Below are 144,179 nucleotides of genomic sequence, written 5' to 3'. Positions count from 1 at the left end.
TTTGGAGGGATGCCTGTTGAGGCACGTGGGTTGAATGGGGAGGATCCACTAGGTAATGTGGGGTGGGGCATGTGATATGAGCAAGATATGAGAAGAGTGTCCCCACTGGTTCCAGCAAGTGTCTGGGTAGGTAGGCTTGGGGAGGGGAAGAGAAATGGTTTTCATTAGCACTTTTATGCTTGGTGAAGCCTCCTGAAGATCCCTGCCCTTCTTGCAAATGTTCTGAGATTAGTAAATAAATATTATTCATGTATACCCCAGCTGATTTTCAAACTATTACTTCTATGCTGCGCCTCGGCCTGGTTATTTATGCTGGCTCTTTAAGAGCAGGGACTGTTTCCTCTTGCTCCTTTCCTCTCCCAGAGCTAAGCTCACTGATTGTCAAAGCACCCACAGTTAAGCCTTACTGGTTTTATGAGCTTGTGAAGTTAAGAACCCCTAGTTTTCAAAGTCAAATATGGGAACTCATCTTCCCAGTGTGGGTCCCCAGAGCCTGGGGTTCCTGGTGTGGGGTCTGATCCTCTCACTTCTCCATGTTTGATGTGTCCCCCCTATTTTTGGCTAGTCTTACTGGGAATTTGATTTCCAACTGCATATTTTCCTCTTACCCTTTTTTTATGTGGCCTCCTCTCTATGATTAACAGTGGAAGGTCAGTTTTTTTCAGTCTTCAGGTTGTCTTCAGAGTTAGTTTCACAGATGTAGCTGTTATCCAGGTGTATTTGTGGGATCTTCCTACTCCATCATCTTCAATGTCATTAATTTTTAAATTTTTTTAAATGTTAATTTATTTTTGAGAGTGAGCGAGGGAGGGACAGAGAGAGAGGGAGACACAGAATCTGAAGCAGGCTCCAGGCTCTGAGCTGTCAGCACGGAGCCCAATGAGGGGCTCAAACTCACGAACCGTGAAATCATGACCTGAGCTGAAGTTGGACACTCAACCGACTGAGCCACCCAGGCGCCCCAATCTCATTATTTTTTTAGGTTTAGTTTCCCCTTTGCTTATTTGGGGAAATAGCAGTTTATCAGGAAGTCTTCCAGAATATCTTCAAATCTGGGTGTCCACGGAGGGGATTTCATTTGAAGGTAGATATGAGGATATCTGAATGATCACCAGTTTAGTGGTCCTTGTTTATGGGTGTTGCCTATTTCTTTTAGTTATTTTTTATATTTTCAATTTGTCATTAGCTTTTTGCAATAAAACCTTCAATGAAGCTACTCTGGAATTTTGAAGATTTTGCTCTTAAGTGACTTCTTAAGATGGTTTTATCTAAATAAATGTTGTTCTTAATGGCCATGGTTATTCTAGGTTTTAATGTCATTGAAGGCTGGCAGCAGATTAGTAAATCCTTAGCCACAAATTGAATTTAACCTACATTTATGCCTCACCATATCTGACTCCAAATGGGGTGTAACTCCCATTTATGTCCAATTATAGAGTCACCAACCTGATGGTTACTAAGCTAAGTTCTCCGTATGGAAAACTCATAAGAAACTATTTGAATCTAAAGTGTGTGTTTCTGGCAGATGGACTAAGTAAAAGTTACCTGCTCAGATGGCCAGAGTCTTTTACTAAAGAAAGATTTTCTTTTCCATTTGCATGCCATAATGATCTTTTAGAACAGTTTTCATGTCATTTTTCTTTTAAAAGCTTATGTATATCAATCAAAGAATGCATTCTATTGTCTCATAGAAGTTTGGAATCCTCTTTTAAGTGTACCCCGTAAAGTGGACTAATCAAAAACAAAAATTACCCAAAATGCCCATTAATATCCCTAATTATTCAAAAGTCTACCCATTTTTCCAGAAAGGCACAAGATCCTGGTCTAAAGATCAGGTGGAACCTTTGGGTTCTCTAAAAAGTCAAAATTATGAGGGGCCCTGTTTTTCAACAGCTTTTCTAAAATACATAGAATCATGTTCTACCCCTTTTAAACAGAATTAGTAACCTTCTCTGAAGCTTCAGAAAACAGAAAAAAAAAAAAAGAATACTCACCAGGAAGGGTAAATGCCTTCATAATAAGAAATACAGATCCCAAATAGAGCTGTAAAGCTCAAAATGCAAATATAAGCCACAAATGAGAGGCAAATGAATGTTAAGTTGGGATCAAATACTTACAATTTAGAAAGCACATATTCATATTGAAACCCAAATAGAGCCTCACTTGTACCATGAAAACAAGTTTTTTTTTTCCCCCTGAGGAAAATGAAGGGGCAATTACAAATTGAAGAAAAGACTTTTAAAATGTCTATTGTTGTTTTAACAAGCTAAGCTACTCTGGGTTATACTTTGACTCCCAATTTTATCTTTAGAAAGTCCACCAAAATCAGTTGTGTGATCAGGATGTCCATTCTCCTTCTGACTTTTCCAGAAATTGCTTAAAACTGTTGCCTTTAGCCCAGTCTAAAGGTATCAGCCCAGTTCAAACAAGTGTGGGTAAGATGGTTTCACTGCAATGGCCACTCCAACTCCATTTTAAAATGGCTCAAGTCAGAGCACTTGGGTGACTCGGTTCAGCAACTGACTCTTGATTTTGGCTCAGGTCATGATCGTGGGATCAAGCCCTGTGCTGGGCTCCATGCTGAACATGGAGCCTGCTTAAGATTCGCTCTCTCCCTCTCTCTCTGTCCCTCTTCCCCACACACATGCTTTCTCTCTCTCAAAAATAAAATAAAATAAAGTAAAATAAAATAAAATAAAATAGCTGTAGTCATGTCCATATTTGAAAATATTTCATCTGTAAAGTTAGTATTATATATAATAGAAGTAAATTATTTTAGTGAATAGCAGTTGTGAATATGTCACTGATTAGAATTTGTGAATTATTAGGTAGAATGGTTGGGTATTTCAGAAAAAAAAATTATTTAGGAAAATAATGAAACTTCTGATTTGTCTTTTGTGCTTTCTACTCCCTATCATGTGTACTTATAAATGGGTTTCATTATACCATGAAAGCTTGCAATTGGTCAAACTGAATTAATCACATTTATTTTAATATGTTTTATTCAGTGTTAGGTGATATAAACTGAAAGAGTGTCATTTCAGTTATCCTGCATAGATAAAGATGCATATATTTGCTGTGTTTTCATTATTACCCAGGTGTTTTAATACATGTTTTGTGTTCATGAGATGTCACAAAATGATTTCACTTTTGAGTTTTTAAAACTTATAATAAAAATTGTCTTATGAATTTTTTTATAACTTCAGGAAAGATTAGTTAACATACAGTGTACTATTAGTCTCAGTATAGAATTAAGTGATTCATCACTTACATACAAAACTCAGTGTTCACCACAGGTGCCCTCAATACCCATCACCTATTTAACCCATCCCCCTGCTGACCTTCCCTCCAGTAACCATCAGGTTGTTCTGTATACTTAAGAGTCTGTTTCTTGGATTGCCTCTTTCTTCCCCCCTGCCCATGTTCATTTGTTTTATTTCTTAAATTCCACATAGGAGTGAAATCATTTGTTATTTGTCATTCTCTGACTACTCATTTCTCTTTATTATAATACACTCTATCTTCATCCACGTCGTCACAAATGGCAAGATTTCATTTGTTTTTATGGCTGAGAAATATTCCATTATATTTATACCACATCTTCTTTATCCATTCATCACTCAGTGGACATATGGGCTCTTTCCATAATTTGGCTATTGTAGATAATGTGGCTAAAACATCAGGGTGCATGTATCCATTCAAATCAGTATTTTTGTATCCTTTGGGTAAATGCCTAGTAGTACAATTGCTGGATTATTGGGTAGTTTTTATTTCTTAATTTTTTAAATATTTATTTTTAAGAGAAAGAGAGAGAGACAATGTGAGTGGGGGAGGGGCAGAGAGAGAGACACACACACAGAATCCAAAGCAGGCTCCAGGCTCTGAGCTGTCAGCATAGAGCCCAATGCAGGGGCTTGAATTCACAAACCGCAAGATCACGAGCTGAGCCGAAGTTGGACACTTAACCGACTGAGCCACCCAAGTGCCCCTTGTTTTTCTTAATTTTTGAGGAACCTCCATACTGTTTTCAGGAGTGGCTGCACCAGTTTCCATTCCCACTAATAGTGTAAGAGGGTTCCCCTTGCTCCACATCCTAGCCAACACCCGCTGTTTATTGTGATGTTGATTTTAGCCATTCTGACTAATGTCATTGCAGTTTCCTTTTGTATTTCTGAGAGGATGAGAGATTTTGAGCATCTTTTCATGTGTCTGTTAGCCATCTGTATGTCTTTTTGGAAAAATGTTCGTGTCTTCTGCACAATTTTTAATGGATTATTTTTTGGGGGGTATTGAAATTTATAAGTTCCTTATATATTTTGAATACTAGCCCTTTATCAGATATGTCATTTGAAAACATCTTCTCCCTTTCCATAGGTTACCTTTTAGTTTTGTTGATTGCTTCTTTTGATGTGTAGATGATTTTTATTTTGAAGAAGTACCAATAGTTTCTTTTTGCTTTTGTTTCCCTTGCCTCAGGAGACATATCTAGAAAAAAATTGCTAAGGCCAATGTCAAGGAGGTTACTGTTTGTGTTCTCTTCTAAGGTTTTGATGACTTGCTCTCTCACATTTAGTTCTTAAATCCACTTCGAATTTATTCTTGTTTATGGTATAAGAAAGTGGTCCAGTTTCATTCTTTTGCATGTTGATGTCCAGTTTTACCAACACCATTTGTTGAAAAGTCTGTCTTCTTCCCATTGGATATCCTTCTCTGCTTTGTCAGATTAAATCACCATATAGTTGTGGGTTCATTTCTGGGTTCTCTATTCTGTTCTACTGATCTACATGTCTGTTTTTGTGCCAGGACCATATTATCTTGATCACAACAGCTCTGTAATATAAATTGAAGTCTGGAATTATGATGCTTCTAGCTTTGCTCTTCTATTTCAAGATTGATTTGACTATTTGAGGTCTTTTGTGGTTCCATAGAAGTATCAGGACTATCTGTTTAAGCTCTTTGAAAAATGCTGGTGGTATTTTCATAAGTTTTGCATTAAATGCATAGGTTGCTTTGGGTAATATAGGCCTTTTAACAATATTTGTTCTCCCAATCCATGAACATGGAATGTCTTTCCATTTTTTTGTGTCATCTTCAATTTCTTTTAACAGTGTTTGATAGTTTTCAAAGTGCAGATTTTTCTCACTTTAGTTAGGTTCATTCCTAGATATTTTATGGGTTTTGGTGTAATTGTAAATGGGATGGATTCCTTGATTTCTTTTTTCTGCTGCTTCAATAATGGCACATAGAAATGCAACAAATATGTTGATTTTGTATCCTATGACTTTATAGATTCGTGTATCAGTTGTAGCATTTGTTTGGTGGTGTCTCTGGGTTTTCTATATAGAGCATCATGTCTTGTGCAAATAGTGAAAGTTTGACTTCCTTGCCAATCTGGATACCTTTTATTTCTTTTTGTTGTCTGAAGATAGGACTTTCAGTGCTAGGTTGAACAGTGGTGGGAGTTGACATCCCTGTCTTTTCCTGAGTGTAGAGGAAAATCTGTCAGTTTTTCCCTGTTGATGGTGATATTAGCTATGGGTTTTTCATATATAGCCTTTATTATGTTGAGGTATATTCCCTCTAACCCTACTTTGCTGAGGGATTTTATCATGAATGAATACTGTACTTTGTCAAATGCATTATTGGCATCTATTGAAAGGATAATATGGTTCTTATTCTTTGTTTTACTAGTGTGGTGTATCACGTTGATTGATTTGCAAATATTGAACCTCTTTTGCAGCCCAGGAATAAATCCCACTTGATCATGGTGAATTATTCTTTTAACGTTGTCGGATTCAGTGTGCTAGTATTTTATTGCAAACATTGCATCTGTGTTCATCAGGGATATCGTCCTGTATTAATCTTTTTTGAGTGGAGTCTTTGGTTTGTGTATCAGGGTTAATGCTGGACTCAGAATGAATTTGGAAGTTTTTCATCCATTTCTATTTTTTGGAATAGTTTGAGAATAGGTATTAACTCTTCTTTAAATGTTGGGTAGAATGCCCCTGTGAAGCCATCTGGCACTGGACTTTTGTTTGTTGGGGGATTTTTGATTACTGATTAAATTATTTTGCTGGTTATCAGTCTGTTCAAGTTTTCTATTCCTTCCTGTTCCAGTTTTGGTAGATTTTATGTTTGTAGGAATTTATCCAATTTCTCCCAGGTTGTCCAATTTTTTGGCATGTAGTTTTTCATAACATTTTCTTATAACTGTTTGTATTTCTGGGGTGTTGGTTATTTCTCCTCTCTCATTTGTGATTTTATTTATTTAGATCCTTTCTCTTTTCTTTTTGATATGTCTGGCCAGGGATTTATCAATTTTTTTTAATTAAAAAAACAGCTCCTGGTTTCATTGATCTCTTCTATTTTTTTTGTTCCTATATTGTTTATTTCTGCTCTATTTTTTTTTATTATTCCCCTTCTGCTGGTTTTATGCTTCATTTGTTGTTCTTGTTCTAGCTCCTGTAGGTGTAAGGTTAGGTTGTTTATTTGAGATTTTTCTTGCTTCTTGTAATAGGCCTGTGTTGCTGTATACTTCCCTCTTATGACTCCTTCCTCTGCATCTCAAGTGTTTTGGACTATTTTTTTTTTCATTTTCATTTGTTTCCGTGTGTGTGTGTTTTAATTTCTTCTTTGATTTCCTGGTTGACCCATTCATTCTTTGGTAGCATGTTGTTTAACCTTCATGTATTTGTGATATTTCCAAATTTTTCTTGTGTCTGACTTCAAGTTTCATGGCATTGTGGTCAGAAAATATGCATGGTATTATCTCAATCTTTTTATGCTTGTTGAGGCCTGATTTGTGACCTAGTACATGGTCTATTCTGGAGAACGCCCCATGGGCACTTGAAAAGAATGTGTTTTCTGCTGCTTTAGGATGGAATATACTGAGTATATCTTTTAAGTCAATCTGATCGAGGGGTACCTGGCTGGCTCAGTAATAGAGAATGCGACTCTTGATCTCAGGTTTGTAAGGTTGGGTAAAGAAATTACTTAAAACTAAAATCTTTAAGGGGCACCTGGAATGCTTAGTTGGTAAAGCATCTGACTCTTGATTTTGGCTCAGGTCATGATCTCATGGTTGTGCCTGGGATTCTCTCTTTCCCTCTCTCTCTGCCCTTCCCCCACTCATGCTCTCTCTGTCTCTGTCTCTCTCAAAATAAATAAAATAAACATTTAAAAATTAAAATAAAATCTTAAAAAAATGGAAATAAAAATTAAAAAATGAAAAACGTCCAATAGTCCAGTGTGTCAAAGTCATTGTTTCCTTATTGATTTTTTTTAGATAATCTGTCCATTGATGTAAGTGTGGTGTTAAAGTCCCCTACTATTATCATATCATTATCAATGAGTTCCTTTATATTTGTAATTAATTGTTTTATATATTTGGGTGCTTTCACGTTGAGGGCATTAATATTTATAATTATAAGATCTTCTTGTTGGATAGTCCCCTTTATTGTGATATAGTGCCCTATTCATCTCTTGTTACAGTCTTTGGTTTAAAATCTAGTTTGTCTCGGGAAATCTGGGTGGTTCAGTCAGTTGAGCACCTGACTCTTGTTTTAATCTCAGGTCATGATCCCAGGGACTTGGGATCAAGCCCTGTTGGGCCTCACACTGAGCATGGAGCCTGCTTGGCATTCTCTTTCTCTCTCTGTCTCTGTCTTTCTCTGCCCCTCTCCCCAGCTCATGCTCTTTCTCTAAAAAAAATAGTAAAATCTAGTTTGTCTCATATAAGCATTGCTACTCCAGCTTTCTTTTGACATTCCTTTGCATGATAAATGTTTCTCCATCTCCTTTCAATCTGCAGCTGTCTTTAGGTCTAAAACTGGTCTCTTGTAGGCAGCATATATATGGGTCTTGTTCTTTTTCATCCATTCTGACACCCTATGTCTTTTGAGCATTTAATCCTTTTATATTCAGAGTAATTATTGATAGATATGTATTTAGTGCTCTTTTATTACTTGTTTTGTCATTATTTCTGGATATTTACTCTGTAACTTTCTGGTTTTTGCCATTTTTGATATTTCCTTTGCACTCGAAGAATCCCCTTTAACATTTCTTGCAGGGCTGTTTTAGTGGTCAAAACTCCTTTAGTTTTTGTTTGGTAAATTTTCTCCTTATATTCTGAATGATAGCCTTGAGGGATAGAGTATTCCTGGCTGCAGAATTCTCTCATTGAGCACATTGAATATATAATGCCACTCACTTTTGGCTTGCCACATTTCTGTTAACTGATCTGCTGCTAGCCTTATGGGTCGTCCCTTGAAATTTAGGGACTTCTTTTGCTGCTTTAGGGTTTTTTCTTTTTTTAATTAAAAATTGTTTTATTTTATTTATTTTATTTTTTATTTTTTATTTTTTTAAATTTACAACCAAGTTAGTTATCATATAGTGCAAAAATGATTTCAGGGGGAGATACCATAATGTCCCTTACCCATTTAGCCCATCCCCCCTCCCACAACCCCTTCAGCAACCCTCTGTTTGTTGTCCATATTTAAGAGTCTCTTATGTTTTATCCTCCTCCCTGTTTTTATATTATTTTTGCTTCCTTCCCTTGCACTCATCTGTTCTGTGTCTTAAAGTTCTCATATGAATGAAGTCCTATATTTGTCTTTCACTGACTGATTAATTTCGCTTAGCATAATACCCTCTAGTTCCATCCACATAGTTGCAAATGGTAAGATTTCATTCTTTTTGATTGCTGAGTAATACTTCATTATAAATATATAAATATATATATATATATATATATATATATATATATATATATATACCACATCTCCTTTATCCATTCATCCATCTATGGACATTTGGTCTCTTTCCATACTTTGGCTATTGATAGTGCTGCTATAAACATTGGGGTGCATGTGTCCCTTCAAAACAGCATACCTGTATCCCTTGGATAAATACCTAGTAGTGTAATTGCTGGGTTGTAGGGTAGTTCTAGTTTTCATTTTTTGAAGAACCTCAATACTGTTTTCCAGAGTGGCTGCACCAGTTTGCATTCCCACCAGCAGTGCAAAAGAGATCCTCTTTCTCCACATCCTTGCCAATATCTGGTGTTGCCTGAGTTGTTAATGTTAGCCATTCTGAGAGGTGTGAGGTGGTATCTCATTGTGGTTTTGATCTGTATTTCCCTGATAGGTGATGTGGAACATTTTTTCATGTGTCGGTTGGCCATCTGGATGTCTTCTTTGGAGAAGTGTCTATGGTCTTTTGCCCATTTCTTCACTGGATTGTTTTCTGGGTGTTGAGTTTGATAAGTTATTTACAGATTTTGGATACTAACCTTTGATATGTCGTTTTCAAATATCTTCTCCCATTCCGTCGGTTGCCTTTTAGTTTTGCTGATTATTTCCTTCACTGTGCAGAAGCTTTTTATTTTGATGAGGTCCCAATTTTTCCATTTTTTGCTTTTGTTTCCCTTGCCTCTGGAGACTTGTTGAGTAAGAATTTGCTGTGGCCAAAATCAAAGAGGTTTTTGCCTGTTTTCTCCTCGAGGATTTTGAAGGCTTCCTGTCTTACATTTAGGTCTTTCATCCATTTTGAGTTTATTTTTGTGTGTGGTGTAAGAAAGTGGTCCAGGTTCATTCTTCTGCATGTCGCTGTCCAGTTTTCCCAGCACTACTTGCTGAAGAGACTGTCTTTATTCCACTGAATATTCTTTCCTGCTTTGTCAAAGATTAGTTGGCCATATGTTTGTGGGTCCATTTCTGGGTTCTCTATTCTGTTCCATTGATCTGAGGGTCTGTTCTGGTGGCAGTACCATACTGTCTTGATGATTACAGCCTTGTAATACACCTCGAAGTCTGTATTTTATTTTTGAGAGAGAGACAGAGTGTGGGTGGGCAAGGGGCAGGGGGAGATGGAGACACAGAATCTGAAGCAGACTCCAGGCTCTGAGATGTCAGCACAGAGCCCTATGTGGAGCTCAAACTCATGGACTGAGACATCATGACCTGAGACAAATTCAGATGCCTAACTGTCTGAGCCACCCAGAGGCCCCATTTAGGATTTTTTATTTATCATTATATTTTGCAAATATAACTGCAATATGCCTTTGTTTTGGCTTGCTTTTGTTGATTTTGATGAGAATTCTCTGTGACTCCTCAATCTGGCTATCTCCTTCCCCTGATTGAGGAAGTTTTCAGCTATTATTTCCTCAAATATACGTTCTGCTCCCTTTTCTCTCTCTTCGTCTTCTGGAATTCCTACGATACAAATATTATTACATATGATGTAGTCACTGAGTTCACTAAGTCTCTTCTCATGATCTACAATTTTTTATCTCTTTTGCTTAACTTCATTATTTTCCATTATTTTATCTTCTATATCACTTATACATTCCTCTGTTTCCTCAATTCTTGTGTCCATTACATCCAATCTATTTCGAATCTCAGTTACTACATTTTTCGTTTCTGCTTGATTCTTTGTTACTGTATTGTCTCTGGGGTAAGGGTCTCCCTGAAGTCTTCTTTTCTTAAGCCCAGAGAGTATTCTTATGATTGTTGCTTTAAATTCTCCATCAGGCCTATTACTTATATCTGTTTTGCTTAGATCTCTGGCAAGGACCTTATGTTATTTTTTCATTTGGGATGAATTCCTCCGTCTTGACATTTTGTCTTAGTATATGTTTTCTCCTCTGTGTTAAAAAAAAAGCCTGTTATGTTTCATGCTTCTGAAAGTGATGACTTTATGAAGAAGAGGTCATAGAGTGTCCAGGACGTGGTGCTTCAGGGAGGGTCTCTTTTGTGTGCTCCGTGCACTCTGCTGCTGTGTTTCAGCTGCTCTATCCTCCAGGCAAGTCACCTGCAGAGCCTCTCCTTGCCTGTAGTGAGCAGTATTTGCACCTTGGACAGAATGTTGTGAGTTTTAACTAGGTGTGCTGTGGTCTGCTTGTTAAATAAGACCTGATTCTACTTCCAACAGAACTGAAGCCTTGAAGAACTCTCTGGTCAGCAGTCATAATGTGTGTGGGGTTTCTGCTGGTCTTCTGGGGATTGAGCCCAAGTTGCTGGGACTGAGGCACACTTGCTCAGGAAGGGTAATAGTGGCAGAGTATGGGGGGGATGTGACTTGGTGTAAGAGATTAGGCATCAATTGTCAGTGCTGTGCTGTTTACCCAAGCTGGTTTATGCTGAGGGTCCCAGGAAAGAAATGACACCAGCCACCTCTTTTGTCCCCAGGAAGGGTTCTCTGAGCTTTCTGCTCTCAGAGAAGCTCTCTCTCCCCACACCCTGTGCATCCCAAGTATTTTTCAGATTGTCATTTTCATGCTATCTCTGGACTGCTTGACTTGCCAGGAGCAGAACAATGCACTTTGGGATCTAGCCTAGTTAAGTCGGCTGACTTTTAAAGCTCCAAAGTTTAGGGATCTTGTGTGGCAGGGACATGTACCAATCTTCTGGAGGAGGTTCTCACTACACTGGGAAGGATGCAGGTTTGACCTAGAAGGGCAGTCGTGCCAGACTGCAGGGGCCTGTGACATGGAGTAAGCAGGCTATGCAGCCAGTTTTGGTGCCAGCTGCCCTCTATGGCAAGGGGTGAGGGAGTGAATTAGTGCTTGCTGGCTCTTTTATTGTGGTAGAAGCATCTCTCAGAAAGCCATCTCTCACAGAAACACTCCAAGAGGAGGGGAAAATCTCTCCTATGAGCCTTAGGTTTTCCTCAGATCGCACCATCTGCACCCATATTGCTTGCCAGCTTTCTCTCCAGGAGTAGGGCAGTGCCCTCAAGGGTCTATCCCAGCCATGTCTGCTGAACTTTAAATCTCCAGCCTTTAAGCCCCACTGGTTGCAAAAACTCATGAAAATCAGCCCCTTTCATTTTTCCAGCCAATGGCTTTGAGAGAGTGTTATCCCTCTGCAATTCCCTGTATGCTCCTTGTTCTCTCACATTTCTTCATGACCAGGGCTCCCTCCCTTTTTCAGCAACTGTGATCTGTTTCTCTTTTAAACCTTATCTCTGCACTTCCTACCTTCCTCAATACAGCCTTTTCTCTCCCTCTAGTTGTAGAGTTTGTTCTGTCATTCCTCAGGTCAGTTTCTTGGGCATTTAGAATGATTTGATATTATCTAATTTTGTTCCAGAGATCAGTGGAGCCTGGATTCCTCTTACTATGCTGCCATCTTAGCTCCCTTTATTCTTACGCATTTTTGTCCTATAGATATGTGTGGGGTGTAAGAATGATGGAGTAAGGAGGAGCTTAGCACATTCCTTCGTTAGCAAAATAATTAAAATCTTCATAATTATTTTTCAAACATTAAAAATTTTTTAAATTTACTTTTGAGAGACAGAGATACAGAGAGACTGAGAGCAGGGGAGGGGCAGAGAGAGAGGGAGACTTACAATCCAAAGCAGGCTCCAGGCTCTGAGCTGTCAGTACAGAGACTGATGCAGGGCTTGAATCACAAACCTTGAGATCATGACCTGAACCAAAGTCAAATGCTTACTCAACTGAGCCACCCAGCTGTTCTTCAAAACATTTAAAGACTCTAGAAATCACCCTACGGTCATAGAGCAAGTGAGAAAACATTCACATAAAAATATATTAAATTTCTATAGAAAAACCTAACATCTATGGTTTTTAAACCATGACTTCTCTTACTCCTCACCTCTATTTCGTTCTACGGAAGCACTACCTCATGTACTCTAAACAGGTGCAATTAAAAAGACAAGGTCTCCCTTTGTCCCTATGTTGGGGAAGTGGATAAAGTACACCAAAGATGGCTGATTGGATTAAAACAAACTCTGGTGTCTAGCTTAGAGACGCCACCTCAGGTTATAAATTACCTCCCCACTTGCATTCCTGGCTCAGACCTTTGGAGAAACAGTCTCCTCTGAGCCCACCGGTGCAAAATAAATCTCCAATCCACAAAGATCTCCGAGTGCCGCTTGGTTTCTCTGCCAGCATTCCAGCCTGGTTCTGTAACACCTAGACCTCAGCCAGGAGCTACAAATTTACCCTCGGAGGGGCAGACTGCCATCAGCATTTTTATTCTTCCCAGTCCTGAGTTTGATAATATCTTTTACAGTCAGGCATGGCCAAAAGGACTTAACTTCCTTCCCCCATCCATCCTCCACTGGTTGATTGAACCTTACTAGAGGCAAAGCAGGTTGACAATCCTGGGATTTCAATCACTTACTCCCCAGCTCATTTGTAGTGTAGAAGTTCACTGCAGAAAGGTAAATTTCTATTAGAAGACCAAAGGTTGCTATTCTCTCCTATGGTCCACTCATAGGGAAATATCACTCTGGTAAAAGCAGGCCCTGCCTGCAGCTCCATGGCACTGATGCAAGATTTACACCCAAGACCATAAGGATAGACCATAATGATAAAAGGCTCTTCAGCTAACCCTGAGAAGATTAACTTTGTTTTTAAAAGAGATTGTATAACTCCATGCCTAAGGGCGTTTTGGAAACAATTGAAACAATTGAAATTTTAATGGGAAGCACTGGGGGGGGGTGGGGGGGGTGGAGCTCCAGAATAAAAATACAGTGGCAGAACAAAGAGAAATGTTATAGAACTGGGGAAGGAGACAGTCACAAAAATCCTTTCTGAGATCATTGTCAATCATGGAGAATGAGACATTTGTGTAACAGGTGCTAGACTACACTCATTTAGGAGTAATCAAAGCAGGACATGAAGCAAGCTTGGAAGCATTCTTCAAGCCACACACAGACCCATCAATATAAGACTAAAACTTCACTGGTACAAAAAGATTAAACACAACCTGTAACCAAACAGTGAGTTAACAATAAGCTACCAAGACCCAGGGTTCACTACTAGGAATTTAGCCTAAAAAATAAATTCACATTTATCTCTGACAGTCTGGAAGATTTATACATTCCTAAGGCTAAACTCTCTCAGAATCAAAGAAGAAACTTTCAAGCTATTCATGGCTAAACGTAGGACTAAAATTGTACACTCCCTAAACTCTGATAGTATCTTCCAAGTAACATACACACATTCAATGGTAAAACGGTAAAAATCTAAATTGAAAAGGAAGGTTAATCATAGATTTTGACCAAAAATGTTTAGGACAACCCAGAAATTATCCTTAGGTACAAAGCGGAATAGAGAGGAGGATTCTGAGCAGTGATATTAGAGACTGTACACTCTTGGGAAAATATACTTTGCAGAATTAGTTGAGCTAGTAACAAAAAATAAGATGAAATGAAACAAATAAAGAAAAACGACAGCAATCATAGTATTCAGATTTGCTACAATGTATTATCTCATATCTCAAGTTTTCAACAATTATGAAAAATTTAAAAAGTCAGAAAAAGTGTGATATATACACAGGAACAAAAGAAGGCAATGTAAATAGCAGTAAATCCAGATGTTAGACAAAGTAGACAGTCTTCAAAGAAACTATTATAAATATTTCCAAAATCTAAAGGAAACTATAAGTAAAGAAGCAAAGAAATTTATTATGACAACATATCATCACAAAAATAACATCAATGAAGAGACAGAAATTCTTTTTAAAAAGAAGCAAAATGGAAATTCCTTACTTAAAAGTACAAAATAAAAAGACATTCTCTACAGGGGCTCAACAGTAGATTTCAGCCACAGAAGAATCATCCAACTAAGAATAGATATAAAAAAGTGACATAGGAAAACTTGAAAGCTACATGCAAAAGAATAAAACTGGACTACTTTCTTACACTATATACAAAAATAAATTCAAAATGTATTAAAGACTTAAATGTGAACTGAAAATATAATAATATGAGAGGAGAGAACAGGCAGCAATTTCTCTGACATTGGTCATAGCAGCATTATTCTAGATATGTCTCCTGGGGCAAGGGGAATAAAAGGAAAAATAAACTATTGGGACTTCATCAAAATATAAAGCTCCTTCATGGTGATGGAAACAATTAGCAAAACTAAAAGATCTCTTACTGAATGGGAGAAAATATTTGCAAATGACATAGCCAATAAAAGGTTAGTATCTAAAATATATAAAGAACTGATACAACTCAACAATCAAAAAATAAGTAATCCAATTAAAAATGGGAAGAAGAAATGAACAGACATTTTTCCAAAGAAGGCATCCAGATGGTCAATAGACACTTGAAAAGATGCTCAATTTCAACGTCATGCATCATCAGAGAAATGCAAATTAAAACAACAGTGAGATATCACTTCACGCCTGTCAGAATGGTGAAAATCAAAAACACAAGAAACTACAAATGTTGGTGAGGATGTGGAGAAAAAGGGACCCTTGTGTACTGTTGGTGAGAATGCAAACTGGTGCAGCCACTGTTGAAAACAGTATGGTGGTTACTCAAAAAGTTAAAAAGAGAACTATCCTGTGATCCAGTAATCACACTACAGAGTATCAACCCACAAAATGCAAAAACACTAATTCAAAAGGATACATGCTCCCCTACATTTACAGCAGCAGTGTTTACAATATGCATACTTACATATTCCAAGATAGGGAAGCAGCCAAAAAGTCCATTGATAGATGAATGGAATATTATTCAGTCATAAAAAGAATAAAATCTAGCCATTTGCAATGACAGGGATGGAGCTTGAGGGTATAATGCTAAGCAAGATAAGTCAGTCAGAGAAAGACACATACCATATGATTTCACTCATATGTGGAATTTAAGGAAAAAAATAAGAAAGAAAGAAAAGACAGAAAAACCAAGAAACAGACTCTTAACTATAGAGAACAAATTGATGGTTACCAAAAGGTAAGTGAGTGGAGACACGGGTGAAATATATGATAGGAATTAAAGAGTACATTTATTATGATGAACACTGAGCAATGTATAAAATTGTTGAATCACTATATTGTATACCTGAAACTAATATAACACTGTATGTTAATTATACTGGAGTTTAAAATAAAACAAAATTAAATTAAATTAAATTAAATTAAATTAAATGTGATAAAAATGTATAGATTCCTCAGAGAAATATGGGACATTATTAACTACACCAAAATATGCACAATGAGAGCACCAGAAGATGAGAGGTAAGAAAAAATATTCTAAAACACAATACCTGAAAACATCTCAAATTTAATTAAAAACCAATAATCTACACCTACTAAAAAAGATTCACATCCAAGCACATCATAATCTAACTGTTGAAATCTCAGAACAAAAAAAATGAATAATATTAGAAAAAGATCAATCATATACAAAGTAATCCCAATAAGTTAAATAGCTGACTTCCATCAGAAACAATGTAAGCTAGAAGATAGTAGGAATTATATATTCTAAGTATTGGAAAAAGAAAAAAGCTGTCAACCAGGAATCTAATATTCTGAAAAATTTTTGTTTGTAAATAAAAATGAAATAAATTTCCAGATTTAAAAAAAGCTGTGAAAATGTATTGCTAGAAGACAATTTCTTATAAATTTCTTATAAACTTACAAGAAATTGTAAAGGAAATTCTTCAGGCTGAGTTCAAATAACTCGGAACAGTACTTTGATTCTAAATGGAAAAACAAAGAACTCCAGGGGCGCTTGGGTGGCTCAGTTGGTTAAGCATTCCACTTAGCTCAGGTCATGATCTCATTGCTTGTGAGTTCAAGCCCTGCATCAGACTCTGCTGACAGCTGAGCCTGGAGCCTGCTTCAGATTGTGTGTCCCTCACTCTCTGCCCCTCCCCCACTCACACTGTCTTTCTCTCAAAAATAAATAAACGTTAAAAAAATGTAAAAAAAAAACTCCAGTGACAGAAATTATTTAGATAGTTACAAAAGACTCTACAATTGAATATTTCTTCTCTTTTTTCCTCTTAACTGGTTTAAATAGTAATTTATTGAAGGAATACTTTTAGAATTGTATTGTTAGGTATATAACATGCAGCGATGTAATATATCTGACAATTAGAGCAAAGAAGACAAAGGGTGGAACAAATCTACATAACAGTGAGAAAATGACAGCACGTGGTAACTCAAATCCAAGAGGAAGATATGAAAAGATCCATAAAGAACAATATAGTTTAACATAACATACTCTCTAAATTTATATTTTCTCATTTCTCACATTCTTCAGATAACATAAGACTATATAAGGTAACAGTTATAACAAAATATTGAAATGGAAATATGAATATATAATACACATAACACAAAATGGTTAGACAAAAGGATTCTAAGTAGGAATAATATTTCTATAAATCACTGGAACTAAGAAAGCATAAACTTAAATGTTGATAATTCAACATTTATATTGTAAACCCTTGAGGAAGTACTATAAAAATAGCAAAAGAATAATTTAAAAATATTTGAGTAATGCTTGAGGAGCTTGGGAAATGGTGCAGTAGAAGGACCCTGAGCTCATGCCATTCCACATTTTCTTTTTTTAAATTTTTATTTCATTTATTTTGAGATAAAGTGAGAGAACACATGAGCGGTGGTAGGGCAGAGAGAGAGGGAAAGAGAGAATCCCAAGCAGGCTCTACACTGTCAGCACAGAGCCCAACATGGGGCTCAATCTCATGAACCATGAGATCATAGCCTGAGACAAAATCAGGAGCTGTATGCTTAACTGATTGGGTCACCCAGGTGCCCCCATCCCACATTTTCAACTAGCTATCATCCACATCCAATTCAATAAACTAGAGAGCAATTTGAAGATGGCAGAACAAATTCCATAACTAAATACAGAGAAGCTGCGTCTGAAAACGTAAAAAGGTCAGAAAGGTGGGGGAAGGTTACCTGCAGCAGGCAGAGAGCTGTGCACACACAGTGGGCAGAGAAATGGGCCCTCACACCAGGGAATTCACACAGGGAAGTCTAATTACCATAGCATTTGTTTTTAAAAACCAGAAGGGCTGAATTCCACGAGTTTGTAAAACCACTGGATCTTTGGAGGTCAGCTGACTCAGCATTGGGCAAGCCAAGAGGGCAAGTGATAGCCATGTTGCCACCCTTAAAGAGACAGTAGCCTGCACAGAGAGGCAACATAAAAATGTTAGTTTACACAGTACCAGGATCAAACAGGAGACAAATCTGTTCATATTGATTTTGGAGCTTGTTGGGGGACTTCTCTGGAAACAAAGGGTCTGGTAGGTACCATCTTCCTCCCTTGCCCTTGCCCTCCGGTGTAAGCAGAGACACCTGCTGGAGCTGGCCCTGCATAGATACTTGTTAAGTAACCCACCAGCAGTGCACCACACCCACAAATTCTGATTATTCACCCATTTCAAGCCTGTTGGCCTCCATCCTGGGCTCAGGAAAAATTTTGTTAAAGCCAAGCAGGCAGCTCAGCTGCCAGGTGCATAGCTGCCACCAAATGCACCACATATTCACCACACCACACTTAGCTGTGAGTCCCCAGCCACAGGTCCCCAGCTACCACAGCATTTCAGCAGATCCAGCATTGGATTATGTAGAGTCATTTCTAGAGAATGTATTATAAGTCCTGGAGGGCGAATGGGGCATTAGGTGAAATGTCAGCAATGTTCTGGTCTCAAGGCTTTTGAACATGATAGCATTATAAGGCTTTCGAACATGATAGCATTATGAGATCGGAGACCCATGATCCCCCAAAGGACAGTTAAGAAATAAAACCTGTTGTAACTCCCTGACATTCCTTGAAACCACAAGCACTCCCTTATTGCCTTCACAAAGCCACCAGATGTATGTCTGGCTAATATCTAAAGATCCTTAGTGCTCTCTTTCCTTGCTTTGATATTTTTTGATACTTCTATCTAATGAAATATGAAATAAAGACTATGTGCAGACTGCTGCTGCTGTTGTTCTCACTGGCAGAGGCAGCCCTGCACATCTGTTCAGCCTAAGTGTCTGAGAACTTTTTCTTCAGTGTGCAGCAAGAGGATTAGTGGCCCAGAATACATTTTGCTAACACCACTTCCCTGTTTCCATGTTCCCTGGTGGGTAATCTTGCCCAGGAGCTGGTCTTCCTGGGTCCCTCTAACATCACAGAAGGCAAGCAGAGCCCACATCAGGCAGAGAGTCAGTGCAGATGACTGCACAGAAAGAAAAAGTGACTCAGACATAAGAGCAGTGTATAATCAAAAAACAGGATACTCTTGAAGTGCCAGGTTCTGGAAAAGAGGGGACACTGTAAGGCAGTGTTCTCCAGAACTTCTTTTTCATTAAGTCACTAAAGAGCAGAAGACACAGAAAACATGACTTTATTAATACACATAGACACAGAAAGGCAGACAAAATGAGGAAACAGATAAATATATCCCAAATGAAAGAACAGGAAAAGGGCACAGCCAGAGATATAAACAAAACAGATATAAGTAACATTCATGATAAACAATTTAAAGCAATAATAATTAGGATATTCACAGGAATTGAGAGAAGAATGGAGGATATGAGTGAGACCCTTAACACAGTGATAAGGAATAGCATAGTAGAGATAAAGGGTACAATAAATGAAATGAGAAACATGCTTTATGGAATGAATTGTTGTATGGAAAAAAACAGAAGAAAAAAATTGTGACTTAGCAGAGACAGAAAAACACATGATTTCTCTCATATGTGGAATTTAAGAAACAAAACAGGTGCACATGGGGAAGGGGAAAAAAGAAAGAAGGAAGCAAACCATGATACTCTTAAATATAGAAAACAAACTGAGGGTTGATGGAAGAAAGCAGGTGGCAGATGGGCTAAATGGGTGATGGGTATTAAGGAAGGCACTTGTGATGAGCACTGGGTGTTATATATAAGTGATGAATCACTAAATTATACACCTGAGAACCAATTTTATGATATATGTTAACTAACTAGAATTTTTTTTTAATTATTTAAATTTCAGCCAATATAGAGTAAAATTTTAATTTTAGGAATAGAATTCAGAAGAGTTAAGATGGTAGAGAAGTAGGGGGACCCTGGGCTTTCCTCATCCTTCAAACACAGCTCTATATTGAAATTAGATCACTTGGATCACCCAGGAAATCAACTTGTGGACAGACAGAAAGATCTCCATGGTTGAAGACAGTGTGGCAGGTGCAAGGTACATGAGAGTGAATTGAGGGAGAGAAAAACACCGGTGCCACGTAAGGGAGGGAACACTTTCTGTGGAGAGTCAAAAGGAAGAGAAAGAAGAGAGGAGTTGAGAGAGTGCAGTATCAGGTTTGCACAAGAGGAAGACCTCTCTGGATCATGGACTGTAGAGTAAGAAGTACTGAATGTTGCAGGGTGTGTTTTGTTTTGTTTTGTTCCAAACAGTGTTTGGAGTTTACACTCTGAGGTTTGGAAGTGTGTGACTTTCTCTGGAGTGGAGCTGTGGCACACACTCCTGGGGAGAAGGAGGGAGCTGGCCCCAGAGTGCATGCATAGGGTGGTGTAGGGATCTCCAGGGCACACTGGGAGAGAACATTCCCCTTCCTGGCATAGTTTTGCAAGATAGTATATTGCCTCTCCAATGACAAAAGACCCTGTATGGACCAGCAAAAGACCTTTCGCCAGTAGGAGACAGAGGCACACCCAGAGGGCATATAATCTTTTTCCTGCTTTTAGCTACACCATAGGTTATGTGCACTACACAGGCATAGGACTGTTTTACTGGGACAAAAGATATCAGACACAGCGTGGAGAGTCTCTACTCCAGAGGAAGGGGCGGGTCCAGTTGTTCCCGGTACTTTAAGACTTCGAATTTTGAATTCCAGCCATGTGCCAAGGAAAACACACAGGAGAGCTGTGGTGCCAGGAGAGCTGACTGTCTTTGCTATTGTGTGATGGCTGCCTGAACAGTAGGAAGTGTGAAAACCCCTCTCTGGGGATGAGAGATTGAGGTGGCGCCATTTTCCCTCCCAACGCCAACAAGTTAGGACTTCAGAAAACAGCACAGTGACCCTTCAGTGGAGGCAGGACATGCTTAGACCAAATCCTGCCTCCTGTGCCTGGAAACTGCTTATTTACTGGAGCAAGACTGACTCTGATCCAACGCAGCAAGGCCTCTTCTCCAGAAGACCAGCACAAGGCACCAACCACTAATGTCCATCAAGTGTACTGAAAATCGAGTGCTTCAAAATGACAACTGCAGTGCTGGTGGAAATAGGACCAGGCTTATTTTATTTTTTTTTCCTTTTTTCCCCTTATTCTTCTTTTGCTGTTTTGGAATCAGACTAATAGTTTTTTTTTTAATTTCTTTTTCTCTTTTTTTGGACCAGACTTTTCTTTTCTTTTCTATTTTTCTTTCTTTCTTTTTTTTTTTAATTTTCTTGTTCTTTCTTTTTCTTTGAAATAAGCCTTATAGTTTTTTGATTCTCTGTTTGGTTGGTTGGTTGGTTCCCTTTCCTTTTCTCTTTTTTGGGTATCAGGCTTTTTCCTCCTTTTTTTACAGGCTTATTTTAACGAACAAATAAAAGCACACACTTAGTTAACAGTCCAAACACTCCCAACTACAAGCAAGGAGGAGCTCTCCAGAGGACTGACCAGTAGAAAAGAGTAGCAAAAATGCAACAGCAGAATGCACAGAGCATACACAAGAAACACTTCCTGAAGTGTCAGAAACTTGGACAGTGTATGACCCCTTTTAAATATAGCAGTATTATCAGGAAACATAACAAGCTTTTAAAACACACAAAAGAGCAGGAGGAGTTCAAATGGTGGGGAAGTGAAAGGGCCTTCAGCTTTCTTCATTCCTCAAACCCAGTTGTATTGAGGTCAAATCACTTGGAACACCCAGGAAATTGGTCTGCAGACAGGAAGAAGGATCTCCACAGTTGGAAGGAGACACCTTGGTGAGTGTGTTATGTAGAAGTAAATTGGGAGGGGGACAGTGGTACCTCAGAGGGGAGGGAAAATTTTATGTGGAGAGACATTAGGGAGAGAAAGAAAGAGGGGCTGAGAAAGCATGGCAACAAGTTAGCACAAGAAGAAAACTTCTCTGAAAGAAAACTTTCAGGAGAGGGAATTACTGAGTGTCCCAGTTCCTTTTTGCAAACAGCATTAGGAGCTGAAATTCTGAGTTTGTTAAAATGAGAGACTTTCTCCAGAGAAGAGCCATAGGGTACACCCCTGGGAAAGAGGGAGTGGGCCCTGGAGTGCATACAGTGTTGTAGAGATCTCTGGGGCACACTGGGAGAGAACATTCCCCTTCTTGGAGTACTTTTAGAATAGGGTTTATTGCCTATCCAAGGAAAAAAGAGCCTGCAGGTGTCAGCCAAAGCCCATTCATCAGCAGGGTGGAGAGACTCTACTCTGGATGAAGGGAGTAGATCAGCATCATGCCAGGTCTGTGAAGACTTTCGGTTTTGAATACCAACCATGCACCAAGGAAAAAACAAAGAGTGTGTGCAGGGCAAGCTGACTGACCTCGCTATTCTGTAAGGGCAGTCTGAACCATGGGGGTTGTGAGACCCTCAGTCTGGGGATGAGAGATTGGGCTGGTGCCATTTTTCCATCAATACCAACACAGTGGGACTTCAGAGAGCAACACAGCAGCAGTTCCCAATAAAGGTGGGACCACTTACACCAAACATGCCCCTCTTGCCAAGCAGCTGCTTATTTACTGGGAAAAGACTGAGTCTGAGCCAATTCAGGGAACTTATCTTCAAGAAGACCAACACAGCTAGCACCTCTCATGCACCAAGTTCACTGAAAATTGTGCCTCAAAATGACACAGACAGCTCTTTTTTCCTTTTTTTTTCCTTCTTTTTTTTTTTTTTTTCTTTTGAAGTCAGGCTCATAGTTTCTTGTTTGATTTTTTTCATTTCCTTTCCTCTTTTTCTTGGATCAGGCTTTTTATTCCTTTCTTTTCCCTCTTTTTTTCTTTCTCCTTCGTTTTTCTTTTTTACCTCCCTTTCATTATCTTTGGAATCAACCTTACAGTTTTTGGATTTTCAGGGTTTTTTGTTGTTGTTCCCTTTCTTGAAATTAGAATCCCCTCCCCTTTTTCCAGGTTTGCTTCAACAAGCAAATACAAGCACACCTAATTAAAGGTCCAAACACTCCACTACTGTAAGCAAGGATGAGCTCTGCAGAGGACAAATAAATACAAGCACACCTAGTTAAAGGTCCAAACACTCTACCACTGTAAGCAAATATGAGCTCTGCAGAGGACTGACCAGTCGAAAGAGCAGCCAAAACACAACAGCAAAATGTACACAACATACACCAGAAATATTTCAAGTGCCAGGTCCTGGACACTGTATGACCCCTTTGTAACACAGTAGTACTCTCAGGTGAAGGAACCGTAAGAAGCCTTTAAAACACACAGAAGACAGAAACTTAGCAAAAATGACAAGACAGAGGAATTCTCCCCAAAAGAAAGGTCAAGAAGAAATCATAGCCAGGGACTTGGTCTAAACAGATATAAGCAATATATCTGGACAAGAATTTAGAACAGTCATAAAACTACTAGCTAGGCTTGGGAAAAAGCATAGAAGACACTACAGAAACCCTTGAAGCAAAGATCAAAGACCTAAGAACTAGTCAGGATGAACTAAAAAATGCTATAACTGAGATGAAAAACAAACTGAATACATTGACAGCAAGAACTGGAGAAACAGAGGAGAGAATAAGTGAAATAGAACAGATAATTATGGAAAATAATGACGGTGAAAAAAAAGAGGGAAAGAAAATTATTAGATCATGGGGGGAGACATAGAGAACTAAGCAATTCCATGAAACAAAACAGTATCCATACTACAGGAGTTCCAGAAGAAAAAGAGAGGGAAAAAGGGGTCAAAGGTTTATTTGAACAAATTATAGCTGAGAACTTCCCTGATCTGGGGAAGGAAACAAGAATCCAAGTCCAAGAGGTACAGAGAACTCTTTTCAAAATCAATAAAAACAGGTCAACACCACAACATATCATACTGAAACTTCCAAATACAAAGGTAAAGAGAGAACTCTGAATGTAGCTAAAGAAAGAGGTCCATAAACTACAGGGGTAGACACATAAGGTTAGTAACAGACCTATCCACTAAAACTTGGCAGACCAGAAGGGAGTGGCAGGGAATATTCAATGTGCTGAATGGGGAAAATATGTAGCTAAGAATTCTTTTTCCAGCAAGACTGTCATTCAGAATATAGGGAGAGATAGTTCCCCAGATAAACAAAAACTAAAGGAATTCATGACTACTAAACCATACCTGAAATAAAATTTACCGGGACTCTGAGTGGAGGAAAAAAAAAAAAGACCAAAGCAACAAAGACTACAAGGAATCAGAGAGCATCACCAGAAACACCAGCTCTACAGGTAACAAAATGACACTAAATTCATCTTTCAATAATCACTCTGAATGTAAATGGACTAAATGCTCCAATCAGAAGACATTGGGTTTCAGAATGGATTTAAAAAACAAGATCCATCTATATGGTACCTACAAAAAAAAAAGTTATTCTACACCTAAAGACACCTGCAGATTGAAAGCGAGGAGATGGAGCACCATCTATCATGGTACTGGAAGTCAAAAGAAAGCCAGAGTAGCCATACTTATATCAGACAAACTAGATTTTGAAACAATGTCTGTACAAAAGATGAAGAAAGGGCATCATATCATAATTAAGAGGCCTATCCTACAAGAAAATATAACAATTGTAAACATTTAAGCCCCCAACTTGAACATCCAAATCTATAAATCAATTAATGACAAACATAAAGAAACTCAATGATAATAATATAATAACAGTAGGGGACTTTAACATCCCACTTACAACAATGGACATATAAATAAATCAATCACAAACATAAAGAGACTCATCGAAAATAATACCATAAGAGTAGGAGACTTTACTACCTCACTTATAGCTATGGACCGATCACCTAAGCAGAAAGTCAACAAGGAAACAATGGCTTTGAATGACACACTGAACGAAAAGGACTGAATAAATATATTCAAGACCATTTCATCCTAAAGCAGCAGAATACACATTTTTCTCAAGTGCACTGGAACATTCTCCAGAGAAGATCACATACTTGGTCACGAATCAGCCCTCAAGAGATACAGAATAATTGAGATCACACCATGCATATTTTCAGATCACAATGCTATGAAACATTAAATCAACCACAAGAAAATATTTAGAAAGCCCTCAAATACATGGAGGTTAAAATATATCCTACTAAAGAATGAATGGGTTAATAAGGAAATTAAAGAATAAATTTAGAAAAACATACATAGAAGCAAATGAAATTAAAAGCCATTACTGGAAAAACACTTTGGGATGCAGCAAAGGCAGTCCTAAGAGGAAAGTACTTTGCAATTCAGGCCTATCTCAAGAAGCAAGAAAGTTCTCAAATACACAACCTAATCTTACAACTAAAGGAGCTAGAAAAGGAAAAGCAAATAAAGCCTGAAGCCAGCAGAAGAAGGGAAATAATAAAGATTAGAGCAGAAATAAATGATATAAAAACAAATTAAAACCATTAGAACAGATCAATGCAACTAAAAGCTGTTTTTTGAAAGAATAAACAAAATTAATAACCCCCTAGCCAGACTTATCAAAAAGAAAAGAGGACCCAAAAATACAAAATAATGAATGAAAGAAGAAAGATCACAACCCACACCACAGAAATACAAACAATTATAAGAGAATAATATGAAAAAATATATACCAACAAAAGTCAATCTGAAAGAAATGGACAAATTCCTAGACACTCACACACTGCCAAAACTGAAACAGGAATAAATAGAAAATTTGAACAGACCCATAACCACCAAATAAATTGAATAAGTAATAAAAAGTCTCCCAACAAACAAGAGTCCTGGGCCAGATGGTTCCCAGGGGAATTCTAGAAGACGTTTAAAGATGAGTTAATACCTTTTCTTCTCAAACTGTTCCAAAAGATAGAAATGGAAGGAAAGCTTCCAAACTCATCCTATGAAATAAGCATTACCTTGATTCCAAAACCAGACAAAGACTGAACTGAAAAGGAAAATTACAGGTCAATATACCTGATGAAACTCAATGCAAAAGTTCCCCAGAAGATACTTTCAAACTGAATCCAAGAGTACATTAAAAGAATTATTCACCATGAATCACTATGCCACCAAGTGGAATTTATTCCCATTGTAGGGCTGGTTCAATATTGGCAAACCAACGTGATACACCACATTAATAAAAGAAAAGATATGATCCTGTCAATAGATGCAGAACAAGCATGTGACAAGTACAGCATCCTTTCTTGATAAAAACCCACAAAAAATAGGAATAGAAGTAACATGCCTCAACATCATAAAGGCAATATATGAAAGGCCTACAGCTAATATCATCAATGGGGAAAAACTGAGAACTTGCCACCTACAGTCAGGAATATGACAGGGAGGTCCACTCGCAGCACTGGTTCAACATAATACTGGAAGTCCTAGCCTCAACAGACAACAAAAAGAAATAAAAAGCATCCAAATTGGCAAAGAAGTCAAACTTTCACTCTTTATAGTTAACATGATACTTTATGTGGAAAACCCAAAAAACTCCACCAAAAAGAGCCAATACGTGAAATTGGTAAAGTCGTAGAATATAAAATCAATGTACAGAAAACGGTTGTATTACTATATACCAAAAATGAAGCAACAGAAAGACAAATTGAGGAATTGATTCCATTTACAATTTCACCAAAATACATAAAATACCTAGGAATAAACCTAACTAAAGAGGTAAATATCTGTACACTGAAAAATATAGAAAGCTTATGAAATAAATTGAAAATGACACAAAGAACTGGAAAAACATTTGATTCTCATGGATTAGAAGAATATTGTTAAAATGTCCCAAAGCAATCCACACATTCATGCAATCCCTATAAAAATAACATCAGCATTTTTCACAGAGCTAGAGCAAACAATTCTGAATTTGTACAGAACCAGAAAATACCCCAAATATCCAAAGTAATGTTGAGAAGGAATACAAAACATGGAGAAATCACAATTCTGGACTTCAAGCTGTATTACAAAGCCATAATCATCAAATCAGAATGGTACTAGCACAAAAATAGATACCTAGATCAATGGAAAAAAATACAGAACCCAAAAATGGACCTACATATGTATGGCCAAGCTGTCTTCTCAAAGTAGGAAAGGGTATCCAGTGGAAGAAAGATAGTCTCTTCAACAAATGGTGGTGGGAAAACTGGACAGCGACATGCAGAAGAATGAAATTGGACCCCTTTCTTATACTATACACAAAAATAAATTCAAATGGTTGAAAGACTTAAATGTGACAGGAAACCTTCAAAATCATGGAGGAGAACACAAACAGCAACCTCTTTGACCTCGGCCACAGCAACTTCTTACTGGACATGTCTCTGGAGGTAAGGGCAACAAAAGCAAAAATGAACTATTGGAACCACATCAAGATAAAATTTTCTGTACAGCAAAGGAAGCAATCAAAAAACTAAAAGGCAACCAACGGCGGAATGGGAGAAGATATTTGCAAATGACATATCAGATAAAGAGTTAGTATTTAAAATATATAATGAACTTATCAAAATCAACACCCAAAAAACCCAAATAATCCTGTGAAGAAATATGCAGAAGACATAAATAGACCCTTTTCCAAAGAAGACATCGATGGCTAATAGACACATGAAAAGATGTTCAACATCACTCATCATCAGGGAAATACAAATCAAAACCACAATGAGATACAACCTCACACCTGTGAGAATGGCTAAAATTAATAACTCAGGAAACAAGAGATGTTGGCAAGGATGTGGAGAAAGGGGAACACTTTTGCGCTGCTGGGGGGAATGCAAACTGGTGCAGCCACTCTGGAAAACAGTATGGAGGTTTCTCAAAAAAAATAAATAAAAATAGGGGCACCTGGATGGCTCACTTGGTTAAGCATCCAACTCTTGATTTTGGCTTAGGTTGGCATCTCATGGTTCATTGGGCTCTGCACTCATGGTGAGGAACCTGTTTGGGATTCTCTCTCTCCCTCTCTCTCTGCCTCTCCTCTGCTCTCTCTCTCTTTCTCTCTCCAAAATAATAAACTTTAAAGACGAAACTAAAAATAGAATTGCCCTACGACCCAGCAATTGCACTACTAGGTATTTATCCAAAGGATACAGAAATGTTAATTCAAAGTGACATATGCACCTCAGTGTTTATAGTGGCATTATCAACAGTAGCCAGATCTGGAAAGAGCTCAAATGTCCATCGATCGATGATTGGATAAAGAAGAAGTGGTATATATAAACAATGGAATATTAGTGATCAAAATGAATAAAATCTTATCATTTGTAACGACATGGATGGTATTAGAATGTATTATGCTAAGCCCAATTAGTCAATCAGAGAAAGGCAAATATCATATGATTTCACTCTTATGTGGAAGCTAAGAAACAAACCAGATGAATATAGGGGAAGGGACAGAAAAATTAGATAAAAACAGAGAGGGAGACAAACCATAAGATATTCTTAAATACAGAAAACAAACAGTGTTGTTGAAGGGGTGGTGGGTGGGAGGATGTGCTAAATGGGTATTTAGCATTAAGAAGGGCACTTGTTGAGATGAGCACTGGGTGCTCTATGTAAGTGATCAATCACTAAATTCTGCTCCTGAAACTATTACTACAGTATATGTTAAGTAACTTGAATTTAAATTTTAAAAAATGTGAAAAAAGGAGTAGAATTAAGTGATCCATCTCTTATATACAACACCTCATGTTCATCACAAGTGCCCTCCTTGATACCCATCACGGATCTAGCCCATCCCCCATCCAACTCCCTCCAACAATTCTGTTTGTTTTCTATCTTGTGGTTTGTTTCCCTCTCTCTTCTTCCCCACCCCCTTCCTATAAGTTCATCTGTTTTGTTTTTTAAATTCCACATATGAGTTAAATAAAATGGTATTTGTATTTCCCAGATTGACTTGCTTAGAAAAACTAAAGAAAAAAGTGGAAGCAAGAAAAATCTCAAATAAGACCTAATCTTACGCCTAAAGGAGCTAGAAAAAGAACAACGAATGAAGGCTAGAGGCAGCAGAAAAAAATAAATAATAAAAATTAGATCAGAAACAAATGATATAGAAACTAAAGACAAAAAACAAACAAACAATACAACAGATCAATGAAACAAGGATTTGGTTCCTTGAAAAAATTAATACAGTTGATAAACCTCTAGCTACATTCATAAAAATGAGAAGGAACCCAAATAAATAAAATCATAAATGAAAGAGGAGAAATAGCAACCAACATCATAGAAATAAAACCAATTATAAAAGAATATTATGAAACACTATATGCCAACAAATGGGGCAACCTGGAAGAAATGGACAAATTCCTAGAAACATATAAAATACAAAAACTGAAACAGGAAGAAATAGAACACTTGAACAGACTGATAACCAGCAAAGAAATCGAATCAATTATTAATAAATTCCCAACAAACAAAATTCCAGGACCAGATATATATATATATATATATATATATATATATATATATATATATATATTTTTAACATTTATTTATTTATTTTGAGAGAGTGTGAGCAAGCTAGCAGGGGAGTGATAGAGAAAGAGGGAGAGAGAGAATCCCAAGCAGGCTCTGTGCTACAGAGCCCAACATGGGACTCAATATCATGAATCTTGAGATCATGACCTGAGCTGAAATCAAGAGTTCGATGCTTAACCAACTGAGCCACCCAGGCGTCCCTCAACTGAACATTTACACAAGACTCTAAAGCTATTCTTCTCAAACCATTACAAAAAAACAGACAAGGAAGGAAAACATCCAAACTCATCCCAGGAGGACAGCATTACCCTAATACAAAAAACAGATGAAGACTCCACTAAAAAAAAGAACTATAGGCTAATATCCCTGATCAATATGGATGAAAAAATTCTCAGTAAAATACTGGCAAAGAAATCCAACAATACATTAAAAAAATTATTCACCATGATCAAGTGTGATTTATTCCTGGGTTGCAAGGGCAGTTCAGTATTTGCAAATCAAGGTGATATACCACATTAGTAAATGAAAGGGTAAGAACCATATGATGATTTCAATAGATGTAGAAAAAAACATTTGACAAAGTACAGCATCCATTCATGATAAAAGCTTTCAACAAAGTAGGTTTAGAGGGAACATACCTCAATATAATAAAGGCCGTCTATGAAAAACCCACCATGAATATCATCCTCAATGGGGAAATACAGACCTTTCCTGTATAGTCAGGAATGGCACAGGAATGTCTCTGGTCAGGAACAACACGGGAATAACTCCACTGATTAAACACGGTACAATCAGACAAGAAAAAGAAAAAAAATGACATGCAAATGGACAAGGAAGTCATAAAACTTTCAGTATTTGCAGATGACATGATACTCTATAAATAAAACTTGAAAGACAACACTAAAAAATTGTTAGAATTGACACAGGAATTCTATACACCAATAATGAAGCATCAGAAAGAGAATCAAGTAATCAATCCCATTTACAATTGCACCAAAAACAATAAGATACCTAGGAATAAACCTAACCAAAGGGGTGAAATAACTATACTCTGAAAACTATAAAACACTGATGAAAGAAATTGAAGATAACACAAAGAAATGGAAAAGCATTCCATGCTAATGTTCTGGAAGAACCAACACTGTTAAAATGTCTATATTATCCAAAGCAAGCTACACATTTAGTGCAATCCCTATCAAAATGCCAGCAGGATTTTTCACATAGCTGGAACAAACCATCCTAAAATTTGTATGGGACCACAAAAGACCCTGAATAACCAAAGCAACCATGAAAAAGAAAAGCAAAGCTGGAGGCATCACAATTCCAGACCTTAGGTTATATTACAAAGCTGTAGTTACTGAAACAGCTTATTGTGTATGGGCACAAAAAAGAAACATAAATCAATGGAACAGAAGAGAAAACCCAGAAATGAACCCACAACTATATTGTCAATTAATTTTGAACAAAGCAGGACAGAATATCCAATGGGAAAAAGACACTCTCTTCAAGAAATGTTGCTGGGGAAACTGAACAGCAATCTTCAATAGAAGGAAACTAGACCACGTTCTTATACCATACACAAAAATAAATTCAAAATGCACTGAAGGCATAAATATGAGACCTGAAACCATAAAAATCCTAAAAGGGAATACAAGCAGTAACTTCTTTAACATTATCTGTAGCAACTTCTTACTAGATACTTCTCCTGCGGCAAGGGAAATGAGCAAACATAAACTATTGGGATTTCATCAAAATAAAATCTCCTGCACATCAAAGGAAACAATCAACAAAACTAAATGGCAATGCACAGGATGGAGAATGATATCTCATAAAATTTAGTATCCAAAATATATATATAAAATGTATAAAACTCAATACAAAAAATACGAATTATGCTATAAAATGGTCAAAATATCTGAATAGACATTTTTCCAATGAAGACATCCAGATGGCTAACAGGCATGTGGAAACATGGTCAACTCACCAATAATTAGGGAAATCAAATTAAAACTACAATGAGATATCATCTCACACTTGTCAGAATGGCTAAAATCAACAACACACACAAAAATAAACAATAGTATGTGGAGCAAAAGGAATCTTCTTGCATTGTTGGTGGGATAGAAAACTGGTGCAGTCACTCTGGAAAAAGTTCCTCAAAATGTTACAAATAGAACTCCCAGCAATTACACTACTAGGTATTTACCCAAAGAATACTAAAATACTAATTCAAAGGGATACATGCCCCTGATGTTTATAGCAGCATTATCTACAATAGCCAAATTATGGAAACAGGGAAACAGCCCAAGTGTCCACTGACTGATGAATGGATAAAGAAGATGTGGTATATATAAACAATGGATATTACTCATATATATATATATATATATATATATATATATATATATATATATAATATTAGCCATAATAAGAATAAAATCTTGCCATTTGCAATGACATGGATGCAGCTAGAAAGTATTATGCTAAGTGAAATAAGTCAGAGAAAGACAAATACCATGTGTGTAATTTCATTTATATGTGTAATTTAAGAAATAAAACAAATGAGCAAAGAGAATAAAAAAGAGAGAGTGAGGCAAACTAAGAAACAGACTCTTAACTGCAGCAAACAGACTGATGTTTACCAGAGGGGAGGTGACGGGGGGTATGGGCTAAATAAGTGATGGGAATTAAGGAGTATACTTGTGATGAGCACTGGGTGTTGTATGGAAGTGTTGAATCACTAAATTGTAAACATGAAACTAATATTACACTGTATGTTAACCTATGGAATTTAAATAAAAAGAAATTTTAAAAAGGATCATACAGCGTTATCAAGTGGGAATCATACCTGGGATGCAAGAATGGTTCAACATATGCAGACAAAAAGTGTAATATACCACATTAACAGAGTAAAAAATAAAAATCATACAATTATTTCAATAGATACAGAAAAAGAATTTGACAAAATCCAGCATCCTTTAGTGATAAACCCTCAAAAATTAGGCATAGAAGAAATACACCTCAACATTTTAGAAACTATATATGACAATCCTACAGCTGACATCATTCTCAATGGTGAAAAGTCAAAAGCTTTTCCTCTAAGATTAGAAATGAGACAAGGATGCCCATTTTTAACATTCTTATGGAACATGGTACTGGATATCTTAGCCAGAGCATTTAGGCAAGAAAATTAAAAAATGTCACCCAAATGGAAAGGGAGGTAGTAAAATTTTCTTTTGCAGATAACATGATCTACATGTAGAAAACCCAAAAGACTCATAAAAAGTGTTAGGACTAATATATAAATTAAGTAATGTGGCAGGCGACAAAATTAATATGCAAAAATTAATTTGTTTCTATGCATTCACCAAAAAACTATTTGCAAAGCAAATTAAGAATACAATCCCATTTACAACAGTGAAAAAAAGCAAAACATGAAACTTAATTAACTAAGGGTGTAAAGGATTTATGTGATAATTATGAAACACCAATGAAAGAAATTAAAGCAGACAAAATAAGCATCCTTTGTTCATGGATTAAAAGAATTAATATTGCTAAAATGTACATATTACCCCCAAATGATCCACAGATTTAATGCCATCTCTATCCAAATCCCAATGGCATTTTTTTACAGAAATTGAGAAAATTCTAAAATTTATATGGAACCATAAAAGAACCTGAATAGCCAAAGCAATTTGAGCAAGAAAATAAAAGCTGGAGCTATTATACTTCTTAATTTCAAGCCAAATTAGAAAGCTACAGCAATCAAAATAGTATGGTAGTACAATAAAAACAGACATATAGACCAATGGAACTGAACAGAGAACCCCAAAATAAATCCACACATTGATAAACAACTGATCTTCAAGAAGGGTGCCAAGACCACACAATGGGGAAAGCATGGTCTCCTTAATAAATGGTGTTGGTAAAACTGGATATCCACATGCAAAAGAATGAAACTGAACCTTTATCTAACACTATAAAAAATATCAACTCAAAGTGCTTTAAAAACTTAAACATAAGACTTGAAACCATAAAATTCCTAGAAGAAAACCTAGGGAAAAAATGTTATTGACATTGACTTTGGCTATAATTTCTTGGATATGACCCCAAAAACACAGGCAACAAAAATAAAAATAGAAAAAGTGAAATAGTATCAAATTTGAAAACTGCACAGCAAAGGAAACAATTAACATATGAAAAAGTACTCTATAAAATGGAAGAAACATTTTCAAACCAAATATCTGATAACAGGTTAACATATAAAATATATAAGGAACACCTATAACTCAACAGAAAATAAATAGTGAGATTTAAAAATGGGGAAATGACAGGGCGCCTGGATGGCTCGGTCGGTTGAGCATCTGACTTCGGCTCAGGTCATGATGTCACAGTTCATGGGTTTGGAGCCTGGAGCCTGTTTCAGATTCTGTGTGTGTCTCTCTCTGCTCCTTTGCCACTCATGCTCTGTCTCTATCTCTTAAAAATAGATAAATGTTAAAAAATATTTAAAAAAATAAAAATGGGGAAATGACTTAGACATTTCTCCAAAGAAGATATATAAATTGCCAATAGGTGTACGAAAAAGATGCTTAATATTACAAACAACTAAGGAAATGAAAATAAAAACCATAATGAGATATCATCTAATACCTGTTAGGATGGCTATCAAATATTTATTATATACTAGTGTGTGTGTGTGTGTATATATATATATAATATATATATATATATATTATATATATATATAGTGTGTGTGTGTGTATATATATATATGTAGTGTGAGTGTGTGTGTGTGTGTGTATATATATATATATATATATGTAGTGTGAGTGTGTGTGTGTGTGTGTATATATATATATATATATGTATATACATAGTATTGGTGAAGATGTAAAGAAAATCCTTAAATAATCTTAGTGGAAATGTAATTCAGTGCAGTTACTATGGATGAAAGTACAGCAGTTAACAAAAAAAAAATGAAAATGAAAAATAGAACTACCGTATGATCCAGAAATCTTAGTTCTAGGTATATATCTCAAAGATATCTATAGGTATATATCCCAAAGATATCTATATTATCTATATCTATCTCTATCTCTATGTCTATCTCTATATCTATATCATCTATCTATATTTAATCTATATCATCTATATATCTATATTTATCTATACCTATGTATTATCTATCTATCATCTATGTAAGAGATATCTGAACTCCCATATTTATTTCAGCATCATTTACAATAACTATGACATGGAAACAACTATAATGTTCACTGATGGGTGAATAAAGAAATGTAGTAAACAGTGGAATAATATTCAGCCTTAAAAAAGAAAGAAATCATGCCATTAGTGACAACGTGGATGAATCTGGAGGACTTTAAGTTAACTGAAAAGAAGCTAGACACAGAAAGACAAATATTTTGTGATACCACTTATATAAATATAAAAGAGTCAAAATTAAAGCAGCAAGTAGAATGGTGGTTGTCTGGGTTGGGGGAAGGGGGAAAAGGGAAGGTATTAGTCAAATAGTACAATTTTTTTTGTCATACAAAATGAATAAGGAATAGAAATCTGTGCAGCATAGTGCCCATAGTTAGCAATACCATATTGCATAATTAACATTTGACTAAGAGAATGTATCTTATTGTATTAAGTGTTTTTATTTAAAAATAATCAGTGGGTGCTAGGAAGATTTTGAAGGTGGTGGATATTTTTGTGGCACAGAATGTGGTGATTGTATTTATTTCCAAACTCGTCATTCTGTATATATTAAGTATGCACAGTTTTTGTATGCCAACCATTCCTCAATAAAGTGTTTTAAAACTTTAAAAATAATAATTATACACCACAAATAGGATTTATTGCAGGTATGTAAGGTTTGTTTAACATTTGAGAATTAATGTTATCTATCATATAAATAGGCTAAAGAAGAAAAATCACATGATAATATCAGTAGATGCAGAAAAAGCTTTTGAAAAATAGAACGCCTATTCATGTTAAAAAAAAAACCTCCTAAAAAACTAGGAATGTAGGGGGAATGCCTTAATTAATAATATGTACAAAAAGTATAGCTAAAATCAGACTACATAGTGAGAAACTAGACTCTTCCCTTCTAATATCAGAAAAAAGGCAAGGATGTCTTCACTAACCACTGCTTTTCAACATCTAACTGAAACTCCTAGTTAATGGAATAAGAGAATAAAATGAAACAAAATATATACAGAATGGGAAGAAAGAAATAAAAATGTCTTTTTTTTGCAGATGAAATGACTGTCTTTGTAGGAAATTCAAAAGAATCAATAACAAACCTGGAACTAATAAGTGATTATTACAAGGTTGAAAGATAGAAGGTTCATATATAAAAGTCAATCACTTTCTTATATATCAGCAAGAAACAGGTGGAATTTAAAATTAAAAACATTATACCATTTATGTTGGCACCAAAAAAAATGAAATACTTAGGTATAAACCTAACAAAATGTGTATAAGATACAAATGAGGAAAACTATAAAACTCTGATAAAAGAATTCAAGAAGGAGCTTAAAAAATGGGGAGTCCATGCTCATGGATAGAAAGACAATATTCTCAAACTGTCAACTTGATCTACAGATTCAATGCAATTCCAATAAAAGTCCCAGAAAATTATTCTGTGGATATAGACAAAATAATCTTAATATTTATATGTAGAGGCAAGAGATCCAGAATCAACACCACAGGATTGAAAAAAACAAAAAACAAAGTCAGGATATTGTCACTACCCATCTTCAAGACTACCACAGTAATCAAGACAATGTGGTATTGGCAAAAGAATGGGCAAATAGATCAATGGAAAAACAGATCAGAAATTGATTCACACAAATATAGTCAACTTAACTTTGACAAACTTTGTCAAAGGAGAAAATATAGTCATTTCAACAAATGGTGCTAGAACAACTGGATATCCACATTCAAAAAATAATAATCTAGTTACAGACCTTATACCCTTCACAAAATTAACTCAAAATGGATCATAGATCTACATGCAAAACACAAAACTACAAAAATGCTGTAAGACATCATAGGAGAAGATCTAAATGACCTTGTGTTTGGTGATCAATAGCAAAGGTACCAAGTGCACAATACATAAAAGAAATAATTCATAGGGTGGACTTTATTAAAATTAAAATCTTCTACTTTATAAAAGACACAGTCAAGAGAATGAGAATACAAGTCACAGACATTGAGAACATACTTGCAAAAAATATAGAAACTGTTATCCAAAATAAACAGAGCTCTTAAAACTCAACAGTATGAAAATGAGCAATCTGATGAAAAAAAATGAACAAAACATCTTAAAAGACACTTCACTGTATATCAACATGATATACAGATGGCACAAAAGCATATGTAAAGAATATTCAACATTATATGTCATTAGAAAATTGAAAATTAAAACAACAATGAGAGGGGTGACTGGGTGGCTCAGTTGGTTAAGCATTGGACTTCGGCTTAGGTCATGATCTAGCAGTTCATGAGTTTGAGTCCTGCGTCAGGCTCTGTGCTGACAGCTCAGAGCCTGGAGCCTGCTTCAGAGTCTATCCCTCCCCCACTCACGCTCTGTCTCTCTCAAGAACAAATAAATATTAAAAAATTTTTAAAAACCCGAGATATCACTACACATCAATTAGAATCACAAAATTCTAAAATACTGACAACAACAAATGCTGGCCATAATGTGGAGCAGTAGGAGCTTACGTTCCTTTCTGGTGGGAATGCAAAATGGTACAGCCCCTTGGGAAGACAGATTGGCAGTTTCTTAAACAAAACAAAACAAAACAAAACAAAACAAAACAAAACAAAACTTACACCTACTCTTACCAAATGATCCAGCAAACACATTCTTTAGTATGTACCCAAATATTGAATATGTACGTCCACTCAAAAACCTGCACACAGATTTTTATAGTAGCCTTATTTGTAAGTGCCAAAACTTGGAAGCAATGAATATGTCCTTTAGTAGGTAAATGGATAAACTGTAGTACATACAGACAATAGAATATTATTCAGCGCTAAAAAGATGTGAGCTATCAAGCCATGAAAAGACATGGAGGATTCTTAAATATATATTACTAAGTAAAAGAGGCCAATCTGAAAAGACTACATGCTATAAGGTCCCTACTATATGATATTTTGGAATAGAAAAAAAATGTGGAAAGTAAAAAGATCAGTGGTTGCCATTGTATAGGGGGAGAGAGGAATCAATAGGCAATGTACAAAGGATTTTCAGGGAACTAAAGTTATTCTGTATAATACAATGGTGGGAACATGCAATTTAAAATTTGTCTAAACTCAGAATGCACATTATCAAGGTTGAACTCTAATATAAACTATGAATTTGGGTAATAATGATGTGGCAATGTAGATTCATTGATTTTAACAAATATATCACTCTAGTTTGAGATGTTAATAGTGGAGAAGGCAGGTGTGCATAGGGGCAGGGGATATTTGGGAGCTCTCTGCACTTACCCCTCAATTTTGCAGTGAACCTAAAATTTCTCTAAAAATTAAGTATTTTTAAAAAGCTACTGTTTTTACTAAGATTCAGCTATTTCTTTCCCTGTATTGCTGCAAGCCTCTGGGTAATTTTGAGCTCTGGAAAAGTTAATTCTAACAATTTTTGTGTTTTTCATTGTTTTTATCAAAAACTGAAATTTTGTAAGTTCTTATTCCACCATTTTTATTGACTTCACCCTGGACATTTCACATGATATAAGAAAATTTAAAAGGGGCGCCTGGGTGGCTAGGTCAGTTAAGCATCAGACTCTTGATTTCGGGTCAGGTTACAATCTCAGGGTTCCTGAGATGGAGCCCTGCATCAGCCTGCTTGGGATTCTCTCTCTCCTCTCTTTCTGCCCCTCCACCCTCTCATGCTCTCTCTCTCAGAAAAAATAAACATTTAAAAAAGAGAGATAAGTTAAAAGAATTAACTTTCTTGGCAGATGATACCATAGGCCATTAACATTTTGATGTTAGGGATGTATGAAGTACAGTCTATGGTGGGGGAATCATATAAGGATGCACATTTGTATGAGGTGGATGAAATGGTGGTGGTATAGGGGCTAGGATGCAGTCAAATGCTTAGGGGTCCGAGTCTTTGGAAGGGAGTGACTAAGCCATACTTAACAGTTTTTCCTAGGGCTTCCCCAATGGGGATTCTCAAAATTATTTCATTTTGAGCAGTATGCCAGAGATAATTGGTCTTTGAGTTTTAAAAGAAGACACTCAGACAAGCCAAGACAAGGGTTGTTCAGGTGAGTTTTGATTTTCCTTTAGAATCTACAAAGGCATTAGAAACCGACAAGAATATGATAAATTACCTTCCCATAGAACTACTTTCAGAGAGCTTTTTTCTTTTTCTTTTTTTTTCTTTTTACAATTTTCTATATTAGTTGGTAATGTCTCTCAGTTCAGCCACTGTTTTATCCCATCTCTTGTCTAGGAAAAAAAAAAAAGATTTGTTTCAACAATTTTAGCTATAACCTAAGGCAATTGTCATATATATCTCCCTTTGAAATTGGAGAGGTGATTTTCCTCCATGACATATGTTAAGTACCTGCCACTTTTGTGTATCATTGTATGTATGGAGGTGGAGAGAGGGAATCTCCAATAAAAAGCTGAAAGAAACGTGGAGATTATTTCACAGGTATATGTGTATTCTAAAGGAGACCAAATTTGTTGCTTGATCATGCTATTCAAATTATATTTTTAATGTTTTAATTCTTTCCACGGCAAATAATTGTGATTTTAGAAATGGAAATTCTGTAATAACACAGGACATGATAAATATGGAATCAGCTGTGACAACATGTAATGTGTGCAGTGATGGGAAATAGAACACTACTCATCATCTTTCTTTTAACAACTTTTATTTTTAAATATGTAAAAATATTGTTAAAATTTAAAGAAAAATGAACCTTTGAAGAAATCATGAAGGTAGATAGTTTTAAATATTCCTACTAATGACCAGACCCAAATTGAGTAGAAATGAGAGCATACAGAGTAATAATGCTTATCCACTTTAACATTGGAAATAATGTGTGTGGGGGGAGGACAAGTGCAGCGATCACAAAGTCTAATCAGAAATTTCATAATATGCAAGTACCTTAATGGCATCATTGTCAAGGATCCCAAAGTAAATGAATCTCATTTTTACTAATGCTTTATAATGAAATATTACAGTGCTTGGTAAAATATCACCCATCGTTTAACTGTCTTGTTACAAGCAAAACAATTCTTTTGACTTGCATTTTTTACCATCATTTGTTACTATAGTTGGCTCTTTTTATACAAGTGGATACTACCTGTGCTTTCTGCTCAAGTTGGAAGTACCAGTCGAGGACAACTTATCCTTGCATATTAAAGGATGAAAAAACTGTCTTGTGTCAATGAATCATTTTATATTTTTTATAAGCAATCAGATCTTTTTTATCTTTTTTAATTTTATTTTTAAAATTTAAATCCAAATTAGCTGGCATATAGTGCAACAATGATTTCAGGAGTAGATTCCTTAGTGCCCCTTACCCACTTAGCCCATCCCCCCTCCCGCACCCCCTCCAGTAACCCTCTGTTTGTTCTCCATATTTATGAGTCTCATGTTTTGTCCCCATCCCTGTTTTTTATATTATTTTTGTTTCCCTTCCCTTATGTTCATCTGTTTTGTCTCTTAAAGTACTCATATGAGTGAAGTCATATGATATTTGTCTTTCTCTGACTAATTTCACTTAGCACAATACCCTCCAGTTCCATCCATGCAGTTGCAAATGGCAAGATTTCATTCTTTTTGATTGCTGAGTAATACTCCATTGTATATATATACCACATCTTCTTTATCCATTCATTCATCGATGGATATTTGGGCTCTTTCCATACTTTGGCTATTGTTGATAGTGCCTCTATCTTGAAAAAGAAAACCAAAGCAGGAGGCATTACAATCCTGGACTTCAAGCTATACTACAAAGCTGTGATCATCAAGACAGTATGTCAAGACAGTATGGTACTGGCACAAGAAGAGACACTCAGATCAATGGAACAGAATAGAGAACCCAGAAATGGACCCACAAACATATGGCCAACTAATCTTTGACAAAGCAGGAAAGAATATCCAATGGAATAAAGACAGTCTCAACAGCTCTTTTTAAAAAATGTATTTACTTCGAGAGAGAGAAAGTGAGAGAGAGCAGGAGCATGAGCTGGGGAGGGGCAGAGAGAGAGAGTGAGAGAGAGAGAGAATCCCAAGTAGGCTCTGCATTGTCAGTGCAGAGTTCCATGTGGGGCTCAAACTCATGAACCCTGAGATCATGACCTGACCCAAAGTCAGATGCTCAACTGGTTGAGCCACCCAAGCACCTGTCATTTTGTTTCTTTATTGTAATCATATATATTGCTTTAAGATTTAGCAATCTGATAATTTACATTATGTAAAGAAAATGTGCCAGCTTTAGCATGAGTGTATTTACTGATATATTGTTCTATAGTTTATGTAAAATAATGAATTCTCCAGCCTAGGGTTGCTGTTGCTAAAACTGTAGAACCTTCAAGGAAACCATATCAAGTGGTGTTTTATCTCTCCAATCCCTTTCACCATAGTTCTTAATTCTTCCAATAAACACTATATCCTAATATATTTTCCACTCCATAAGCACTTAATGTCATTGCTTGAATATGTGTTTAGCATACACAGACTTTAGTAGATACACTATCTGGCTCTGCTAAATATATGGTGCTGTTGTGTGTGTGTGTTTTGTAAGTTTCTTTGTACATTTTGAATACTAACACTTTCTGAGCTATGTCATTTGCAAATGTCTCCCATTCTGTAGGTTGCCTTTCAATTTTGCTGATTGTTTCCTTCACTGTGTGGAAGCTTTTTATTTTAATGAAATCACAATAGTCTTTTATGCTTTTGTTTCCCTAGCCTCTGGATACATATCTAGAAAGAAGCTGCTATGGCCGATGTCAGAGAGATTACTGGCTGTGTTCTCCTCTACAATTTTTATGGTTTCATGTCTCACATTTAGGTCTTTCATCCATTTTGAATTTATTTTTGTGTAAGGTGTAAGAAAGTGGTCCCCAGAGAGATGGAAAGAGAATCCCAAGCAGGCTCTGCACTGCCAGCATGGAGCCTGATGCAGGGCTCGAACCCACGAACCGTGAGATCACGACCTGAGCCAAAATCAAGAGTTGGATGCTTGGGGCACCTGGGTGGCTTAGTTGGTTGAGCGCCCGACTTGGGCTCAGGTCATGATCTCACAGTTCGTGGGTTTGATCCCCACATCAGGCTCTACGCTGACAGCTCAGAGTCTGGAGCCTGCTTCAGAATCTGTGTCTTCTTCTCTCTCTGCCCCTCCCCCACTCACGCTTTGTCTCACTCTGTTCCTCAAAGATAAATAAATGTAAAAAAAAATAAGAAAAAGAGTTGGATGCTTAACTGACTGAGCCACCCACGCACCCCTGAGACACAGTAAGTTCTTAAGAACACTTCAAAAGTTTTGTAGTAAAAGATCAAAATTGGTGCTGTGAACTAGAAGGCTGAAAAGGTACCTAAAACATTTATAAAGCTATATTTATATTCACTGCTTTCCTAAAGTGAATTGTTTAACGATAAAATGTAGGTCTGTCTTGAAATAGTGTAGGAAATCATACCAGTTTTACTGGGTGCTCAGCAACTACATTTAGATGTTTCAATTTCATTTTCCACTCTGTGACTATAATTCCTTTCACTGATATTTTCTTTCATGCTTAACAATTGGATTTGAATTAACTGAAATTTTAAACACATATTTGAGATAAATTCTTAAGTATTCCATTTGTTCTCTAAGCTTTGAAGTTAGATCTTCTAACTTTATTCTATATTGGATTGTTTTACATCTAATAAAATGGTATTATTGTAGGGATTTTCTCATATCCAATAGTTAATTTTGGTCTTGTCTATATGGGGAAAATGCAGTTATTCAATGACTTGGACTGTAATTAATTTGGAACCACTTTTCCTTATCGATTAATTAGTGACATATTTCAATTATCTGGACAACTGCTTTGTTTTGCAGGTTGAAACATTGATTTAACATCCAGAATTTTAAGGAAATAACTTTCTATTTGCTCATGCTTTTCACTGATTTCACTCAATCTAAACAAGGACTATGTGAAACAATAGCCACAAGCTGTCAAAGAGAACTTTAGTTTTCAATTAAATGTAGTAGCATTCTATGGACATAAAGTAGATTTTTTTTCAGAGATATATAGGATTTGCTTTAAAATAGTGGGATATTTTTATTTAAAGAGCAAGTAAGAGTTTGCTATTTCACCTATGCTTTAGCATCAGTCATTTGTAAAGTGAAAACTTAAAGAACTTAAATTGGACAAGATAGTCCCAAGACAGTATCATTCAATTATAATGGATTAAGATCTGGAAAATTCAGATAATCCAACAGGTTATTTCCAATATTTACTGGAAGACACTTATGCTCTTTGAGTGAAAATAATAAATACTAAAAATTTTCAATAAATGTAATACACAATTATAATTAATGAAGGTGAATCATCTATTAATAGTTTTATAACTTAATGTGACATTATTATATGGGAATTTAAAAATTTTATAAATTTATATACTCTAATGTATAATTTTATGTATTAAATCTAAGTTTATGGGGGGGGACTTTTGTCCTTTTTAAAAGTTCAATTGGTTTGATTTACAATTTTCATATATACAAATGAAGTTGAAATGAAACTTACTTAACTTTAAAAAAGTTCCAAGAATTATACAAAAGCACATAACACTTAAAATGATTTTGACTATTTCTTACTAAAAGTTAACTTATAACTTACCCCAGTCTGAACTCTGGATGATAGTCATGTAAGTGATTTCTCCACATTTAGTTGCCTAAAATTCTTAAGGAACTGAAAAGTGAATGTTTAAGAATCATGGCCTTTTAATTCAAGTGTTGTGTTTTCTAAGAGAAATCTTGAAAAATTGGAGATCCTAGAATTGGATTCTCCACAATGCACACATGAAAGTTTTCTTCTCTAGAATGGAATCATCTATGATTACAATCTTGAGTCAATACTTTTGACATTTCCAGACTCTTCCCTCACTTGGAACAGTGTCAGTTTGTCTTTTGGTACTAAAAACAGTAATAAATAACCCTTAGACTGCATTTTTTTTGCATCTTATCACTATGAACACACAGAGGTATCATTTTAGTAAACAAGGGAAAGGTGGCACAAAAACAGAAGGAATTAAAAACTTGTTCTTCAGGAAAATGGATTATGTGCCCCCTTTTGTAAACTGTCAGGATTACAATTCACATAACGCTTCTTCAGAGGTATTTGCCTTGACTTAAGTAAACAGACACTGAATTTAATATAAATCTACTTATAGAATATTAAATATAGTCCTCTACCTTTCTAAAACACATAACCTCCCCAGCACGATTTTCATTTCAGGACACATATTGTGTACCTAGAAGATGATGATAACTTTCCCTTTAAAAATATATTTAGATGCTTTTAAAAGAAGTAGATTTTTAACCTTAAAAACTCTTTTAATTTATATTATTTACCTGCTGACATGATCTGAAAGCATTTCACCTGATAATAAATCTTGAGGAGTTACAGTAAGACAGAAGTTATTTTGACTTCACTGCCTGAGATACCATTGCTTTTTGAAGGCCTTTATTTTTTTTAATTTATTTATTTATTTAGAGAGAGAAAGACAGAGCACATGACCAGTGAAGGGCAGAGAGGGAGAGAGATAATCCCAAGCAGGCTCTGCACTGCCAGTGCAGACCCTGACATGAGGCTCAAACCCACAAACAGTGAGATCATGACATGAGCTGAAGTCAAGAGCCAGATGCTTAACCGACTCATCCACCCAGGTGCCCCTTGAAGGCATTTAATCCTAAGAATCCCAAAGCTACCCTACAAAACCCTCAAAACCATAAAGAAAATAACTTATGTAAAAATCCTTTTGTTCAAGAAGGTCACATGTAAGACTTAAAAAAATTATTTTCAATCCTCTTTATTCAAATATCCACTAATATATGTTCGGGTTGAATAATTTTATTGGGGAGAGGTGAACATTTGTTAAAACTTTTAAAACAGACATTTTAAATGTAAATGACTATGTAATACCAGTTTTTATTTAAAAACATTTTATTAGTGACTACTACAAATATACTGGAATTCCTTTTTTAACTGATTTTATAACTTAAAGATATTACAATATCTTTATTATTTTTCCATTTGGTATTGAAGCCACATTTTATATAGAAATGTTTTTTATGTTGTCTTTCTATGATAAAAATGAAATTTCTGAATAAGATATTAGTGTGAACTTTCATATCACTCTCTACTGTCATTTTCATGGAGACCAATCTCCCCCACTGATTATTAGCATACCAATGTTAAAACAAGAATTCAATCTTAGGATCCTAGGTTCTCTAGTTGAGCCAAAGGACCAAGTGTGACTTGGTCACATTTTATTTATAATGTAAAGTGGACTACTCACTAGAATTTTAGAGAACAGTTCAAATTCTACCACCAGTCTACAATTTATAACAAGTAAATTTTCATAAATCATCATGAAACCACTTAAATTGGATTTAACAGGGTTATTCAATCCATCACTTTTAATTTGGAATCATAAGAGAAAATTTTGCAAAGAGGGCTCTCTGAAGACACTTCTCTCTTAAGACACTTATTCATTTACAGGGGTTATTTTCTTGCTCTTTCAAAGACTACATCTAAACCAAAAGGGGTTTCTATTGTTTCAAACACTAATGCAATTCATTTAGCACTACTTGTGACATAACAATTTTGTGAATAATAACTTCACATCCCCCATATTAAAGAAAAACAAAACTAGAAGTGTAATGTGTTGAGCTTAAATATCACCTGTTACAAGTTAAATTTATTTACAGACACCATATACTCTAAATGGTATGTTTTTGCTCAAACTGACAAAATTTGAGGAAATCTGTTTCCTTAAGAAAGCACCTAAAAGCAATACAATGACATTTCAACAAATTAGTTCCTTTCATTTATACATGCTAAAAAAGTGTTCATAAAAGGGAGCAGTGGATCAGCAATACGATTTCCAAACTTGTAACTTTTAACATTGTAACATACAGAATATGACCACAAAAGAACAGAAGTGAAAAGAAAACATCATTAAAAGTATTTTCTTTTAAAATGCAAAGCAAATAAATCCTAAAGTACTTTAAAATATTGGGTTTTAGGCCTTGACAAAATGGTCTTTATAAGAATACTTTTCAAACTGTAGTCCCACAAACCTCCCAATCCTGTTTTAATGTTAAGTTACAGACTCAATTATTTTTTTTAAATCCTCTATAAATGGAACTGCCATATTCATAGATCAATATAATTTTGATAAGCATTACAAACTTTAAAACTTCAAATTTTTTCTCAATTGTAAACTTTTAACTCTCTATATTTTCAAAGATGGATGAATCCTTCCAGATAATAGATCCATGCATGAAAAGAGTTTTAATCATATCTCAGACATTTTGCATATTGACCCTTATCAATACCTAAAAACTAAAATATGGCTAAAGGCAAATTTTAAAAATTGTTTATTTTGCATGAATTTTAATAGAACATTTCTGAGATGATATTAACAAATGGAATTCGGGCCTAGGATATTTTCCCAGTTTTTTGGAGAAGTTCATAACTGTTCCATTTCTGTTATTTTGTCTTTAATTTAAATAACTTGTCTTCAACTTTCCTTGACAAACTGGACATCAGTCACTATCAGAATATCTCTGAATTTAAAAGCTACAAATAGTCTACTAATATAACTTTAATAATTATGTGAAAACGTCTGTGAAATGCAAGAATATTTTGGTTTAAAAAAATATGTACCTATAACTAACACCAACTGTGTCCCACTGATATGAATACTAGAACTATGTCAAACGATTTTTTTTTTGGTTTTGGTTAGGTTTCTGAGAAGAAAAAACAATTCCCAAACTAAGACTCAGTGTTGAATTTGTATAAAATAAAAGAGGAAAAGACAACATTTCTCTCTTGTAATGAAATGACATATGCTCTAGAGTCAAATTTAACTAACATCTATTAACTCCTTTAGGCAAAGAATCTGGAGCTTTTTTTATAGGAAAATTTTCCCATTTATTATCTTAATGAACAGAATGAGGTAATACTGTATCTTAAGAAAACTAGCCTAATCCTGGAGAGATACTCATACGCTATTAAAGATAGATATTTTTCTGTTTGGTTAGAAGCAAAGGACAGCCTAGCTTGGAAAGAAAACCATGAGAGATCAAACTATAGCTTTCTCTTTAGTGATACCATTTCCATTCAACAGGTTTGGATTCTCTTTCTTGAGAAAATCTTATATACCAAGTCTGAGCTTTTATACTACAATGAAAACACATATTTGAAAATGTTAGGAGTAAGCTGGTAGCTTTCAGGCCATTCTTCCAGCAGTATGTAAAGCTTTAGGAGAACACCATAGAGAATTTCCTCTTTAGGGAAAAAAGAGTTCAAATTCACAATAGAACCAAAGAAAACTAAGGGAGCACATGAGGGATGTTTCCAAACAGCTTCAGAATTCTGCTATTCAGCATAAAATTCTATGGAAATACTGAATCTTTACCCATGACTCATAACTACTATAGTTCTTTTATTCCTAAATACTTTTCCCATATCTTTTGGAATTGTTTTTTGGTACTTAAACATAGCATATACTATTTCAGTTTTATGTGCAAGCACTCCCCCAACTGAAAACTAAAGATTATACTTTAGTACAGAAAGATAATTTTTCAGCCAATACACTATGTTAATAGATTACTAAATTTTCTCTTTAATGTGGTATTTATAAATTCTTTATTTGTCCCAAGCAAAGAGGTGAATCCATATAATGTTTAAAAGCCTTAGGGTTGTATGATTGATAAATATGTGCATGTGTAAATACACATAAATACATTTTAAATATAATTCTTTAAAAATATACTGATGGCCAGTGGTGTGGTGGTATAAAACATCTTGGAAATATTTATTTGAAAATGCCATATTTTATGTACTTTTTGTGTCCAGTACTGTAATACAGAGAAGACAGATTAAGCACAGTTTATAAGTGACAAATTCTCAGAATATGCCTTTTGGATCATGCTGTGATGAAAAAACTTATGATGGTCAATGAAAACTGAGATGGAAAAACAAAAAATCAGAAGCAAGTTAAAATGGTGAAGTTGTCTGATGGTCTTCTCTATATTCATTCAGGTTGGTTCATCTTCTCTCATCTCCATTAATATTGGTTATGCATTATTTTCTTCATTATGGGAAAAATATTGTTTTAATTCTATTGGTAGATCTGCTAGCAGCATACCTAATGTAGTAGGCAAATAGTCAGATACCTGATGAATGTATGCAATTGTTGGATAAAATATAGTATTATGCAAAAACTCACATGAAGAGGCACTTGAGTAGCATGTTAGAAACTGATCTTTAGTAAGAGCAAAGTGAAAAAATGCACTTCAATGAACAATAATGAAAATATTTTAACTTACTGATACTGAGTATCTCCAGATATATTAATACATTAGACAAATAGGTCCTAAAAATGATAAATACCATCCATAGCTAAAAAAAAACATTGCCTGTTTTTTTGTTATCTGCCATTTAGAGTCTCTAACATAATGATAAAAAATGTTCACATTCATAGTTGGTCATTTTCATTCTTTTCAACTTATTTAGGGGAAAAAAATGAAGACACTTATATAATTTTGATTGCAGTATTGATTTTACAGCTGGATGGTATTATTCTTCAGATCAACAACACTATTTGACAGTTAACAAATTGCTAATGTCCAGTGTTTTTAAGAAATATTTTTTTCAGTGTTCCTTGAAATAACAGTAGGATTTTGTATCTAACCCAATTTAATTGGAAAACAAAATAAGTGCTTATAAAGTCCAGAGTTTTAATCTCTTCTGAATCTGTTGTCTTTGAAATTAGGCATTTTTGTTAAGTATTGAAAACTCAGTGATGGTAATATTCACCAGAAAAAAATGGTGACGTGAATGAAACACAGGAATTGATTGAATAAAAAAATGTTGGCACTTATCTTTACTGTACCTTTGAATTTGAAAATATGAGTCTCTTATATTTTAATCAAAGATTCAGGCATCTGTCATGTATTTTTCAGGACAAATTTGAGTCTTACTTAAGACTTAGTAAGATCTGAAAATCATTTTAAGTGGTCCACAACATTTGAAAGTTATTATAGCTAATTAATAACACTTGAAAATCATTTACAGTGGGCAGTTTATAGATGATATTGTACTTACTATGATGGTTTAAGTTATAATTAATGGAAAATAGTTGATAACTGAAGAAATATAAAAAATAGATTTTAATTTTATGGATTTTGGAAACTTGCTTTTAAGAGGTGTTTAATTAAAGCAAAGTTTCTGGGGTGTGTGTGTGTGTGTGTGTGTGTGTGTGTGTGTGTGTGTTTAGACCATACCATTTGGCACATGAAAGTGCAGTGGTTGGTATGGTTGGAAAAAAATCGGTGGTGCTCCAGATGTTACATAATAATTAGGATACCCTCCCTCAGCAGCAAAGTATGGAGCAGGCTGATAAAAGCAAGTTACATTGTCTGTATTGGGTAAAATATTCTGTTCTCCAAGTACTTTTAAAGCCATAAGGGTGATCATATTGAGTGTCTGCCTTCTTTCATGACCCATAAGGCAAACAGTGCTTTCATTCACAACTCCACGCAAGGTCATAAGGTAGTCATATTTGCTATTTTCTTCACCTATGAAATGGTTACGGAGGTATGATTCAATCTTCTTTTGCTGTTCTACTACATCAGGAAAATCAATGAAGAATCTAGAACACATGTAACGTTCCAGTGTCTTGATTTCTGCTTCACAAGCTGGTTTAAAATCACGAACCAGCAAGTTGCTGTACTTCAGAAGGCCACCACCTCTAATCTCTTCAGGTTTTCTAGTAGATATAAGCTTGTATTGCAAATGTGTCATTGCTTCTTGGAAGTCTCCATACATGCTTTCAGCTATCACAACAGGATAATATTCTTTGCTTAGCCTAGCATTTTTGTCACTGTAAAATTCTAACATGGGATCCAAAACAATTTGAAAGGAATCAACACTAAATTCAAATTGCCGTCTGAGTGAATTCACAAATTTTAGCTCTACATTTTTTCCAGTGTTGTTTGAAAGAGAAATGAGACTCCAACGATCATGCATATTGCAAACTTTGACCATCTTCTGCACATAAGCCTCTTTCATGATCTTTAGGGTGATCTTTTCCTTTTTCACACCTTTTGGTAAAAAGTCCAGTAGACAACCTAGAACTGCATCCTTAATAACTTGAAATTCCTGATCACTTGGTAATTCAACACCAAAAATAACATCAAGATCCTTATAGCTGATTCCACTGTGGCTTGCAAGTATATAACTAGCTGTGGAACCATTCAGTCGGGAATCTTTAACAATAATTCCTTGCTCTATCAATTGGTCTTTCACAACATGAATGATATCTTTTGGTTTTACTTCCAATGTGGGGAAATTTCCCCTTCCATGAATTGGAATTACTTCATCTAACACTTGATCCAGTATTATAACTTGATCCCAAGTGAGATTGCTAAATCTGATTTCAGACATTGTAAGATCAGGAGATCAACTAGAAAGCAAGCAAATATTGAGAGGAAATGTTAGCATCACAAAATCAGTGTTATACTTAAAGCATACGAAAAAGTTAAAAATAGACTTACCCTCATAAACAAAACTAATACTAGGAAGTAAATTGTCACTGTTCCTAATTGTGTTTAAATATATTTTTAAAGTTTTTATTTAAATTCCAGTTAGTTAACATACAGTGTAATATTAGTTTCAGGTGTACAATATAGTGATTCAACACTTTCATTCAATAGCCAGTACTCAATCACAGCAAATGCACTCCTTAATCCCCATCACCTATTTTACCCATTTCCCCACCCACCTTCCCTCTGGTAACCATAAGTTGTTCTTAATAGCTAAGTGAAATAAAAGCCACTATGATTATGTCAAAATTGTTAGATCCACTAGTGCATGCAAACAGACATTCTCAAGGAATTGTTAGAAATGTAATTATTTTGTTATGTAAGATGGTGGCCTTTCTCAATCTTTCTTCATGTAAATACTATAATGATTGTATTTGGTATAATTTTTTTTTCATGAAATAAGCATAGTACATCACTGACATTAGTTGTCATTAATTTAAAGTGAGATCAAAGAGCATGTCTGTGTGTGTTAGACCCAGCTGACTGAAGGCATGATGTTTAGAAGCAATGCATAGAATCTTTAATCCAAAAGATATAAGGAATTATGGTTTCATATATATTACGGCTCTCATTTTAAAGATTACTGAAGTCCATTAGGTTATGAATTCCTTGAATTGCCTGAGGATATAAGGATAGCACCTAACTTATCATCTCTTCTATGTGCCCAGTAACTCTGAGAAATGTTGAAGGAGGAGCACCTGGGTGGCTCAGTCGGTTAAGTGTCTGACTCTTGATTTTGGCTTAGGTCATGATCTCAAGGTTTGTGAGTTCAAGCCCCACCTTGGGCTCTACGCTGACAGTGCACAGCCTGCTTGGGATTCTCTCTCCCCTTCTATTTCTGCCACTCCCCTGCTTGTACATTCTTTCTCTCTCAAAATAAAGAAATAAAAAAAAGAAATGTTGAAGGAAATAATAAATGTCATTTTAAAATGAAGAACAGGGAAAAAATGCAAAACAGGGGCACCTGGGTGGCTCAGTCAGTTGAGTGTCTGACTTAGGTTCAGGTCATGATTTCATGGTTCTTGGGTTCCAGACCTGCATCAGGCTCTGTGCTGACAGCTCAGAGCCTGGAGCCTGCTTTGGATTCTGTGTCTTCCTCTCTCACTGCCCCTCCCCATCTTGCACTCTCTCTTAAAAATAATAAATATGTGGGGCGCCTGGGTGGCTCAGTCGGTTAAGCGTCCGACTTCAGCTCAGGTCAGGGTGGCTCAGTCGGTTAAGCGTCCGACTTCAGCTCAGGTCACGATCTCACAGTCCGTGAGTTCGAGCCCCACGTCGGGCTCTGGGCTGATGATGGCCCAGAGCCTGGAGCCTGCTTCCGATTCTGTGTCTCCCTCTCTCTCTGACCCTCCCCCGTTCATGCTCTGCCTCTCTCTGTCTCAAAAATAAATAAACGTTAAAAAAAATTAAAAAAAATAATAAATATGAAAAAAACTAAAAAAATAAATAAATAAAATGAAAAACAAATGAGACTACTATATTTTTCTCCAAAATGGGGGCAAAGATATAAAAAAACTGTAAGATTCCTGAGCTTTAAAAACTGTTTTCTGCAGACATACAGTATGATATGCTCAGGAAACTTTACAGTTTGGAGTTAAGAAATTTAAAGTTATAAATACTATATGTGCAATTGTTAAATATAAGTCTATTATGTAATTAGGTACAATTACAGTTATTAAATGGATCTTCAAATACTCTAGTAAGCTGTCAAGCAGATATATCTAGGAAAATAAATAAAGCTAGTTATGGATGTAGCTTTGGGTTTAGGCTTTCTTTCATGAATACTAGAAATTAAAAAAAACATATGAAGTTTAAGGCATATTTATATAGATAGTATTCATATTTTTCCCATGTAAATGTGTATAGATAGTATTCATATTTTTCCCATGTAAGGAGGTATTAGAACAGAATATCAATATTTAGAATTTAGTGTTGTATGTTTCCCTAGTAGACTAGAGCAAATATTATCATCTTATTTGACATCTGTAGAATCAGCTTTTTTCTTTTTTTGCTTTTTTTATTTGCTTGTTTATTTCCAGTATAAATAACATACAATGTTATATTAGTTTCAAATGTACAATATAGTGATTCAACAATTCTATACATTACTCAGTACTCATCACACATCATGATAAATGTAGTCTTTTTTTTTTCTTGAGAGACACGGAAATAGATGGCACAAATGAGGGAGGGACAGAGACAGAGAATCCCATGAGGGGCAGAGAAAGACAGAGAGAGAAGCAGGGCTCACCCGAAGTGGGCCTTGTGTTTTTTACCTGAAGTGGGGTTTGTGCTCACCTGAAGCAGGGCTCGAGCTCACCCAATGTGGACTTGAACTCACAAACCATGAGATCATGACCTGAGCTGAAGTCAGATGCTTAGCAACTGAGCCACCCAGGAGCCCACAGTAAGTGTACTCTTCATCCCCTTCCTCTATTTCACCCATCCCTCCACCCACCTCTCCTCAGGTAACCACCAGTTTGTTCTCTGTGTTCTGAGTTTAAGATTGTGTGTTTTTGTTTGTCTCTTTATTTCTTTCTTCATTTGTTTCTTAAATTCCACTTATGGGTGAAACCACATGGTATTTGGCTTTCTCAGACTGACTTTGATAGTCCAAGCACTGGCAAAAGATCAATTAAAGAATGGCAAATCTATGTCAGTGGGAATATAAGACTAAATCTATTGTTTCTGTATATGAAATCTCCATGTATATGAATATTGTTTCTGTATATGAAATCACCATATATATGAATAAAAGTACTTATTTTTATTATGTGATGAAATGGCCCATGTAATGTATTGTTTCATTTTAAGCCACATTAATTACTAATGCTCAGAAAGTTTTATTAGCAATGTCAATATCCAAATCAATCCTTAAAGATGAATGGGCTGAACTGACTACACACCAGGCTGTTGGAGTTTGGTTATTCATCCATCAAGTGAAATAGTATGTATATTGACTTTAGAACATTAGAAAAAATAAAATATTACATGAAGAATAGAATATGCAGTAAAAACTGGCATGCCTATTTCCTAATTTCTCTTCCTGAATTGTCACTGAATTGTTTCAAGCTAACAAAGTTTGTTATCCTCAAATTCTCAATCTAGAAAAATGATAATTCATAACATTGGCTGGCTTCATGTAAGGGCCTAAGGAAGATCAAGCATTTACCCAATATTTTAGAAATATCACATGTAAATTATTTAACTTTGATATAGAAAAAGTTTCCAAGTTCCTTTTTAATATGTAAATTTCTTTTGCAAATGGCAATTTTCCTTTCCTTAATGGTAAATTTCCTTTGTTAATATTAGTTAAAAGTTTAAAATTCAATCGTCTATTACCAGGCCTACAATCCCCATGTGAACCTAAACCTTTAATCACCAATCATCTGAAAATAAAGATCACTTACACTGATATACTGCCGTTATTAAAATTACCACATTTGGGGCACCTGGGTAGCTCAGTCAGTTGAGTGTCCACTTTGGCTCAGGTCATAATCTTGCGATTCTTGGGTTCCAGCCCCCATGTCGGGCTCTGTGCTGAAAGCTCAGAGCCTGGAGCCTGCTTCGGATTCTGTGTCTCCCCCTCTTTCTGCCCCTCCCATTCTCATGCTCTGTCTCTCTCTTTCTCTCAACAATAAATAAACGTTAAAAAAATAAAAAAAAAATTATCGCATTCTTTTCCATACAGAAGTTTCCAGGATATTTATGTGCAAATAAAACCATCCAAAGACACGACTAAGTTAACTGTCAGAATGCGGGAGTCCTTGATCAAAAGGTGTCCTTCAAATCAAGAAATAGGAAGTCTTACTTTGTATCTTGAATCTGCTCATAGATATAAGAGGAGGAAGGGAAGGGTCAGAATTTTGTTTCCCAGGCAGAATAATACTATGATCTTTCAAGGACAAGAAAGATGTTGTCCAAAGGTTAACTTTACCTTACACTAGAGAAGTAGTGTAGGGAAATTGATCATCATTGAACAACTATAGACTTGCTGCTTGATTACCCTATGTTAATGATACCCTGTGTTAATTACCCAAATTTCTGTTTTTCAGAATTATCTAGAGAGCTTTAAAAAAAATACACATACAGAATATTTTAGGCCTGGTATTTCTTGTTACAAAAGTAACAGTGACACCAACTTGCTAAAATGTAGGAAAACTGTCTTTGGTTGAGCAATATATTACTTAAATATCAAAATTGGAGCTTTGATAACCCGCTATTTTCTCTCATGTTTCTCTATGCACAACTATGTAAACATACTTTTTCTTAAGTTTATTTATTTATTTTGAGAGGGACAGACAGCATGAGAAGGGGAGGGGCAGAGAGAGAGAGAATCCCAAGCAGGCTCCACACCGCCAGCACAGACCCCCAATGCAGGGCTGAACCCACAAAACCGTGAGATCATGACCTGAGCCAAAACTGAGAGTTGGATGCTTAACTGACTGAGGCACCTAGGCACCCCCATAAGCATACTTTTTAAATCAAGCCTACTTCTGTATTGAATTAACATTATTACCAGCTGAGGAATTTCAAGCTACCATCTCACCAATCACCTCTACAGCTACATATACAGGAAATGCAAATTAGAATTTTAAAAAATAGTTTTAGAGAAAAGCATAATTATGAAAATAAATCTGTGATACACAAAAACACATATATACATATAGACATATATGAGCATACAAAATATTATGAACTATATGTCACAATGGAATAAATATACGTGATTTATATTGATCTGGAATCTATATATGCTTCCATCAATGCTCACCACTATAAACATGGATAATCAAGATTTGAGAGTAATGTTATGTTTTCCTGGCACATCTACTATTTTAGCATAATGCACAATATCCATATAATTTTGTAGTTACAGATTTCACACATGGCAATAAAATAATAAGACTTATCTTCATGTGGGGGTTATGGCTCAGCAGTTAACTTCATATAGCAAAATCAAATACTTATATATCAATAACAACAAATATTATAAAACTTGGAAAATTTAATTTGAATTGCTGAACCAAAGAGCATGGATAAATATAAACTTTGGATGACTGATGGATATCATATTAAAGGTGGGAAAATGCCAACAAAACCATTCACAATGCTTAAGTTTACCTTGGATACAGTGCAGTTCTTAGTTACTGAAAGTATGTTTATTGAACATAAAATATAAAGCTATATTTTCAAAGACTAACAGCTCAAATTATAGGCAGAAATCCTTCAATAATGCATCATGTAAACTCAAACAGAAGTACAAAATCTGAAATTCCTAATTATTCATCTCCAAATGAGGAAATCAGCAGTAGTTCACTATTTTGCAGAGTATATAAATCTCGTTCTCTCTGACTTGTCCCAATTTACTCATCCTTAAAGCTATCACTTTTTCCATCTACTTTAACTAATATTAGTGTGCCCCAAATGTATCCAACTATAGTAAACACAGAACGTGGTTTCCATTATTCAATTGGCTAAATTCACTGGAGTGCAAGGCAAGATGAGTAAATTGCCAAGATTTCACAAAGAATTACAAATAGATACTTATATAATAAAGCATAATTGTTCTCCCTATCACCACCTTATGGTCCTTCTGACTACAGGACAAAAAGGAAAACTTAGCCACTGTTTTCAATTTGTATTAATACTAGAATAGTATTTCCAAAGAGAGAGAAAAAAGGCTTAAGACTTACGCTGGAAAGACTACCTCAAGAATGCAATACAGTTGAATTAATGTGATGATTCAGTGGATCCTTTAATGAAGATAGGAATTTTCATTTTATCATTGAACAAAATAATGAATCAACCAGTAAAACTGCAGGAAGAAAAAAATGCAACGATGGGGTTCTTTGAAAAATGTATGTACAAGTAATCTAGTGATCCTTGGCCAGTAGTCCTACAAATAATACACACACACACACAGACACACACACACAGACACATATACACAGACAGACAAAGAGAAAGTTTCAGGTGTACAACAGTGATTCAACTTCTCTGTACTTATGCTATGCTCACCACAAGTGATGATAGCTGAAGGTTTTAAAATGGGATACGTGAAGTTTTAAAAATGTATATAAAGTAAGATGGAAGTTAAAAAACTCTAAAAGAACCAGTTTTCCTTTCAATTCACTAGTTCTTTGTTCTGCTAAACTTCGAGTAGGTTTTGCTTACAAGGAGACATAGAAATAAGCCTGTGTATAGAGTCTAACTGTAGATGCAAAATATTTTAAGGTAAATTCATTCTTTTTATTCATTTTTACATTCTTTTAATTCCAGTATAGTTAACATGAAGTGTTATATTAGTTTCAGGTGTATAATATAGTGATTCAACAGTTCCATACATCACCCAGGGCTCATCATGACAAGAGCACTCCCTAATCCCCATCAGCTATTTCACCCATCCCCCCACAACCTCCCCTCTAGTAACCATCAATTTGTTCTCAATAATTAAGAGTCTGTTTCTTGACTTGTCTCTTTATTTTTCTTTGCTCGTTTTTTTTTTAATTCCACATGAGTGAAATCATATGGTATTGTCTTTCTATGACTGACTTATTTCAGTTAGCATTATACTCTCTAGCTCCATCCATGTCACTGCAAGTGGCAAGATTTCACTCTTTTTATGGCTGGATAATATTCCATTGCACTCTTAATAATAAATACTAACATTAAGTTCTGTGGACAACCCATAAAATTATTTTTATAAACATCATAATCACAATATATTTATCAATCTAAATAGGCAGCTATTTTATAATCTGTTAAAAATAAATATCTTGACTAAAAGTCATTGATTATAATAAAGTATTTGCGTGTTCATCTTTGTGGATTTTTCTGTTAGGCCATTACATTCAAAAGATTTAATTACAAAGAATTAATTTTACCTAAATTTTAATTTCAGGTAAAATTTAGCAAAGGATGAATGTTTTAAAAGAAAAAGTGTAAACATTTGAAAGGGAAGCTGTGTATTTCCAAAGTTTTTAATATAGATAAAAATTCTAATATTTGTTTATAATCTAATTTAGAATGCTTATATGAAGCCTCTATTATTGTGTGTATGCAATTTTTATATGATTGACCACAGTGCTTAAGTCCTAGAACAAATCTTGTATCACAAAACAGTATATTATTTATGCCATAATGCACTGTTGATGTTACAATTCTATAGCATTTAAAGATTTGGAAGTGACTTCTCACTATCAGTTCACTTTTGGCATTAGTCATTTTCAAATTTAGTTCTGAAGAATAAATCTCATCACATTGATGCTATAACAGTTCCAATTTACATTACTTCAAAAACTATTTTATTAGTACAGAATTCTACTAATAAAACAAATGGGTTCATTTTTCAAAGTTATAGCCTCTTACAAATGTACTTCAGACAATGATGAAACTTAAGAAAAAGATGTTTATTTAAATTTTTTTCTTAATTAAAAAATGTTTTAATTATGTTAAAAACACGTGTAATAACTTTATTTTCAATGAATAGAAGTGGCAAAGTGCTCAGAGACGTCACTGGACTTAAAATTAGGCTTGGGGGTACCTGGGTGACTCAGTCGGTTGAGTGTCTGACTCTTGGTCATGATCTCACAGTTCGTGAGTTCGAGACCCACATTGGGCTCTGCGCTCACAGTTTGGAGTCTGCTTGGGATTCATTCTCTCTCTCTCTCTCTCTCTGTGTCCCTTCCCCATTTGCTCTCTCTCTCTCTCTCTCTCTCTCTCTCTCTCTCTCAAAAATAAGCAACAACAAAAAAATAGGCTTGGGCCATGGAGCGAGAAGTAGAAAAATGTCAACTTCTCATGTACCAAAAGATAGTAGAAGTGTTCAAGATTTCTAGTTTCTACTCATACTCATAAAAACGCAGGCAGGTAGATTCTATTTTAGCGTTATTAACATCCTAGTCTGTCATCCTCTTCACTTTATGACCATCTCTTTTCAAACACTGCTTAGCTCTAATTTTCATTCTAACACTGGTTTTACAGAAAATTTACATGAATTCCTGGTTTCCTGCCATTTATGATTAGGGAAATAACTTGTTCTTGAAATTCTTACATGTGGATATAACTATGCTAAAAGAGGGGTTTTAAGTTAAAAAGCTAAGATAGAAGGTGCATTGGAATAATTAAGATCAACATGCCAGGGGTGCCTGGGTGGGTTAGTGGGTTAAGTGTCCTACTTCAGCTCAGGTCATGATCTCGTGGTTCATGGGTTCGTGCCCCACATTGGGCTCTGTGCTGACAGCTCAAAGCCTGGAGCCTGCTTTGGATTCTGTGTCTCCCTCTCTCCCCTCTCTACCCCCACCCATGATCTGTCTCTTTCTCTCAAAAATAAACATTAAAAAAATTTATAAAAAAAGATCAACATGCCAGACACCTAGAGAAAACAATACAAAAGCCAAATGAGAAATAGCTCTGGATTTAAAAGCATGATGCTCAGAAGCTTAAAAACGAGCTACCTTCCCCCCAGGTTAAACCTCTGCCTCTAATTCCAGAGAAATCTTATCATTTCCTTCCCATTCTGCCCCAATCCATAAATATACTTTGTGTTTGTTTATAGTTTTTAACTTGCCGTGGATGTTATTTGTTGCTTCAAAGTGTTAAAAGTATGCAGTGTTCTAAGGAAATCATCTCCCAAATGCTTTCAGGTTTAGTGCCAATCCCTTACAGTGGGAAGTGAGAGAGCTCTCAGTAATACTTCTTTCTTCCTTTTTCCCTCTGCTCTTTATATAAGTGGCTGATAAAGGCTGATAGCTATGCAGATTCAACCAAATCAGGCTTCTTTTGCTTCTAATGTACCTGATACAAAGAGTTGCTGCCTCTCCAAACTGTCATTAACCTCAAATAAGGGAGCTAGCCAGAGAGAACTCTATTTCCCTTTGGAGGGAATGACAGGGTGCACAGATCACTGAGAAGGCTCTGAAGTACAACAGGCTTCTGGGCAAGCTGTGAGCTAAAGCAACCTAGTGAGAACAAAGCTCCATCCCCTTAGCACTGACCCTGTTCAGTTCACCATGACTCTCACAATAAACCCAGTAACCAGGTAAACATTCTACAAGTCATTCCAGATCTGTTGCCTTTTGTAGATAACCCTGTCAACACACACAGATCAAGGATTCTCTGGAGATTAAAAGAGATTCCAGAATTATAGCCAACAACATATATACCTTCCATATGACTCAGGAACACTACCTGAAGAAGGAGGAAAGTAGGAACTCACTAAAATGCTCAATGAAAAAGCCTCAGTATTAAAAAAAAAATCTGTTAGCCTGTTTCCCCTTCTCCCTTCACAGCACCTTCTTGGCCATAAGAATTCACTTCACCAACTATTGGTCTCTTCAAATCTGTCCAGACAACTGGAGGGGGGCAGGGATGTCATGCTACAATGAGGCTTGGGAGGGGGGGCTGCTGATAAGCACAGAGAAGAAGGGAAAGGGTGGCCAAAGAGAAAGAATGAGAAATGTAGGAATTAAAAGGAAAGGAATAAAGGGAGAAGGAAGGAAAGAGATTAAGAAAGAAAGTGTACAGAAAGCAAGCACTTGTATCAGCTGCCAGGGCCCCTAAGCTGTTGCTGTCCAAGGGCAAGTGGGTACGGACAGTATTTCCCCCAACAGACCCCTCTAGCTCCACTCACCTACCCTACAAACTTCCCTTCCTCCCAGGCTAATCCCCCTTGTAGTGTAAGACCACTTCTATGGCAACCTATAGGTACACAATTTAAGGTGGCCTATAGTGTTGAGCCTACCTGCCCCACGCCAGTGATCTCTCCATTACTTTCCTTTTTCCTTTAGTGCTGAACTTTGTCCAGTGGAATACTACTACTTTTTCTCCCTCCCCACACAGAAAACCCTCCCCAAATACTGTCTGACATGTTTTTCCCCAAAACACACACCTACCATATATCCTCCTCCTTCCTATACCTCTTCAATCATGGGCAACATAAACACAAACTTAAATTCATGCTCAGAGGGCAGTTTTTCTGAAACAAGTGGCTTTTTCCCCTCGTTTTCTCTTTTTTCCTTAAGTCTCTCCATCATGAAGACTTCCCTCTCTCACCGAATACCTTCTGCCCCTGGAGGCCATGGGTGACCCAGTCGGTTAAGCATCTGACTTCAGCTGAGATCATGATCTCACTGTTCATGCGTTCAAGCCCTACATTGGGCTTGCTGTTGTCAGCACAGAGCCTACTTCAGATCCTCAGTCCCTCTCTCTCTGTCCCTCCACCATGCATGCTTTCTCTCTCAAAAATAAACAAACATTAAAAAAATACCTTCTGCTCTTGGTTTGCCTAGAAATATAGGTCCTTATAGTTTCTCCCATATTTATAGCTACTTCTAACAAGAGAAAACAGCTGGATAGCATTTTTAAAATTGTTTTTAATGTTTATTTATTTTTGAGACAGAGCACAAGCAGGGGAGGGGTAGAGAGAGAGAGAGGGAGACACAGAATCCAAAGCAGGCTTCAGGCTCTGAGATGTCAGCACAGAACCCAACTTGGGACTTGAACTCATGAGCCATGAGATCATGACCTGAGCCAAAGTCGGATGCTTAACTGACTGAGCAACCCAGGTGCCCCTGGATGGAATTTTTTAAAGAGACAATTTCAAAATGCAGTCTTTGATAATTTAAAGTAGAATTGCCTTAATGAAATCCACTAAGTTTATAATCAATAATATTAAATGTATTAATCTATTATTATTAATTTTAATTCCAGTACAGTTAACATACTGTGACAACATAATGATGCAACAATTCCATATATTATCCAGTATTCATCACAACAAGTACACCCCTTAATTTCCATCACCTAATTCACACATCCCCCGACCCACCTCCTCTCTGGTAATCATCAGTTTGTTCTCTAGTTAAGAGTCTGTTTCTTGGTTTGTATCCCTGTCTTTCTCCTTTTTTCTTGTTTCCTCATTTGTTTGGTTTCTTTTTTTTAAAAGTAGAATTGTCTTAATGAAATCCACTAAGTTTATCATTAGTAACATTAAAAGTATTAATCTGATTATTGTTTCCAAACTTTACTTCCATTAAATTCTTCTACTAGCATAAAATAAAGTTCACTTTTAAGGGTACCTCAAGACTATACAAAAGAGACAACTAATGGGTGGTTTATAAAAGGAAAAGTAAATCTGGAAAGGCAGTTCAGTATTATAGAAAAAATATATATGTAAATATGCTTGATTACCTGGCTGCAATATTCTTTCACTGGTATGTAGTAAACACACTTGATACCTAAAAAAAAGTGAGGTACAGACTTTAATACTTCACTTGAGAAATGTGTGAAGTTAAAATTTTCAAAATCATTCACTATCTGGCTATTTATTGAAACGTAAATGTGTTAGTCGATTAATCTGGAGAAAGTTGTAATTCCCTTACCCTGGAGTTGTGAATAAACATAATTCTTTACACTACATCAACATACCAGTTATATTTTGTCTCTCATCTATCATCATTGACATAAGCACAGAGAGTAAAATATAAAAATAATTACTGATGCCTTTTTCATCACATTGAGTTCTATTTTTTACCACAGCTATAATTATAGACACAATTAGTAACAAAACAGCTAATTTTCTAAGAAATTCAGTCCATATTTTAGTTGAGTAAAGTAAGTTTTCAAATGAAATGTAATCACAATGTCAATTTCAATGTCTACTCATAGCTGAAACTAAAAGGAAAAAGTAATTAAACTCCCTTTTTATGAGATTTCTCACCGTGTCTTTTCGTAGCACACTTTTTTGAATTTAACAACACTACTACTCTGAAGATTAACTTCCTTCTCCAGAGTTCCCCATCAACTGATCTCCCCACATTCTCTGAAACTCACTTGCCACAACACAATGGATACTGTTGCCAGGAGACCAAGAATATTACTGTTGCATCATTAATGCTCTTATAAAAATATTTTAAAATGAGAAATTTATATAAGGAAATTCTAAGTCTGAAATCTCAAAAGAATCCAAAGCTACATGAGACATTTTGAATATTAAAAATGCATTCCTAAGTTACTTTGACTTTAATAAAAATAGTAAAGACAAATTTTTATGAATTTTTTAATGAAATTATCAAAATTGAGAAGATAGGCAAGCAAATAGATTATAGATAGGAAATATCTGTGAAAGCCAATGATCCAAAGGAGATGTTTTGGATAGTCCATGTAGTCATTTTGCAGTGAAATGTAGAAGGGAATAAGTACACTTTGGAAGGGCCAAAGATCAAACAAGACACTTGCTCAATTTTTCCTTGGCACTAAAGTATATGTCAGAGGAAGAAGAAACAATTTTTGAATAAGATCTAACAATACATCATGTACATGAAGGAGATCATGTTAAATCAGAGCTTAATTTGAATAGGAAAATATATCTGTTCAGTTTCTAAAGGAAAAATACATAAGTTACATGACATTTCATATGTCATACTGAATATAGACTTTAAAATTTTAACTTTTTGAGTGTAGAACATTTAAACATGTAATTAAGTGGTAATAATAACTAAAATTATATAATGCTCATAATGTGTCAGGTACTAAGTGCTTTAATTAAGTCATGTAATTCTCACTCAAAAAAAAAAATGTAAAGAAAATCAAAAGGCCCAAGATTCAGATGACAAAAACAAAGAACAAATTATACAAAGAAATTAGTGAGTAGAGTAATAGATATAATAGCCCAGGATTAACGAAGAGATCAATAGGCACAAGTCGGGGGACGGGGTTTTAAGTAGAATTTAAAAAAATAAAACAATGTAGTAATAAAACAAGACAGTACATTTAACAGTGAAGAAGATGATGGAAGGAGTCTTGGGAAAATAAAAAGACAAAAGTCAAAAGACAACTATCATTAAGTAGCTGTTTAGTGATCCAAATGTCTTATTTAAGTCCCATTCACTCCAAAGGTTACAATTCCCAACTTGATTAATTGTGCCATATCTCTTTTGACTTAGTTTGATACATTTAAAAATTCATTAAATATACTTTTTTTTCAAATAGGAGTGATTTTAGAAATAACTGAGTGGGAACTGTCACATTTTAGGACAAAACACTGAATTTCTTCCATGAGCTCCAAAGAAAAGTTGTAGAGGAATCATGCTCTGAAGAGCCAGAAGGTTAGAAATTGGGATAATGAACACTGAATATGGTATAGACAGTGAAAAATCATTCTTAAATGGGTTTCTGAAAATAAACCTCTAGTATAGTAACCAAAAACACTCAATATCTGAAGTACATAGGTGGATACATCCTTGCCCATTGACATCTATCCTGAATGGAAACTACCTGTCGTTAGCTTGAGCTACTCAGTTAAAAAGCACGAACATCTCCTTCATAGTAGGCTTATCAAGATGAAGAACAGTTTCCCTAGGATTTTTCACTTCACCTTGTTTTACCAGTAAAATGTTGCTATATTTTAAAAGCTACACTGTATTTTAGAGTGGCAGGTTCAGCCTGATTTTAATATGTATTTTTGCCTTTTTGTTTCACTGATTCAGATTGGTGCTTAAAAACAAATACTCACTGGAGTAAACTCAAAGATTACATTTGGTGAACAATTTTAATATCAAAAATCCAGATCCCAATATCCATTTAATATCACTTTGGGAAAGGAAATGAGTAAGAACAAACTGAAGGTATCAAAAGATCTTCAGGAAGAAATTAGAATAATTTAAACAATGTAAAGTTATTGTGACACAATACAAAGCTCTGCTCTTATCTTCTAATATTTCTTTGTATATCAAGTAGTCTCTACTGATTTTTTAAAACAGCTAGATGTGCACTGGGAGTGCAGCTAAAGATGGGACTATGTAAACATTACCACAGTACTTTATCTGAAATGCTTGGGTGCTGACAGGGCATCTTTTCAATGTCAGAATTTTTTTCAGATATTAGAAATGCAATATCAGAGTATATAGCAAATATTATATAATACCTCCATTGGGATTTGGAGTAGCATCCTCTAATCCAATACATTAATATTTTTTCAATGAAACTTGATTATTCACACCAAATGGAATAAATAAATATACTAATTAACACCTCACATTTCTAGGGTTTGCTACCAAACAAGTTCATGTTAGGTCAGGGTTTGCAACCAAGATTAATTATGAAAACATTTTAGATTTTCAAAATTTAAAACAAATTTCTCAATTGTGGATAAGGAAATGTGGATCTGTATGTAAAGTCTGGTTTTTCATTGGGAATATCTCTAGCCAAGAAAAACAAGAAAGTCAATAATACCAATTTCTATTTATACATCCATTATTCAAAGCCAGAGTTTTGTTTACAATCTCTGTGATAAATACTTGCTTGAATTTTATAATTACATTTGAATTTCACTGATGGAACCCATGCACACAGTCAACACTGTTATACTGAAATTTTATCTGAGACTACAATCACTCAAACTTATAATTCATTGTATTTCAACAACTCTCTAATGTTTACAAATTATGTTTATATGCATTATCTCCTAACTCTGAAAGGTAGGTAGGGTAGCTGTTACAATGTCATTTCATGGATGAGAAAATACATTCCTAAGGATAAATGGTTGCTATTTATCAACGGTCCAATGTTGTTTTATCAGGGTCTTTATGTAGGTGTGACCAATATAAATGATCATTGCTGAATATGTGTATAGAAACAAACAAAACATTGTAGGTAGGTCAACAAGTAGAAAGCTATGATGGAATGGCTAAGGAATGCTCGCCTGCATGCTTAGTGCCTTAAGGCCCAATGCAAGGCCTCTCAGAGATGCCTTCCTCTACTTAAAGATACAGATTTGTACTGGGCTTTTGAGACATACTTCATTATACTCACAGAAAAAAAAATGTAACCAGAACCCTGATTCATCAATTTGTTAATCAGTCTTTCCAGTAGAGACATATGTAAGCAGTAGGTACTATTTGGTACACATACTTTTCCTTAGTAAAGAACACAATGTTCTTCATCATGCTTTACTTTTGCTGCAAGTAATGTCTTGCAGCTGAATTTCATCTCATAAAAAATTACACTCAGAAATAAAAATTAAAAGTTATTAAGCACAATATCTAAGAGGTATAAAAGACCTAAAAGGCCATCTAGTCCAATCATCCAACAAACTCTTGAATTCTCCATGCAATACAGGCCTGCCTAACACGCATACAAATCCAACCCTAAACATTGTCCATCGACAAGTAAAAAACTCTAAAGCAACCCATTCCAGCTTTGGACAGTTCTGCCAGAAACTTATACTGAACTTAAATCTGTCTTTATATTGCTTTTACCCACTAGTTCTAGTTCTACTGCTTACAAGGGTAGACAAGAAGTTATCCTTCATTACCATGAAAATTCTTCAACCATATGAAGACTGTGTTCAGGTCTCCCATGGGGTATCTTTACACTAGGAAAATAAATAACCTAATTCTTCCAACAATGCTTTATATTGTATGATTTTGAATCTCCTTGACATACTGATCATAATATCCTGAACATGCTCTAGTTCTCCTGTTTTTCTGTTTATGTATTCAACAGATTTTACTAAGGTAACTCTCATGTCTAGAGACCACTTTGTTATTTTTTATTTTTATTTTTTAATATGAAAATTTTTGTCAAATTGGTTTCCATACAACACCCAGTGCTCATCCCAACAGGTGCCCTCCTCAATGCCCATCACCCACTTTCCCCTCCCTCCCAAGCCCCATCAACCCTCACTTTATTCTCAGTTTTTAAGAGTCTCTTATGGTTTTGCTCCCTCCCTAACTTTTTTTTCATTACCCTCCACCATGGTCTTCTGTTAAGTTTCTCAGGATCCACATAAGAGTGAAAACATATGGTATCTGTCTTTCTCTGTATGACATATTTCACTTAGCATAACAGTCTCCTTTCCATCAATGTTGCTACAAAAGGCCGTATTTCATTCTTTCTCATTGACATGTAGTATTACATTGTATATAAAAACCACAACTTCTTTATCCATTCATCAGTTGATGGACATTTAGGCTCTTTCCATGATTTGGCTATTGTTGAAAGTGCTGCTATAAACATTGGGGTACAAGTGCCCCTATGCATCAGTACTCCTGTATCCCTTGGGTAAATTCCTAGCAGTGCTATTGCTGGGTCATAGGATAGGACTATTTTTAATTTTTTGAGGAACCTCCACACTGTTTTCCAGAGTGGCTGCACCAATTTGCATTCCCACCAACAGTGCAAGAGGGTTCCCGTTTCTCCACATCCTCTCCAGCATCTATAGTCTCCTGATTTGTTCATTTTGGCCACTCTGACTGGCGTGAGGTGATATCTGACTGTGGTTTTGATTTGTATTTCCCTGATAAGGAGCGACGTTGAGCATCTTTTCATGTGCCTGTTGGCCATCTGGGTGTCTTCCTTAGAGAAGTGTCTATTCATGTCTTCTGCCCATTACTTCACTGGATTATTTGTTTTTCAGGTGTGGAGTTTGGTGATTTCTTTATAGATTTTGGATACTAGCCTTTTGTCCGATATGACATTGGCAAATATTTTTTCCCATTCCGTTGGTTGCCTTTTAGTTCTGTTGATTGTTTCCTTTGCTGTGCAGAAGCTTTTTATCTTCATGAGGTCCCAACACTTCATTTTTGCTTTTAATTCCCTTGCCTTTGGGGACGTGTCAAGTAAGGAATTGCTGTGGCTGACGTCAGAGAGGTTTTTCCTGCTTTCTCCTCTAGAGTTTTGATGGTTTCCTGTCTCACATTCAGGTCCTTTATCCATTTTGAGTTTATTTTGGTGAATGGTGTAAGAAAGTGGTCTAGTTTCAACCTTCTGCATGTTGCTGTCCAGTTCTCCCAGCACCATTTGTTAAAGAGACTGTCTTTTTTCCATTGGATATTCTTTCCTGCTTTGTCAAAGATTAGTTGGCCATACTTTTGTGGGTCCAATTCTGGAGTCTCTATTCTATTCCATTGGTCTATGTATCTGTTTTTGTGCCAATACCGTGCTGCCTTGATGATTACAGCTTTGTAGTAGAGGCTAAAGTCTGGGAATGTGATGCCTCCCGCTTTGGTCTTCTTCTTCAATATTACTTTGGCTATTTAGGGCCTTTTGTGGTTCAATACAAATTTTAGGATTGCTTGTTCTAGTTTAGAGAAGAATGCTGTTGCAATTTTGATTCGTTTTGCATTGAATGTGTAGATTTCTTTGGGTGGTTTTGACATTTTAACAACATTTATTCTTCCAATCCATGAGCATGGAATGTTTTTTCATTTCTTTATGTCTTCCTCAATTTCCTTCATAAGCTTTCTATAGTTTTAAGCATACGGATGTTTTACATCTTTAGTTAGGTTTACTCCTAGGTATTTTATGATTCTTGGTGCAATTGTGAATGAGACTAGTTTCTGTATTTGTCTTTCTGTTGTTTCATTGTTAGTGTATAAGAATGCAACTGATTTTTGTACATTCACTTTGTATCCTGCGACTTTGCTGAATTCATGTATCAGTTCCAGCAGACTTTTGGTGGAGTCTGTTGGGTTTTCCATGTATAGTATCATGTCATCTGCAAAAAGTGAAAGCTTGACATCATCACTGAAAATTTTGATGCCTTTGATTTCCTTTTGTTGTCTGATTGCTGATGCTAGCACTTCCAACACTATGTTAAACAACAGCGGTGACAGTGGACATCCCTGTCATGTTCCTGATCTCAGGGGGAAAGCTCTCAGTTTTTCCCCATTGAGGATGATATTAGCTGTGGGCTTTTCACAAATGGCTTCTATGATGTTTCAGTATGTTCCTTCCATCCTGACTTCCTCGAGGGTTTTTATTAAGAAAGATGCTGAATTTTGTCAAAGGCCTTTTCTGCATTGATTGACAGGATCATATGGTCCTTTTCTTTTCTTTTATTCATGTGATGTATCACATTGATTGATTTGTGAATACCGAACCAGACCTGCAGTCCAGGAATGAATCCTACTTGATCGATTTGCTAGTATCCTGTTGAGAATTTTTGCATCCATATTCGTCAGAGATATTGGCCTGTAGTTCTCTTTTTTTGCTGGGTCTCTGTCTGGTTTGGGAATCCAAGTAATGCTGGCTTCATAGAATGAGTCTGGAGGTTTTCCTTCCCTTTTTTGGAACAGCTTGAGAAGGATAGGTATTATCTCTGCTTTACATGGCTGGTAGAATTCCCCAGGGAAGCCATCTGGTCCTGGACTCTTATTTGTTGGGAGATTTCTGAGAACTGATTCAATGTTTTCACTGGTTATGGGTCTGTTCAAGTTTTCTATTTCTTCCTGTTTGAGTTTTGGAGATGTGTGGGTGCTTAGGATTTGTCCATTTCTTTCAGGTTATCCAGTTTGTTGGCATATAATTTTGCCCAGTATCCCCTGATAATTGCTTGTATTTCTGAGGGATTGGTTGCAATAATTCTATTTTCATTCATGAGTTTATCTATTTGGGTCATCTCCCTTTTCTTTTTGAGAAGCCTGGCTAGAGGTTTATCAATTTTGTTTATTTTTTCAAAGAACCAACTCTTGGTTTCATTGATCTCCTCTACAATTTTTTAGATTGTATATTGTTGATTTCTGCTCTGATCTTTATTATTTCTCTTCTTCTGCTGGGTTTGGGCTGTCTTTGCTGTTCTGCTTCTATTTCCTTTAGGTTTGCTGTTAGACTTTGTATTTGGGATTTTTCTTGTTTCTTGAGATAGGCCTGGATTGCAATGCATTTTCCTCTCAGGACTATGGTCACTGCATCCCAAAGAGTTTGGATTGTGGTGTTTTCATTTTCATTTGTTTCATATATTTTTTAAATTTCTTCTCTAATTGCCTGGTTGACCCATTCATTCTTTAGTAGGGTGTTCTTTAACCTCCATGCTTTTGGAGGTTTTCCAGACTTTTTCCTGTGGTTGATTTCAAGATTCATACCATTGTGGTCTGGAAGTATGCATGGTATGATCTTGATTCTTTTATACTTATGAAGAGATGTTTTTGACCCAGTATGTGATCTATCTTGGAGAAGGTTCCATGTGCACTCGAGAAGAAAGTATATTCTGTTGCTTTGGGATGCAGAGTTCTAAATATAGCTGTCAAGTCCATCTGATCCAATGTATCATTCAGGGCTCTTGTTTCTTTATTGATCCTGTGTCTAGATGATCTATCCATTGTTGTAAGTGGGTTATTAAAGTCCCCTGCAATTACCACATTCTTATCAATAAGGTTGCTTATGTATGTGGTTAATTGTTTGATATATTTGGGGGCTCCCATATTCAGCACATAGACACGTTTAATTGTTAGCTCTTCCTGATGGACAGACCCTGTAATTATTATATAATGCCCTTCTTCATCTCTTGTTACAGCCTTTAATTTAAAGTCTAGTTTGTCTGATATAAGTGAGGGTACTCCAGCTTTCTTTTGACTTCCAGTAGCATGATAGATAGTTCTCCATCCCCTCACTTTCAATCTGAAGGTGTCCTTAGGTCTAAAATGAGTCTCTTGTAGACAGTAAATAGATGGGTCTTGTTTTTTTTTTTTTATCCATTTGATACCCTATGTCTTTTGGTTGGAGCATTTAGTCCACTTACATTCAGAGTTATTAGTGAAAGATGGGTTTAGAGTCATTGTGATGTCTGTAGGTTTCATGCTTGTAGTGATGTCTCTTGTACTTTGTCTCGCAGGATCCCCCTTAGGATCTCTTGTAAGGCTGGTTTAGTGGTGATGAATTCCTTCAGTTTTTGTTTGTTTGGGAAAACCTTTATCTCTCCTTCTATTCTGAATGACAGACTTGCTGGATAAAGGATTCTCGGCTGCATTTTTTTTTTTATGTTCATCACATTGAAGATTTCCTGCCATTGCTTTCTGGCCTGCCAAGTTTCAGTAGATAGGTGTGTTACTACTCTTATGTGTCTACCTTTGTAAGTTAGGACCAGTTTATCCCTAGCTGCTTTCAGAATTTTCTCTTTATCCTTGTATTTTGCCAGTTTCACTATGATATATCAGGTAGAAGACTGATTCAAGTTACGTCTGAAAGGAGTTCTCTGTGCCTCTTGGATTTCAATGCCTTTTTCCTTCCCCAGATCAGGGAAGTTCTCAGCTATGATTGTTTCAAGTACAGCTTCAGCCCTTTCTCTCTCTCCTCTTCTGGAATTTCTATGATATTGTTTCATTTGATTGCATCCCTTAGTTCTCTAATTCTCCCCTCATTCTCCTGGAATTTTTTTCTTTTTCTCAGCTTCCTCTTTTTCCATAATTTTATCTTCTAATTCACTTATTCTCTCCTCTGCCTTTTCAATCCGTGGTATGGCCACCTCCATTTTATTTTACACCTCATTTATTTATAGTATTTTTTAGCTCCTCGTGACTATTTCTTAGCCCCTTGATCTCTGTAGCAAGCGATTCTCTGCTGTCCTCTATGCTGTTTCCAATCCCAGCAATTAATTGTATGATTATTATTCTAAATTCTTGTTCTGTTATATTGCTTAAATCGTTTTTGATCAATTAGGTAGCTCTTGCTACTTCCTGGAGTTTCTTTTGAGGAGAATTCTTCCGTTTCGTCATTTTGGGTAGTCCCTGCAGTAGCTCCAAATTGGGGCACTTCCTCTGTGCTGTCCAGAGTAACTTGTGTTGGTGGGCGGGGCCATAGTCAGACCTGATGTTTGCCCCCAGCCCACCACTGGGGCCACAGTCAGACTGGTGTGTACCTTATCTTCCCCTCTCCCAGTGGCAGGACTCACTGTGGAGTGGTGTGGTCCCTGTCTGGGCTACCTGCACACTGCCAGGCTTGTGGTGCTGCTTTGATGGGACCTGGCCAAGGGCATATTAGCAAGGTGCACAGGGGTGGGAGGGTCAGGCTTAGCTCACTTTGACCTTGGTGGTCCCCTGCGGGAGGGGCCCTGCAGCACTGGGAGGGAGGCAGGACTCTCGGAGGGATGGATCCACAGAAGCACAGCATTGGGCGTTTGCGTGGTGCAAGCAAGTTCGGTGACAGGAACTGGTCTAGGGACCCCTTTAAAAGTACAGCATACATTACAGACATTCCTGTTTTAAATTATGTATTTTAGTATACATTGTTTCCTCATTGGTAACCACTGTCTTCTATTTTTAAGAGAGGAAGTGCTCACCTGGTAGAAAAGTATTTAAGAAAAAGCTGCTGGTAGAAAATTTAAACAAAGTAACATGTTTTAGGTGGTAATTTGTAAGGTAAAACAAGTTACCTCTTTGGATATTTTGCCTTAATCCAATTTTATAACTTAAAACTGTAATTGCCAAAAAGTTCAACAATGTAACAGTTTGTGAGGTTTCTAGACAATGTGACATATTGATAAAGATATTATCAATCTTTATCTTTACTAGATAAGCAGCAAAGATGGCTTAGTGAGCAGATGTGTGGAAGAAATTTAGGTGTTTATGTTGTAAAGAGGGGGGAAAGGAAAATCATGCTGTCACTGACATCAGAGGTGTATTTTAAGAGGGAAAAAAACACAGAAAATAAACTGGGACCTATAAGTATACAAATGTAGCTAAGTTGGCTGAGTTGTCCTTATATCCAGTTTAGGATTAATATCAAAAAAAGAAGGGAGGTGGAACATAAGTGACAAATATTATGAAATAAAATTAATTGACCTCTTCTTAACAAGGTGTCCTATAAGGTAGGTAGTATAGTAGACCACCAATACTCAAACATGTCGGCCTCAGTATATCATTATATGCTTAGGAGTTGAGGAACCCAAGATATTTTGTTTATGTAGATTATATTCATCCAGATTTACCCATCAGAAATGAACACTGATAAATGAAAAAAAAAAACAAATTACAGTTTTCACTTGCAAGTTTACATTTGTTCCTTGGCAATGAAACTGCTATTTACCTTGCTTGAAGTGACAGATTCACTTTATCCACTTTGGAAAACTGTCTGCCAAATATGCAAGACAGAATAACCAGTTTTTCAGTAGCTCAAGTAAAAATGGTGGCCCATGAAAAAAAGTGGCTAGGAAAGTCTCATAATTCACTTGATCTTATACGTGCTTTTTCTGGAGACAACCATCATTCTTGGTATGAGGAAGGAAGTGCTTCTGGTCCACTTTATACTCTATTTTATAGATTATTAAAAACATATATACTCAAGCATCTAGATCTAATAAAGTTAATAATTTTTAGTGATTCATCAGACATTAAATTAAATCGGCTTTTCTGCCCCTATGAGTGTACTCTGGTAAAGAATACAAATGATGGCTACTAGAGCTTAGTACCAGTTCTTTGATTCATGCTAAAGTGTTAGTACTTTCACTTATCATTGCTTTTGCACCATTGTGCAAATGTCAACACAGTGTATAATGAAAATAATGTCTTAGTATTATGAAAATAGTTTTGACCTCATGGACCCACAGAAGTGTCTCAGGGACTCCTAGGATCCTTGGAATATACTTTGAGAACTACTACAAAGGACTATGCCTAAGAGCATTGAATTTCTCATTCATTTTTATTTGAAGCCAAAGCTTATTTTAGGTTACTGTATATTGTCTTCATTTTTTTAATGTTTATGTTTGAAAGAAAGAGAGAGAAATGAGTGGGAGAGGGGAAGAGAGGGAGGGAAACACAGAATCTGAAGCAGGTTATGGTCTGTGAGCTTTCAGCACAGAGCCCAACACAGGGCTTGAACTCATGAACCACAAGATCATGACATGAGCTGAAGTCAAATGCTATACCCGAATGAGCCACCCAGGTGCCCCTTACTGTATGTTTTCTTAATGAAATTGTAAATACTTTTATTGAATGAAAAGTTTTTTTTTCTGTTGTTGCTATGGGAAAAGGGGAACTACAATCTAGTGGATATTTTCTATTCCCAAATTCATCTACAATTGAGGACCATATAACTCTCTACTGCCACTTGGCTACAGCAAACTCACATTACAAGAGAGAGCAAATATGAATGGAAAATATTTAGTAAATATAAAATAACAGTTCATGGTGTATGGTGGTAATTTAAAATGAAACAATTAGAAAAAAAACTCTATAATACTCATAAAGAATAATTTTAAATAAGTTTTGTTTTTATTAGATAAAAAAAAGCTGCAGGGGAGCTAAGATGACAGAGTAGTAGGAGGGGTAGGAGGACCCCAGGCTTCTTGCCTCACCCCTCGAATACAGCTAGGCAAGTATCAAACCATTCTGAATACCTAAAAAAATCAATCTTAGGACTGGCAGAACAAACTACACAACTAGAAGGAGAGAGAAGGCCACATCATGGAAAGTAGGAGGTGCGGAGATATGGTTTGGGTGAGAAATGGATGGCTGGTACTGCAGAGGGGAGAGAGCCCTGGCTGCAGAGAGAGAGAAGGAGAAAGAGAGAGTGAGAGAAAAAGAGAAGAACACACAGGAAATCACACAAGGAAAACACTTCCCCAAAGCCACTGACTGGGAAGACTTTTCCCCAGAGGATAATTTTTGTGAGTATTTGCAACCATTAGGGATCAAAAACTGGAGTTTTAGAGGTTTGTGGAATGGCTGGTATAAAGCCCTGGGGGTGCTGCAGTGCTTCTGTACAGAAGACAAGCAGGTAACCCGGGAGCAGAGGGTGAGATCTGTGGATCACCTGAGACATGTTAGGAAAGACAACAGTTCCTTCTTCTTGGAACACGTCTGATAGAGGTGGCATTGTATCTCAAGGGACAGAGGTGCCAGGAGGTGTCATTTTCCTCCCTTGCTCCTCAGCATAGGCCTAAAGACACCTGCTGAAGGTGGCTAACCTGGAGACTGGCTCTTTAGCACACTTTGCTCCAAACCTCACACTCCTGAAGTCTGGTGCAAATGCTCTTGTGAGTTAAACCTGTATCAATCCCAGTGCAGTGAGACCCTCCCCCAGAAGACAGTGCAGTTACTGCCACACCAGGTCCCTAAAGTTTGGAGATTTAAAACTCAGTGGGCCTGGCTGGGATAGACCCCAAAGTGTACTGCACTGGTCCAGGCAGGCAAGCAATGCAGACACACAGTGTGAAAAAAGCAATCTGAGAAACACCTATGATGAATGAGGGGAAATTATTTGCTCTTCTGGGAGGGCTTCCCTGATAGCAGCGAGCACAAACTGCCCTCTCTGGGGACAAAGGAGCTGGCTGGTACCATTTCCCTCTCCCACCCCTCAGGCATAAACTAACTTCAGTAAATAATACATTGATAACACTGGCAGCTTGAATTGCTTAACCAAGTGCCACCACCATGTACACTGTTGGCACTTGCCTGAGAACCAGTGCAGTAGGCCCACTACCCGAAGAATAGCACAAACTCCCACATGCACCATGTCTACTGACAATAGAGTTCTGCAAAACTTCAGCTCTAGTGGAAATAGTTTCAGGTCTCTTTTTAACAAGGAGATAAGAGCATACCTCATTAAAAGTCACCACACTCTCACCAAGGTCCAAACATTCCCCACTTCAGGCAAGCAGAACCTTGTGGAAGACTGACCTGAGGGACAGAGCAGCCATAACAGAGACACAGAGTGTATGCAGCATAAACCAGAGACACTTCCTGAATCACCAGGCCCTGGAAAATACGTGACCTCATATTCATAAAGGCATTACTCTCAGGAGCAGGAAACAGGAGAGGCTTTCCTAACACAGAGAAGAAGACAAAGACCAAGACAAAATGCCAAGATGGAGGAATTCATCCCAAAAGAAAGAACAAGGAAAGGTCATGGTCAGGGATCTAACTAAACAGATATAAATAATATGCCTGATCCAGAATTTAAAGCAACAATCATAAGGATACTAGCTGGATTTAAGAAGGCACAGAAGACACCAGGGTGTGCTTTACTACAGAGATAAGAGCTTAAAATCAATCATGCCACAATGAAAAATGAGATTTGAAACTGACTGGATGCAATGACAACAAGGATGGAAGAAGCAGAGGAATGAATAAGTTATATGGACGATAGAATAATAGAAGGTAGAATGAATAACAGAAGACAGAATGAAGGTAATCGAAGCAGGAAAGAAAAATCTGGATCACAAAAGTAGACTTAGAGAACTGAGTGATTCCATGATGTAATAACATTCATAGCATAGGAGTCCCAGAGAAGAAGGAGAGAGAATAGAGGGCAGAAGGTTTAATTGAGGAAATAATAGCTGAAAACTTCCCTAATCTGGGGAAGGAAACAGACTGCAAATTCCAGGAAGCACACAGAACTCCCATCAAAATCCACAAATTCAGGCCAGCACCAAGATGTACTGTAGTTAAATTAGCAAAATACAGAGATAAAGAAAAATCCTAAAAAGCACCAAGACCAAAGAAGTCCCTAACTTACAAGGGAAAACAAATAAGTTTAGCAGCAGATCTCTCCACAAATCATGGCAGGCCAGAAGGGAATGAGTGACATGATATATTCAACGTAATGAATGGGAAAAATCTACAGCGAAGAATACTCTATCCAACAAGGCTATCATTCAGAAGAGAAGGAGAGATAAAGAATTTCCCAGAAAAACAAAAACTAAAGGTGTTTGTGTCCATTAAACTAGCCCTGCAAGAAATATTAAAGGGGACTCTTTGTGAAAAAGACTAGAAAGGAACAGAGAAAATCTGTAGAAATGACAAAACAAGCAATAAGATGGCACTAAATTCATATTTATCAACAATTACTTTCAATGTAAGTGGACTAAATGCCCATTCAAAAGTCACAGGGTGTCAGAATGGATAAAAAAGCAAGACCCATCTATATGCTGCCTACAAAAGACTCATTTTAGACCTAAAGACACCTGCAGATTGAAAGTCATGGGATGGGGAAATATTTATGATGCAAATGGACTTCAAAAGAAAGCCAAAGTAGCAATACTTCTATCAGACAAACTAGACTTTAAACCAAGGACTGTACCAAGAGCTGAAGAAGGGCACTTTTCTTAAAAGAGTCTCTATAATAAGATCTACCAATTGTAAATATTTATGGCCCCAACTTGAAAGAACCTAACTATATGAAACAAACATAAGGGAATTCACTGAATATAATACAATAACAGTAGGAAACTTTAACACCTCACTTACATCAATGAACAGATCATCAAGCATAAAATCAACAAGGAGACAATGGCTTTCAATAACACACTGGACCAGATGGACCTAACAGCTATATTGAGAACATTTTATCCAAAACAGCAGAATACACATTTTTTTCAAGTGCACATGGGACATTCTCTAAAACATGTGTGACCACATGCTAGGTCACAAATCAGGCCTCAACAAGTACAAAAAGACTGAGATCATACCATGCATATTTTCTGAACACAATGCTATGAAATTTGAAGTCAACCACAAGGAAAAAATAGGAAAGACAACAAATACATGGAGGTTAAACAACACGGTACTAAAGAATGAATGGGTCAACCAGGAAAACAAAGAAGCAATAAAACAATACATGGAAACAAATGAAAACGAAAACACAATTGTCCAAAACCACTGGGATGCAGAAAAAGCAGTTATAAAATGGAGGTATATAGCAATACAGGCCCACCTACCTTAAAAAGCAAGAAAAATCTCAAATAAACAACCTAACTTTACCTTATACCTAAAGGAGCTGGAAAAAGAACAAGAAATGAAGCCTAAATCCAGCAGAAGAAGGGAAAATATAAAGATGAGAGCAGAAATAAATGATATAGAAACAACAAGAAAAAAACCCAAAACCAAAAACAGAACATATCAATGAAACCAGGAGCTAGTTCTTTGAAAAAAATAATAAAACTGATAAACCTCTATCCAGACTTATCAAGAAAAAGAGAAAGGATCCAAATGAATAAAATCATGAATGGGAGAGGAGAGATTATAACCAAAACTACAGAAATATGAACAATTACAAGAGAATATTATGAAAAATTATATGACAACAAATTGAGTAACTGGAAAGAAATGGATAAATTCCTAGAAACATAAACTACCAAAACTGAAACAGGAAGAAATAGAAAACTTGAAGAGACTGATAACCAACAATAGTCCAGGGCCAGATTGCTTCCTAGGGGAATTCCAGCAGACATTTAAAGAAGAGTTAATACCTCATTTTTCTCAAACTGCCCCAAAAACTAGAAATGGCAGTAAAACTTTCAAACTCATTCTACAAGGCCAGCATGACCTTGATTCCAAAACCAGAGCTGACTAAAAAAGAGAACTACAGGCCAATATTCCTGATGAACATTGATGCAAAACTTCTCAACAAAATACCAGCAAATCAAATCCAACAGCACATTAAAAGAATTATTCACCACAATCAAGTGGGATTTATTCCTGGGCTGCAGGGGTGGTTCAATATCCACAAGTCAATCAAATTAATGTGATATACCACATTAATAAAACAAAGGATAAGAACCATACGATCCTCTCAGTAGATGCAGAAAAAGCATTTCACAAAATACAGTATACATTCACAATAAAAACCCTCAACAAAGTAGGGAGAGAGGGAACATACTTCAACATCATAAAGGTCATATATGAAAGGCCCACACTACTATCATCCTCATTGGGGAAAAACTGAAAGCTTTTACTCTATGGTCCGAAACAAGACTGGATGTCCACTCTCACCACTGTTACTGCCATATTACTGGAAGCTCTAACCTCATCAATCAGCCAAAAGAGAAAGAAAGAAAAAAAAAGAAAAGAAAAAGAAAGAAAGAAAGAAAGAAAGAAGATACAAATTGACAAGGAAGAAGTAACACTTTCACTATTTGCAGAAGACATGATACTCTATGTACAAAATCTGAAAGACTCCACAAAAAAATTGCTAGAACTGTTACACAAATTCAATGAAGTCTCAGGATACAAAATCAATGTATAGAAATGTGTTGCATTTCTATAAACCAATAATGAATCACCAGAAAGGGAATTCAAAGAATTGATGCCATTTACAATTGCACCAAAACCATAAGATACCTAGGAATAAATCTTACCAAAGAAGTAAAAGATCTGTACTCTGAAAAGTATAAAACACTGATGAAAGAAATTGATGATAAAAAAAGTGGGAAAACATCTCATGCTCATGGATTGGAGAATTAATATTGATAGAATCTGTATACTACACAAAGAAATCTACACATTTAATGCAATCCCTATCAATATACCACCAGCATTTTTCACAGAGTAAAACAAACAATCCTAAAGTTTGGAACCACAAAAGACCCCAAATAGCCAAAGCAATCTTGAAAAAGAAAAACAATGCTGGAGGCATCACAATTCCAAACTTCAAGTTACATTACAAAGCTGTAGTGACCAAGTCAGTATTATACTGGCACAAAAACAGACACATAGATGAATGGAACAGAATAGAAATCCAGAAATGGACCTACAACTATACGGTCAACGAATCTTTGACAAAACAGTAAAGAATATCCAATGGGAAAAAGGAAGTATCTTCAATAAGTGGTGTTGGGAGAAGTGAACAGAAACATGCAAAGGAATAAAACTGGGCCATTTTCTTATACCATATGCAAAAATAAATTCAAAAGGGATGAAAGATCTAAATGTGAGACAGGAAACCATGAAAATCCTAGAGAAGAACACAGGCAGTAACCTCTTTGATATTGGCTGTAGGAACTTCTTACTAGATAAGTCTCCTGAGGCAAGGGAAACAAAAGAAAAAATAAACTATTGAGACTTCATCAAGGTAAAAAGCTTCTGCACAGTGAAGGAAACAATTAATAAAACTAAAGGGCAACTTTCATAATGGATAAGATATTTTCAAATGACATATCTTATAAAGGATCAGTATCCAACATCTATAAAGAACTTCTAAAACTCAACACCCAAAAAACAAATAATCCAGTTCAAAATGGGCAGAAGACATGAATAGATGATTTTCCAAAGAAGACATCCAGATGGCTAACAGACAAATGAAAAAAATGCTCAACATCACTCATCATCATAGAAATACAAATCAAAACTACCATGAGATATATCACTTCACATCTGTCAGAATGGCTAAACTTAATAATACAAAAAACAAGAGATGTTAGGGAGGATGAAGAGAATGGGCAACCCTCTTACACAGTTGGAGGGAATGTAAACTGGTATAGTTTCTCTGGAAAACAGTATGAAGGTTCCTCAAAAACTTAATAGAATTACCCTATGACCCAGCAATTTCATTATAGGTATTTACCCAAAGGATACAAAAATACTGATGTGAAAGGATACATGTACCCTAATGTTTATAGCAGCATTGTTGACAATGGTCAAATTATGGAAAGCTCCCAAATATCCATCAGCTGATGAATAGAAGATGTGGTTTATATATATCAATGGAATATTAGCCATAAAAAAGGGAATGAGATCTTACCATTTGCAACAATGTGGATGGAGCTGGAGAATATTATGCTAAATGAAATAACACAGTCAGAGACAGACAATTACCATATGATTTCACTCATATAATGAATTTAGGAAACAAAACAGATGAACATAGGGTGGAAAAAGGCAGTAGCAAACCATAAAACAGACTTATCTATAGAGAACACAGTGGGAGATGCTCGAGAGGAGGTGGGGAGGGATGCATTAAATGGGTGATGGGTATTAAGGAGGGCAATTGTGAAAAGCACTGGGTGTTGTAAGTGATGAATCACTAAATTTTACTGCTAAAACTAATATTACATTGTATGTTAATTAACTGGAATTTAAATAAGAACTTGGAACTAGGGAAAAAGCTGCAGATAAATAATATATGTTTAATAAAATGATACAGTTACATAAGAAGCCCTTTGCTTTAATATCATTTTTTCTAAATATTTACTATACTAATAAACCTCAGAAATTAGTACAGATCCCTTTCATAAAATATCACAATCTCTTTGATGACAAGGATGTCTTAGTTTGAGAGAAATAAAAAAATAGAACATGACTTTAATCAGACAATATCTAATAGGTTTTCTATTATCAACAGGTTTTGGTATTTCCAGAACATACTTTAGGCTTTTTTTGACCCCAACGATTTGTTCTTCACACCTCAATGCTTCCCTTAATTTATGCCTATTAAAAACCCTTTCATACCCTCTACTCTCTCCAAACCTACCTGACAGTCATCCTTCAGACCCATTTCAAAAGCCATTTCATCCTTGGAGTCTTTCAAGGCTCCTCTTACTTTTGGCATTTTCTGTGTCCTTTTTATGGTTTTCAGCATATTCTCCCTATTAATGATTTTATATATTTATTTTAGCCTTGTTACTAATGTTTCTTGAAGGGGCAGACTATTCTTTCCCATAATTGTATACCCTTCAAGGCCAGTCACAATAATTTTCTCATTAAGAATAGGTTGAAGGGAATCTATAAACATTTACTTAGGTTGAAGGGAATCTATAAACATTTACTGAACCCATATAATGTGTGAGGCATAGGCTAGGCAATATATATATGAACTATAAGACCATTCTTGACTTATGAGCTCTTATCATCTGTTGAAAGAAAATAAAGGATGAAAATAGCATGATATGTTGGTAAATAAAAAGTATAATGACTCAGATAATAAGGTCAGAGGAAGACTTTGAGCAAGGGTTTTTTATTTAAGTTCTCTCTCAGTTATGGCTTATGATAGGGTCATATAGGAATGAATAGTTCCTCCAAAGTGCTGTTATAACAGTGGTCCTCAACTAGGAGTAATTTTGCCCATTGCCAGTGGATATCTGGCAATGTCTCAAGACGTATTTGGTTGTCACAGCTGTAGGTAGGGGGATTGCTATTGGCATCTAGTAGGTAGAGGCTAGAGATGTTCTAAACATCTGATAAATCACAGGAAAGCTTCTTGCAACAAAGAATTATTCAACCTAAGTGTCTACAGTGCTGAGGTTGAGAAACCCTGTATTATTAGAAAGTACACAGATATTTATTTAATTTTTTTAACATTTATTTATTTTTGAGAGACGGAGAGAGATAGAGCACAAGCAGAGGAGGAACAGAGAGAGAGAAGGGGACACAGAATCCAAAGCAGGCTCTAGGCTCTGGGCTGTCAGCACAGAGCCTGATGCGGGGCTCAAACTCACGGACCATGAGATCATGACCTGAGCTGAAGTCAGCCACTTAACCAACTGCGCCACCCAGGCAGCCCTAAAGTACACAGATATTTATTTAGATTCAATAAGAAGTATTTCTAGTAATGGATACTAAGGTCTTTAAAACTATAAGATTCTATTTTACAAAACTATCAGAAATCCCTAGTTTTTAAGAAAGGGAAATTATAGCATGTTATGAGGTAATTAACAGTATATTAAAGATATTTCACAATGTCATCTTGCTGATTTTTATGGCAGATTCAATTTTTTAAACTCTAAGAAGCAATCAGATTATGTCTAATTTTTACTTAAAATGAATTTAAATGATTTTTTATCCCAGTAGCTTTATGTTAGAAAAATGATACATGTTCGCTTAAAACTATTTAAGGCCAATAAAAAATACAAATAGGATAAAAACAAATTACCTTGAATCCTACCAGGGTTAACATTTAAGGAAAAACACTCTGGAATACTTTGTTCTCTCTGTGTATATATCATATGGAAGGTTAGAAGTAAGTAATTTTACTACAAGAAGATCATATGATATTATTTTAAATGTCAAATGTAATTTTAGTTACTTTTATAGACAAGGAAACTAAAGTTAAACTGAAGAAATTGCTAAATATCAGAAAAATACTTCTTCACAGAAAGATATTCATTTTAAAAAGATTCCTCTAAAATTAAGTAAAACAATCATACTACATTAACATTAAAACACTTTTGTATTTTTAAGTACCAATTTTAACTTTGTCAGAATTTATTGATTCCAAGCTATGAAAGACAATGATATTAATATAATGACATTTCATCTCCTTCATGACTGTCATTACCTATGTAATCATAATTATTTTAACATCACCAAAGTTTAAAGAATTTATACTTTATAACCAAAATTTTCTTAATTTCTCTATTTCCTTTCCCTTCTAATTTCCTAATACAATACTTACCCAAATGTGCTCTGTCTGCTATAGTGATGTTTACTTCCTACGATTCTGACATTCTGTCTATAACTTTTAGATCTTGCTAGATCTTATTATTCTAAGAAACACATTGTAGAGGTTGTTCTTGTACATGGAAAGTTGCGAAGAGTAACATTCCCACTCTAACAAGAAAAACTGGATAATATACAAAATCATAAATTGTCATGAACCTATCAGAGAGGCAAGGTCACAGAGCAACAAACTGGACTGAAATGTAAGGAAAGCCAGGTGCTTCCAAGAAGAGATGAGACATGAGCACTGAGTAACTTGGGGAAGAACATGGAAGGGTAACAGGCAGCCATAAAAGCAAGAAAATTTTCAGATGAATTTTTTTAACAAATTGATGAAGAAAATTTGAACTAGCATGAAAGTACAGAACCCCTGAGACCTGTAGACTATGGAGAGAGCTCAAACACACTTGCCTCTTGGCTGCTTCATCACCATCGACCCCCCCCCACCCCGCCCCCACAAAAAAATACTTAAGGAAGATCAGGAGGCCAAAGAAAACCTACCTCATGGTACAGGCCTGGGGAAAGGGAGTGGTTACTGATATGGGAAAAACATAAATTTCTGTATCACTGTTCCATTTGTTCCCCTAAGGAACAAATACCTAAGATGCAGCAAAATTAGTCATTCTCGTGGCACATTTGAAGACTCACTGTGGATAAAGAAAATTTACAAAAACAAACAACAAAACAACAACAAAACTATATCACTAGGGGAAGGGCAGGATCACTGAGAAAGCCCTCTCTAGGAGAACCAGAAGCACAGGGCAATAGAGGACAGAAGCTAAAGCAAAGATGACAGAGAGTGCTCTCCCCTACTCCTACCAATATCATGTTTCAAGGAAAAATGAGGAGAGATGTTTTTCTGAGGCACAGGATAACAGGGAAAGGCTAAACCTGAGGGTGTAATATGAATATTGGAAAAACCCTCCAGCAATGTAGCATTCACTCTAAGTACAAGGTAACTACAGGGATTTGAATCTGGCAGTATACTGAGAATAATCACATCAAGAACAAAACCTACATCCACTTCAATTACCTGATTAGATTATCTTAATTGGAATTTCTAGATTGTAATAATGTGATTATCTCAATTACAATATCCCAACCCCCACACTAAAGGCCTGACAGAACATACATTCCCATTTCTAGGCATAAATATTATTCACTCTAATCTGTTCTGTCCTACACATGCTACTCGATTATAAAGCAAAAAAAAAAAAAAAAAAAAAAAAAGGAAGAAAAAAGAAATACAACAGAAAGATTTGAATATAAATGATGTAAATGGTGAGACCATCAGAGTTAAAATAACTACAGTAAAATACTCCAGTAGAAAAGGTGGACATCATTCAACATTCATGAACAGATGGGTGATCTCAGCAGCCAGATTGAAACTACGGCATACCTTGTTTTATTGCTCTTCACTCTACTGCACTTTACAGATATTGCCAGTTTTACAAATTGAATGTTTGTGGCAACCCTGAGTCTATCGGTGCCATTTTTCCTATAGCATTTCCTTACTTCACGTCTCTGTGTCACATTTTGGTAATTCTAGCAATTATTTCAAACTTTCGCATTATCATTATATTTGTTATGGTAATCTGATCAGTGATTATGACTCACTGAAAGTTCAGATGATAGTTAGCATTTTTTAGCAATGACCAATTTTTTAAAAATTTTGTTCACATTATTTATTTACTTTTAATTTTATTTTTTTTTAATTTACATCCAAATTAGTTAGCATATAGTGCAACAATGATTTCAGGAGTAGATTCCTTAATGCCCCTTACCCATTTAGCCCATCATCCCTCCCACAACCCCTCCAGTAACCCTCTGTTTGTTCTCCATATTTGTCTCTTATGTTTTGTCCTCCTCCCTGTTTTTATATTATTTTTGTTTCCCTTCCCTTATGTTCATCTGTTTTGTCTCTTTAGAGACAGAGCGTGAGCGGAAGGGCAGAGAGAGAAGGTAACACAGAATCTGAAGCAGGCTCCAGGCTCTGAGCAAGCATTCAACACAGAGCCTGATGTGGGGCTCGAACCCACAAACCATGAGGTCATGAGCTGAGCCAAAGTCCGACACTCAACTGACTGAGCCACCCAGGCGCCCCAGCAGTAAACTATTTTTAATGAAGGTATGTACATTGTTTTTTTAAAATACAATGCTATTACTCACTTAGACTACAGTATAGTGTAAACATAAATTTGTTTTAATTTAAATCCAAGTTATTTTACATATCATGTAATAATGTTTCAGGCATAGAATTCAGTGATTCATCACTTACATATAACAAACAGCCAGTGCTCATCTCAAGTGTCCTCCTTAATGCTCCTTGCCCATTTAGCCTATCTCCCCGTCCAACACCCCACCAGCAACCCTCAGCTTGCTCTCTGTATTTAAGAGTCTTCTATGGTTTGTTTCCCTCTCTGTTTTTATATTATTTTTGCTTCCCTTCCCTTGTGTTCATCTGTTTTGTATCCTAAATTCCACATAGGAGTGAAATCATATGATATTTATTTTTCATTCTTTTTGATTGCCAAATGATATTCCAGTGTGTGTGTGTGTGTGTGTGTGTGTGTGTCTGTGTGTGTGTGTATACGCCCCACATCTTCTTTATCCATTCATTAGTCAATGGACATTTGGACTCTTTCCATGCTTTGGCTATTGTTGATACTGCTGCTATAAACATTGAGGTGCATGGGCCCCTTCAAATCAGCAATACCTAGTAGTGCAATTGCTGGGTCATAGGGTAGTTCTATTTTTTATTTTTTGAGGAACTTCCAAACTGTTTTCCAGCGTGGCTGCACCACTTTGTGTTCGCACCGGCAGTACAAAAGGGTTCCTCTTTCTCAGAATCCTCACCACCATCTGTTGTTGCTTGAGTTGTTAATTTTAGCTATTCTGATAAGTGTGAGGTGGTATCTCATTGTGGTTTTGATTTGTATTTCCCTGATGATGAGTGATGTTGGGCATTTTTTCATGTGTCTGTTAGCCATCTAGATCTCTTCTTTGGAGAAGTGTTTATTCATGTCTTTTGCCCATTTCTTCACTGGATTATTTGTTTTTATGGTGTTGGGAAAACTGGACAGGAGCATGCAGAAGAATCAACCTGGACCACTTTTTTATACTATCCACAAAAATAAATTCAAAATGGATGAAAGTCCTAAATGTAAGAGGAAGCCATCAAAATCCTAAAGGAGAAAACAGACAGCAATCTCATTTATCTCAGCCTCAGCAACTTCTTACTTGACATGTCTCCAGAGACAAGGGAAACAAAAGCAAAAATGAACTATTGGGACATCATCAAGATAAAAATCTTCACAGCAAAGGAAACTACCAACAAAACTAAAGGCAACTGATGGAATAGGAGAAGATATTTGTAAATGATATTAGATAAAGAGCTAGCATCCAAAATCTATAAAGGAATTATCAAATTCAATACCCAATAAACACAACTTTTATATGCCCTAGGAAACCAAAAAATTCATTTGACTTGCTTTACTGTAATATTTGCTTTATTTCAGTAGTCTGAAACTAAGCCCAGAATATCTCCAAAAAAAAATCAAGTTAAACTGTTAGGAATTAAACCAAGATAACAGAGATAAAGAATGTATTTAGCAAGCTCATCAGTAGACATGACACAGTTGAAAAAAAGTCAATGAACTTAAAGATAGATCAACAGAAATTATCCAAACTAAACACAATGTAGGGGAAGGGAGGGAGAAGAAAAAAGGGAGGAGAATGGGGAGACAGAGAGTGAATATGATAGAGAATGGTGTGTCTAACAGCTGTGGGGCAATATCAAATGATTTAATATACATGTAATTTTAATCCCAAAAGGAGAATGTGATAGGAGCAGAAGAAATACTGGAAGAGCTAATAAATGAGGATTTTCCAAAAGTAGTGAAGTACAATAAATCACAAATTCAAAAAGCTCAAATAACACAGAGCACACACACACACACACACACACACACACACATTTTCAACCAACCAGTTGATTGTTAAGTGATTCACAAAGAACCAAAATATTTCTCCATAAAATGTATGCCTCCTAAACCACTGCTCAGTTTTATACATACATAGTTGTATCCTCTTTAACCAGTAATAGTGTTTATGAAATCTTTCAAAGACATGCATACAACTGCATGAAATATAGTGCAAATTAGGTTGGAGGAAGTATAAAATGAAGGAAAAATTCACAGTTTTTAATCATGTAAATGGTGGGCGTCACTAAATTTTTTATCACATTATAGGACAAAGAAATAAACTTAGTATAGATACATTTTAGAAATAAAATGAGGATGAAACATGAAAAAATATTTTAAAAATACTGAACCACTAAAGACCTTAGGCATTGGACCATTGATAATGGCCATTAAAAGTATCCCAAAGTGATTTGTAGAAAAGCATGATGTTACTTTTAAAATATAAATTTCAAGTTCCCACAGGTTTATAGATTTTTTTATGCAATCATTATAAAACAGCTAAGTGAGCTAAATCATTCCTAAATTTACTACACAGAGTTGAAGAGAAAAGTGAAATGCAGTAATATTTGTCAAGCCACTATTAAGTTTCAGATATTAATAGACTATTTATATTTTATATCATTTAAGTCTCATAATAATTTGAAGTAGATATTATTATTCATATTTCAAAGATGAGAAATCTGATACTTAAATATATTAACTGGTGCCAGGTAACATTGATTTCAAGTGGTAGAAGGAAGATAAAAATCCTAGGCCTATTTGGTTCCAAATACCAAATACTTTGTATAAAAGCAACCTGCTTTTCAAGAGATTTGCTATAATAACCTATACTTGGTTACACAAGAATAAGGCTGCTTTATGAGTGAATATGTCTAATGCCTAGTGATACTTCAAACTAAACCTTTTCAAATGGGGTCTGGGATATCCTACATATAATAAAAACTACTCTATGATGAAAAAACATCATAATTTCTCATTTTATTTTTAGCCTGCATTTTCTCATATGATAATATTTTTTGTTTTATTATGTCTTCTAGGTTTCAATGGGTGTTCAGTACATAATTCTGATATCTCATAAATAATGTGTGTATACCTTCTTTACACACTCAGGGTTCATTTTTTCAGACATGATATATTTTTTCCTACCATTGCAAAATTGAGGTCAATATCATTTATAAAGAATATTGAAGTATATATCCCAGTAGGATTTTAATGCCAAGATGGTCAGAATTCATGTTGAAATTGTGATCAGTTTAGGAATATATTAAAAAATAAGGATGCACAGTAATTTAGAAAGAAGTTTTTTATTTAGAGCTGGAGTAATGAGCTTTATGTTATGCCATAGTTGAGAGTGGTTAAAATATAAAGAGATGGGTGCCTGGGTGGCTCAGTTGGTTAAGCGTCTGACTTTGGCTCAGGTCATGATCTCACAGTTTGTGAGTTTGAGCCCTGCCTCTGGCTCTCTGTTGTCAGTACGAAGCATGCTTCAGATCCTCTGTCTCCCTCTTTCTGAACCTCCCCTGCTCTCTCTCTCAAAAATAAATAAACATTAAAATTAAAATAAATAAATAAAATATAAAGGGAAAATTTTCAAAGTATTATTTAGTTTAAGGTATGTTTAACTACTACTTATTTGCTTTTATCTCTTAATAAATAGATATTGGTGAAAAAGTAACAATATTAATCTAAACCTTAGACAACCTACATCTATAAATAAACCAAGTGACTTTAACACGTTTATAATTATAAAAAATACCAAAAAAATAAATAAGACTCTCTTTTTACTGCTTAGTTTGCAATATGAACTTATAAAGTAAACTAACACAGAGTTCATTATAAAAATATTTGGCTTTTGGGTAATTGTGTAATTAGTGAGGGTATTATTTATAGCATATAAATAGCACTGAAGGCTGCTGAAGAGCACCAAAAGGAAATGACATTATTACTTTAACATAAGTTCCATAGATGCTTGGTAGATATTTTAATAAGATGTATAATAAAGTTATTCTATATTCTATGCAGTAATATACATATGTTCTCAGAGTTTCAAAAATAACACTCAAATATCTGTTCAAAATTATTTCTATAAATTGAATGTGAGCTAAAGTATCCATTTTTCTTTGGCTTACTTAATATTAGATACCCACAGGGTCCAAACTATATAGAATCCTACTCTATTTCAATGAGGAACCCCTCACACTTGTTTTCAAACAATCTTTTCCTTCATACAATGTTCACCTTGTCGGCAACTTAAACTTCTAGTTTTAATAAGAATAATTTCACCATAACTCTAGAGAGGTCCTGACACTTCACATTTTGGGTTAACTATTAATGGTTTGAATATGTCCTTTTGTTGTTTACTTTATCTCTCTAGTTAGTATGTATATTTCAGCTGTGTACTATTTAAAACAAGAACTCTGATAAGTCAATTAACAATGTATTTCTGCTCTCTTGTGGGCAATTTCTGGATTACCTCACCTTGACAGACTAAAAGCCCTGGGTAAATGAATACCCTGGATGTTTTCTGAACATTATATACCCATAAAAGTTAACAAAGGCCTAGTATATAATAGGTGCTCAAAATTTTTGATGAATAAATGCATGAATGAATTTTAGGAAACTGAGAGGGTTGGAAGGTGGCAGTGGAGTAGGAGGACTCTAGGCTCACCCTGTCCCACAATTATAACTAGGCCACTATCAAATCATCCTAAATACCCAGAAATTCACCTGAAGATTGGCATAACATACTCCTCAACAAAAGCTAAAGGAAAGGCCACACTGAAGAAGAAGACAGGAAGTATGGAGACAAAGTATGGGAGAGAAAGGGATTCTGGCCACTATGGTGGAGAGGAAGCTGCAGTCATTGAGAAGTGCAAGAGATAGACCAACACAAAGAGGAACGCACAGGGAAAAAAAATCCCCATAGACATTGCCTTGGAAAGCAAGAGAGGCCAAATTTCATGATTTATGGAAACCAGCAGGGCTTAAAACCTGGAGTTTTTAAAGGTCAGTGGGCTTAGCTGGCATAGAACTCAGAGGGCATTGTACTGTTCTTGGAAAGAAGGAAGGGAAACAACCTGTGGATATAGAGCGTGGAAACAGCCATGTGAACAGCACCTGGGGCCCACAGTAGAGAGGTAATTTGCTCATTTCAGTGTGTTCCAGAGAGGCAGCATTCATGGAGAGACCACTACTGGAACAAAGGAACTGGCAGGCACCATTTCCCTCCACTGCCCCTCAGCATAAGCACAGGGCCACCTATGGGAACCTGCACAGATCCAACACTTGCTACTTAATTGCTTACACCAAGTGCCACCCACCTGCAATCCCATGAACCACCCTTTCCAGTTTCACTTACCTCAGTCCCAAGGCAGCCAGTCCCCTTCTCCAGAAGACTGGCCCAGACCCCTGCTCATGCCATGTCTCCCAACTTGGGAGTTCTTTGGAATCACAGTTCCAGTGGTGGTGGTAACAGCTCTCATTTAACAAGAAGATCAGAGCACACCTACTTAAAATGTGCCACATTCAGGCCGGGGAGGAAAAACTGCTCACAACAGGTAAAGAAAGCCACTGCAGACTACTAACCTGAAGGATAAAGCAGCCAGGACAAAACAGCAGAATATACTTGGCACACAATGGAGATACTCCCAGAAGCACCAGGCCCTGGGGAACAGGGAAACTACATGGCAGAGCACTACAGGACTTCTTCAAAAGGCCATTTACCTCAAAAACAGAGGAGAAATAGCTGACTTTTTTAACACAGAGAAACAGGAACAGAGACTTAGACAAAATCAGAAGACAGAGACATTTATCTCAAATGAGAGAACAGGACAAGACCATGACCTGAGATATAAGCAAAACATATATAAGTAACATGCCTGACAGAGTATTTAAAGCAGTGATAATAAGGTTACTCACTGGACTTGAGAAGAGTAGCAGACATGAGTGAGACCATTAACACAGAGATAGGAATAATGTAGCAGAAATAAAGGGCTAAAAACTGAAATGAAAAACATGCTTGATGGACTGAAGAACAGGTTGGAAGAATCAGAGGAATTAACTAATGACCTAGAAGACAGACTACTGGAAACTAATCATGTGGAACAAAAGAAAAAAGAAGAATTATGCAAAATAATAAATTTATGGAACTCAGTGACTCCATAAAATGTAATATCACTGATATTATAGGAGTCCCAGAAGAAGAGAGAGAAAAGGGGGCAGAACATTTATTTGAAGAAATAAAATCTGAAAACTTCTCCAATCTGAGGAAGGAAAGGGATATCCAGACCCAGAGGTATAAAGAACCCCTAATAAAATCAACAAAAGCATATCCACAATGAGACATATTGTAATTAAACTGGCAGAATAGTGATGAAAAAAATTTTAAAGCAGCAAGAATAAAGAAGAGAGTAACATACAAGGAAATACCATAAAGCTAGTATGGGATTTTCTAGCATAAAATTTCCCAGCTAGGAGGGAGTGGCATGATATATTCAAAGTGCTGAATGGAAAAAAAAATTTGCATCCAAGAACACTCTATCCACCAAGGCTATCATCCAGAATAGCAGGAGAGACAAAGAGTTTTCCTGACAAACAAAAACTAAAGGAGCTCATGACCACTTAAGCCCACCCTGCAAGAAATATTAAAGGGGACTCTCTGAGTGGAAAGGAGAGACCAAAAGTGACATTATGAAGGTAGGGAACACAAAATCAGTAAAAATAAATATTTCTCAAAAACATCAGTTAAGGAACTCACAAATAAAAGGATATACAATATGACAATATACCTAAAATGTGAGGAGGAGAGAAGTAAAGAATGGGTTAAACTTAAACAACCACCAACTTAATACAGACTGCTAATATGCAGAAAAGGTTATAAGCAAACCTAATGGTAATCATATATGAAAAACCACTAATAAATATGCAAAGTATAAAGATAAAGTAATCCAAATATATCAGTAAAGAAAATTAGAAAACCATAAAAGAGAGAAAGATTAGAAAGGATCAGAGAAATATTCAGAAACAACAAAATATGTAATAAAATGACATTAAATACATATCCATCAAAAAGTTCTTTGAATGTTAATGGATTACATATGTTCCAATCAAAAGACACAGGCTAACAAACAGATAAAAAATAAGAATCATCTCCTGTCTACAGGAGACTCTTTTTAGACCTAAAGACAGCTTCAGATTTAATGTGATGGTATGGAGAAACATCAATCATGCATGTGGATGTCAAAAGAAAGCCAGAGTAGCAATACTTATATTGGACAAAATATACTTTAAAACAAAAATGACAAAATACAAAGAAGGACTGTATAGTAATAATGAAGAAGACAATCCAACAAGATATAACAATTGTAAATATATATGCATCCAACATGAAGGGACCCAAATACATAAAACAGTTAATAGCAAATATAAAGGAACTAATCAATACTTGTACAATAATGGTAGAGGACTTTACATCCAACTTACATTAATGGACAGATCATCTAAACAGAAAATCAACAACAAAACAATGGCTTTGAATGACACATTGGAACAGATGGATTTAACAGATAAATGTAAAACATTACATCCTAAAAGAGCAGAATACACATTCTTTTCAAGTGCACATGGGACATTCTCCAGAACAGATCACATATTAAGCCACAAACCAAGCCTCAACAAATGAAAAACAAAACAAAACAAAATCATGCCATACATATTTTCTGACCACAACTCTATGAAATGAGAAGCCCACCAGAAGAAAAAAAAAACTGGAAAGACCACAGATACATGGGATTAAATAATATTCTACTAAACAATGAAAGAGTCCACAAGAAAATAAAAAGAAATAAAAAAAATTATATGAAAAAAATGAAAATGAAAACAATGGTAAAAATGTTTGGTATGCAGCAAAAGCAGTTTCAAGAGGGAAGTTTATAGCAATACATCAAAAATCAAGAAAAATCTCATATACACAACCTATCCTTACACACAAAGGAGTTGGAATAAGAACAAATAAAACCTGAAAAGCCAGAAGGAAGTAATAAAGGTTAGATCAAAAGCAAATGATATAGAACTGGAGGAATAATAGAACAGATCAATGAAACCAGGCCTGATTCTTTGAAAAAATAAATGAAATTGATAAACCTCTAGCCAGACTTACCAAGAAAAAAAGAAAGGACTAAAATAAATAAAATCACAAATGAGAGAGGAGGAATAACAAATCACATGACATATATGAAAACAATTATAAGAGAATATTATGAAAAACTAAACAGCAACACATTGGACAACCTGGAGGAAATGGATGAGATCCTAGAAACATAAACAACCAAAACTGAAACAAAAATAAAAAATTAAACATACCAATAACAAGCAAAGAAATTGAATCAGTAATCATAATAATTTCAACAAGCAAAAGTTCAGGACTAGGGGGCTTCTCAGGTGAATTCTACCAAACATTTAAAAAAGAGTCAATACCTATTCTTTTCAAAGTACTCCCCCAAAATAAAAAGGAATCAAAACTCCCAAATTCATTCTATGAGGCCTGCATTATCCTGACACCAAAACCAGGTAAAGACTCCACTAAAAGAGAACTGCCAGCCAAAATCCCTTACAAACACACATGCAAAAAATCCTCAACAAAATTGTAGTAAACTGAATCCAACAATATGTAGATACTACCCAAAGCAATCTACATATTCAAAGCAATCCCTATCAAAATAACAACAGCATACTTCACAGAGCTAGAACAAACAATTCTAAAACTTTTATGGAAACAGAAAAGACCCTGAAAAGCCAAAGTAAGCCAAAGTTGAAAAAGAAAACCAAACCTGGAGGCATTCCAGACTTCAAGCTGTATTACAAAGGTGTAATCATCAAGACAGTTCGGTATTGGCACAAAAACAGACATATAGATCAATGGAACAGAACAGAGAACCCAGAAATGGACCCACCAACATATGGCCAACTAATCTTTGACAAAGCAGGAAAGAATATCCAATGGAAAAAAGACAATCTCTTCAGCAAATGGTGTTGGGAAAACTGGACAGCAACATGCAGAAAAATGAACCTGGACCACTTTCGTACACCATCCACAAAAATAAATTCAAAATGGATGAAAGACTGAACTATAAGACAGGAAGTCATCAAAATCCTAGAGGAAAAAAACAGGCAGCAACCTCCTGTACTTCAGCTGCTCCTACTTCTTACTTGACATGTCTCCAGAGAAAAGGGAAACAAAAGCAAAAATGAACTATTGGGACCTCATCAACACAAAAAGCTTCTGAACAGTGAATGAAACAATGAGAAAAACTAAAAGGCAACTGATGGAATGGGAGAAGATATTTGCAAATAACATATCACAGAAAGAGTTAGTATCAAAAATCTCTTCAGAACTTATCAAACTCAACACACAAAAAACAAGTAATTCAGTGAGTAAGTAGAAAACAGATATAAATAGACACTTTTCCAAAGGAGACATCCAATGGCTAACAGACACATGAAAATACTCAACATCACTCATCATCAGGGAAATACAAATCAAAATCACAATGAAATACCACCTGACACCTGTCAGAATGACTAAAATTAACAACTTAGGTAACAACAGATGTTGGCGAAGATGCAGAGAAAGAGGAACTCTTTGGCACTGTTGGTAGGATGCAAACAGGATGCAAACTGTTTGCACTCTGGCAAACAGTATGGAGGTACCTCAAAGAGTTAAAAATAGTACTACCCTACAACCCAGCAATTGTACTACTAGGTATTTATCCAAAGGATACAGAATCACTGATTCAAAGGAGCACGTGCATCCCAATGTTTATAGCAGTGCTATCTGAAATAGCCAAAGTATGGAAAGAACCCAAATGTCCACTGACTGAGGAATGGATAAAAGATGTGGTAAATATATACAATGGAATACTACTTGGTGATCAAAAAGAATGAAATCTTGCCCTTTGCAACAACATGGATGGAAATAGAGTTTATTATGCTAAGCAAATAAGTCAGTCAGAAAAAGACAGATATCATATGATTTCACTCATATGTGGAATTTAAGAAATATGACAGATGAACATAGGGTAAGGGGAGGAAAAATAAGATAAAAAAGAGAGGGAGACAAACTATAAGAGACTCTTAAATATAAGTGAACAAACTGAGGGTTTCTGGTGGGGTGTTGGGTAGGGGGATGTGCTAAATGGGAAATGGATGATGAACATTAAGGAGGGCACTTGTTGAGAGGAGCAATGGATGCTATATGTAAGTGATGAATCACTAAATTCTATTCCTGAAATCATTATTACACATACGATAACTAACTTGGATTTAAATTAAAAAAAAATCATTCACCATGATCAAGTGGGATTTCCTCCTGGGTTGCAAGGGTAGTGCAGTATTTGCAAATCAATCAGGGAGGTACATCATATCAATAAGAGAAAGGATAAGAACCATATTATCATTTCAATAAATGTGGAAAAAGCATTTGCAAAAGTACAACATTCATTCTCAACACCCTCAACAAAGCAGGATTTGAGGGAACATACCTCAACATAATAAAGACCATATACGAAAACCCCACAACTATCATCATCCCTCAAGGGTAAAAATGGAGAGCTTTTCCCCCAAGGTCAGGAACAAGACAAGGAGTAAGAGGGGAGAATTAGAGAACTAAGTGATGCAATGAAACGTAATAATATCTGTATAATAGGGATTCCAGAAGAGGAAGAGAGGGAGAAAAGGGGCTGAAGGTGTACTTGAACAAATCATAGCTGAGAACTTCCTGGATCTGGGGAAGGAAAAAGGCATTGAAATCCAAGAGGCACAGAGAACTCCCTTCAGATGGAACTTGAATCGATCTTCTGCACGACATATCATAGTGAAACTGGCAAAATACAAGGATAAAGAGAAAATTCTGAAAGCAGCTAGAGATAAACGTGCTCTAACATATAAAGGGAGGCCTATAAGACTCGTGACCGATCTCTCTACTGAAACTTGGCAGGCCAGAAAGGAATGGCAGGAGATCTTCAATGTGATGAACAGAAAAAAATATGCAGCCGAGAATCCTTTATCCAGCAAGTCTGTCATTTAGAATAGAGGGAGAGATAAAGGTCTTCCCAAACAAACAAGAACTGAAGGAATTCGTCACCACTAAACCAGCCCTACAAGAGATGCTAAGGGGGATCCTGTGAGACAAAGTACCAGAGATATCACTACAAGCATGAAACCTACACAGATCACAATGAATCTAAATCCATATCTTTCTATAATAACACTGAATGTAAATGGACTAAATGCTCCAACCAAAAGACATAGGGTATCAGAATGGACAAAAAAAAAAAAAAAAGACCCATCTATTTTCTGTCTACAAGAGACTCATTTTTGATGTCAGGACACCTTCAGATTGAAAGTGAGGGGATGGAGAAATATCTATCATGCTACTGGAGCTCAAAAGAAAGCTGGAGCGCCCTTACTTATATCAGACAAACTAGACTTTAAATTAAGGCTGTAACAAGAGATGAAGAAGGGCATTATATAATAATCACAGGGTCTATCGATCAGAAAGAGCTAACAATTATAAATGTCTATGTGCCAAATATGGGAACCCCCAAATACATTAAAAAATTGATCACAAATATAAGCAACCTTATTAAGAAGAATGTGGTAAGTGCAGGGGACTTGAATAATCCACCTACAACAGGGATAGATCATCTAGAAACAGGATCAATAAAGAAACAAGGACCCTGAATGACACATTGGATCAGATGGACTTGACATATATATTTAGAACTCTGCATCCCAAAGCAACAGAATATACTTTCTTCTCAAGTGCACATGGAACATTGTCCAAGATAGATCACACACTGGGTCACAAAACAGCTCTTCATAAGTATAAAAGAATTAAGATCATACCATGCATACTTTCAAACCACAATGCAATTAAACTTGAAATAAAACACAGGAAAAATTCTGGAAAACCTCCAAAAGCATGGAGGTTAAAGAACACCCTACTAAAGAATGAATGGGTCAACCAGGCAATTAGAGAAGAAATTTAAAAATATATGAAAACAAATGAAGATGAAAATACAACAATCCAAATGTTTTGGGATGCAGCGAAGGCAGTCCTGAGAGGAAAATACATTGCAATCCAGGCCTATCTCAAGAAACAAGAAAAATCTCAAATACAAAATCTAACAGCACACCTAAAGCAACTAGAAGCAGAAAAACAAAGACACGCCAAACCCAGCAGAAGAGAAATAATAAAGATCAGAGCAGAAATAAATAATATAGAATCTTAAAAAAACTGTAGAGAAGATCAATGAAACCCAGAGTTGGTTTTTTGAAAAAATAAACAAAATTGACAAACCTCTAGCCAGGCTTCTCAAAAAGAAAAGGGAGATGACCCAAATAGATAAAATCATGAATGAAAATGGAATTATGACAACAAATCCCTCAGAAATATAAGCAATTATCAGGGGATACTAGGCAAAATTATATGCCAACTAACTGGACAACCTGGAAGAAATGGACAAATTCCTAAGCACCCACACACTTCCAAAACTCAAACAGGAAGAAATAGAAAACTTGAACAGACCCATAACCAGCGAAAACATTGAATCACTTATCAAAAATCTCCGAACAAATAAGAGTCCAGGACCAGATGGCTTCCCTGGGGAATTCTACCAGACATTTAAAGCAGAGATAATACCTATCCTTCTGAAGCTATTCCAAAAAATAGAAAGGGAAGGAAAACTTCCAGACTCATACTATGAAGCCAGCATTACTTGGACTCCCAAACCAGACAGAGACCCAGCAAAAAAAAGAGAACTACAGGCCAATATGTCTGATGAACATGGAAGCAAAAATTCTCAACAAGATACTAGTAAATGGAATTTAATACCATATAAAAAGAATTATTCACCAGGATCAAGTGGGATTCATTCCTGGGCTGTAGGGCTGGTTCAATATTCACAAATCAATCAATGTGATACATCACACAAATAAAAGAAAAGATAAGAACCATAGGATCCCGTCAATGGATGCAGAAAAAGCATTTGACAAAATTAAGCATCTTTTCTGAATAAAAACCCTCGAGAAAGTCAGGATAGAAGGAACATACGTAAAACTCATAGAAGCCATTTATGAAAAGCCCACAGCTAATATCATCCTCAATGGGGAAAAACTGAGAGCTCTCCCCGTGAGATCAGGAACACGACAGGAATGTCCACTCTCACCGCTGTTGTTTAACATAATGTTGGAAGTGCTAGCATCAGCAATCAGACAACAAAAGGAAATCAAAGGCATCAAAATTGGCAAAGATGAAGTTAAGCTTTCACTTTTTGCAGATGACATGATATTATACATGGAAAATCCGACAGACTCCACCAAAAGTCTGCTAGAACTGATACATGAATTCAGCAAAGTCACAGGATACAAAATCAATGTACAGAAATCAGTTGCATTCTTATACACTAACAATGAAGCAACAGAAAGACAAATAAAGAAACTGTTCCCATTCACAATGGCACCAAGAATCCTAACGTACCTAGGAATAAACCTAACCAAAGATGTAAAGCATCTGTATGCTGAAAACTATAGAAAGCTTATAAAGGAAATTGAAGAAGATACCTAGAAACGGAAAAACATTCTGTGATCATACTTTGGAAGAATAAATATTGTTAAAATGTCAATACTACCCAAAGCAATCCACACATTCAATGCAATCCCAATCAAAATTGCACCAGCATTCTTCTCAAAGCTAGAACAAGCAATCCGAAAATTTGTATGGAACAACAAAAATCCCCAAATAGCGAAAGTAATTTTGAAGAAGACCAAAGCAGGAGACATCACAATCCCAGACTTTAGCCTCTACTATAAAGCTGTAATCATCAAGACAGTGTGGTATTGGCACAAAAACAGACACATAGACCAATGGAATAGAATAGAAACCCCAGAACTAGACCCACAAAAGTATGGCCAACTAATCTTTGACAAAGCAGGAAAGAATACCCAATGGAAAAAAAGACAGTCACTTTAACAAATAGTGCTGGGAGAACTGGACAGCAACATGCAGAAGGTTGAAACTAGACCACTTTCTTACACCATTAACCAAAATAAACTCAAAATGGATAAAGGACCTGAATGTGAGACAGGAAATCATCAAAACCCTAGAGGAGAAAGCAGGAAAAAAACTTCTCTGACCTGAGCCGCAGTAATTTCTTACTTGTCACATCCCCAAAGGCAAGGGAATTAAAAGCTACAATGAGCTATTGGGACTTCATGAAGATAAAAACTTCTGCACAGGAAAGGAAATAATGAAGAAAACTAAAAGGCAACCAACAGAATGGGAAAAGATATTTGCAAATGACATATCAGACAAAGGGCTAGTATCCAAAATCTATAAATAGCTCGCCAAACTCCACACCCGAAAAACAAATAATCCAGTGAAGAAATGGGCAGAAAACACGAATAGACACGTCTCTAAAGAAGACATCCAGATGGCCAACAGGCCCATGAAAACATGCTCAACGTCGCTCCTCATCAGGGAAATACAAATCAAAACCACACTCAGATATCACTTCATGCCAATCATAGTGGCTAAAATGAACACATCAGGAGACTATAGATACTGGCAAGGATGTGGAGAATTGGGAACCCTCTTGCCCTGTTGGTGGGAATGCAAACTGGTGCAGCCACTCTTGAAAAAAGTGTGGAGGTTCCTCAGAAAATTAAAAATGGATCTACCCTATGACCTAGCAATAGCACTGCTAGGAATTTACCCAAGGGATACAGGAGTGCTGATGCACAGGGGCACTTGTACCCCAATGTTTATAGCAGCACTCTCAACAATACCCGAATTATGGAAAGAGCCTCAATGTCCATCAACTGACAAATGGATAAAGAAATTGTGGTTTATATACACAATGGAATACTACGTGGCAATGAGAAAGAATGAAATATGGCCTTTTGTAGCAACGCGGATGGAACTGGAGAGTGTTCTGCTAAGTGAAATAAGTCATGTAGAGAAAGACAGATACCATATGTTTTCACTCTTATGTGGATCCTGAGAAACTTAACAGACGTCCATGCGGGAGGTGAAAAAAAAAAGAGGTTAGAGAGGGCGGGAGCCAAAGCATAAGAGACTCTTAAAAACTGAGAACAAACTGAGGGTTGATGGGGGGTGGGAGGGAGGGAAAGGTGGGAGATGGGTATTGAGGAGGGCTCCTTTTGGGATGAGCAGTGGGTGTTGTATGGAAACCAATTTGACAATAAATTTCATGTTACAAAAAATAAAGCCAACTCTCTGCCTATTTCTTGCCTGAACATGTACAAGTGAACATGTGTTAAAAAAAAAACACAAAATATTCTGAGAAGTCTCACTTTAAAATTAATTAACCAGCAATTTTGAGTATAATTGTAATGTTGCCAGCCAATCATACTGAACTTCCTTAGTTAATTCTCTCTTCCACTTTCTTAGACAACTATATACAATTCTCTCTTCTCAAATCTTTAACACCTTCTCTCCAGTTGTCATGCTTATCAGAGCACCCTGTTTCCCACCACAATGAGAAAACAGAAACAAAAGATAATTTTTATAAGCATCTACATCTGATTTCTACTCATTTATATCTGTCTCTGTGCCTATGTATGCTGCTTTCTCTCCTGTTTAGTATGAATGATTTGCACACACTTCTGGCCAAAGCAAACACCACCACCTCAGTATCCTATCCCATCCTTTCCAGTACTCAAGGATATTGTCCTGGATATTCTATCCTCCTTCCTGGAACATCATTCTTTCTCACTTGACTAAGTTCATTCTCATCAACATAGAATTTTCCTTAGTGTTAATATGCCTAACTTTCATGAAATAAACCTATTACTATTTTTAAAACCCCCATGGAATATTACTGTTATTTCTTGCAGATCAAATAAAAATTCTCATAACTTTTCCCTCTCTAGTTATCATCCCATTTTCTTCCCTTTACAGAAATACATTTTCTAAAGTAAGCTGTATGTATGTTTTATCTCCATTTTATCTCCTCACACCAGTTCACTAAAGCATTCTCTAATGATGTTGAAGTTGTTAAATCCAATACTCACCAAACTCCACACCCAAAATTTACCCAAGGGCTAAAGGGAGCACCCTGGTGGGTTGGCTGGATCTGAAGCAGACATCATCTGGGAGGTACTGGACCACTTTGCAGCAGTGGTGCCCTAGTATGCTGTCTGAAGCCAAAATGGTATGGGTAGGCCACATCTTAGTGAACCTACCTACCAGCATTTGGTACACTTGATCCCTCTGTCTTTTTAATTTTACTTTTTATTTTTTATGTTTGTTTGTTTGTTTATTTATTTATTGAAAGACACAGCATGAGCAGGGGAGGGGAAGAAAGAGAGGGAGACACAGAATGTGAAGCAAGCTCCAGGCTCTGATCTGTCAGGACAGAGCCTGATGCAGGGCTTTAACTCACAGAATACAAGATCACGACCTGAGCCGAAGTCGGACGTTCAACCAAGCCACCCAGGCACCCTGATCCCTTTGTCTTTTTAAAACACTGAGGATGGCACTTGTTGGGATGAGCACTGGATGGGTGTTATATGTAAGTGATGATTCATGGGAATCTATTCCCAAAACCAAGAGCACACTGTACACACTGTATGCTAGCCAAATTAACAATAAATTGTATTTAAAAATAACAACAACAATGCTTTTTGCTTGGTTTTCACAATCCCACACTTATCTGGTTTTCCATTGCCTTTCTGGCCACTCCTTAACATTCTTCTGTTCTTTTTCATTTCTTTAAATTTGGATTGAGTTAAGCTCTAGGAATTTTTTAAAGATACATTTATTACTTCAGTGATCTTATCAGTTTCACAGCTTTATATATTATCTATGCTTATGGCTCTTCAATATAAATCTCCAGGCTGAACTCTATCCTGAATTCCAGATTTGTACATCTAACTGCTAACACTTCTAAGTGCTAATACTTCTCAAATTTAATGTTTCCAAAATTGAATTCATGATAGTATTCAAAACCCCAAACATATCCCTATGCAAGGTTGCACACATCTCAGTAACTGTGTCATCATGGGCTCATTGTTTTCAGCACACCTAAATCTAACCTATCAACAACAGCTGTGAGCTCTCCCTTCAAAATATATCCAGATGTCAAACCACCTCTTAACACCCCACTGTCCCCAATCTGGCCTAAACAAATCATCATCTCTTGCCTGGATTATCGCAAGATCCTTCTAACTGGTCTCCCTCCTTCTACCTTTACTTTCTTGCATGTTTTTTCAATATAGAACCCAGAGTTAACCTTTAAAAATAGAGGTCTGATTATGTCCCTTTTCTACTCAAAACCCTTTAGTGATTTCCTGTTTCACTCAGCATAAAAAAACAAGCTCTTATATAAAAGAGAAAGCTCTAGAACTCTTTCAAGTGGTAAGAGTTCTGGAATTCTCTCTGGGGTTGGAAGGGCTGATAGACACAGTCTACACTCCTCCTCCACCTTGAAATCACAGACCAGTGTCCAGGCACCCAAACCACCATGCCAACTCAATGAGCCCTGGGCCCCTAGCCCACACCAGTACCAGCTATTCTACCATGGCAGCCACAGGGTTGTGTACAACAGGGCACCCCTGGTTAGTGCTCACTACAGCTTCAGTCTTCGTGCCAAGGTGACACAAGTACAAGGTACCCTGGAACACTCCAGGCCCATACCATTTTGGCTTCAGACAGCATACTAGGGCACCACTGCTGCAAAGTGGTCCAGTACCTCCCAGCTGATGTCTGCTTCAGATCCAGCCAACCCACCAGGGTGTTCCCTGTGTAAAGCACCAAGGAACACCCGCACCCGTGCCAACCCTGGATCCAGTTGCCCAGGCATAACACCTCCTGAACTGACCACCCTGGTTTGTACTCACTTTAGCTTCAGCTGTCCCACCAGGGTGCCCTCAGTGTGAAGAGCCTCATGTCACTCCAGCTTGCAACCACTTCAGTTTCAGCTATCCTGCCAAGGCACATTTCATGTACAGCTCAGGAACCACAATGGTCCAGGCTCACTTTTGCTGTCCTGCCAGGGTGCCCCCTGTGCAGAGCACCCCAGGAACTCCCAGCCTATATCCTGCTTCAGCTACACTGGCACTCTAGGGTACACTCTATATGGAGAGTCCTAGAATAACCTGGTTTACACCCATTTCAGCTTTGGCTTCCCTGCCAAGGTGCCCTATTAACAGAGTCCTGTGACCCCCTCCCCAACTTGTATCCAATTTAGCTTTACCTAACCTATAAGGAAACCTTCTATACAAAGAGCCCAGGGACCTCCCAGCTGCACACTGCTTCAGCTCCAGCTGCCCCACTGGGGCACCCCCACTGTGGATCACCACAGGATCCTCTGACTTACACCTACATCAGCTTCAGCTGTCTTTCCAGGACAAGTTGGGTACCCCCAACATGTGGAACACCAAGACCCCTGGCCTCCACCCACTACAGCTTTAGGTGTCCTGTCAAAGTGTTCAATATGCTGAAAGCCCCAGTAACAGCTGGCCCATACTGATATCAATTCTAGCTAACCTGCTAGGGCACCCTTTGCACAGAGAGCCCCAGGATGTCCCACATAACCTCCACTTTGGCTCCAGCTATCCTGACAAGGTTCACTCTATGTGTAGAGCCTCAGGACACACTAGCTTGCATCCACATCAGCTTTAGCTGTCCTGCCAGGACACCTACTGCATGGAAAGGCCAGGAACTACACTGATTTGCACCCACTTCAGCTTTAGCTATCCTGCCAGGAGGCCCACTATGTGGAGAGCCCTGGGACCCTCAGCCCATGCCAGCCACAGATCCAACCAGCCAGAAAATGTCACCAAGCACACAAAGTCTACATAGGGTACAACCATACAAAGGACCATTCTTTCAAGTTTAGAGAAGTAGCTGTTCTAGCTAATCTGTAAAAATTAAAAGAACAGAAAGTCAAGCAAAATGGGGAGAAAACAGGAAAGCATTCCAAAAGAAAGAGTTGATCCTCAGAAAAAGAACTAAATGAAATGGAAATACACAATATGCCTGATAAAGAATTTAAAGGAGAGTTAATAACTACTTTTCTCAAACTATTCCAAAATAAAATAGAAGAGAAACAAAGCTTCCAAATACATTCTACAAGGCCAGCATTATCCTGATACCAAAACCAGACAAAGACGCGACAAAAAAAAAAAAAAAAAAAAAGAAAACTTCAGGCCAATGTCCCTGATAAGCATAGGTGCATAAACTTCTCAGTAAAATACTAGCAAACCACACACAACATTGAAAAGATCATTCACACGATCAGGTGGGATTTATTGCTGGGATGCAAGAGTGGTTCAAAATTTGCAAATCAAACAATGTGATACATACATTGTTAAAAATTATATAATCATCGCAATAGATACAGAAATAGATAAGATTCAACATCCATTCATGATAAAAACTCAACAAAATAGGGTTGTGGGAACATACCTCAACATATTAAAGTCAATATATGGAAAACACAGCTAACATCATATTCAGTGGTGAAAAACTGTGAGCTTTCCCTCTAAGGTCAGGAACAAGACAAGGATGCCCACTCTTAGCACTTTTATTCAACAAAGTACTAGAAACCTAGCCACAGTAATCAGACAAGAAAAAGAAATAAGAAGCATCTATATTAGCAAAAAAATAAATTAAAATATCTCTATTTGCAAAAGTCATGATATTATACATTGAGAATTCTAAAGATTTCACCAACAACTACTGGAAATAAATTCAGTAAACCAGCAGGCTACAATATTAATACTCAGTAATCAGTAGAATTTCTATACACTAAAAAAAGAAGTCAGAAAAATAAGAAACTTAAAAACAAACATTTACAACTGCAACAAAAAGAATTAAATATTTAGGAATAAATTTAACTAAGGAACTGAAAGACATATACTCTGAAAACTATAAAACATTCATGAAAGAAACTGAAGAACAAATGAAAAGAACAAATGAAAAGATATTCTATGCTCATGGACTGGAAGAATTAATATTGTCAAAATGTCCATATTACCCAAAGGAATCTAGAGATTCAATACAATCCCTATCAAAATACCAATAGCATTTTTCACAAAACTAGAACAAATAATACTAACACTTTTATGGTACCATAGAAGACCCTGGATAGCCAATGCAATCCCGAGAAAGAACAAAATTGGAGGTATCACAATCTCGATTTCAAGATATACTACAAAGCTATGGTAATCAAAACAGTATGGTACTGGCACAAAAAATAGACCCATGTATCAAAGGAACAGAATAAAGAGTCCATAAGTAAACCCACATTTCATGGGGGGGGATAGGCTAAATATAGATGGGGATTAAGGAATGCACTTGTGATGATCAGCAGGTATTTAATGGAAGTATTGAATCACTGTATTGTACACCAAAAACTAATATTACACTATTAACTAACTAGAATTTAAATAAAAACTCAAAAATAAAAGTAGGTATGAGGTTCTGGAGTTGCACTAACTGGGTTTATTTCCTGGTTCTAGCACTTACTAGTTGCCTGGCCTTAAGGTAGTTAATTTGCAGCCCTATGAATAGGTTTCAATGTCTGTAAAGAGGATTATATGAATTATATATAAAGTCTTTAGGACACTACCTCGAACATCATGTTAGCTCTTTGTGTGCTTGTGTGTGAGTGTGCTGGTGTAAGTAGGCGTGTATATGTGTACAAAAACGGGCAATCCTTTCAACTTACATCAGATAAATGGAGTTCAGAAAGGTTATATAAGTTAAAGTCAAACTTATTATAAGCTTTATAAAGCTTACAAATATGTAAATATTTGTTCTTGTAGAAGAAGCAGCTAAAGAGTAAAATGTTTTAGGTGTTTAGAGACATGAAAGAACTGCAGAGAAAGTCAGGCTCTCTACTAGACTAGATTTTAAAACAAACTGGATTACTGATAAGAAACAATTTTCTGGTTATGATGGACAAGGAAAGGTTAATTTATTATCTTTGAGATCTAAGATATTCTTAAAATTTTTTCTAATGCCTATTCTTGACTTTGTAGAAACAGGGGAAATAGGCAGAGTGGCCATAAATCCATTATGAAGATCTTCTACACTACTGATGGTACCTTCTCCTTGACGTCAGTTGCTCATTTTATTGATATGTCTTGAATTTCCCATTATAATTAGCTATGTGTTGTGATCTAGGAAGTTAACTAGTTACTATTGTTTATTAGTGCTAGAGTTGGAGTGAAAAGACGGATAATTAAAAATAATGGATAATCTCAATAACTACTAAATTCTTTAAAATGTATTATAGATTTTTTTATAGAAAATTTACCTTTTTAAGTAAGTTTCTGATTATGGATAATAAGATTGAATTATATTCCCTGAATATACATACATGGGCTGCCCAGCAAGGAAAACCTACATGATAACATGATGGCAGATAGGGAAACCTAAGATGTAGAAAGAAGTTCATCCACAAAATAACCAAAACATGAAAAATTGAGACCTGAGTAAAATGTTAATAGCCAATTTCAAGACAGGTTTTTAAAGACACATAACCAATGTATATTCTGTTAAGTCTGAAAAGAATGGCTCAGAGAAAAGTGATACAGGAAGAATTTGAAGGAGAGAACGAGAAGTTAATAAAATACACACACAAAAAAAAGAATTACCTATTGAACAAAAAGATAAATTTCATCCATCAATGTTTAAATACAATAACTCTCTATACCCATTCCTAGCAGATATATTTTTGTTGTGTAGTCTATTTTCTAATTATGATAGAAAACTGCAACACTATAAAGATACAAGAAACATTTCAGCACTTCATTGACTTTGTGAATGGGGATCAACGAAAAAGAAAAAAATACAATTTATAATATAGTGAGATTATTTACCTCTTGTCCTTTCAACAGAGAAAAATTAAAATACAATGGTATAAGCAATTAGGCCATAAACTTTAATAATTACAAGTAGAAAAATATCAAAATGTCTTTGAGATCTATCCTATACCACCTTCAAAAAATCAGCATTGAAATTCCTTATCTAGCCCAACAGTGTGTATTTCAGAAAACTGTTGTGATATTCAATTTACCATCTAGGAATATAAAAATCTATTTGTATCAAATAAGTAAACAACATATGGCACATAATATTTATTGCCTTATTTATTACAATCAGGTATTCCATTTCACCAGAAACATCAGTAAACACAAAGCTAAATTCTTAAGAGAATAAAAATATCAGTACCCTAAGCACAGGGCTATGTTTTTTTCAGTACTCTGTAGGCTAGAAATTTGAGTTTTAGCATTGATATTAAAGGTTTCTAGAGTTTTCTTTTCAGAAATACTATGCTTCATTTACCATGTAAGGTTTCACTAAAAATTAGTAAGAGTTGTATTGACATCATTAGAAACACTATTTTTCATGGAGAGTTTTCTTGTCTTCCAAAAATTAGCACAGAAAGGAGACAGAAAACAAATAGAAAGGAGGTAGAAAAAAATATAATCATAAAAGAAATGGGTGAAAAGGTCACTGGAATTAAACTGACTTAAAATATACATATAAAAATTGTACAAAATATAGTTATAAACTGGTTCACAATTAGAAATTTTACATTTCAGCAAAACTTATAATGTTATCAAATTATTTTTGCAATGTTACAGATCACTAGCTTATTGAGCATCTATTACAATAAGACACTAAAGAAAACATAAGGTACTCTTCGTGCCTACAAAAAAAATTTACAACTTAGGAAAATAAGACATATATACATATATACCCATATACTTGAAAAGTCAACTAGCAATGCAAACAGTATATACAATTAAGTGCCCAATGAACTGCACATAAAAAGAGAATAAGAGTTCAGAGAAGGGAGAGACTGGATATGATGAGAAAAGGCTTTTAGGTATGGACCTTAAGTTTTATTTTGAAACATAGGTAGAATTATGAAAAATAGGTAAAAGGGATAGAGTAAATATTCCAGGATGGGAAAAATTAAAAAATAGAAGGAGGCACCTGGGTAGATCAGTCAGTTGAGCGTCTGACTTCAGCTCAGGTTGTGATCTCGTGGTTTGTGAGTTTGAGCCCCACACTGGACATGCTGCTGTCAACCTGTCAGTGCATAGCCCTCTTTGGTTCCTCCATCCCCCTGTCTCTGCCCTTCCCCCGCTTGCACTCTCCCAAAAATAAATATTAAGAAAATTAAAAGTTGAAATAGAATGTAAAAAACAACAGTAAAAAGGGAATAAAATGGATGGCACAAGGCATGCAGATGGGAGCCAATGAGTAAACCAGACTGGCTCTTACAAATTAAAAAAATTTATTTAAGAGAGAAGTTTAAAATACAGTTGTTAGGTCATAGGGAGACACCAAAGTTTCTGAGTATGAAAGTGACTTGTCAAAAATGATGCCTTTTGTGAAGATTAATCCACAAAAGATGCCTTTTGTGAAGATTAATTAGTACATACAGTGAATTAAACTAAAGGGCAAAAGCCAGGGAGTATGATAACAGGAATGAGAAAGAAGAAGAGTGGGGACATTATAACTTTAGAATCAATTACATTTGGTGATAAATATATATGGGAAATCAGGAGAAAAGAATTAACCAAGAGGACTAGATACATGGCTTTGGTCAAATTATTTAACCTTCTGTGCCTCAGTTTCCTTATCTATTATAATGAGAAGGTTCTCTAGAGTTCATTCCAAATCTAAAATGATTCCATGATTCAATAGCTTCAATATTTCAAACTTGGGTGACTGACTAAGGAGAATGATATACTGGTGGCAGACATTGTTTTATCTAGAGCAGTAGTTCTCAAACTTTAGCCTACATTAAAATCACCTGGAAGGTTTCTTAAACACAGATTGCTGACCCAACCACCAGAATATCTGATTGGGAAGGTTGGAGTAGTGGCAGAGAATGTGCATTTCCATCTTGCAGGTGATTCTAATACTGCTGATCCAAAGACCCTACCTTGAGAATCCCTGGTTTAGGAAATGGGGAAAAAATCCATCGAAATGGAATGTGTATACACTACAATTTGGAATGGTTCTCATGAAAGCACCCGCAAGTATTCATGAAACTATTCTCTTTATCACTGGTGCGTATACTTAATAACTACATTTTGTAAAATTTTACATGAGAAAATGAAGTCACAGAATTATAGTTTCATATAGAGTTATAGTTGCTTCTTCTGGTTTCCATAGCACTTTCTACATATATGTATTACCTAATATTGTTAACACCTCCTATTTTATTATCACATCATTTGCTTTCATGTCTGTCTCTTTCAATGGACCCTCAAGTACTAGAGGTAGAGGATCATCTTATTTCATTCCCAACATCTAATAATTCCTGAAACATATCAAGAAAAATAAAATAATGAGATAGCATTTTTCTTAAAGTAGTAATTTAAAAATGAGATGGAAGCAAAGATTTAGGCAGAAAGATATTCAATGAAAATTAAACATTCAATAAAAGAAAGGTTGGATACATTATAGATAACAGACTGTTAGGCAGAAATTTAAAATCATTTTAAGACTGCCTTTGCTGCATCCAAAAGGGTTTGGATTGTTGTGTTTTCATTTTCACTTGTTTCCATATTATTTTTTAAATTTCTTCTTTAATTGTCTGGTTGACCCATTCATTCATTAGTAGGATTCTCTTTAACCTCCATGCATTTGGAGGTTTTCCAAACTTTTTTCCTGTAGTTGATTTCAAGTTTCATTGCATTGTGATCTGAAAGTGTGCATGGTATGATCTCAATTCTTTTATATTTATTGAGGACTGTTCTGTGACCCAGTATGTGATCTATCTTGGAGAATGTTCCATGAAAAATAAAATAAAATCATTTTAAAAGAGTACTTAATAGTATTGGAAAATGCTCAAGATGTTAAAATTGGATATAAAATGTTACATACTATGATGCAAATTATGAAAAATATGATATACATAATATATACATAGAAAAGTAATACAATATAATTTGGGTTATAAGAAGTATTTTAATTCAATAAAAAGTATATAATAATTTAATCATCAACTTGAGGTTTAGTTGTGGTATATCACATTGAAGTTGAATGCAAAAGTTTTTGCACTGTTTTTATTTACTTCTTATGATCAATAAATGTTTATGAAGAAATTACTCTAGGTAACTATAATGCTAGATGATAAGGACGAACAGTATCCCAAAATCATTTTCTTTAGAATATATTAACTGGTATATAAGGTTTCTTTTTAAATGCTAGATAACTTTATTTTAAATGTTAAGGGTCTATCATATTTCTGTCTTGAGCTTTTGCTGATGTATTTTCTTTAAAAATAATTTTTTAAGTGTATATATTTTGAGAGAGAGAGCAAGTAGAGTAGGGACAGAGGGACAGGGGAGACAGAATCCCAAGCAGGCTCCACATTGTCAATGCAGAGTCTAATGTGGGGCTCAAACTCATGAACTATGAGATCATGGCCTGAGCTGAAATCAGGAGTCAGATGTTTAGCTGACTGAGCCACCCAGGTGCCTCTAGGTGTATTGATGTATTTTCAAAATTCCCTTCATTTCAGACATCCAGAATGGAGTATATCTTCAGAACAAAGGTAAAATCTAAGTACAATTCTTAGTATGATTCTCCTTACATTTGGATTTTTTTTATAATTTCTATTTGAGAACATTTGTGTTTGTTATGAAACACCTCTTTCCTTTTAACCAGGTTAAAGAATGAACAATGTTCATAACCATGAAAAACTTCCGTTTTAATCTTCTTGATTAAGATGTTTCTAACAGAAATGGAAACAGCATTCAAATAAAATAGGATACTATTTGAGCAATCCAAGTGCTCCAAATCACTTGTACCTGTTATTATCAGATAACTGAAGCAAAAATCCTATGTATGTATATACAAGTACATATCTCTGAGTTCCCTTAATAGCACCTAGTGAAAGAAAGTTCTGGCAAAAAATAAGAGCTTAATTAACATTGAGTAAAACAGCATAACTATCATATTTAATTATTACCATTCACTAGTGATAGTAACCGGTGTTTTGAAGAAAAAGAGATTAATAGAAGAAATAAATTCCTGCATTCTATAAGTTACAGTACAAGGTAATGGTCCTCAAGCTTTTTGAGTATAAAGACCTCTTTTTAATACCAAAAATTTCCATGAACCCCACATAACAGTAGTTGTCAAGTTCAGTGTCGCTGACTGAGCAACTACATAAAAATAGTAACTTTCATAAATTAAGTACCACTTTTAAGTAAATGAGAAATTTTATTAAACTATAGTCAATTCTTGTTGCAAATAAAAACAGGAATCACCTGCAATGACAGAGCTCTTGATTCCTAAGGGAATCACCAGTCAAAAGTGTATAGCTTTGGCAAAGATATACATACGATGTATATCAATTGACTATAATAATTTTGAAGTTCCTCCTAGGTGCCAGGCACGATGACAGGCCCAGGTGATAAAAGATAGAGACCCTACCTTCAAAAAGTTTAATATAATGGAACATTAACCAAAAATTATAAATACAGTCAGTACAAAGAATGATATAATTAGATAAGGAGATAGTGAAGCCATCAAGAAAAGGTGCCTATGGATGACAACTGGGCCAAGTCTTAAAGGATGAATTGGAATTACTGGGGTTTAGGAGAAGATGGAATTCCAGGCTGATTGAAAGCCCAAAGCAAATCTACAGAAGTGATAGATATTATCATGTGGACTTGGAGACAAAGCTCTGAATTGGTCCTATAAAATAATATATAAAGCAATTGTAGAATGTAAGGATAAAAGAGATAGGAAGAGGAATTAATCATAAAGGACCTTACATGATTATGTTAAAGGAGCCTGAATCTTATGCTGAAAATAATGAGGAACCATTAAAGAGTTTTAAGCTGAGATGTGGCATAATCAGACTTCTACTTTAGATAGAACTTTCAGGTAGCTGTAGAGTATATGAACTTGAAAAGGATAAGAAGAGAGGTAAGGAAAATATTTGTTGAACAAAATGATTTAATGGACAGATAATCCTGTAATAGTCCCAAAAAGAGAAGGTGTGAGTTTGAACTATGACTATAGTAGTAGGAATAGAAAATAAGGAACAGTTCAATAAATATTTACATCAAATCAGCAGGATCTAGTGACTGATTGAATGTAAAATATAAAGGAGAAGAAGTAAAAGATAAATCCTAGTTTGAGTAACTGGGAAGAAAATGGTGTTTCCAAATGAGACTGAAAATACTGAACGAAGAAGTCTTTTGAGCGAAAAACTGAGGACAATTTTAAATATGTTGAAGTGCCTGTGAGACAGAGCTATCTAGCAAGAGTTGGATGATGAGCAAGTGGTGAGTGTGATGTTCAAGTGAGAGAAATGTGGGCTTGTCATATAGATTAATCAAAGATAAAGTATAAATTAGTTCACACAAGGAAAGAGTGCAAAATCAGAAAAAAATGTGTAAAAGAATCCTGGGAACACCTACACTGAGAGAGTGGAGCGAAGTTCATGAAAAGCATAGATAAAGTGCATTTAAATATACACAAGGAGAGCCAAAAAATATTAAAGAGTGTTATGAAGTAGAAAGTTTCAAAGAGAAAAATGTGATCAATATTGTGGAATGAAGTTGTGCTATCTAGTAAGATAAGACATTTTTAAAATGTTCATCAGACTTAGAAATAACAGTAAGTAGTTTCTGTGGAGTGGAAAAGAAAATTTAGACTCCAGTGGGCCATAAATTCCTTTATTTCTTCAACAGTGATTTATTAAGTATGTTTCATTTGACAAGCATGATACCATATACTGGGCAAAATAACAAAATAACATGGCTGCCTTTCCTTATGTTGCTTTTACCATGTGGGTAGGTGCCTATCTCACCAATACTCTGGACAATGGAGAAGAATAATTTTAATGGGGAATATCAAAAAATTAAGGAAATAATTTGCAACCATTTTCCTGGTTAGAGAGAGGAAATATATTCTCAATTAGGAGGAAGAGAGAAGATTTTATATTTACACACACACACACACACACACACACACACACACACACACACACACAAAACGCCATAATCCTGAATCAGCTGAGCTCCAGGAAAACCAAAAACCTAGATTTTTTTTTTACTTTCTTTCTTTTTCCTCATCTTAACAAATGACAAGAGGAAAGGAAATAGATTTAACATGAAGCTGTATTGGATAGACAGGTTGGAAGATGGTGGCAGTGTAGGAGGACCCTAGTCTCTCTTTGTCCCAGAAATACAACTAGATAACTACAAATCATCCTAAATACCCCAGAAATTGACCTGAAGATTGGCAGAGAAAACTCTACAACTAAAGGTAGAGAAGAGGCCACATAGAAGAAGGTAGAAATTTTGACATGGTTTAGGAGAGAAACAGATCTTGGCCACTGTGGTGGCGAGAGAGCTGCAGTCATGGAGAGTGGCAAGAGAAAGACTAACACACAGGGGAGCTCAGAGCATGGGGAATAAATCCCCATAGAAACTGGCTTGGAAAGGGAGAGGGGCCAAACTTTGTGACTTCTGGCAACCATTTGGGCTTAAAGTCTGGAGTTTTAAAGGTCAGCAAGACAGGCTGGGATAGGGGCTGGAGGGCCCTGTGGTGCTCCTGGAGTGAAGGCACACAAACAACCCATAGACATACAGTGTGGAATCAGTGATCTGAAGAGTACTGGGACACACAGTGGGGAGGTTATATTCTCATTTCAGAGTGTGTTGCAGAGAGGCAGTGTTCATGGAGAGACACCTCTGGGAACAAAAGAACTGGCAGGTGCCATTTCCCTCCCCTGCCCCTCAGCATAAGCACAGGGCAACCTGTGGGAACACGTGTAGCTCCAAAACTTGCTATCTAACTTGCTTACATCAAGCCCTGTCCCCCCATATTCTGGTGGAACTGCCCTTCTCCACCTCCTTTGCTTCAGCCCCCAATGTGGTAGGCCCCCTACCTCAGAGGACTGGCCCAAACCCCTGCCCACACTGCATCTCCTGACTTGGGAATTTTGCAGAGTCTCAGTTTCAGTGGTGGTAGCAACAGGTCTCATTTCAAAAGCAGACCAGATCATGTCTAGTTAAAACATACTACATTTATGGCAGGGACCAAACACTTCCCACAAAAGGCAGAGTACCTCTTCAGACAACTACCCTGAAGGACAAAGCAAAAGGCAGAACACATGCAGCACACATTGGAGACACTTCCAGAAGCACCAGGACCTGGAGAACAGGGGACACTACATGGCAGGGCACTACAGCACCTCTTCTTCATAAGGCCATTACTCTCCAAGATATCTCATTTTATTATCTCCTTACTTTGGAAGTATGCTTTCCTGGGTCTATCTAGTAAACCAAATCTCAGATTCAGCAGATTATATGCATCTATATCCCTATAACTCTTGGACTTTTTCACTAAGAACCCTAGGTTTTCCATATTCTTTCTAAGATAAAGACTTTCCATATTTTCCAGTATTATTTTTGTTTTTCAGCTTGAGTTTCTCCATTTTAGTATCTGTCTTATTCTTTATGGGTAAAAAGCTCCTAGCTACTTCTGAATACTTGTTTTCCTATTAATACCCCTTGTTGTTGTTATTCTAATAAGTGGATTCTTTGATTTCAATTTAAAATTTTTAAATCTTTGGATCTCTCTAGATATTACCAATCTTTACTACTATTCTTTGCTACTTTGAAAATATTTAGGTGCTAACTTGCCACAAAATGTGAATAAAATACTCATTACTTTTTTTTTAAAGGGAAGTCTTATTTTAGCAAGTGTATCCTTCAAATCATTGCTATCCTCACATTTTACTGTCACTCTCTAAAAGCAATCCACAGTATGGGCTGCCTGGGTGGCTCAGTCAGTTAAGCATCCAACTTCAGCTCAGGTCATGACCTCATGGCTTGTGAGTTCAAGCCCTGCGTCGGGCTCTGTGCTGACAGCTTAGAGCCTGGAGCCTGCTTCAGATTCTGTATCTCCCTCTCTCTCTGTCCCTCTCTTGCTCACACTCTGTCTCTCTCTCAAAAATAAACATAAAAAACTTAAAAAAATAAAAGCAATCGACAGTAAGGGATAATGATAGCCAACAAAAATACTGTTATAGAAGTTTACATTTAGTCTGGGAATCCCTTTTGAGCTGCTATTATTATTAGCTATTATAATTATGTTTGTAGTTGAATATATTGCACTGTGAAGTAAAAAAAAATTGCCTTAATAACCATCTGACTTCGAGCAATTTTTTTACATCTCAAGCCTAAATTACTAGGTGGGGAAATAGTGCAATGCAACAATAGCAAGTATATTAGAAAGTCAGGAGGCATAATGGACTAGATATACTAGATATACTAGAGCAGGATATATATATATATATATATATATATATATATATATATATATGTTATGCATATATATACATATTTTTAAATATTTTATTTATTTATTTTTGAGAGAGAGAGAGTGTAAGCAGAGGAGGGGCAGAGAGAGGGAGACAGGAGACAGAGAATCCTAAGCAGGCTCCATGCTGTCAGTGTAGAGCCTATATGGGGCTCGAACTCACAAACCCCAAGATCACGACCTAGTCTGCAATCAAGAGTCCGACACTTAACCCACTGGGCCACCCAGACGCCCCAAGCACTGGATATATTTTAGCATTTAGATGGACTGTCTAGAAATTCTGAATTTTAAAATCCTCAGTAATCTAGGGGCAACTGGGTGGCTCAGTCTGTTGAGCGACTGACTTCAGCTTAGGTCATGATCACGCGGTTCTTGAGTTTGAGCCTTGTATCAGGCTCTGGGCTGACAGCTCAGAGCCTGGAGCCTGCTTTGGATCCTGTGTGTCTTTCTCTGCAACACCCCCCAACCCCTGCTCATGCTTTCTATCTCTCTCAAAATAAATAAACATTAAAAAAGTTTTTTTTTAATTCTCAGTAATCTAAAAATACAGGTTAAAAGAGTTTATATTTATATTTTTCTTAGATGTTCTTTTAGTCTTTTTTATTTCATGTCTTGGAAGGATAAACGCTATTAGAAATTCTCTCTCGTACTTTTTTTGTACTTTTTTGTAGTTTATGCTGGATTTGCTTAATGGGTGTTTCATAATCACCTGTAAACAAAGAAGTTTAAACTACTATGCATAGCACATTTAACAACATCAGAAAACACTTTAAAATAATGAATAAAACATTTTGTAAATCCAAAAAACCTCTTGGTATATTTGCGACTCCTCTGGAACCGTACTTTCTTAAGGTATTATTAATCTCTGTACTATGTCAAAATGAACTAAGAAATATAAAATCAGAATTCTAATCAGAATTGAACTGTAAATATGAGACACATTTTAAAATTCACAACAAAAGGGATCAGCTTACATTATGATTAACATCACATAAAAAATTACTGGATTGTGGTTATTTCACAATAGCTATCTGGGTGTAAAGGTATGACAGGTTTTAGGTTTGGGAATTATAAGACTGATACAGATTCAAATTCCAGCTATGCCACTCAATAACTAAGCAGTCATGGTTAAATTACTTAAATTCATGAAGTCTCACATCTTTTATTTATAAAATGTATCTAATTTTAGTATACATGGATGCTATGAAAATTAAAAAGAGAGAATGTACTATGTAAAGTACCCATCGTGGTACCTTAAACATTACAGTCTTCAATAAATACTGAAAGCAGCATGATCTAGTAGAAAAATAATATTATAGTCTTGGAATCCTAATATATCAGGGCTTGAATCTGAGTATTTATAATTTATCAACTATGTTACCATGAGTAAGTTGTCTAATCTTTGTATCTTTGTTTTCTCATCTATAGTGAGGGCAACAATGATAATATACTTTACATGGCTATTCAATGATTAAATAAGAAAATACACAGTGAGCATTCAATAAAGCATTCATTCTCTTACCTTTTCTCAAAAATCAAATAGAATGTATAGCTATCTCTTAAAAAAATAGAATGGAATATTAAGAATGAAATCTTGCCATTTGCTACGATGTGGATGGAGCTAGAGAGTATTATGCTACGTGAAGTAAGTCAGAGAAAGAAAATACCATATGATTTCACTCATATGTGGAATTTAAGAAACAAAACAGATAAAAATAGGGGGAAAAAAGAGGCAAACCAGGAAATAAGACTCTTAACTACAGAGAACAAACTGAGGGATACTGGAGGGGATGTGGAGGGGGGATGGGTTTAATAGGTGATGGCGATTAAGGACTGTCTGTACTTGAGCACTGGGTGGTATATGTAAGGCTTGAATCACTAAATTGTACACCTGCAACTAATATTGCACTGTATGTCAACTAATTGGAATTTAAATAAAAAATTGGAGAAAGAAAAAACTGCATATCTGCTATGTCACTATAAAAACACTTAGCTCTAGGTGAAGGGGATTAAGGAGTGAACTTGCTGTGATGAGCACTGGGTGTTGTATGGAAGTGCTGAATCACTATATTGTACACCTGAAACTAATATTACACTTCATATTAACTAACTGGAATTTAAATAAAAACATAAAAAATAAAGACATTTAGCTCTTACGTCTTTTGTGATACAAAAGGATAACTGAGAAAGTCCTTATCAAAAAAATGAAATAATAAGCTATAGCCAAAAATGCCGTTTTTAACCTTGTTTTGTAAAGTACTACTACTTTAAATGAATTTTACTAAAAGGACAAAATTCTAAAGTTATCTGTACAATAAACAATATTAAGATCTATATTAAAGCCAAAGAGCTAGAAAAATAAGGCATTTTACTATTTTCTCAATAAAAACACTGACACCATTATTATGGTTTCATAATACATTTGTGGAATAAATTCCATAAGGAAAGCACTCATTCATTCTCCCTCTCTCTCTCTCTCTCTTTTTTCTTCCCCACCCCTCCTACCACTGGAACAATCTATTCAGTAGTATAAATAATGACACTGACAATCCTTTCAACTTTTCTTAACATACCTTGAGAAACTATTAAACAGTGCAAGTGAAACTCATGAAATAATCATTGAACCCAATGTCTGCCTGAAGAGATTTCACATTAGCTATGACACAACATATTGCTATGACAAAACAGAGTATAGTGACAAAAGCAACAATTACTATTACAATTATTCTACTGCTGCTGCTGCTCTTAACAATAAAATAATGACTCCTATCTTTTATTGAATATTAATTGGGTTTCTTGTAGTCTGCTAAATACCTTTAACTATTTTGTCTCAGTTAATCCTCACAACAACTGTATGAAGAATGTATAACCACCTTTGTTTTATAGATAAAGAAACTAACTTTCCAAAAGGCACAGTTGTCAGTCAGGATATAAAAACCAAGTCTAACTCAGGGTGCTCATGTGGCTCAGTTGGTTAAGCCTCTGACTCTTGATTTTGGCTCAAGTCATGATTGCATAGCTTGTGGATTTGAGCCCCTTGTCCAGCTCTGTGTTGACAGCATTTGCAGAGCCCACTTGGGATTCTGTGTCTCCCTCTCTCTTTGCCCTTCCCCCACTTGCGTGTGTGTGTGTGTGTGTGTGTGTGTGTGTGTGTGTGTGTGTGTGTGCACTTTCTCTCTCTCTCAAAAATAAATACATATTTTATTTAATTTTTAAATTTTTTTAATGTTTATTCATTTTTGAGAGACAGAGAGAACAGAGCGTGAGCTGGGGAGGGGCAGAGAGAGGGAGACAGAATCCAAAGCAGGCTCCAGGCTCTGAGCTGTCAGCACAGAGCCTGACACGGGGCTTGAACTCACTGACCACGAGACCATGACCTGAGCCAAAGTCAGATGAGCCACCCAAGTGCCCCTCAAAAATAAATAAATATTTTAAAAAACAGGTTAACTCTAAAGCCCATGGTTTTTAAAACTGCCTCCTAATTTCTCTAGGAATATTTGTCTTAGACTGCTACAATAAATATATAAAACACCATAAATCTTGTTTCTTTTACAAATTTTTAAAATAAAAACCAAGACATGGAAATTTATGCAGTGGATGATTCTGATGTTTCTTACATAAAAATGAGAATATTTACTCTGTATCAGACAAGTTTTCTTAATATTAAGAGCACCACTAATTTTACCATTAACAAACATAAAAAGTAGTTCAAAAAATTGGAAATATAATTCCTGGTAATTCTTTTCTGATCCTACAAAAAATCTTTTAAATGTTTATTTAATTTTGAGAGAGAGAGAGAAAGAAAGAGAGATTACAGATTACATAAGAATCACTAATATTAGGAATTTCTGGTATAGGAGAGGATAATGATAAGATGTACCAGGGCTAGCATGTTTTTTAACAACATTCAAATCATATCTTGTCTCATATCGGTAATAAGTTACAGTAAAGACTAGATTTGGAAAGGAGGATACCTAGATTTTAATATTGACTCTAATACCGTCTGTGGGACTTGCCAAGTCACCTCACCACTTTGAAACTTTAGTCTCCTCTGTGCAATTAAAGGGTTGGACTAGGTTATTAAGAACATTAGCATCCCTGGGACACCTGGGTGGTTCAGTTGGTTAAGCGTCCCACTCTTGATTTCACCTCAGGTCATGATCTCTCAGCCTGCTTGGGACTCCCTCTCTCTTCCTCTATTTCTGCCCCTCCCCTACTCTCGCTCTCTCAAAATAAGTAAACTTAAAAAAAAGACCCTTAGTATCTCTAACTTTATATGAGTTTATTCTACAAAAACAGAAGGTCAGCTATCTTAAGGACACTGCACAGAACTACTTTGCTCAATTTGGAACTCTCTTCATTATCTTTTTCAGTTTTATTTCAACATGTAGAGCTATTAGTGAAGAGTTCCCTTGGTTCTTCTAATATATATGCCTTTATCACAAATATCCAAATAAGCTGACTATTTCTCTGTAACCTCCCTGAACATACACTATCAAATATCACACACAAATGATATTTCTCCCATATCACGTGCAACCAACAATCTGCATTCCTCCTAGTAACTTCCACAGACTAAGAACTTGAGTTGAACTTTATTTTGTACTTTAAGAAAAAAAAAGTCACTATTTACTGAAACATATTTTCTAGTTCTAGCTTATATCAAACTGAAAATTCATTTTTATACCAAAATTCAGCTTTAAATCACATACAGTTAACCAGTCTGAACAGGAACCAACACTACCAAAATCTAAAATTAATGATTCAAACTATCAAGATATTCTCCAAATGTACCTGAATCAAAATAGTATTTCTTTTGGTTCAAATGCCTTAATTGGATTTTTTCACCCTTCTATTAGAACTGTGTGGTAACTGATAGCCCATCCAATAAGATATTAGCTTAAAATTCATTCAAAAGAAAAGAACACATCTTTCAATACCCAAAACAAAAATTTTATTCACAACTTATAAATTATCTCATTATTCATCTGCCCATTGAGTTATTTAGCAATAAGATCTTATTGCAGCATTATTGCTATTGTTTCATATTAAGTGCAAACTAAAAAAAAAATGGTGTCGCTATAGGCAGTACAGTAAAAGCTGTACATTTGTGTTTGCTTATATGTAAGATAGTTTAATGAAGCCATAAATATCAACCAATAAACCAGGGACAATTGATTTCTCAGTCTCACTCATCTGGTTCTGGACCTTCTAAAATTATTTTAATATCACACAGCTCTAAACTATCTTTTATTTTTTTATTAATTTTTTTAATGTTTATTTTTGAGAGAGACAGACTGAGTGTGAGTGGGAAAGGGCAGAGGGAGAGAGAGGGAGACACAGAATCTGAAACAGGCTCCAGGCTCTGAGCTGTCAGCACAGAGCCCGACGTGGGGCTCGAACTTTGGAATGGCGAGATCATGACCTAGGCTGAGTCAGATGCCCAAAGGACTGAGCCACCCAGGCACCTCTCTAAACTATCTTTTAAAGACTGACATCTCTAATCTCTACTACACAGGACAGAATTAACTAGGAAAATGTTACTAAGATATTACCCTTGATATCCTTATTTGATTGGTAGCATTTTCAGTCAGTGAAAACATGCCATAGAAGAAACAAGAAATACATTACTTAACTACATAAACACTAGAGTTTCATAGTCTCCCAGTTAGGATTTAAAGTGGGGTGGCGCCTGGGTGGTGCAGTCGGTTAAGCGTCCGACTTCGGCCAGGTCACGATCTCGCAGTCCATGGGTTCGAGCCCTGCATCGGGCTCTGGGCTGATGGCTCAGAGCCTGGAGCCTGTTTCCGATTCTGTGTCTCCCTCTCTCTCTCTGCCCCTCCCCCGTTCATGCTCTGTCTCTCTCTGTCCCAAAAATAAATAAAAAACGTTGAAAAAAAATTTTTTAAGTGGGGTTACTGACTATACCAACACAGACATACCCCTGGAGTGTAAATAGGTATTAATCTTTATCCCTATGTTTTCAATCATGTCATTCTACCTATCTGGAATTACTTTCCTTTCTCCCATGGCCTACCCTAATCTTCTAAGTCTGATGTCTTCCATGAAACCTTGAGCATTCTAGTCAATACTGATATCTTCAACATCAAGCCAGTGTTGCAAAGTTAACACTTAGTGTTCTCTAATTGTTCAATATATGCTGGTTTGATTTCCACAACTGAATTATAACTTCCTTGAGGACACATTCATGTCTTACATTTCTTTTTCATCCAGAGTTGTGGGAAAAAGAAGGTATCCAAAAATGTTCATTAATTGATTAGATTCAACAAAAACATCTCCTATTACTACATTAGTACAAAGACATTAGGAGAACCTTTCTCCAAAAAAAAAAGTTCCCAAAGAGTAATTAAAACCACAAGTCTGCTTCATGAAGAAAACTACTGATTTAATAAAATCAGTGTATTCTTTGTGTATAATGATATCAATTTGTCCTATGATTATAAGCTTGAAGATAGTTCTTTGCCCATTCAGTTTTAGAGAGGACAAGTATTTAAAAGTTCTTACTACATCTCTATGACCAAAATGCTTCAGACACAGTTAAAAAATAATAAACCAGGACTTGCTTCCTGTAACACTTAACTACATGGTATTTTGACAAGGTCTTCTTTTTTAGTCATTCACAACAAAAATTATCTTTTGTGGTGGGGGTGGATATATTTCTCTTGAAAGGTATTCTAATCAGAAGGACACTTCAATATATGATATTTAATAACTGTAAAATTACAGGACCATCAATCAACTAACTTATACCATTTATAAAGATATCAGGGTCATAAAATGAGGAACAACTTTGCGAGCACTAAAATTAGTTAATTTTTATCATTGTCAGAACAGAGATACCTGAGATTCATAAGAGAGTAGTTTCCACTGCTAATTCTGTTGGAAGCTCATTCATGCTCAGTTACTGACTGGTATCAAAAGCATCTAATATGTATAAACATAAATAATCTGCTATTTGTATTGAACAGGCAGTTCTCAACTTCAGATATATTCACTTAGAGAGAGATTATTTTAACAGACATGTTTGTCTGCTGAAAATAAGAGTTTCTTGTCTTCTCTCTTCAGCTAATTAATCTTTTCCAAATCTCTTACTCTCAGCTAATTAATCGTTTACAAATCTCTTACTCCTCAAATATTTGCATATGTTTCCCAATCACAGACATGTAACTGGTTATGAAGTCATCTCTCTGAATAAAAGAAATAGCTCTAATTTAAAAAGTAATAAAACCTTATCAATATTAAAAATGTACTAAGTTTCAACTATATGCAAGGAAATCAGTTGGTTCCAGGGGTCACAAGTCATAAGTAATAAAATGACCTGGTCCTAAAGAAGGTTATAAACTGAATGAAGAGATAGGCACACAGATAAAAAGATAATAACAATTTATATAGTAACCAAAGTTGTTTATCGCAGTGATTACTAGAAGTGGTTGTATCACTCTGATTGACACCAAATTTCTAAACGGTAACTTTTTAGAAGTTGATAGATTTCTAGTAAATATTAAAAAAACATGAAGTATTGGAACATTTATACATTCATGCACCTGATGTGGTCCCTCTTTGCCTAATATAAGACTATTAACTAAATCTTCACTTAATTGAAGTGTATCCTATGAATTCCAGTTAACTAAATCTTCACCTTAAAGTTGCACTGTATCCAATGAATTCTAGTAAACCCTTCTGAGTCTAAGTATAGAAATCTCAGTTGAGCTTGAGATTCCTTGATCAGGCATGACTTTAAAGTATTCTAAAGGGTTGGTACTAAGGATGAATATGAGAATGAGTAAAATAAATAAAAAATAAAAAATTAGGGAGGGGCACCTGGATAGCTCAGTCAGTTGAGCATCTGATCCGATTTTGGCTCAGGTCATGATCTCACAGTTCATGAGTTTGAGCCCTGCATCGGACTCTGTGCTGACAGCTCAGAGCCTGGAGCTTCTTCAGACTCTGTGTCTCTCTTTCTCTCTGCCCCTCCTCTGCTCACGCTCTGTCTCTCTCTCTCTCTCTCAAAAATAAATAAACATTAAAATTTTTTTTTTAAAAATTAGGGAAAGGGTAATAAGAAAGGAGAAAGGAACACTAACAACTACTACTGCTTTAAATAAAAAATGAAGAACTATAAAATAATAATATAATGGAAAATATGCTTATCAAATATATGCCCATAATCTTTCTTTCCTTCCCTCTATACAAAGTTGAACTTACTAAAACCATACTTTATTTATTAACATAATTGTCAAAGGGAATTTTCAAGATGATCCTTTCTTCCCTGTTCATAAATACATATTAAATGAGGAGTTATTTGAAAGGTGAAATAAGAAATGAAAGGCTAAATTCACAACAATCTAATGTATGATCTTTAGCAAGTTCCACAACCTCTCTTTTTTCCTCCAAGTCATATATTTCTGCCTCTCTAAACTTTGTATCTTACCTCCAGTTATGGTAACTTCAGTTAGATAGATGTGAAATATTCGGTGATTTCTTTTATAAAGAATTAAATCTGAAAAAAGGAACAGGCTATTAATTTTTATGTAGTCTGGATCACTGCCTAGATCTGATTAAGCTTCAGCTTAGGACAAATGTTAACTTTCAGTGTATCTCAGCTACAACTAATCAATAATGGTCTTATAAATGCGAGGTTCAGAGAGGAGGAAAGCATGTGACAAACCTTCTTGACCAGAGCTACGCAAATCAAACAGGCAATGAACCTGATATACTCACACTTCGTATACTTTTGCGTGGTACATTGATCTTGCCCTGTAGTCTTTCCTTTTGACTGAATAAGAGCATAATAAAAGCCACCCTGGATTAGTTCATCCAGCTCAGTATTCTGTTTCTCATAATATCAGTTGTGCAGTTCTAAGCACATAGTAGGCAATCAATATTTCATTAAACTGTTTTTGAAATAAGCAGGCATGTCTGACTTCTAAAGCATCCCAAATAAAAGCCATAAAATGCTTCCATCAAATGCATGCAAATTTAACTCCTTTTTGAAACTTCATTTCCAGTATACAAAACCTTTTTAACTACTTGTCCACTTATCTTAAGATAGATATTTCTACCCAATGACCCAGTAATTCTACTTTCAGTATATACCTTAGATAACTCTTGCAAATGTGTACAGCATTATACAGTTAGTTACTGCAGCATTTCTTGTAATTGGGGAAAAAAATGAAAGCAACCTATAAATGTCCATGAAGAGGGAGTAGATAAATAAAATGAGCCATATTTGTATAATAAATTATTACATATACAAATGTAGATACATCAACACGGGTAGATATCAAAAGTAATGTTTGATAAAGGGTACAAAACCTAGACATATACTAATATTTATGTAAATTTAAAAACATAAATATATGGTATATTTTATTTTATTTAAATGTTTAGTTTTGAGAGAGACCTAGAGTGAGAGCAGGGGAGGGGCACAGAGAGAGAGACAGATAGACAGACAGACAGACAGACAGAATTTGAAGAAGGCTCCAGGCTCTGAGCTGTCAGCATAGAGCCTGACGCAGGGCTCAGACTCATGAACTGTGAGATTATGACCTGAGCCGAAGTTGGATACTCAACCAATCGCGCCACCCAGATGCCCCCAAAATATTGTATATTTTACTTGAATGCATATTTATGCGTGGAAAAGGATACACATAGTACCTCATGAAAGTAGTTGTCTCCAGGAGGGAGAGCAGAGAATAATACTAGTGAGCGTGGTCAAAGAAGACTTCAACTTCACTATATTTTATTTACCTGGTTTTAAAAAGAACTGGAAACAAATGGGACAAAATATTGACTATTGTAAACTCTTGGAGGTGGAAACATGGATATTTAATATATTATTATTTATAACCTTTATATTTTAAAATTTTCTCATATAAATACATTTTCTTGGGGCACCTGGGTGCTTCAATTAGTTAAGCACCCAACTTTGGCTCACATCATGATCTCGCAGTTTGTGAGTCTGAGCCCCATGTTGGGCTCTGTGCTGACAGCTCACAGCCTGCAGCCTGCTTCAGATTCTGTGTCTCCTCTCTGCCCCTCCCCTGCTCACACACTGTCTCTCTCTCTCTCTCTCTCTCTCTCAAAAATAAATGAACATTAAAACATTTAAATTTTTTTTCTTATAAAACATACAAAGAGAATCATGTAATATTGAGAGAATATACTATAAAATTATTAAAAACAAACAAAAAATAAATACCTCCCTCTATCATCGAGTAGGCTGAGTCACAGGAAGATCGCCTACTCTTTGTTGCTCAAGATCCTAGGAAAAAATTCATATTTACTCTACCCATACACTCCACCATTTATGCTGATTCAATCAACATGTGCCCATTCTTTCTAGACAGAAGAATATTAAATAGTCCATTCTGATCAAAGCCCTTCTGACACTTTTTGTAACTTCTTCTCTGACCCATTTCTTTTCTTTTCTTTTAAATGTTTATTTTTTTTGAAGAGAGAGAGGGAGGGAGAGAAAGGGAGAACAGAGGAGGGGCAGAGAGAGGGGCACACAGAATCCTAAGCAGGCTCTAGGCTCTGAGCTGTCAGCACAGAGCCCAATCTGGGGCTCGAACTCACAAACTAGGAGATCATGACCTGAGCCGAAGTTGAATGCTTAACCTACTGAGCCACCCAGGTGCCCCTCTGACCACTTTATTGACATTAATTCTTTCTCAAGAAGTGGTGAATAGAAATGCCAAAATTTTTCCACGCACCAAGGTACCATGCTTTTATATCAGTATGATTTTCTCCTTTGTTTCAAATACCTTTCTTGATGGTTACCTCTTTATTTAGGGTGTTTTGGCTGCAGAAGACATTACTAAGCTATGATTTCTGAGAGCCTCTATTTTCAGTATTTTAACATTCAGAATAATCTCATTTAATCCTCATAATAAACCTAGGAAATAAATATTATTACCCCTGTTTGTGCGAATGAGGAAATTGAAACACAGAGATTAAATAACTTGTCCAAAATAATCAGCTATTAAATATAGGAGCCAGAAATTCAAACCTAGCTCTGAATGACTCTAAATGTCCTGCTGTTTCAAAAGCCTCCATAGAGAAAAATTTTACAATGACTTCAAAACCCCTGTCCTGGATCCAATTTTAGCAATTTTAGTAAAACAGTTCAAAATCTAGAGATGTTATTGTTGCATTTGCTTTTGCCACAGTTATTCCTAAAAAAGAGTAAGCTTAAAGATGTTTTGTGGTTATTGCTGTTGTATGTCTGTTGGTTTTATACATAAGGCAGCACTAGCTGATGTTAGAGCTAGAGTACTGGTCCTTAATTAGAAATTTTATCCTCCAGAGGATATTTGGCAATCTCTGGAAACATTTTGGTTGTCACAACTTTGGAGGTGGGAGGAAGCTGCTGGCATCTAGAAGCCAGGGATACTGCTAAAAGTCCTATAATGTATAGGACAGCCCTCCAAAACAAATGAACTAACCAGCCGAAAACGTCCATAGTGCTGGTTGAGAATCCCTGACCCAGAGGTAAGAATTATGGGCCACATTATAGATGATTTTGGGAAAAAAATAACATGCAAAAATAATAGAATTTATGTTAATTACATTGGAATTAAAATAAAAAAAACTTTAAAAGATAGAATGTGCATACTAAAATATAGAGAACTCAAAGGATTTACAAAGCATGCTCTGTACTAACCAGTTACCAGATAAATTTCTAAAACCATAGGAATGACTGACAGAATTTTGACTTGAAATTCTACAACTGGTCTATGGTGAGAAAGTAAATAAAAGCAGTGTCTAGAACTAAGTGTGTAGGTGCTGTGGTCAGTAAAATGGGATATAGGAGTACAGAATAGTAGCTTTTTAAGAGAGCAAGCACTTTGTTTTTCACCTTGCCTTCACTTGTCCTTCTGATAAAAGTCTCTTATTTTTGCTTTTTCTTCTCTTGAGTTTTCTTCAAATAGCTCCTGTATGGTAAAATAAGAAAATAAGAAATAAGAAAAAGGCATATTAAAAATGAATTTCTTTATAAGCATTTATACCTATATTAAAGAATTTCTGAATTATACAACTCTCAAAACTACTTTGGAATCATCCCAAAGGGGAAAGCATCTCTAATAATAATGGAAAATACTTTATTCTTTCTCATGTCACTCATTAAGAATCAATCGACTCATCTAATGATAAGATATAATTGTATTGATTATTCACATTTTAAAAAGGTTTCCTGGCAAAAGCAAATTTTAATGTCTTGAGTGCTCTGTTATAATCAAAGCTTTCCAGAAAAATTCTCTTTCTGATAACTATATACTACAATCACCAAATATCACCATTTGTTATTAAAATAACAATGAAATCTTAGGAATGATCACTTATAAAGGTGGTAAATATATGGATGTATTTTTCCTAATTATCCAAGACTTTTTTCTGTTTCTATTCAGTTGACTCTTACACTCAGCTTCTTATCTGGTCTCCTTATGTTTATCTCTCACTTGCTAATCACAAACTGGATATTTTTCAGGTCACCTATTGCAGCCACTCAAACCCATCTTCTTGTCTTTAAACTTCTGTTCCTACCTCACCTTCTATATGTCTCAGATAATAGAGCTTTACCTCTTCTGTGCTCTAATTTCTTTATTCTGTCACTTGAAGAGTTATAGACTAGGAAACCCAGGAGACAAATGATAACAGCCTAGGGAGAAACTTTTTCCATTGTGAGCAAAGAAAGACCCTATGACATGGATGGAGCTAGAGAGTATTATGCTAAGTGAAATAAGTCAGTCCGAGAAAGACAAATATATGATTTCACTCACATGTGGAATTTAAGAAACAAAACAAATGATCACAGGGGGAGAAAAAAGAGAGAGGCAAACCGAGAAAGACTCTTAACCATATAGAAACAATGGATGGTAACCAGAGGGGAGGTAGGGGGAAGGATTAAATAAGTGATGGGGATTAGGGAGGACACTTATGATGAGCACTGGGTGTTGTATGTAAGTGTCGAGTCACTAAATTGTACACCTGAAACTAATATTACACTATGCTAACTGGAATTTAAATAAAAACTAAAAAAAACCCCAAAAACCAAAAACTAAAAAAAACCCTTAGATTCTACCTCTCTACAATTTCTAAAAAACTGAATCTTCTTATAGAAACCAGAAAGACTGCTGACCAACTGGAATATCTGTTCATTTTACTCCTATACCCAATGGGCACCTAAAGTATAGAAAGCAAGAAACAGAAGTGGTCTAATGATTCCTACTTGCCAATCTGCTATATGCATTCAAAAGTACTGGATTAGAAATCAAGGAGTCCTGAACTGAATATAGACTCCATTTGCTCAAAACTTGCTTGGACAGGGTCACCTGGCTGGCTCAGTTGATCAAACATTTGACTCTTGATCTTGGGGCTGTGAGTTCAAGCCCCACTTGGGTGTAGAGCTTACTTAAAAAAAAAAACTTGCTTGGGCAAATCATATGATATCTCTGAGTTTTGGTTTTTAATTTTTTCTTTTAATTGGTAAAAAGAGGATCATAATGCCTGCTGAGGTTGCCTTACATTACTTTTAAGTATCAAATGAAATGATGTATAAGAAGCATTTCGTAAACTATGAAGTTGCATCCACATTGAGCTATTTTAGGCAATGCAGGATATATGTTACTCTATATTACAATGTTCATTTCAATTACACAAACAGAGGCAAAATACAGACTTCTAAGACCTGTTCCAAATTTATTCTATCAGAATCTATAGAGATGAGTCCCAGCCATCTGTATTTTTAACAAGAACACCAAACTTTGAGAAATACTACATATAGTACACCATTCTCATTCATAGTGTATGAGAGTTTACTTCATACTTCAGTGAAAGTTTAACCAGATTTACCATTTGATTTTCTGATCATCTTGAAACCATTTGTTAAAATATGACAAAAATGCTGTGTAGTCACAAAAGAACTAAAATTAAATTGAAAAAAATTAACTAATTTAGGTTTTAACTGCAATTTTTAATAAATATTTTTAACTTTAAAAAGCAAAGCTTGTTCTTTTTTAACACAGATTGTAAACATAGTTGATTAACCATGAATATAACTCAATTTACAGTAGGAATTAGTATAATTTACATTAACTTTATTTGAATAATATCAAATTTTAATATATTCAATAGAGGCTGAGTTAAGATAGTATATTGGCTCTTTATATCTCAATTATCATAGTAAAAATGCACAGCTATTTTAAAACACATTAAGTATCCATAATGAAATTTACCACATCCGGGTTTATCAATATGTGACTAATGTTGCTTTAGTTAAACTTTCATATCTAGAGTTAACTAAAATCCAAAAGAACAATTTGGGAGGTCCAATACTTGCCATCTTTATCATTATAGCCCTGTTCAAAGGGTGAAAGGAGAACAAGGTAGTTGCCTATTTAGGTGAGACAGAGTTGGAGGTATTAATCTGATAGAGTGGAAGAACCAAAGCCAAGATCCAAGATAACCCAAAATAATAAGAAATATAAATACAATAAACAATAAATGAGGGGTGCCTGGGTGACTCAGTCAGTTGAGCTTCCAACTTCAGCTCAGGTCATGATCTCACAGTCTGTGAGTTCGAGTCCCGCATCAGGCTCTGTGCTGACAGCTCGGAGCCTGTAGCCTGCTTGAGATCTGTGTCTCCCTCTCTTTCTGGCCCTCCCGCTGCTCGTACTCTGTCTCTCTCTCAAAATAAAATAAATACATAAAAATTAAAAAAAAATAAATGAATAATAGCTCCTAGGGTGAGAGAGTAAAATTATATTGTTAAAGATTATAACTGACTTTAAAAAGGTTAACTTTAATCATCTCTATAATAAAGTAAACATTTCCAGATTTCATCCTAATATGTTAGGAGAGTTAAGTAAGTTATGGATCTTAAGTGCTTAGAGTATGTGTTAATATAACACTAATATATTATTAGAGTCTATATAACCTAGAAGCAACCCAGATATCCATCATCAGAATAATGAATGGGAAATTACAAAATGTTCATATAGTGGAATACTCTACAGCAGTGAAAATGAATGAACTATGGTTACAAGCAGTAATACAGACAAGCAACATTACAATGAATTACAAAAGCAAGTCAAAGAAGAAAAAGCAGTATGATTTACACAGAGTTTATGCACAACTAAATAACTTTTGTTATTTGCACAACAATAACTAAATATTGTTCAGGGATATAAAAACTATGATAAAATTATAAAGAAAAGCAAGGAAATTACATATAGATTTGAGACAGCAGTTGCCTCTAAGGAAGGAAGGAAAGGAATGTGATCAGGGAAGGGGTACACACGGGAATTTAAAAGGAATGGTAGCTTTCTTAAATTGGGTCACAGATGTTTGCTGTATTGCTTTTGTTTATTCTATACTCATGTTTTACAAATATTTTATACATATTCAATATTTAATGAAAACAATTGAAATTTGATGTCTTTGCTTTCTATATTTCTTTGTAATAAAAGAAGTTTATGATTTTAAGACATTTCAATTCCTTGCTTCAGCAGCAGCAATTATACATATACTTTAAATACTTCTATTACTATGTCTAAAATCAAAAAATAAATTATAAAGCTAACTTTAAGACATAAGATATCCAACAAAAAACCGGGCAAGTTTTGGAATCAACATTAGTTCACAACTCATAACAATTTCTTAATCTTCTAAGTGGTTAATCAATCAAAGATACAGGATATGCATTTTTTTTACTTAACATGGACAACAATAACAAACTTCTTAATTGTAAAAATCTTTATATCCTAATTCTACTAAAAACCCTAGTCTATCCTAAAGATTCCTCTCTTAAGAAGTTCTATGCGATGCAAAACACTTTAAAAACACTTTCTTTAAAGGCTTATTTTATAGGCTATGCACATATAACTAAAAATAACACAAAACATGGAAATTCTGAAGCTTTAGTGAATTGTTCTGGTCTACATGTGGATTTATTGTAAGAGCTATGTTAATACATATTAAGCATATAGGAAAGAACTTATTTAAAAATATTTTTCATTTTCATACAAAAAAATAAAGTTCTCAAACAGTGAAATGCAATTGCTTATCTAGCATGGAAAGTGATGAAACAACAATGAAATGTGCCATTTTTTTTTGTCTCTATAAAGGTAAACCTTCATCTGAAACATATAGAAACAGAGCAGGATCAAAAAATAAATATAATCTTTATATAGTTTCATTTATGTAAGTGGTTTCCAAATTGTACTTTCCCCGAAACCATATATTCCCCCCAAAAAGGTTTTTCCAGCATCAAGCATTTATAATTAGGTAACAGTCTGGACCTTATAGGACCATTTTGGTGCACCAGGAAACCATCCTAAAGATAAAAAGACAATAACGTATTCATTATTTTCCCACATATTGAAATTTTAAAGATGAGAAAAAAATTAAAGCCAAACTTATAAAATTCCTCAGAAATAGAACAATTATCCTAGCTATTTTTTTTCCAAAGCAGATCGTGGAATTTCCAAGAGTTTTAAATCGAAATGCAGCGATACCGGTAAAGATCCCCCCTTCCTTCCCACAAATCTAGAGATGGCGTCTAATAAATTACCTTTGGATATTTTAATATCGCATATAAAACGCCGACCACTTAGTGGTTCAGTTAACCTGCCACCGATTATATTTTGGAAAGGTTTCATAGTAATTTTCGTAATTTACACCATCTACTGTGAAAAATAAGAATAATCTATTTTGTACGAATTTATACTTCACAGCAGCTTCACCTCTTAAACCTGCGCTTACTTATTTTGTCCTCCCCTTCTAACTTAAAACTTTAAGGATCATGATCCTTTTTAAAAGTTCAACTGAACCTCACAAATCAAAATTACCAACCCCGCTAATCCCGCAGGCCCTCATTTCATACGGTTATACATATTTTTAAAGTATTTTAAAAGCCCTATACCTTTTCCTTCCTCCGTAAGACTTAAACTCTGAAAACAGAAGTGAGGGGCCAAGGATAGTGCGAAATCTGTGGAAAGAGTTGGGGTGGAAGATTAAGTAGAGTTCGGAGTACAACAAAAGAAAGAACTAGACGGTTAGCCGGAGGACGAAATCCGTTAGGGGCTGGGTTAAGAACACAAGGGGGAGGGGCATAACCTCTAGAGCCCGCCGACGCCCCCAAGCGACTGCAGCCCACCCTAACAGCCTCTCTTGGAGGCAGCCATTTTGGCATTATACAAGCTCCGCCCCTCAGTCGCAGACCGCTCCAACCCCCCCCATGCCCCGCAGGCTTTGCGCGGAAACAGGAAGTGGGACTGCGAATCTGGGAGCTTGGGGAGCAGCAGGTCGGAACCAGGGCGGTACCCTGAACGCTCTCTTATGAAACTCGTGTCACTGCTTTGGGCTGTCGCCTCACGAGAAAAGTTGTGGGCCCATGTCGAATATGGAGAGTATCCTTTCCCGTCTGAAAAGCTGCTGCCAGGGTTTAGGGAATGGGAGAAGGGCAGGGCCTGGTGACCTTTTAGGTCTAGTTGTGGAAGGATGGGGGCACTGATGCTGGTTGATAGGCGCCGGTAACTTTTGTTTGTTGTTGCTGTTGTTTTCCAGGTAGCCGCCTTTATCCAGGAAGCGGGACTGCTTTGGCGAGAGTCAGAGGAGTAGGGGGACTGGCTTGAAATGATTCTTGAGCGTGAACCCTTGTCGTTCAGGGCTGCTGTCACCTGTCCTTTCAGTTACTTTATCTGTTTCTTAGAAATTGAGGGGGAGTTGTATGGAAAAAGGCAGCAGGAGTTTGCTAGAGGTTTAGAGCAGAGGTATAGGTTTTGAATGCAATACGAGGGCAAATAGTTTTTGTGGAATTTCTTCGTTTTTCTGGGTTTAGGTGACTGGTAATGAGGTGAAGTCCTTAATAGCGGCCCCGCAAACTAAATTGAGTGAGTGCTTGTTGTTAATTGATTTAGCACATGAGGAAACTCATAGTTCCCCAAAGCTATAAAAGTTCATCAGTTGCACCTGTGTTTCCACTTAAGCACTAAGGTCAGGTGAGGGTTAGGAACCAAGCTGTGTGACACCCTGAATTGAAGGATGAAATCGTTTTTTACAACTGAAATACCATCACAGGATTTTCATTTCTCTGTAATTTCGCCTTCTTCCAGGAGTTGGCATTGTAGAAAATAGAGTAGCTTGGTATTCTGCCACTGAATGAAACTTGGCAAAATGACAAAATGTGGGTAATTGTTATTGTTTGATAGCTCATGTTAAAGCTCTTTTGTCTTCATTACTTTGTAAATCTGATAAAAAGGAAGACTTCTGCTGGGAGGATAAAAATATATAAGCCAGACTGAGAATATTGATAACCTATTCTGTGCAGACTGATCAAGATAAACCAAGAATAAAATGATCTATTTCATGAACAGAGTAGATAACAGAAAGGTCCAGTTATCACTGCAGTTTAAAGGATATGAGTTATGGAAGATGTGTTAGATGATTGTTTTTAAAAGCAGCATCATAAAGGAAAGAGCACGGGACTATGAGTCAGAAGATGAATTTCTAATCCCAGTTCTGCCTCTTAAGAAGTGAGTTAGGGCAAGTCATAAAGCCTCTGTAAGACAACCTTTACTCATTTGTAAACATACTAACCTGCTAACCTTATAAAGCTACTGTGAAGGTAAAATGAAATGGAAGGGCTTATAAATTGTAAAGTTTTGAACATACAGTTAAGTATTATGAAATAGAGCACATAATTGCTATCTCTTTCCCCAGAACTTAGGGAAGGATTTGAGGTAAAAGCTCTAAAATTGCTTTTGTTTCCGACTCGAATAATGCAAGTTATCTTTGCTCTTCCTAAGCCCACCTTATGTGATTTCCAATAACAAGATAATTAGTTACTAATTTTCTCTACTGAAAAGCATGTATGCCTGACTATAATTCAAATTAGTAATACTGTTATCAATAGTTTTATACCTAAAATGATCTATTAACTACCCTTCATTCTATCAAAAGAAGTGTAGAATCCAGACCTTTGCCTTATAGAGGAGTAAAATGACATGGACTCAGGCCTGTCTTCCATAAATAAAAGATTTGAGCTGAAACTTGAGTAACATTTGTCACCTATATAAAATGCAAAAATCTCATTACTACAGTATATAGGAAGACCAAATGTGCTAACAGTTGAATTAGCATGGTAATTGTGACTTCTGTTTTCTGTTAAACACACTGAATTTATCGTGGTGGACTAGATTAACTTTCACTTTAAAGAACTTGATGGAATGGCCAGATAATGTGTTGTTGTAAAGATATTTGTTGTTGTAATGTGTTTGTATAGGTGTTTTACAAGTGTAGAACTAAGAGCAATATGTGTGTAATATTAATACAGGTGTTTCAGTAGTGTTTGATTAACTTACAGGAATGAAACAATAGAAGAGAAATTAAGGGATACTTCCTACTCCAAGCTGCCCCATTTTTTTTCCTTCCTTCTCTAAGTTTCTACCCCTTTTCTGGCATTTTGTTGTTTTTGTTGGACTTGGCTCAAGCATGCTTCATATCCAGGAAGCTTTTGATGTCATCTTAATTTCCTAACTCACCATCCTCAACAAACCTAAAAATCTGTGAGCACCAGTTCCTCTTCTGCGCTCGCCTAGAAATCTATGAGCACCAGTTCCTCTTCTGTACTCCTTTCCCCATCTGTTTTCTCCTCCACTTTAGCATTTTTTCCCACTATTGTAGTTTTACCTATTTATCTCTTACATTGGACTGTGAGTTCCTTGAGGATTGGATCCTTGTCTTTCACCTTTGAATCCTCATTTTCTTTCACAGTATTTGGCTCATAATGGACACAAAATGGGTAAATGACCTTTTGTTAAGAATTAATTATTAACATATATTGAGTCAATACTATGTGCTGAGGAATGCACCCAGCTTTTGATACAGAGGATTGTAAGACTTATTGCTAACTTCTAGCACCTTTTTAAAATACTTACATGTTTTGAGAGAGAAAGAGTGAGTGGGGGAGGGGAAGAGAACAAAGGGGAGAGAGAATCCCTAGCAGGCTCCATGCTGTAAGTGCAGAGCCCAACTCAGGGCTGGAACTTATGAACCGTGAGATCAGGACCTGAGCCAAAATGAAAAGTCTGATGCTTAACCTTAAGACAGAGCCATGCAGGAGCCCCTCTACCACCTTTGGTTCTGAGTCAGGACCTACATGAGTGGGGATAAATATCAGTACAAGGTAGCCCATGCTAACTGAGGTGAATGCCTGAACGGTGATTCTTGATCATATGTGTGCTAAACTTGAAACCGTATGTAAGATTTTCTATGTTAGTATGTGCCTTTTCCTGGGGGAAAATATATGTAGCTGACATCTGTTTTTCCGAGGGGTTCCAACCTGAAAAAGGTTGGTAAGTAATGAAGTAGATAATAGTTACTATAGACATTCTGAGAGTAGAGAAAAATAAGTGAACTGGACTGGTATCATTGTCTCCTGTTGTAGTCACCCAGAAAGATGAGACTGTGTTACAGGCAAAGAATACCAGCTGCCTTAAGAATGCCTGTTTGCCATTATGAATGGCTTTATATCCTAAAGCAGAACTAATTACATATCAGAATCTCTTGAGGCTTTTATAGTATTGACAAATGTGTTGTGATATTTTTTTGGGCTAAATATTAATAATACCTCAAATGTGCTTTGTAAATATCTTTACCTGACATTGGTCTCATAATTTATGGCCTTGCTAGCTAGTAGAATGTTGTGTCTTACAAGAAGTATTGCATGTAAGGATTACTTATGGCTAATCATTTGAGGCCATTTAAGGACCAATTCTGAGTAATTCACTCCGAAAGCTAAAATGCAAAGAGTGAAATAATGAGTTGTGCTGGATTTGGGTTCCTTATTGTTCTTTTATTCAGTAATTACTGCTCACTTATCTAGCTCTAGGCTTTAGTCTTCACATCTGTAACAAGAGGGAAGTTGACAAGTGATTTTTAGGGTTCCTTTCAATTCTGATGATCTCCCTGTATTTCTGGGATCCCAAACTCTACCTACCAGAAACACACAAGGGATGATCAAAATGCTGGGAGCTGAAAAAGAGGAAAATTGGATTCATAATGCCACGTCTTGTCATCAAATGTATGAATAAACAATCTATGGTATTGGTATTACTGCTTCGTTCTAGAGCAGGCAGGTGCTAGTGGAATATTTTTATTTCCTTCCTCTTACCTCCATTTTTTTCCCCATCCTTTACTTCTGTCTGCCCAAAGGACTACATAATCCTACCGTTAACACTTGGAATCAAATAGCTTTCTGCCTTACTGTGTTTGGATAATTTACTTTTACTTGGTGTTGCTCCGCCACTTCAGAGAGGCAGACAGGACGTGAGATTTATACTATGAAATTCTTCTAGTAAACTGACCATAACAATTTTCTTGAGGTAGCAGATTGAAATCTTAAAGCAAGACTTCATTATGTATGCAAAATGAATATGTTGAACCCTAATGATTCTTATTTATTGAAATTTAAAGCAGTAATATATTAAGACACAGATGATTTTCATTCCTTGCCTGTCAGCAGTGTAATTGCAAATATATTAACTCACATAGAGTGTTTTAAAGAGACAATGGAACTTTTTATTCCCTGAATAACCATATTGTCCAATTAAGATATGTGACTTAGTGAGGTGGTAATGAAAATTTATTGAACACCTATAATGTGCTAAATTTTGTGCTAGGGATTTTGTATATATTATCTTAGACTCTCAAAACAACACTGGAAGACAGGTGGTAGTATCATTTTATAGAAGAGGAAATTAAAGCTAAGAAAGCCACATTACTTATAAGCACAGTGTAAAGGATCTGGGCTGGACTCCAGTGTGTCTGTTGTGTTCACTTTAACATGGTACCTCCATATACAGCACAATTCAGTTATGTTTGATGGAATCCTAGGGTTATGCAGAGATACTTTTTCTATATAATGACATTCCACTTGAGGTTTTGCTTTAAAAAGAGTTTGAGAGGGGCGCCTGGGTGGCTCAGTCAGTTAAGCGTCCGACTTCGGCTCAGGTCATGATCTCATGGTCCGTGAATTTGAGCCCCACGTCAGGCTCTGTGCTGACAGCTCAGAGCCTGGAGCCTGCTTCAGATTCTGCGTCTCCCTCTCTCTCTGCCCCTCCCCTGCTCATGCCCTGTCTCTCTCTGTCTCAAAAATAAATAAAAACATTAAAAAAAAAAAGAAAAACACCAAAATTTAATTATAAATAAATAAATAAATAAATAAATAAATAAAAGAGTTTGAGAAACCATGAATCTGCACAATTGCTTTAGAGAAGCCTAACCTAGATTGGTCTTGAAGACATATCCTAGTAAAAGATATACCTAGATGAGGTTATGTTTTACATTTTAATTTTGTAGAATTGGAAGGAGGAGAATTACTACTTTCTGAAACTTTGAAATTGAAATGTTGAGATGATTCAATCCCAAGGGCCACACGAGTTTGTTTTTTGTTTTTACATGGATTTAGGCGGTAGGAGGGAAACCTATTGCCATTAATGGAGTTCTTTGAGAACAGTTTCTCAGAGTCAGTGTTATTGTTTATGTTAGCCAAAAAGCAAGCATGGTGGTGTGTCTTAAACCTTATAGGAGTTAAGAGGAACAGGGTAGAAAGGGGAGGAAGAAGGGTAAACTAGGCAAAGGAATTGTATGTAAAGGCAGAGAGGTAACTGGTAGAGGCCAACATCCCTGAAGCACAAGGTGCTGGAGCCTGGGATTACCCAACATCTAGTTTAGGACCTTCTGCATCATTCTGTACACATTAATAAACACGTTAATAAACGTTACTGTTCAATCTTTTTTTAAACTTTCAGTCCATTAAAAATAGAGTACTTCAGCCATTGTCTTTCCAGTGGGCAAAGAAAAATAAATGCTGTCTTAATAGCAACTACTTTGCCAAATTGAATTTATGATTAGTCAGTAAAGGAGATTATTCTGCCAATGTTGTTTTTCCAAATAGAAAAATACTCCAGGGATTTATAGTCAACTAAAATATCCGAAGTATTGCACAATATGTCAGCTGGTTCACAGCTCAATTTAGTAGTTGAATTGATGCCGTTATTTTCCATATCAGCAATCAGGTTCCCCCACTCAATACAGAGGATGTTCACTTATTGTAGTATACACAGAGGGTGACTATTTGAATAGCAGACACCTGAATTTAAGGATCTCATACCCTGCCTGTAGAAAGTATCTAGGTGTTAGAGGCAAGGGATGACCCAGGGATGTCTTGATTTCCAGCCTTGGGCAAAAAGATTCATCATCAAGAAAACACTGGTGTTAAAAGTTGCCTGGGTTATGTAGACATATATGAATATATTTGGCAATGATGGCAGTCTAAGATACGTAGTTCTCTGTGGATTCATGTGCTTATATTTATATGTATTTAAAGTGTACTAAAACTATTGGTAATCTTGTCTATCAGAGTATGATGTAAGACTGAGGTTTGGAAATTCATCTCCTTATTCATTTCTGAATGTATAGAACTATTTGGAATAAGAACTGGTAAAAATTCACATGCCCTAAATGTTAGCCTCATGTTAGTTAATGTTTTTTAAATTGAAATTTAAAATTTTTTAAATTGAAGAGAACTTGACTGTAGAATATGTGTGTGTGTGTGTGTGTGTGTAGACACATGAATTTTCTGCTTTTGTGGGACAGAGTTGTTACTCTGAATTTATTAAAATAAGTAATGAAATAATAAGTAATAATTTAGTAATTGTTTATATAATTAATAGTCTCATGCTTTATTTTACTAGTCGTTGAATTGCATGAAGTAATTCTCATAGTTAAAATATTCCTCCTGACAACTAAAATTACTTTTTAAATTATTTGAGCTGTTTTAAAACTTAATTTATAAGTACTCAAGGATATAGACTATTTACTAAGCTCCATATGCTTTCAAAAACAAAATATTCCTGATAAGAATTAAAAATAATTTGATTATACAGGAAAATAACTCTTTACATAGAGTGCCTTTCCAAAAAGAAACATTTAAATATTGGCTTATGTCTCCTTAAGTACTTTTATGCTTTTAAAGTGTGAACATTTTATTTTTTTAACCTGATGCTTTTATTTATTTATTTTTTATATTAAATATAATTTATTGTCAAATTGGTTTCCATGTAACACCCAGTGCTCATCCCAACAGGTGACCTCCTCAATGCCCATCACCAACTTTCCCCTCTCCCCCACCCCACCCATCAATCCTCACTTTGTTCTTAGTATTTAAGAGCCTCTTATGGTTTGCCTCCCTCCCACTCTGTAACTTTTTTTTCCCCTTCCCCTCCCCCATGGTCTTCTGTTAAGTTTCTCAAGATCCACATAAGAGTGAAAACATATGGTATCTGTCTTCCTCTGTATGACTGATTTCACTTAGCATAATACCATCCAGTTCCATCCACACTGCTGCAAATGGCCAGATTTCATTCTTCCTCATTGCCAAGTAGTACTCCATTATATATATATATATAAACCACATCTTCTTTATCCATTTGTCAGTTGATGGACATTTAGGCTCTTTCCATAATTTGGCTATTGTTGAAAGTGCTGCTGTAAACATTGGGGTACAAGTGCCCCTATGCATCAGTACTCCTGTATCCCCTAGGTAAATTCCTAGCAGTGCTATTGCTGGGTCATAGGGTAGATCTATGTTTAACTTTTTGAGGAACCTCCACACTGTTTTCCAGAGCAGCTGCACCAGTTTGCATTCCCACCAACAGTGCAAGAGGATTCCCATTTCTCTACATCCTTGCCAGCATCTATAGTCTCCTGATGTGTTCATTTTAGCCACTCTGACCTACGTGAGGTCGTATCTCAGTGTGGTTTTGATTTGTATTTCCCTCATGAGGAGTGATGTTGAGCATCTTTTCATGTGTCTGTTGGCCATCTGGTTGTCTTTGGAAAAGTGTCTATTCATGTCTTCTGCCCATTTCTTCACTGTGTTATTTGTTTTCCGGGTGTGGAGTTGGTGAGCTCTTTATAGATTTTAGATACTAGCCCTTTGTCCGATGTGTCATTTTCAAGTATCTTTTCTCATTCCATCAGTTGCCTTTTAGTTTTGTTGATTGTTTCCTTTGCAGTGCAGAAGCTTTTTATCTTCATGAGGTCCCAATAGTTCATTTTTGCTTTTTAATTCCCTTGCTTTTGGAGATGTGTCAAGTAAGAAATTGCTGTGGCTGAGGTCAAGGAGGTTTTTTCCTGCTTTCTCCTCTAGGGTTTTAATGGTTTCCTGTCTCACATTCAGGTCCTTCATCCATTTTGAGTTTATTTTTGTGAATGGTGTAAGAAAGTGGTCTAGTTTCATCCTTCTTCATGTTGCTGTCCAGTTCTAGCAGCACCATTTGTTAAAGAGACTGTCTTTTTTTTCCATTGGATACTCTTTCCTGCTTGTCAAAGATTAGTTGGTCATACATTTGTGGGTCCAATTATGGGGTCTGTATTCTATTCCATTGGTCTATGTGTCTGTTTTTGTGCCAATACCATACTGTCTTGATGATTACAGCCTTGTAGTGGAGGCTAAAGTCTGGGATTGTGATGCCTCCTGCTTTATTTATCTTCTTTATTCCTTTGGCTATTTGGGGTCTTTCGGGGTTCCATACAAATTTTAAAATTGCTTGTTCTAGCTTCGAGAAGAATGCTGGTGCAATTTTGATTGGGGTTGCATTGAATGTGTAGATTGCTTTGGGTAGTATTGACATTTTAACAATATTTATTCTTCCAATCCATGAGCATGGAATGTTTTTCCATTTCTTTGTATCTTCTTCAATTTCCCTCATAAGTTTTCTATAGTTTTCAGCATACAGATCTTTTACATCATTGGTTAGGTTTTGTCATTGGTGTTTTATGATTCTTGGTGCAATTGTGAATGGGATCAGTTTCTTTACTTCTCTTATTGTTGCTTCATTATTGGTGTATAAAAATGCAACCAATTTCTGTACATTGATTTTGTACCCTGCGACTTTGCTGAATTCATGTATCAGTTCTAGCAGACTTTTGGTGAAGTCTGTCAGGTTTTACATGTAGAGTATCATGTTGTCTGTGAAAAGTGAAAGCTTGACTTCACCTTTGCCAATTTTGATGCCTTTGATTTCCTTTTGTTGTCCCATTGCTGATGCTAGGACTTCCAACACTACGTTAAACGACAGCAGTGAGAGTGGACATCCCTGTCGTCTTCCTGATCTCAGGGGAAAGCTCTCAGTTTTTCCCCATTGAGGATGATATGAGCTGTGGGCTTTTCATAAATGGCTTCTATGAGGTTTAAGTATGTGCCTTCTATCCTGACTTTCTCGAGGGTTTTTATTAAGAAAGAATGCTATATTTTGTCAAATGCTTTTTCTGCATCCATTGGCGGGATCCTATGGTTCTTATCTTTTCTTATATTCATGTGATGTATCACGTTGATTGATTTGCAAATATTGAACCAGCCCTATAGCCCAGGAATGAATCCCACTTGATCCTGGTGAATAATTCTTTTTATATGGTATTGAATTCCATTTACTAGTATCTTGTTGAGAATTTTTGCTTCCATGTTCATCAGACATATTGGCCTGTAGTTCTCTTTTTTTGCTGGGTCTCTGTCTGGTTTAGGAATCAAAGTAATGCTGGCTTCATAGAATGAATCTGGAACTTTTCCTTCCCTTTCTATTTTTTGGAACAGCTTGAGAAGGATAGGTATTATCTCTGCTTTAAAGTATGGTAGAATTCCCCAGGGAAGCCATCTGGTCTAGGACTCTTATTTGTTGGGAGATTTTTGATAACTGATTCAATTTCTTCACTAGTTATGGGTCTGGTCAAATTTTCTATTTCTTCCCAGTTGAGTTTTGGTAGTGTGTGGGTGTTTAGGAATTTTTCCATTTCTTCTAGGTTGTCCAGTTTGTTGGCATATAATTTTTCATAGTATTCACTGATAATTGCTTGTATTTCTGAGGAATAGGTTGTAATAATTCCATTGTCATTCATGATTTTATCTATTTGCGTCATCTCCCTTTTCTTTTTGAGAAGCCTGGCTAGAGGTTTATCAATTTTGCTTATTTTTTCAAAAAACCAACTCTTAGTTTCATTGATCTGCTTTACTGTGTTTTTAGATTCTGTATTGCTTATTTATGCTCTGATCTTTATTATTTCTCTTCTTCTGGGCTTGGGGTGTCTTTGCTGTTCTTCTATTTCTTTAGGTGTGCTGTTAGATTTTGTATTTGGGATTTTTCTTGTTTCTTGTGATAGGCCTGGATTGCGATGTATTTTCCTCTTAGGACTGCCTTTGCTGCAACCAAAGGGTTTGAGTTGTTGTGTTTTCATTTTTATTTGTTTCCATATATTTTTTAATTTCTCTAATTGCCTGGTTGACCCATTCATTCTTTAGTAGGATGTTCTTTAACCTTCATGCTTTTGGAGGTTTTCCAGACTTTTTCCTGTGGTTGATTTCAAGTTTCATAGCAATGTGATCTGAAAGTGTGCATGGTATTATCTCCATTCTTTTCTATTTATTTAGGGCTGTTTTGTGACCCAGTATGTGATCTTTTTGGAGAGTTCCCTGTGCACTCACGAAGAAAGTATATTCTGTTGCTTTGGGATGCAGAGTTCTAAATATAACTGTCAAGTCCATTTGATCCCATGTATCATTCAGGGCCCTTGTTTCTTTATTGATTCTCTGTCTAGATGATCTATCCACTGTTGTAAATGGAGTATTAAAGTCCCTTGCAATTACCACATTCTTAACAATAAGGTTGCTTATGTTTGTGATTAATTGTTTTATATATTTGGGGGCTTTCATATTCGGTGCATAGACATTTATAATTGTTAGCTCTTCCTGATGGGCAGACCCTGTAATTATTATATAATGCCCTTCGTCACTTGTTACAGCCTTTAATTTAAACTCTAGTTTGTTTGCTATAAGTATGGCTACTCCAGCTTTCTTTTGACTTTCAGTAGCATGATAGATAGTTCTCCATCCCCTCACTTTCAATCTGAAGGTGTCCTCAGGTCTAAAATGAGTCACTTATAGACAGCAAATAGATGGGTCTTGTTTTTTTATCCATTATGATACCTTATGTCTTTTGACTGGAGCATTTAGTCCATTTACATTCAGTGTTACTATTGAAAGATATGGTTTTAGAAGTATTGTGTTATCAGTAGGTTTCATGGTTATAGTGATGTCTCTGGAACTTTGTGGTCCTTGCAACATTTCACTCACCGAGTTCCCCTTAGGATCTCTTGTAGGGCTGGTTTAGTGGTGATGAATTCCTTCAGTTCTTGTTTGTTTGGGAAAACCTTTATCTCTCCTTCTATTCTGAATGACAGGTTTGCTGGATAAATGGTTCTTGACTGCATATTTTTCCTGTTCATCACATTGAAGATTTCCTGCCATTCCTTTCTGGCCTGCCAGATTTCAGTAGATAGGTGTGCTACTACCCTTTTTTGTGTACCTTTGTAGGTTAAGGCCCGTTTATCCCTAGCAGCTTTCAGAACTCTCTATTTATCCTTGTATTTTGCCAGTTTCACTATGGTATGTTGTGCAGAAGACTGATTCACGTTACGTCCTAAGGGAGTTCTCTGTGCCTCTTGGATTTCAATGCCTGTTTCCTTCCCCAGATCAGGGAAGTTGTCAGCTATGATTTGTTCAAGTGCACCTTCCACTCCTTTCTCTCCTTCTTCTTCTTCTGGAACTCCTATGGTACGGATATCATTCTATTTTTTGAATCACTTAGTCCTCTAATTCTCCCCTCATGATCCAGAATTTTTTTTATCTCCCTTTTTCTCATCTTCATCTTTTTCCATAATTTTATGTTCTAAATCACCTATTATTCCCTCTGCCTCTTGATTCCATGCTGTGACTGGCTCCATTTTATTTTGCACCTCATTTATAGTATTTTTTCATTAATCATGACTATTTTATAGTTATTTGCTCTCTGCAGGAATAGATTCTTTGCTGTCTTCTATTTTTTTCAAGCCCAGTGATTAATTTTATGACTATTATTCAAAATCTTGTTCAGTTATATTGCTTATATCTGTTTGATCAGTTCTTTAGCTGTCACTTCATGGAATTTCTTTTGAGGAAAATTCTTCCATTTCATCATTTTGGGTAGTTTCTTTCCTTTATGTGTTTTAAAAGCTTGTTACATGCTCTGCACCTGCAAGCACTGCTATTTTCAAGGAGGGTCATACACCGTCCAGGGCCTGGCCCTTCAGCAGGTGTTTTTTTGGAGAATGGTACTTGCTGTCTGGTGTTGTTACTTTGGTTATTTTATTTCCATACTTGTAGTGATGTTTTGGACCCCCACCAGGTGTGCTTTGCTTTGTTCCTTGTAGTAGCCCTGGAAAGGAAAATAGACAAACAGATAAGAAAACAAGCAAACACATGAACAAATTTTAAAAAAAAGAAAAAAAAAAACAAACTAAAAGAAAAAAAAAACAGAAACACCAGCTACAAGTAAAGAGCAGGGTGGAGGTGGTGCTGATGGAAGAGCACATACAAAGAGAGAAATGACAGGGGCAGGGAAAAAGAAAAAAATAAACATTGACCAGACAGAGAGACTAAATGGCTTAATCCAGAGAAAGGAAAATGAAGAAGGAGGTAGGGAAAATGAAAAGAAGATAAAGTTGCCCAGGGAAACTTTGCAGCTTAATGAT

At 35.9% G+C, this 144,179-nt stretch overlaps 1 protein-coding gene across 3 annotated transcripts; it reads right to left on the bottom strand.

Annotated features, from left to right (window-relative positions):
- Window positions 1-45,469: 45,469 nt before the first annotated feature.
- On the bottom strand, window positions 45,470-131,641 carry TENT5D (terminal nucleotidyltransferase 5D). 3 transcript variants are annotated; one of them, XM_053201411.1, is made up of 5 exons: window positions 131,476-131,641; window positions 126,412-126,487; window positions 122,983-123,051; window positions 61,414-61,460; window positions 45,470-50,081 (listed from the first exon to the last, which is right to left on the bottom strand). In XM_053201411.1, the coding sequence occupies exon 5, from the start codon at window positions 50,060-50,062 to the stop codon at window positions 48,890-48,892; it is 1,173 nt and encodes a 390-aa protein (XP_053057386.1). In that variant the 5' UTR covers window positions 50,063-50,081; window positions 61,414-61,460; window positions 122,983-123,051; window positions 126,412-126,487; window positions 131,476-131,641; the 3' UTR covers window positions 45,470-48,889. The 3 variants fall into 3 exon arrangements, with proteins under 3 accessions (XP_053057386.1, XP_053057387.1, XP_014941051.1); XM_053201412.1 differs by lacking the exon at window positions 61,414-61,460; XM_015085565.3 differs by lacking the exons at window positions 122,983-123,051; window positions 126,412-126,487; window positions 131,476-131,641 and adding an exon at window positions 61,943-62,046.
- Window positions 131,642-144,179: the final 12,538 nt, after the last annotated feature.

Source organism: Acinonyx jubatus, chromosome X (assembly GCF_027475565.1).
Source record: "Acinonyx jubatus isolate Ajub_Pintada_27869175 chromosome X, VMU_Ajub_asm_v1.0, whole genome shotgun sequence".
In the NCBI taxonomy this organism is placed as follows: Eukaryota; Metazoa; Chordata; class Mammalia; order Carnivora; family Felidae; genus Acinonyx; species Acinonyx jubatus.
The sequence above is the reverse complement of the archived record's forward strand: the minus strand, read 5'-3'. Positions and strand labels throughout refer to the sequence as shown.

What these genes read in the sequence shown, in the direction of transcription:
- TENT5D (XM_053201411.1), bottom strand. Translation starts at nt 50,062, where the DNA reads ATGTCTGAAATCAGATTTAGCAATCTCACTTGGGATCAAGTTATAATA.